At 38.7% G+C, this 122,269-nt stretch overlaps 2 protein-coding genes across 2 annotated transcripts; both read left to right on the top strand.

Moving 5' to 3' along the window:
• The first annotated feature begins 16,870 nt into the window (after positions 1–16,870).
• Positions 16,871–111,573, top strand: RLF (RLF zinc finger). The gene is made up of 8 exons (XM_047726434.1): positions 16,871–17,132; positions 49,678–49,832; positions 50,908–50,989; positions 54,882–55,014; positions 69,702–69,904; positions 88,789–88,925; positions 101,272–101,413; positions 106,453–111,573. The coding sequence occupies exons 1-8, from the start codon at positions 16,896–16,898 to the stop codon at positions 111,097–111,099; spliced, it is 5,736 nt and encodes a 1,911-aa protein (XP_047582390.1). The 5' UTR covers positions 16,871–16,895; the 3' UTR covers positions 111,100–111,573.
• Positions 111,574–117,630: 6,057 nt separating this feature from the next.
• TMCO2 (transmembrane and coiled-coil domains 2) lies at positions 117,631–120,441 on the top strand. Its single transcript, XM_047727342.1, has 2 exons — positions 117,631–117,986; positions 120,047–120,441. The coding sequence occupies exons 1-2, from the start codon at positions 117,741–117,743 to the stop codon at positions 120,356–120,358; spliced, it is 558 nt and encodes a 185-aa protein (XP_047583298.1). The 5' UTR covers positions 117,631–117,740; the 3' UTR covers positions 120,359–120,441.
• Positions 120,442–122,269: the final 1,828 nt, after the last annotated feature.

Genomic DNA, 122,269 nt, shown 5'->3' with positions numbered 1-122,269 from the left:
TCAGATTATTTTTTTAGTCTTTGTTTTAATTGAACTATAATGGACACAAATTTTATATTAGTTTCAGGTGTACAATACCATTTATATACATCACCAATAGTAAGTGTAGTTACCATCTGTCGACATACAAAGTTGTTACAATATCATTGACTATAGTCCCTGTGCTGTACCTTCATCCCCCTCACTTATTTATTTTATTACTTTTTAAAGATTTTATTTATTTGAAAGAGAGAAAGAGAGTGAGCGAGGGAAGAGGGAGAGAGAGAAGCAGATTCCTGGCTGAGCAGGGAGCCTGATGCAGGGCTCTACCCCAGGTCCTGTCCAACAGCAGATGCTTAAAACTGACTGAGCCACCCAGGGGCCCCATTCTACCTTTAATTCTATTTCAACATCAGAGTTTGTTCTAGTCTTTACCATTTCCATATTTGTAACTGTCTTCTCCAACAGTGAGAATTTTGGCTCCATTATTCTTGGTATATTCACTTTTTACTCCATCTCCTGACCGCAAGAGTCATCTGCTTGGCCCCATCCCACTGATTCTGACTGAGAGAGATGCCTCCTTTGCCCTGAGGGCCTACCTGTCCTGACCTTTCAAGCCACACAGCCCTGACCCTGCCAGCCCAGGCCAATCTACCAGAGTTGCCTTCTTAGCCTGGGCCCCATCAGCCCTAAACTCATCAGCGAAGTCTTTTTTTTTTTTTTAAGATTTTTATTTATTTATTTGACAGACCAAGATCACAAGTAGGCAGAGAGGCAGGCAGAGAGAGAGAGAGGAGGAAGCAGGCGTCCTGCCGAGCAGAGAGCCCGATGCCGGGCTCGATCCCAGGACCCTGAGATCATGACCTGAGCGGAAGGCAGAGGCTTTAACCCACTGAGGCACCCAGGCGCCCCTCATTAGCTAAGTCTTGACTTTAATTCCTCATATTTTCTTTCTTGTCTCTCTTCCCATTCAACATGCCTGTTTTCCTATTGTTTTTGAGCTTGTGGTGTTGAGTAGTTAATTTAATTCATTCATATGGGCTGCCAGATAAAATACAGGAAGCGCCTGTGTGGCTCAGTTCCTGATCCCAAGGTCCTGGGTTCAAGCCATGCATCAGGCTCCCTGCTCAGCAGAAGGCCTGCTTCTCCCTCTCCCACTCCCCCTGCTTGTATTCCCTCTCTCTCGCTGTCTTTCTGTCAAATAAATAAATAAAATCTTAAAAATATATATATTTAAAAAAAACAGGAAGCCCAGCTGTGTTTGAATCTGGGACATACTTGTACTAAAAAAGTGTTTGTTGTTTATCTCAATTGGAAATCTAACTAGATGTGCTGCATTTTAATTTGCTGAATCTGGCAATCATAGTTATAGAACTGCAAATCCTATTCAGTCCCTGGGTCATCTGAAACATGATCTGTAACTCCAGACTTCCCTGTACACACTGGCCTTCTAGCTCTTCCTGGACCAAGTCCCATCCAACTTCTACCTCTGCTTGAAAGGCGCAAGTAAGTCCCCGCCCCCAACCCCAGTCTCATTTCCTGTACAGCATCCTTTCTCCATCCTTGCTCTGTACGTACTGCTTTGGCTCCCCACCAAACAACTACCAGAGTTATAGACAGGAGCACACAGTTTAGTAGACAACTAGAGGGTTTGGTTTACTAATGAGTTTGTGTGTTTTTATCCTGGAATACACATGAGATGAGGCTGCCCCATCAATCCTCGAGGAAGCTTTGCCTAAGTTAGCTAGTAGTCTGTAGTATTCCAAAGACCCACTGCATTCTTTTCATCCCTCTACTATGATTTTGACCTCCTTTATTGAAAACTCTCTGTTTGGAATGGGTGGGTGGGCCAAAAAAAAAAAAAAAAAAAAAGAAGAAGAAGAAGAAAAAAGAAAGAAAACTATCTGTTTGATATATTTTGTTATGGGATTATCTCCAGAGTAGAGGTGTTAAGTTAAAAAAAAAAAAAAAAAAGGCAAGGAGAAGAACCAAAATAAAGAGAGAGCAGAGCTACTATATATAAAGTTACCATATACATATACCATATTGAAACTGGGGGACCAAGGCAGGGATCACAGGGAGACTTATTTTTTATTTTCACTATCTATTTTTCTGTGCAGATTTTTAAAAATCAAGGGCATATTTTAATCAATTACTTAAAAATATGTAATTATTTAAAAAAGAAATTATCTATTTATGTGTGGGTCCCTCACTGCACAGTAAGCTGCTACTTGAGGTGAGGGGCCATGTCTATTTCAATTTGTATGCCAAGAGCCCAGCACTGTAGTCCGGTCTGAGTCATCATCTGGGCTGTTTGTATATACAACAAAAACAGCATTGGGGCTCCTGGGTGGCTCAGTGGGTTAAGCCGCTGCCTTCGGCTCGGGTCTTGATCTCAGAGTCCTGGGATCGAGCCCCGCATCGGGCTCTCTGCTCAGCAGGGAGCCTGCTTCCTCCTCTCTCTCTGTCTGCCTCTCTGCCTGCTTGTGATCTCTCTGTCAAATAAATAAATAAAATCTTAAAAAAAAAAAAAACCAGCATTTTCATTTCCGCTGATTCATTTCTGTTACTATTACTGATAGTATGATATTATCGTGATATTTTAAGATAAATTAATATTTATTAAATTATTTAGTTCAAGTAAAAGTTAATGAATAATAAATATAATTTCAAATTTAATTACTACTTGAATTAATTTAAATAAAAGAAGTATGAAAATAATAAAAACTGGGATGCCTGGGTGGCTTAGTCGGTTGGGCGTCTGCCTTTGGCACAGGTTATGATCCCAGCGTCCTGGGATTGAGTCCCACATTGGGCTCCTTGCTTGGCAGGAGGCTGCCTCTCCCTCTGCCTGCTGTTCCCTCTGCTTGTGCTCTCTCTGACAAATAAATAAAATCTTAAAAAATATAAAATAATAAAGACAATGAAAAGATTGGATTTTTAAAAAAGAATCAGTTCTATTGAGGTATAACTAATATATAGTAAAATACCCACATAAATGTATGGTTCAGTGAACTTTGACAAATGTATATACACATGTAACAAACACCACAATCAAGGTATAGAACATTTTTTCCAACCCAGAAGGTTGTTTGCCCCTTCTCGATCATTTTCTATTCCCTAACCCTGGCCACTGGCAATACTTAATAATTATATTATATTTATTAATGGATTTTTAAATATATTTAACTTCACACACTTAACAGAAGGTCTGTGTTATCTTTTTTTAAAATGATTTTATTTATTTATTTGACAGTGAGAGAGGGAACACAAGCAGGGGGAGTGGGAGAGGGAGAGGGAGAATCAAGCTTCACGCTGACAAGGAAGCCCGATGCAGAACTTGATCCCAGGAACCTGGGATCATGACCTGAGCCGAAGGCAGACACTTAACGACTGAGCCACCCAGGCACCTCTGTGTATTCTTTTATTAACCCAAAGAACAAAGGACTGCCTACAAAAATAGGCTACTGCCTACAAAGGACTGCCTAAAAAAAAAAAAAAAATACTTTGACCGTATTCTTGTTTTAATCCATTTTTTTCAGATTCTCTATTTTTAGAGAATTAACTTGCCATTTGGCAAAAGAAAGAAAAGTGGAAAAGCTACCTGATTTTCAAGAACAATGGTACCAGTTGGCAATTATTGGGGATCTATTATGTACAGGCACCATATTTACACTTTACGTAAATCCATCTTCTCATTTGATCCTCACAACAACACTGAGAGGTAGAGATTTCTTATTACCTTCATTTAATGTGTGGCTCAGAAATACCCATAACCTTATCTAATCATGACTGACACAAATGTACCACACATGTAGCAGTAACCCAAATTTCTAAACTCTAGGCAACCCACCAAATGCTTAAGTGGCAATAAATCTGGACTTTCAACTGGGTCCCCTCCCCAATTCTCAAAAACAACTAGAACTACCACTGTCACCCTGCTGCTCAAGGATTGCTGCCCTCTTCCAGGCCGCTGAACTCTTCATCTGTGGCCCGCAGTCTATGTGGGCGCCCCCCTTCTCTGCAGGGGGTCAGTGTAGCTGGCAAAGACCTTCAAACATTCCTGGGATTCTGAGTCCTCTACTCCAGAAACAAAAGCCCTCTAGGGGGCAGTGTAGCTTAACACCATGGCCCAACCTAACAAGGTACCTGTGCCCATGTTAAAATTCTCTTAGAAATGAAGCTCCGAGGCTCAGAGAAGTTCAATAACGTGATCAAGATGGCCCAAGAGTCAGTAGCAAAACTGGTAGTCGATCTCAGTCTGCCTGAATGCAAAACAGTAATGGCTTTTCATTCTGTTGGGCTATCTTGCCTGACCATTCATTAGACTGAAGGGAAAGGGACAGAGCAGAAAGCAATGAAGTGATTATATATGGAGCAACCACTGTGTGCCACTCCCCAATCCATGAAGGAAACAGAAGAGGAAAGGCAGCACTTGAGGGGAGGGAAGAGCCAGGTATAAGTTAATGCAGAGAAGAGACTGAGAATGCAGGTGGTTTTGCTGATCATGGACTATGAGTTCCAAGCATTATAACCCATCAGTCACTCAGGCATCCAGCGAATGTTCATGCTTGCCATGGCTCTGTGTTACGCACTGAAATAGAGCTGGGAGCACATAGGCTGGCACATTTGTCATCTAGTGAGGTGGTGGTAGGGGGTCTTAAATAAACTAATACTTACATGCATAATTACAGATTTGGGTAAGCACTAGGAAGAACAAAAGAACAGGCTGCTAGAAGAGAGACAAGTGAAGGACTTAACTTTAAGAGAAGAACCCTGAAGATTGAGAAGGAGCTGGATAGGTAAAGAATGTTCCAGAAAGACAGAACAGTAAATACAAAGCCCTTGAGGTAAGAAAAAGATGAGGATTTGAGGGGCTGAAGGAAGGGCCAGTCTACTATGACTGAATAATACTATCTCTTCATACCATTTAGTGGCATGGTGTGTGCCATGTGGCACATGGTGTGTGCCAAGTGGCAGGGAGTTCCATGAAGAGGTGACAAATTGAGCAAAGACACAAAGGTAGGAAAACTGTATAAGGGGGGATGGTGACATGTTTGGGGAGCTAGCAAAGAACTCTGTGTTCTTAGGAATAGCAAATGGTGAGTGGTTGGATTTAAAACCCAAGCTGAAGATTTTTATTCAATTTGAAACAAGAAGGGGCTTAACATTTTTAAGCCATGGAGGTGAATTTAGGAAGATGAATTTCAGGGAACAAGTGGGGTGATCTAGAAGCAGGGATAACTGTTGGGACACCCTTGCAATAGCTCAAGCAAGAGAAAAGTAGGACTTGTCTAATGATGGCGTGACAGGGAAGGAATCAGTCCTTCAATAAATCCAACAAATGTAAAATCCCCCCAAAAGGAAGAGCAAAGAATAGTTTTCTGGGGACGATCTCTGGCAGGAAGGAAGACTGAAACAGCATCTGTGAGGTTTTCGAGTTTGCACCTCCTCTGAGGGTTCTCTGCCTTTGGGACCCCCAACCCTTCGTCAAAACACAACAACAAAGCCTCCCAGAATGGAACACTAGGCTCCTGGGACCCCAGGGAGGTGGTGAGTCCAAAGGAGAGAGACTGGGAACGTGTGGTGACAGTCATGGGGGCTAAGCACTCAAAAGTGGTTCTGGAGTATAGACACTGCTCCCTCACCTTGCAGCTACTCTCCTCCTCCTTGCTCTTCTCAGACCTTGAGGACGTTATGCTGTGTTCTGTATATGTTCCCATTCGCAGGGCATGGATAAGTGGGAATGGGTCAGAGAAAAGATGGATAGAAGAAAGTTTCCTGAGGACAAATGGATAGGATTTAGAGTCTAACCCGATTAGATCTTGAGAAAAGGAAAGAGAGAAAATAGAAAATAATTTTGGGGGTGCCTGGGTGGCTCAGTTGGTTAAGCGTCTGCCTGCATTGGGCTCCCTGCTGGGGGGCGGGTTCTATTTCTCCTTCTGTCCCTCCCCCTGCTCAAGCTTGAGTGCTCTCCTCCTCTCTCTCTATCTCTCTCTCTCTTCTCTCTCTCTGAAATAAATAAAATCTTAAAAAAGTAAATTAAATAAATATATAAAAATTTAAAAATAAAGGAAAATAATTGTGAAGAAGCCTGGGTATGGAAGGGGGGTGATTTAAGATCTTGTAGCTCCCTTTACACCCATCCTACTTGCCCTAAGCAAACTTCTGATGCTAATTTTGTTTCCCAAGTGGACTTTTCTATAGGGATGCCATTATATTTCTTAGGGTGAATTAGTAAATTGGGCTCTTGTGACTTAATCACCACCTAGGTGAAATGATAGAGTCAAGTTCTTGAACTTGCAAAACGGAAATTCTAGCCTAATCAGCAGCTTTAATGATCCACAATATAGGTCTGTCCTCTGACATTTTATGTCTCACACAACAGTCATGAAAATAGACTGTTTCCATAGTCACTATGTGTGGGAGTCTACCATAAGGGAAGCTAAAGTTATTCTCTGAGACTCAACCTCATAGAAACAATAGTAATCCTATTTATTGAGCACTTACTATGTGTCCAGCCCTCTTTGGTCACTTGAACAATCTCTCTCTTATTTTATTTTATTATTATCATTGAGGAGGTTGAGAGGGGCAGAGGGTGAGGGAGAATCTTCAAAAAGCTCCACACTGAATGCGGAGCTCAATACAGGGTTCAATCTCACAAACACTGAGATCATGACCTGAGCCAAAGCAAGAGTCAGATGTTTAACTGACTGAGCAACCCAGGCATCCCTAATGATAGTTCTTTAGATACATGCTAGTATTATGTCCATCCTAAGATGAAGAATGTGAGACTCAAAGAAATTAAATGATCTAAAGGCACAGAACTAATCATATAGTGGAGCTGGGATTCAGACCCACCAAACTTGACTCCAGAATCCTCTGCTTTTCACATATTTTGAAAAGAAGTTACCACAACCGTGGTAGATATCCACAAGGTTTTTTGAATCTGAAAAAAAGATCTGCAAAATGAAACTACCCTAAATCCTCATTTGTAAATGTATTACTGATGGCGTATTGAGAAATACCCAGCTTCATCAAGAACTGGGAGTCTGGGGGCGCCTGGGTGGCTCAGTGGGTTAAGCCGCTGCCTTCGGCTCAGGTCATGATCTCGGGGTCCTGGAATCGAGCCCCGTATCGGGCTCTCTGCTCAGCAGGGAGCCTGCTTCCCTCTCTCTCTCTCTGCCTGCCTCTCTGTCTACTGTGATCTCTTTCTGTCAAATAAATAAATAAAATCTTTAAAAAAAAAAGAACTGGGAGTCTGTAGAACTAGAATATGACACAAGACAAAGAAGTTAACTGTATTGTAGATTCTGGGGGAAAAAATGCGAAACCCAGGGACATCCTTTATTCATGACACTGTTTGTTTTTTTTTTTTTTTAAAGTATGTTCCACGACCCATGTGGGGCTTGAATTCATGACCCTGAGATCAGGAGTCACATGCTTTACTGGCTGAGCCAGCCAGGTACCTCTGTTCAATGACCTATTTCTGCCTTGAGGACAGTACCTGAAATATAGCAGACTGGCCATGAGTATTTGTTAAACAGATGAAGAATGCCACCCAACACGGTGGCCCTTCAGTCTTCATGCACACATTTAGTAAGTATTCTTTCCTATCTTGCTCTGAAACAGCTCTAACTCTAAAGTTTCTTCTCTCCTCCAATGTTCAACATTGCTTCTCCCCACCTACTTACTGTCAGCTCAACACTTTAGCTCGTACTTCCTGGAGGAAGAAGCACTCAGGCAGCGACTCCAGAGTCGCCCACTGCCACATGGACACACACCTCCTCCCACCCATACCCATATTTGCTAGCGTCCCTCCAGTTCACATAAAAACGTGTCTCTCATTTTTACCCTAGACCAAACCTTTTCCTATATTCTGGATATCTCCTCTCACCTTCTCAAGGACTTTTCTCTTAGTTTGTCCTCTTTTTTTTTTTTTTTAAGATTTTATTAGTTTATTTAAAAGAGAGAAAGAGAGCACATGAGTAGGGGGAGGGATAGAGGGTGAGAAAGAGGCAGACTCCCTGTTGAGCATGGAGCCCCATATGGGGCTCCATCTCAGGACCCTGGGATCATGACCCGAGCTGAGGGCAGATGCTTAATGGACTGAGACACCCAGGTGCCCCTGTCATCTTTTCAACATCACAGTTTTTCCTGTTTTCTTGTATCATTTCCATATGTATACAACCATACTGTTTTGAAGTAAGGTAAGAATTTCCTTATCTTTAAGAATTCCTTCCAAAAATCTCACATCCCCATTTTTATGTCTTTTTTCACATAAAAAAACTTCTCAAAAGTTTAAACTTCCTCCCCTCCCCATCCTACCTTTTTCTTCAACCCTCTCCAATCAGGCTTCTGTACCAGAGATACACAGAAACTTCTCTAGTCAAGGCTATTAACATTACCTATGATGTCATTTCAAGTGGTTGCTTTTCTGTCCTCATCTTACCCAAACTCTTGTTAGCAGTCTACACACCTGACTATTCTCTTCCTACCACTTTCTTCTTTTGTTTTCAGGAGTATTCTGCCCTTTTGGTTTGCCCCCTGCCTCTTCGGTAACTCCTTCTCAACATTTTTGCAAGCTAGAGCCAATCCTTGTGTGTTTTGTGTCTTGTGGGGTGATTCTGGGCCCTCCTCCTTTTTTATGTTTAAGGTCACAAATTATTGGTTCATCAGCCAATCTGAACGCATAGGTGGACATTATATGGCCTGTAGCTTTTTTTTAAAGATTTTATTTTTATTTATTTGACAGAGAGAGAGAGAGAGAGAGATCACAAGTAGGCAGAGAGGCAGGCAGAGAGAGCAGGGGAAGCAGGCTCCTCGCTGAGCAGAGAACCCAAAGTAGGGCTCGATCCTAGGACCCTGGGATCATGACCTGAGCCGAAGGCAGAGACTTAACCCACTGAATCCCCAGGTGCCCCTAAATGGCCTGTAGTGTTTAAAAACCCAGATTTCCAATTTCTCTGGGAGAATTTGAAGATCTAACAAAATGGGATCTACATTTCCCCACAGCAATAATTTGCTGGAGTATCCGCTGCCTGGGTCATTTCTTTTTTTTTTTTTTCTTTTTTTTTTTTTAGATTTTATTCGTTTATTTGTCAGAGAGAGAGGGAGAGAGAGCGAGCACAGGCAGACAGAATGGCAGGCAGAGGGAGAGGGAGAAGCAGGCTCCCTGCCGAGCAAGGAGCCCGATGTGGGACTCGATCCCAGGATGCTGGGATCATGACCTGAGCCGAAGGCAGCTGCTTAACCAACTGAGCCACCCAGGCGTCCCGCCTGGGTCATTTCTTAATCAGTTTTACTATTTCAAACATCTGATATCCATCCTGCTTCATTCATTTAGGTTATTTGCCAAAGGTATACAAGAACATGAGCTTATTGGGGGTACCTGGGTGGCTTAGTTGGTTAAGCGTCTGCCTTCAGCTCAGGTCATAATCCCAGGGTCCTGGGATGGAGTCCCCGCATCAGGTTCTTTGCTCAGTGGGGAGACTGCTTCTCCCTCTTCCTCTGCTTGTGTTCTCTCTCTCTCTCTCTCTGACAAATTAAAAAAAAAAACTTAAAAAAAAAAAGAATATGTGTTTGTGACTCTTGATTCACACTTTCCCTAAGATAGCTCCTTATCCCATTTAACACTACAAGCTTTTAAATTTCTTCTTTCATTTAATAAACAGTTGCCCACAATATGACAGGACCTATTGTACCAGAGACCCTAGGGTTACAGTATTGATAAAGCAAGTCACCCTATTTTCAAAGACCTTATCTTCTGTTATATGTCAGTTATAGCTCAATTGGAAAAAAAAAACCTTACCTCTGGCAAGTGGAGACACACGAAATAATGATAATATAAAGCCCTTAATATGAAAAAATTAAAAGAAGAGCAAGGGGATAGAAAAAGCTATTTCAGATAGGTTCATGAAGAAATGCCTCTCTGAGGTGATAGTTGAACCTGAATGAAATGAGAAAAGGAAAAGTAACCAGAGAAAGCAAACAGTAGTTTGAAAGTCATGGGCCTGGTTTGTCTTGTTCAGTCATGCTAAGGCCAGTGTGCCTGGAGCCACAACGGAGCAAGTAAGAAGTGGTGGGGACATGAATTGGCGAGATAGCAGGGGCCAATAAGGTAGGACTTTGTGGACTCTGATAAGGATGATGGGAAGCCACTGGAGTATTTTGAGCAGAGAGATACAATCTGTATTATGTCTTAGAAGTATTAATGTGGCTGTTGTCTGGAGAATTGAGTGCAGAAGGACAAGAATAGAAATAGCTAGTCTACCAGAAGGATTATCATGCATGTTTAGATGGGGGTGGGGAGCGGAGGGGCATTAGTGAAGAAGTCTGTGGGTAGAGCTGAGAAAGATTTGATTTGAGAATACATTTTCAACTTAGGGCGTGGATTAGATATGGAGTGTGTGAGAAAGAATGGAGATGAGCATGACTCCTTAGTCTTTGGCTTAAGCAGCTGAATGAGTACACAGTCATTTACCGGAAAAGGAAACGTTTGGGGCACTTTTTGTGTGAGATGCCTGCTAGATATGTAGAGGGCACAGGAGGCTGAGTCTGGATATGAGGACAGTGGTGATAGTCAGCAGGTTCACTCTTACTATTTGTAAGGTCAGGAACAAGAGCACAGATGGTGATCCATCTACCATATGTCTAGCTATTTAGAAGTTGTGACTAGAGGTGCCTGGGTGGCTCAGTAGGTTAAGCGTCTGCCTTTGGCTCAAGTCATGATCCCAGGGTTCTGGGATTGAGCCCTTCGTGGGCTCTCTGTTCAGCAGGGAACCTGCTTCTGCCTTTCCCTCTGCCTGTGGCTCTCCCTGCTCGTGCTCTCTCTCTCTCTTTCCCTGTTAAATAAATAAATAATCTTTTTTAAAAAAAGTAATATATAAAATATAAACTGCCAAAATTGTTTTTTGTCTTAAAACATTCAAATTATCTACTAATATGCAAAATAAAATACAAAAATATCAGACTTTTAAAGATTTATTTATGTGTCATCTCTACACCAAATGTGGAGCTTGAACTCACAACCCTGAGATCAAGAGTTACATGGCTCTACCTGACCCAGACAGTCACCCCCAAAATAATCAGAATTTTAAATAAAAACTATACAAGCAATTCTGGAAATAGAAAGTTAACTTTATTAAGTTAAATTATTGCCTTATTAAATATTTTTATACAAATAAAGTTATTGTGGGTACATTCCCAATTCATTGTTATCTATTGACTATGGAAAGAATCAGTCTCTCCAATATGTTACAAGCAGACAAATATACATATGAATATAACATTTAAGGGTCAAAAGAATTGTTTAGGATTGCAAAATTTTCTTCAGCCACTGTGGAAATTGTGCTAATACGTCAATTGTTTCCAAACCATGAATTTGAACATGAAAAGAGGCAATTTTTAAAAAGGAACATTCACTACTACTGGAAAATAATACTCGGTTATGCAAGAATATGCTGCATTTGTGCTATCTAAGAGGAAGAGTATGACAAGTTAATTTGTGTTTTCTCTTACCTAAGTACTTCTGCTGTTCAAATTCTCTTGGCATTGTAAAGCGATGCCTGTTTCTCTTAAGTGGTTCCACCCAAAACCGAGGCATTAGGAGGCAGTTGCCTTTCAGTTTTGTGTTTTTTTTTTTAAAGATTGTCTTTATTTATTTGAGAGAGAGGGAGAGAGCATGTTGGCGGGCCAGAGGGAGAGGGAGATGTAGGCTTCTTGCTGAGCAGGGAGCCTAACCCCAGGACCCTGGGATCATGACCTGAACCGAAGGCAAAGGTTTAACTGAATGAGCCACCCAGGTACCTCTCAGTTTTTTTTTTTTTTTTAATATTGTGATAAAATATGTATAATGTAAAATTTACCCTTTAACCATTTTTAAAAAAAAATATTTATTTATGTATTTGAGAGGAGGAGGGGCAGAGGGAGAGACAAACCCAAGCAGACTCCATGCTGAGCCCTGAGCCAGACATAGGCCTTGATCTCTTGACCCTGGGATTAGGACCTAGGTGGAAACCAAGAGTCAGACACTTAATCGACAGCACTGCCTAGGCACTCACCATTTAACCATTTTTAAGTATATGGTTCCGTGGCATTAATTATATTCACATTGTTTTGCCACCATACCACCATTCATCTCCAGAACTTCTTTATCTTCCTAAATTGATAATCAGTATGGGGACTCCTGGGTTCAGTACGGTTAAGCCTCTGCCTTCAGCTCAGGTCATGGTCCTGGGATGGAGCCCCACATTGGGCTCGCTGCTCAGTGGGGAGCCTACTTCTCCCTCTCCTCCCTGCTTGTGCTCTCTCTCACGATCTCTGTCTCTCCCTCTCTCAAACAAACAAGCAAACAAACAAATAAAATTGTCAAAAAAATTGATACTCAGAACCTATTAAATACTAACTCCCTATTTTCCCTTTCCCCGGCCCCTTGAAATCACTGTTGTTTTTTGTCTCTGATTTTAAATTCTTAGGGTACCTCACATAGTTAGTATCATGTAATATTTGTCTCTGGGATTTACATATTTTACTTTGTAAAACATCTTCCAGTTTCATCGATTGTGTAGCATATGTCAGAATTTCCTTCCTTTTCAAGTTTGAGTAATATTCCATTCTGTATACTTGTATATATATGCCACATTTTGTTTATCCATTCATCTCTCAATGAATGCTTGGGTTGTTTCCACATTTTGGTGATTACGAATAATATTGTTGTGAACATATGTATACAAATATCTGCTCAAGTCTTTGCTTTCAATTCTTTTGGTGCCTTTCAGTTGAGGACATAGAGCAAAAGAAATGGGAAAATGTTCCTGAGCTTGAATAGTGGTAGTTATAAAAGCAAATATTTAGAGTTGTGCTTTTTGGTGAGTGCTGGATCTTGAAAGATAGAGAAGCTTGTGTTCTCTAATATAATTATAAAGTGTATGTGTGTGTATGTATGTGTATGTGTACACACAGAGAGAGATTTTTGCCAGGGCAGAGTGCCTTTGGATGGTATTAATGGGTGTAAGTATATAAGTGGTTTTAGAACTGGGTGAATATAGCAGTGAGTATAGATAGACAAGAGGTTGGGGAGCCTGGGTGACTTAGTCAGTTAAGCGTCCAACTCTTGATTTCCACTCAGGTCATGATCTCATGGTCATGGGATTAAGCCCCATGTTGGGCTCTGCGCTCAGCATGGAGTCTACTTGTCCTTGTCCTTTAGCCCCTCACCCTGGTCGCAATTTCTCTCTCAAATTAATAAATAAAAATCTTTAAAAAAGATTTTGAGGGCTGTGCCTGGAACATATAGAAATCAGAAAGAGAAGGGAGAGCAAGAAAAGAAACCAAGAAGAAACACCAGGAGACCATGGAGGCTTGGAAGCCAGGTGAAATCCAATATTGGGGAACGATCAACAAGCCCGAACACTGCCAAGAGAGTAGATAAAGGATTGATACTTTGCCATTTGATTCAGCACAAGTGGAAATTACTGGTAACAGTAAAAAGGGTAGTTTCAGGGATGCCTTGGTGGCTCAGTCAGTTTAGTGTCTGCCTTTGGCTCAGGTCATGATCCCAGGATCTTGGTATCGAGTACCGCCTCAGGCTCCTTGCTCAGTGGGGAGCCTGCTTCTCTCTCTGCCTGCTGCTCCCTCTGCTTATGCTCTTTCTGAAAAATAACTAAAATCTTTTAAAAATGAAATAAAAATTTAAAAAGCAGTTTCAGTTAGGAGTGGGGATGAAAGCCTGGCCGAAAAGTGTTCAAGAGAGAATGAGAAGGAAGTATAAACAGAGGGCTTGGCCAGCTCTTTATAGGAGTTTTTCTAGAAAAGAGAGTAGAAAAATGGGATGGAAACTTAGAGGAGGATGTGGTGGAGTCAAAGAAGGTTTGTGGTTTTCTCTGTTGTTATCTTACAGCAGGAACATAACCGATGGCTCTGTGTCTCCAGCCCTGCTCTACCTGAAGTTCCAAAGACATATATATATCCAAGTGCATCCATTTGGATATCTCATAGGAAAATTAAAATTAACCTGTACCTGTCCCAAGCAGGACTCTTGGTTCTCTCTCCCTTTTCCCCCAATCTGTTCTTTTCTAATTCTTCATTTTTCTCGATAAGTGTCATTGCCAACCATTCAACCCAAAAGCCATGTGGCCACTTCAGATTCTTCTCTTTCCCTCACTCCTCATAACCCGTGCATTTTCTGTTAGTTCTGCTTCCAAAATGTTTCCGTAATCTGTTTACCTTCACTATTGGGACTGCTACAATAGCTTCATTCTTGCCTCCTACCACCTATTCTGCATATGGTGGCAGCAAGAGTGTAAATCGGATGATATCACACAACCACTTAACACTTTCCAGTGGTTACGTGTCACATTTTATAAATTTATCTATCTATTTGAGAGAGAATAAGAAAGAGAGCAAGAGAGAGCACAGTAGGAAGGGGGACAGAGGGAGAGAGAAGATCAGCAAGGGAGTGTGGAGCAGATGGCGATGTGGGGATAGATCTCACAACCCTGAGATCATGATCTGAACCAAAATCAAGAATCAGATGCTCAACCAACTGATCCACCCAGGAGCCCCTACTCGTCACACTTTTAAATCCCCACTGCTTGCCTTGAGCTATAAAATCGTATATAATCTGGCACTTTCCTCCTTCAACCTCATCTCCACCACCTTTCCTATCCAGAATCACACTGCAGATACACTGACCTTCTCTCCATACCACCCAATCTCGCCTTTTTAATTTAATTTTATTTTTTTAAAAAGACTTTATTTATTTATTTGACAGAGATCATAAGTAGGCAGAGAGGCAAGCAGAGAGAGAGAGGGAGAAGCAGGCTTCCCACTGAGCAGAGAGCCTGATGCGGGGCTCGATCCCAGGACCCTGGGATCATGACCTGAGCCGAAGGCAGAGGCTTTAACCCACTGAGCCACCCAGGCGCCCCTCGACTTTTTAAAACTTAATTATTTATATTCTAAAGATACCAAAAAAGCACAGAGAAAATTATAGAAAACCATGTGCCCACTACCTAGACCTAACACATTAATATTTAGTCACATTTGCCCATTAGAATATGTTGTTCTATGAATCTGTTCAGTGCGCAATAGGTGCTAATTAATCAATGTTGAGGTATGCAGTTTACTATGCTAATATATGATGTTTTCATTCATTCATTTACTGGCTATATATTTCCATGTGTGAATATACCATAATTTGTTTGTCCATCTCTCTTTTGTTGAAATTTAGGCTATTTCTGATATTTTATCATTATAATAGTGTTACAATGAACACCAGCAACATAGTGGTTAAAAGGTCAGATTCTCGGGGCACCTGGGTAGCTCAGTCGGTTAAGTGAAGGAATCTTGATTTTGGCTTAGGTCATCATCTCATGGTCATGAGATCAAGCTCATCCGGCTCTGTGCCTGCGAGATTCTCTCTTTCTCCTGCCCCACCTAAAAAAAAAAAAAAAAAAATGGAAAAGGAGGTCAGATTTTGGAGCAGACTACTTAGGATTGAAGTCCAGGCACCATAATTTGCTAGTTCTGTCACTTTGGTCATGTTACTTAAATTCTCTGTGTCTGTTTCCTGAATTATAAAATGAAAGCAATAATAATAACTTTTCATGGTATTGTTAGTAGGATGAAATGATTTCAAATATGTAAGGAACCTTAAAAACTGCCTGACACATAATAAATCTCAATGAGTTATCAACTCTTATTAACGTTAGGAATTGCTGAGTCACAGGACGTTTGTATCTTCAATTTTATTAAATATTATACATTCTTCTAAGTGATGTACCAATAAATGCCTCCACTAGCAATATATAAATTCAATAATCCTAAAACATGGTACTAATTTAAATTTTCTGCCAATCTAATGGTATGAAATTATGTCTACATATAATTTATTTATCTAATCTCTACTCCCAACATAGGACTGGAACTCACTACCCTGAGATCAAGCATCACATACTGTTCTGACTGAGCCCCATATGTTGCCCCATATGTTGTTTTAATTTGTACCTTGACAGTTACAGTGAAGTTAAACATCTTTTCATGGGTTTATTGGCCATTCATATTTCTTTTTTGGTGAACTAGCTCTGTATACCCTTTATTTACTTTTCTACTAGATTGTATGCTTTTTTTCCTTTTGATTTTGGGAACTTTTTTTGGATATTAATCTTTTGCTGGTTTTATCTATTTGAATACCTTCTAGTTTTTGGCTTGTCTTTGTGTTGCATCTTTTTAAACTTATGTTGTTATAGAATTAACAAATTTTAATGCAGTCAAATCTAACTATTTTCTCACATGGTTTGTACCTTTTGGATCTTATTTAAGAAATTCTTCCTTATTCTAATATCATACAGATATATTTCCTGAAAAATATTTCGAGGCCTTTAATCCTTCTGGGATTTATTTTTGGATATGGTTTGAAACATTTATTATTTTTCCTTCCTTTTGGAAAAAATTTTCTCAGCACCATTTCTTGAAGAGTTATCCTTTCCCTACTGACTTGTAATGCCCACTGTTAAAAACCACCTTCCCACGGAGCTAGTCTTCATTTCAGCTTCACAACCTTTGCTTATGTTCCTTCTACTGGTGATGCTTTTCTCTCGTTCTTGAGATCGCAGCTCCAGTGTCATCCCTCTCATATCTGGATTATGTCTAAATGTATGTCAGGCTCGGTGACTTCGTGACTCTTAAGAGTCTAGAAGGGCTGAGGCAGGTAGGACTGAGGCCAGTAGCCTCCTGACGGTTGCCAGGGCGGTTGCTGGGAAGGCCGCTGAGAGAGAGTACCCTGGGACCCAGTGACGGAATCCGGCCCGCGCCCGCGTCGCCAAGGAGTGCGTCACCACGTGCGGTCAGCCGGGGGCGGGGCCGGGGCTGAATCACGTGGCTTGGTTGCCTACGCGCTGCTGGGCCGTGGGAAGATGGCGGACGGAAAGGGAGACGCCGCCGTCGCCGCCGGGGCCGGGGCTGAGGCTCCGGCGGGAACGGGAGCCGGAGACGGAACCGAGACTGAGTCCATGGCTCGGGGTCATCGCCCTGCATCTCCGGCGCCTGGAGCCCCGGGACTGCGACCGTGTCTGTGGCAGCTGGAGACAGAGCTGAGGGAGCAGGAGGTGTCGGAGGTCTCATCTTTGAACTACTGCCGGAGCTTCTGCCAGGTGAGGGGCTGGCTGACTGGCTGGGTGAGGGTGGCGGGGTGGGGAGGCCAGGGGAAGAGGCCCCCGATCCGTTGCAGCAGCCGGGGCCGGACTGAAAGGCGCCACCTTCGCGTCTTGCCGCGCCCCCGGGCCGAGAAGGCCCAGCTCGGGAAGCTCGACCGCTGGCCCCCCTTCACCACTGCCCGACTTTGGCCACCGCCAGGGCGGGTTGTGCTGGGCCAGACTGAGAGCCCCGAGGGCGCCGGCGGCTCCCTGGAAGGGCCGTGCCCTGTCGCCGTTGCCTGTCCCCCTGCCGGGTGGTTGGAGCGCCATTGCCTCCTGAGAGATTGATTGCTCGTTCTGCTGGGAGATCCTTTTTTTGAGTGCATATCTCCAAACTGGAAAACCTGGGTTTTCCTGAATAATCCGAAGATATATGTTGTGGCCAGAGACTTATCTTTGGAGTCAACGTCATTTGGGCCCCTAAAAGATCTGACAGTTGGCTTTGAAAGGCATCTGGGGCTTTCTCATTAGGGATTGTGGAGCCCATTGGTTGTTTGGTTTTTTATTTTTTATTATTTTCTTTTATTTTTTTGAGGCGGGGAGGGGGGGAGACTGTGAAGCTCTTCTTTTCGCCTCTCCTGTATTCCTTTGAGGCTTGTGCTACCCGGAATGAGGCTATTGAGCTTTGTAGTGGTGGCTATTAGGATCTTTGAGTTGAAGAGGATTGAGAAAGGTGGGGGGAGTGTGGTCTCTTTTGGTAGTGGTATGACCATTTCTGTGCTATAGTGGGTCCTAATCTGTGGTTACGTATTTATTGGTATGTTTAGATTGGTCTGCATGGCCATTTCGGGATTTTTCTCTATAAAGATATGCCATTATGACTTCTGCTGTTTGTTCTACCATGTTTCAGAGCCAATCCTCTGCTCCTCACCTGGTGTATCTTAGAGAATGCAAAGTAATAGTATTATGTGGGTGCTTGGACACTTGATGAGTAGTTGAGTTAGCTGAATAAATTGCAGTGTTCCAAAGTTGTAATTTTAGGGGACAGTTTGCTCTGGTGGTCCAGTGGAAAATAAAAAGCAGACTTGCTTGATTGCTTTTCTACCTCCTCTCTGCCGAACCAGAGACACCTCATCTCTTCAAATGGAATTTTGTCCTTGCTAATACATTGTATCATTACAGTTTTTATGTCTACACCTTACAGCATTTCCCTGCACTGGGAAGTGTTGAGGTGTAATTGTTCTTTGCTTTTTCTCTATTAATGAATATTCCTACTTACTGCACACATTTATTTTAACAAACTTTAACTGAATGCATTGGATGGTGTCAGGCACTTCACTAGGTGCTGAGCAAATGAGTAAGACCGCACTTTACAACCTTGATGAACTTACAGTTAGGAGGAGGTGGTAGAAATAACTATTTCCAAAACCAGTTTTGGTAATGATGGAAAAGGAGGTGTTGTAGAGACAATGTAGAGGGGAAAGTCATCATGGGACATCCTAATGGGAACGACAGTTAGCTAGTAAAAATCAATTAAAAGTTTAACTGTGATTTGTAGTTATGAACTTAGAAGTAATTGGGAGAGGCCGCTTTAGATAGGGTGGTCCAGGAAGCCCCTATGGCTGAAAGGATAAAAATGCATCATGGCAGTGTTGGGGGAAGGGAGGGGAGCGGAGCATTTCAGTGCCAAAAGGTAGAGATGTGAAGGAAAATTGAAGCTTTGGGAGAATGGGGAGCTAATTGGACAAGGAAGGGAGAGTGAGGATGACGAGAAGATGTAGATTTGGGGGAAGCCTAAGTTTGTGTTGTCATCATAGAAAGATAACAAGAATGGATGTAACTAGTCAAATTGAAGTTTGTCAGAGGATACTATGTGTGTGTGTGTGTGTGTGTATATATATATATATATATAATTTCTTTCTTTCTTTTTTTCTTCATGCATGGTACTTGCGGCTCTCATCTATCTCATTTAAACTGAATGTTTAAATGTCTTGAGTCTTGGTGACACCTAGAAATGTCAGGGCACAGAAGAATTTCAGAAGGAAAGTACTTTTGTAATCTGTCTTTTCTACGAGTTTTCCTCTTGCTTAAATTTTTCTCAAAATATTTTTTTTGGACTAATAAATAAGAAAGATGTTTCTGTGATGACTGATATAATAGGAAGCACATTGGATTGAGAGCTAGTTGGGTCCTAATTGTGACTCTTCCACTTATGTGCTAATAACCTTGAGCAAACTGTGCCTGTGGAATTTATTTTGTTTTCTGGCCTTTATCACCTTGTAATGCTTTATATAAACAGTAGACTAGAAAGTTTATAGACAGCTCTTCACAATATTTGCCACAATATTTTTGTCACTTTTTTTTTTCAATAGCCAAGATAAAATCAATTCAGGGTGTCCTTGTTCATAATTTTATGATGAAGGAGGAACAATGTCACCATTCAAATTTGGTTGAATAGCTCCTGGTTTCACATTTGAAAGGCAGAATAAGATTTATTCATTCCTTCACTGTGGTGTGCCTGACATTGCACTATGTGTTGGCGACAGGAACATGCCCTCTAGAAGTACTTAATATGTAAAGATAAGTAACCTGACTTGTGTTCTCTCAGATACTTAACTGACACAAAATATTTTCATCAGGTGTTCAGGGTTTTTTTTGTTTTTTGTTTTTTTTTTTTTTTCCTTTTTAAATATTTATTTATTTGAGAGAGAGAGCACAAGCAGGTGGAAGGGCAGAGGGAGAAACACACTCCCCTCTGATCAGGGAGCCAGACTTGGGGCTTGATCCCAAAACCCCAGGATCATGACCTGAGCCAAAGGCAGATGCTTAATCAACTGAGCCAACCAGGTTCCCCATCAGGTATTTAGTTTAGAAGTGTTCCCGAGACTTAGGTTGTACCAAGTAGATTCCTCCTGCAACAGGCTGGGACCATATTCTCTCCAGCTCTTGCAGTATGGCTCTATCTTTGGAATTGCACCAAATCAAGAAATAAACCAACATATGAAAGGATAGAGAGCTTGTCTCATTCTGGGCATGTTTTCAATTTTCAGAAGTTTGTGAAGATGATAAAAATGAAACTTCAGAAGTAATAGTTACTAAGAAAATGATACTTAGATCAACTTGTATTCAGTGAATATTTGTATTCAATGACTATGGGATGTGGCTTTTCCCTCCTTTCCCTTAATTCCTTTTCTGAAAACATTGTCTTCCAAGCGAGGTGGATAAGATTAACTCCAGAAAAAAGCCTTTCTCTGTTTTGTTGAAAAATTGATAATATCCTCTCAAGTTTTTGCTTTTTTGGGGCGGGGGCATCATGATTCCTGAAGTTATACAACTGGTAGTTTTCTTTGTAGTATGTATTTTGAAGGCTTTTTAAGTAACCTTAACAAACTTGAAATTATTGAGTGAATGATTATACTATGAGAGTACCAAAGTAGTTTTAGCAAGAGGGGGAAGCAGGCTCCCCGCTGAGCAGAAGGCCCGATGCGGGGCTCGATCCCAGAACCCTGGGATCATGACCTGAGCTGAAGGCAGAGGCCCCAACCTACTGAGCCAGCCAGGCGCCCCGACTTTATAGATTTTTAAATGTTAAAATAAGTAAGGCATATATTTAAGTTTCTCCTAGGTTAGTAATTGAGTTCAAAGGGTCTAAAGCAGATAGGCATACAGGCTTCACCATTTAAACTAGAGAGGTACCTTGGTATGTTATTTTCTTTAACCCTTAGTTTTCTCATTGACAGAATAATCATAGTACTTAGTGTTATCCAATTAAATGTATTGTTTTATGGACTAAATAAGATAACCTGTAAACTACAGTGTTCCTGAAATTGTCTGAGTTTTCCAGATTTCTTAGCCTTAGAATAAAAAGTCTTCACCGCCTTACTCCCAGTTTACTTATCAGCTCTTAGCCTAGCCAATCCCATCATCATAATGCTGTTCTTATTTAGCGGTACTGAACTTGGAGTTCTTGGACCAAAATGCCATTTCAGTTACTCCTGTTATTAAAATTCTGCCTGTAAATTTCCAAGTGCATTACTTTGGGAAGGGTGATCTTAATTTTCATCTGATTCTTCAAGATCCCTCTTAGGCTTTCAGTAAATATTTACCAACTGCTTGATCTCCAAAAGGATAGAATTACTACTTTTACAAGATCTCAGGTCATTAAGCATTCTGTCTTCCCCTCCCACGGTGCTGTTTTGTCCTCTGTCCTTTACTCTCATTTTCTGTATAGCAAATTTTCCTTGTTTAGGGCCCACTGGCACATACCACCTCCTATGAAGCTTTCTCTGATTTCACTGGATAGATTTCCTCTTAGATGTTTGTGTTTTTTGACACTTTGTACATACCTATGCTTTTAACTCTTGCTTTTCATTCTGTCACTGTCTTAGTTCAGGCTTCATGATGTCCTATTGGAGCAGTCTGTTCATTAATCTCTCTTGCTTTCTGACTGGCTTCATCTACAGTCCATTTTGGTGTTCTCTCTAAATTGTAAATATAATCTCATTAGGCACTTTATTCCCTAAAATTCTAAAATGGTTTCTTACTCCAAAGACAAGATAAAAGTCTGACTTAATAGCCTAGCCTGGCAGACAAAGCCTTTTAGAATCTGGCCACTGCCTCCCCCTTTCCCAGCTCCCATCTCCAACCTTTCCAGCTTCCTTTTGGGTGGTTGGGAGGGAGTCTACCTTCACTACAGTATCTCTCTCAGTTGGCCTCATTAACCTTAAGGTTCTTCCTTCCCCATCTGCCTATCTATCCTTTAAGACCAGGTTTAGATATTAAGTCTTTCAGAAGTGTTTTCTGATTTCAGCAGACAGAATGAGGTGATTCTTTCACTTAATATACTCCAGTAGCATCTTTTATGTAAGTGTGGTACCTGAATAGTTGTTTCTTTCTTTGTCTGTTGTATTGACTAGTAAACCAACCTGAGTAGGGATCTTGTTTAGTCTTTTTTGTATACTTGGTACCTAGCAATTAATACAGTGCCTGGCACAGAAAACTAATTTGTTGAATGAATTCCATTGTAGAACTTAATGACATACTCAAGAGGTGAGTACTTCAAAAGGAACACTTGATGTAAAATCTCATATGTTAGAAAGCAACTTTATCGTAAGAAATTACTGTAATGGAATAGGAGAGGACACTTTGCGCGTTTCTTGGAAACATACCTTGTCAACTTAGCCTCCGTTCATATAAAAATGTACACATTTACATGTGTGGAATGAGGAGTAGTGTTGTTGGAGGGAGAAAATTGGAGGCATTATAGTATTGAGGAAGAGTTAGCAGCTGAATAAGGCAACAGTTCGAAGATGTTGAGATGGAGATCAGTCTTCCTAACTCCTTGAGATTGGTGGCCATGAAAACTTTAAAGCTCTTGAACTCTTTATTTTAAAGGATTTTTAATACTTTATCTTTTCTTTTTGTGCTGCCTTCTCTTGGGAGATTTCTAAATAGAGACTGGATGACAGGTAGTTATAATGGCAGAAGCTAACATTGTACCGCATATGACCAAAACGTAATGATAAATGCGACTTGTGAAGCAGTGGGAACTTTGATGCTATCGGTTACTTGGTACCACCCAGTCTCTTTTATAGTAGTGATTTCTGTATCTATCTGTGGATCGTGCTCTTCTGAACAATGTTAATAAAAAGTCTAGTAGAAAGCACCACTTATTTCAAGCCTGCGAAGGCATCGGTAAACTAAAGTATGCTTTGTTTTCACTTAGTTCTAGACACTGTCACCTCTCCCAGAGGCCTTTCTTGACTACCTTATCTAAAACAAAGCTTTTTCATCTTCTTCCAACTCCTTAACACTGCTTTCTATTTCTTTAAATTACCAACTACTATCTGATATCTTATGACAAATGTGTCTATTTGTCTGTCTCTGCATTTCGAATGTAAGCATCATGAAGGTGTTGACTGTTTATTTACCCAGTGCCTAGAATTGTCCCTGGCACTTAATGGGTATTCAGTCAAGATTTGTTCATCTTTTATCTTCTTCCTTCCTTAAATCCCTGACTAGATTTCTTGAGAGTAACAAGTCTTACACCTGTCTTTATTAAGAAATAGGGACATTTTTGGTTAGCCAGTTTATGTTGCTTCTCAGCAGGGATCCATTCTTATTCTTTATCTTCATTACTGAAGAGTAGAAATTAATTTTATTTATGTTTCTTAAGAATTTCCCATGGTTGGGGCGCCTGGGTGGCTCAGTGGGTTAAGCGTCTGCCTTTGGCTTGGGTCATGGTCTCAGGGTCCTAGGATCCAGCATTGGGCTCTCTGCTCAGCGGGGAGCCTCTTCCCCCCTCTCCCTCTGCCTGCCTCTCTGCCTACTTATGATTTCTCTCTCTGTCAAATAAATAAATAAGATCTTTAAAAAAAAATTTCGCATGGTTGTCTATATTCCACAAATATTTAAAGACTTTTTTTAAACAGGGTTTGCTTAGCCAGATTGAAACATTTATTTTGGATATGATTGACATCAAACTGGAAAACTGGAACATAGATATGGGATTGAGCAAGATGGTATAAAAAAAATAGATTCCTCATACTTGGATTGCTCACTAAAGCCAACATATAAAACATTACATGAAAAATTAGAGGGACTATTTATTTACTTATCAGGCAATCATCTTTTTTGTGCCAAGCACTCAGGTAAATGGTGTTATTTTCATTTTGCAGATAGAAAACTGAGGCTCAGGGAGGTTAAGTAACTTTCCCAGACAGACTTTGCTGTGGCAGAGTCTTCAGACTCCTAAGACCATGCTCTCTTTCCTATATCAGCGTTTCCTAAACTGTGTTTTGTTCCATGAGTTCTATGTTTTAGTTAGTACTTCTTGAACTAAGGATTCTGTGTTCATATAAGTTGGGATACATATTTTTTAATGTGTCATATATGGTAAGATGCATTGTAAGTCTCCCAGAGAGCATTAAGTGTTGTGCAGCATTTGCCAAACTTAGCAGGTCCAGAATATTTAACATTTTGCCATGTTCTAAACCTGATATCACCCCCAAATTCCATGTTTTTCTTTCATTATAGCAAAGTAAATCACTGGGGAAGAGTGGATTGCTGTATGTATACATACCACTGAATTTTGATTCCCCAGTTTCAGCTTAAAACATGATAATGATCTTTTTTATGAAAAAAGTTTCCCTTTAAAGTTTTTGCAGGTTTTGAATTATACATACTGTCCCATATGAAAAATATTTCAGTGTATTGTAATTTTTTTTGAAATTGAGATTGAATTCTATTTCAGACATATCTTGAGTTCAAGGTTATTCATTTAGTTTTACCTGAATTTCTGCAGTGTAGCTAGCTGGGGAACTATGAATGTATTTGTCTCTTTCTTCTCATTTTTGTGCTGTGTCTGAATTCTTTAATGTGTTTTTTTTAATGCCTTGCTTGTCCTTTTTGGGGTTATCTGTTAGGTTTTTGTGCTGACACTTGATTACATAGTATTTTTACTCCCAAGGAAATAGCCTGAATGTGTCACATTAGCCAGTACAGTAATGCTTTATTAATATGAACATATTTAGGAATTATTACCAGATATGATAGAATGAATGACCTAGTTTGGAAATCGCATTTTTATGATATATGGTTGTATAAAATAGGCATATTTTTAATTGTGCTTTCATTTTCTTAAATTTGCTTTTTAAATATGTATGCTTAAAATACTTAAGATATATCTTAAAGTAATAAAATTAAATATGGGGGCCACTAGGTGGCTCAGTTGGTTAAGTGTCTCCCTTTGGCTCAGGTCATGATCTCGGGGTCCTGGGATTGAGCCCTATATCAGGCTCCCTGCTCAGCCTGGAGTCTCCTTCCTCCTCTCCCTCTGCTCCCCACCCCCTTTGCTCCCCCCTACCCCGCCCCACTTGGACATGCACACATTCTTATGTGAATGTGAGGATGAGTCCTCTCTCAAATAAATAAATTCTAAAATCTTTAAAAAAACCTAAATATCTGCATTTAAAAATTTTTGTGATTCTCATACATGCTCATTCTAAAAGCTTAAGACAAGATGTGTAAATGCAGAAAGTGAAACCACCTTGTAATCTCATTATTAATAGCTTGGCCTATTAGTCTGATTTTTGGGAAAATATGTATACAGTATGTGTGTGTGTGTAAGTATTAAAAAAGAAATTTTGAGTATAGTTGACACAGTGTTACATTAGTTTCAGGTGTACAATGTAGTGATTCAGCTTCTCTATATGTTATGCTATGCTCACAAGTTTAGCTACCATCCGTCAGCCATACAACGTTTTTACAGTGTCATTGAGTATATTCCCTATGCTGTACCTTTTATTCCCATGACTTACCCATTCTATAGCCAAAAGCCTGTATCTCCCACCCCCCCAACTTTTTTTTCCCATTGTCCTACCCCCCTTCCCCTGGCAACCTTCTGTTCTCTGTATTTATAGGTCTGATTCTCCTTTTTTTGTTTTTTTGTTTATTCATTTGTTTTGTTTTTTTAGAATCCACATGAGAATGAAATCCTTTGTTATTTGTCTTTCTCAGTCTGCCCTGCTTCACTTAGCACAGTACCCTCTAGGTCCAACCATGTTGTTGCAGATAGCAAGATCTTATCCCCTTTTTTATGGCTATGTAATATTCTATTATATGTATGTATATGCATTTGTCTGTTGATGCACTTAACATTGCTGCCATATCTTGGTTATTGTAAATAGTGCTATAGTAAGCACAGGGATGTATTTATCTTTTTGAGTTAGTGTTTTTGTTCTCTTTGGGTAAATTCCCAGAAGTGGAATTATTGGGTCATATGTACTTCTGGGGTTGGGTTTTTGTTTGTTTGTTTGTTTGTTTTTGGTACTTCTATTTTTACTGCCCCCCCCCCATTTTTACTTTTTGAGGAGCCTCCATACTGTTTTCCACATCCTCACCAACACTTGTCATTTCTTGTCTTTTTGATTCTAGCCATTCTGGTAGATGTAAGGTGATATCTCCTTGTGGCTTTGATTTACATTTCCATGATAATTAGAGCTGTTGAGCAATTTTTCATGTGTCTATTGACTAGATATCTATATGGTTTTTTGGGGAGAAATTTGGTTCAGGTCCTCTACCCATTTTTTTAATAGGATTGTTTGGGTTTTTTTGGTGTTCGGTTGTTTAAGTTCTTTATATATTTGGGATATTAACCCCTTAGCAGATACATCATTTGCAAGTATCTTCTCCCATTCAGTAGGTTGTCTTTTTGTTCTGTTGATTGTTTCCTTTGTGGTGCAAAAGGATATATTCTCAGGAGTTGATTTTTGCTTTGTTTCCCTTGCCTTGTGATATATATCAGAAAAATGTTGGTAGGGCTGGTGTTAGGGAAATTGATACCTATAGTCTTTTCTGGGTTTTTATGGTTTCAGGCCTCACATTTAGGTCCTTAATCCATTTTGAGTTTATTTTAGTATATGGTGTTAGAAAGTGGTCCATTTTCATTCTTTTACGTCTACCTGTCCAGTTTTCCCAGCACCATTTATTGAAGAGACTGTCTTTTCCCTATTTTATATTTTGCTCCCTTCATCATATATTAATTGACCACATAAGCGTGACTTTATTTCTGGGCTCTTTTTTCTGTTCCGTTGATCTGTATGTCTGTATTTGTGCCAGTATTGTACTTTTTGATCACTACAGCTTTGTAGTATATCTTGAAATCTGGAATTATGATATCTGCAGCTTTGTTTTTCTTTCTTAAGATTGCTTAAAGATTGGAATTTTTAATTGTTCCAACAATTCATGAATAGAATCTAATTGTAAAAAACTAGAACAGTGTAAAAGAAGAGCCAGTAAAGGATGACAGTTGTCACATAGCCTTATAGTTCAGTACTGTGTTTTTCTAGATTAATAGTTTTCTTTGGTTAACAGTTTGGGAATGTATACTTACAGAATTTTTTTGTGAACAGTTTGGGAATGTATACTTACAGAATTTTTTTGTGTGTATATATACACACACACACACACATTTTTAGAAAAATAGTGTTGAGGTTATTTATTAAAACGTAATACAGACATCTTTCTCATGGAATATACACATTTACTATTTAAAAAAAGAAAACATAGTATTCCATTGAAAAACACCCTTGATTTTAAATTCTGCAGGTAGCAAAGACTTCTGTGCTCTTTTTAAAATTAATTAATTAAATATATTTTTAAAAATTTATTTATTTATTTATTTGACAGACAGAGATCATAGTAAGCAGAGAGGCAGGCAGAGAGAGAGAAGAGGAAGCAGGCTTCCCCGCGGAGCAGAGAGCCTGATGCTGGGCTCGATCCCAAGACCCTGGAATCATGACCCGAGCTGAAGGCAGAGGCTTAACCTACTGAGCCGCCCAGGCGCCCCTAATTAAATATTTTTATTTTAGAGAGATTGAGAGAGAGAACACGAGTGGAGGGATGGGGAGAGGGAGAAGCAGGGTTCCTGCTTCAGGGCTCTATCCCAGACCCCGGGATCATGACCTGAGCTAAGGCAGCTGCATAACTGACTGAGCCACCCAGGTACCCCTCAACACTTTTTAACTAAAAAAAAAAAAATTTAACTATAAAAGCAGTGCTTTTATATAAAAAATACATAGTGCTACAGGAAGGCTTAAGGAAAAAGTAAAAGCCATCTTTTGCCTTCAGTCCCTCTAGTCACTCCCTGAAGAGTTAAATCTCTTGTGTATTCTTAAAAACTCAAATCTGCAATTTAGATTTTAATTTAGTATATTGAAAACAATTTTCTATATCAACACATGTTGAGCATGTACCATAATTAAATCATTGTTCTTCTTTATTATCATAAATAAGGTTGCAGTGAACATCCTTAAACATTAAGCAGTGGTTGTTAATACCTGTAGTATAAACTCTTTTTTTTTTTTTTTTAAGATTTTATTTGTTTATTTGACAGAGATCACAAGTAGGCAGAGAGGCAGGCAGAGAGAGAGGGGAGAAGCAGAGAGCCCGATGCGGGGCTTGATCCCAGGACCCCGAGATCATGACCTGAGCCGAAGGCAGAGGCTTTAACCCACTGAGCCACCCAGGTGCCCCCCTATAGCATAAATTCTTGGAATTGAAATTACTGTATTAAAGAGAATGTTTATTTTAAATTTTATTGAATATTAGCCTACAAAAAGCAGAATATGTACTTCTGTCAGTAGTGTTTGGGAGTCCCTGTTTGACTATATCCTTGCTAACACTGGTGTTATTGAACTTTTTAATATCGGCCAGTCTGATAGTGGCAAGTAATTGCTCTCATACCATTTTACTAATTTTCATCTTAACAGCATTTGCATGCTTTTTCATGTGTATTAGATACTTGAAATTTGTCTTTACTTTTTTTTTTTGCATACCTGTATTTTAAAATGTTATTAGTTAAAAAAAATAAAATGTTACTAGTTGAAAGTCATTAAAATCTGCTTGTCTTGGGGCGCCTGGGTGGCTCAGTGGGTTAAAGCCTCTGCCTTCGGCTCAGGTCATGATCCCAGGGTCCAGGGATCGAGCCCCGAGTCAGGCTCTCTGCTCAGTGGGGAGCCTGCTCCCCGCCCCCACCTGCCTCTCTGCCTACTTGTGATCTCTGTCAAATAAATAAATAAAATAGTAAAAAAAAAAAATCTGCTTGTCTAGGGATGCCTGGGTGCCTCAGTCAGTTAAGCCGCTGCCTTTGGCTTAGATCATGATCCCGCAGTTCTGGGATCAAGTCCCGCACGGGGCTCCTTGCTTGGCGGGGAGCCTGCTTCTCCCTCTGCCTACTCTGCCTGCTGCTCCCCTGCTTGTTCTTTCTCTCTCTCTGACAAATAAATAAAATCTTTAAAAATAAATAAAAATGGGCCAAAGACATTAAAAAAATTTTTTGATTGTCTAGTCTTGGAGAGTGATGATGTAATTTAAGATTCCATGCTGCTTTGAAAAGGCTCTAAAGAAGCATAGTTAGTTGCAGCCTAACCTGAAGCTGTTGGAATATATGATACAAATTAGTGATTGCTTGTTGCTGTGAGAAATGCCCATGTAGTCATTTTCCAACAAATGTTTATTGATGTTATATACCAGTGCTTCTAGTGTCTAGGAAGACTTAAGTCATAGCTGAATAACTGGAAAGACCCTAGTGCTTTCCATTAGCTAACTTTTTCTTATATTGTTATTTTTATGTGTTTTAAGTAAGGTGCCACTGAATGGATGTATGAATTGGGCCAAATCAGTTTGTTTTGGGGGTTTCAGATTGCTGCTTAAATGAGATAATTTTTAAGCTTTGATTTTCCTTCAAAATTACATAATTTTTCTGTTGAAAAACATTTGCCAAGGATTATTTTCTAACTCTCCAAACATTTGTTATCCTTATTGAAATAAATGAATAATAAATCTTTTATTAATGCAGTTCCTATATTATAAGCAATCACAGAAAAATATTAATGTGATGAAATTTGGGGGGTTAAATGGTTAAGCATGTGCCTTTGGCTCAGGTCATGATATCATGGTCCTGGGGTTGAGCCCCACATCAGGCTTCCTGCTCAGTGGGAGATTGCTTCTCCCTCTGCCCCTCACCCCTCTTGTGCATGTGTGCGAGCTCTAATAAAATCTTTTTTTTTTTTTTAAAGATTTTATTTATTTATTTGACAGAGAGAGATCACAAGCAGGCAGAGAGGCAGGCAGAGAGACAGGAGGAAGCAGGCTCCCTGCTGAGCAGAGAGCCCGATGCGGGACTCGATCCCAGGACTCCGAGATCATGACCCGAGCCGAAGGCAGCGGCTTAACCCACTGAGCCACCCAGGTGCCCCAACGAGCTCTAATAAAATCTTAAAAAAAAAAAAAAAGATGAAATATTTGAAAATCATTTAACATGTTAATACTGTATTTCTGCCCTTAGTAGGTTATTGCTTACCCCTATAGTATAAATGCCCACCCCAGTGGAAACCACTGTACTAATTTGAACTGAAGTTATTTGTTTACATTAGTTATGTTCATTGTCCTTATTTGGCTTTTTCCTTCAGAGTGAAATCTTTATTTCAGTGTGTAAGGGACTTGATAACTGAATATGTTAAATACAGAAGAAATTATCCCACAAAGTTCTAACAGTAAATGTGGATACATCAACTTTGGTCTGTCTTATATTTTATTATCTTATGAAATGGATAGCATATCCAATAGAAGTTAGGAGATTTCACTCTAAATATGCTTTCTAATATTCTTGTGACCTTAAACCTTGCCTTGGATCTTTTTCTTGAATATAAAATTGGAGGTAAGAGAAAGCTCCCTGATAGGTGATTGTGAATATTAAGTGGGACAGTATAACAATGCCATTAGCATAACTTTTGGTAGCAGATAGGTACCCAGTTTGTCAACTTCTTTATTTCCTTTCCATCCTCAGTAATGTTTTTGTTTTTTTTTTTTTTAAAGATTTTATTTATTTATTTGACAGACAGAGATCACAAGTAGGAAGAGAGGCAGGCAGAGAGAGAGGAAGGGAAGCAGGCTCCCTGCTGAGCAGAGAGCCCGATGCGGGACTCGTTCCCAGGACCCTGAGATCATGACCTGAGCCGAAGGCAGCGGCTTAACCCACTGAGCCACCCAAGCGCCCCTCAGTAATGTTTTAAAGTATATCTTGTAGGGCAGCTTTCCACCATTTTCCTGTCGATATACAGCTCATTAAAAGAAAAAAGTTTCCTAGATGTTTATAGAGTATTTGCAATGTGGTTTTAGATTCAGAGAGCCGGTGATGAGCTTTGCAGACTGGAAGTGTAATTTACAGTAATTTTTTTTTAATGTTGAAACTATGGATGCCCTTTGGGATCCATATCTAGTGGAAATAATGAGTTTGACCTGTTTAATAGATCATTCTGTATACAATTTTTTTTATTCCCTTGATTATTGGTTTTAATCTGGTTTACTGTTTGGCATTTAAATTATGTATCTCATTTTATTGAAATCCATACATACCAAAAGTGATTTGAATTTGTAACACATTGAATTTGAGTTCCTGGGTAAAAGGTGGCCATGTTTTAATAATCATATGTTTGAGGGAAGAACTTTAGAAGTTACCTAGTTCACTGCCTTTCCAGCTTAAAACTTTTAAGGGGGAAACTCCTCACTGTAGGATGTGGGCTGAGGATTCAAGTAGGTGGTAGTATCAAAAAAATTCTGAACATTGACATACTTATTTACCACCGAACAAAATTCATGACTAGCATATCATTAATCTGTGAACACCCATCTAAAAAATAGGATCTAACCATTTCCTTGTAAAAATTCTCATTAGTGCAGTTTGGTCAATATTCTGCTGCTCTCCTTTGTAGGATTTGAATGAAGCAGTGAGAATCTGGAACCAAATCTACTTAGTTGAATTTGTTTTATTTATTTACATATTTATTTAGAAATTTTAAAAAAAGATTTTATTAGAATGCACAAATGGGGGGAAGGGCAGAGGGAGAAGGAGAGAAGCAGACTCCCTGCTGAGTGGGGAACCCGACACAGGGCTCAATCCCAGGATCCCCGGGATCATGACCTGAGCTGAAGGCAGACGCTTCAGCTACACTGAGCCACCCAGGCACCCCTGAATTTGTTTTAGTATACAGTCATATTTTACTCTCATCAAAGATGTGTATCTGAAAAACTTTTTTTTTTTTTTAAAGATTTCATTTATTTATTTGACAGAGAGAGAGGGGGACAGAGCAAGAGGCAGAGGGAGAAGCAGGCTCTCCACTGAGCAGGGAGCCATCAGAGGGCTCAATACCAGCACCCTGGAATCATGACCTGAGCCGAAGGCTGATGCTTAACCTACTGAGCCACCCAGGCGTCCCTCAAAAACTGTTTTAGTCAAACTTCAAAAATAAGTTAGCAAATCCTTTAAAAATACTACCAAGCATCAGAAGCAAGTCATTACAGAATACCTGCTATATACTACTCAGTATGCTGGGTTCTGGTCTACAGTGATGAGAAAACGGATATGGTTCTTGCCCTCCTAGTTTATTGTGTAGTGGAGAAAAGAAACATTAAACAATTTTTATGTTATGTTTGCTTATTGCTACAATAGAGCTGTAGTCAGTGTTTGATGATCATATGTATTTATCCATCTTCCATTAGTTTGCCCTTAGGTAAGAGGAGTATAAGTGAAACAATTCCATGTTTAATTATTGCTTAATAATTTTTTCTTTTTTTTTTTTGTATTTAAAGATTTTTATTTATTTATTTGACAGAGAGAGATCACAAGTAGGCAGAGAGGCAGGCAGAGAGAGAGGAAGGGAAGCAGGCTCCCTGCCAAGCAGAGAGCCCGATGTGGGGCTCGATCCCAGGACCCCGGGATCATGACCTGAGCCAAAGGCAGAGGCTCAACCCACTGAGCCACCCAGGCGCCCCATTGCTTAATAATTTTGAGGTCGAATATAAATGGGTTTGAATAAACAACATTGTTCTTTTCCAGTTTGTATAGATTATAAATAAATGATTTTCCTTGCTACTTTTCTGTAGTCCGCTTTGTTGGCCTTGGTTCCAAGCTAAAAAATTGAAGCAAGTATATGGTTAAGAAGGGAAGACCTTACTAATTTAAGGGAGAGTAGGAATGCAGAAATCTTTTATATTTTAGGCTTGGAAATGCCAAAAAATTAAGTACCCTTTGAACATCACAAAACCAATAAGACATTTGAACCCAGGAGATTATTACAAAGAACTTGGAAAACTTTTGTTTATGTACCTAAGGCATTAGGTACATAATAAAAATATTTTTAGGGTGTATTTGGAGGTTGGAAATTGGGAGTGGAATTAGATGGAATACAAGTGTAATTTTTCACTTCTTTTTTGCATACAAAATTTTAAAGTGGTGGGATTGTAGGTGAATTTTATGTTTTTGTTGTATTTCAGTATTTTTTTAAGTAAAATTTAAACAGATAAGATAGTGCTATAGGTATTAGTATGAAAGGATATCCAAGATAAAAAGCAGTGATGTATAGAAAAAGTTTTGAAAGAATTACTAAAGTGTTATGGGTTACATGAGTTAGTGGGGCATTCATTTTGTTTCTTGGGTTTTTATATGGTTTGTACTTAACCTTTTACCTTTTTATTTTTATTTTATTTTAAGAAATATTTTATTTTTAAGTAATCTCTACACCCAATGTGGGGCTCAAACTTAAAACCCCAAGATCAAGAGAATATAAGAGTTGTATTCTTGATCTGAGCCACTGACTGAGCCAGCCAGATGCCCCACCTGTTACTCTTTTAAATACATTTTCATTTTATCAATTGTTGTTTTAGAACATCTTTTCTTCTCTCCCTCTTCTCTGTTTCCTACCTCCTGTGTCCTTTTCTCCTTTTACTCCCTTACTTTGGGTCTGAAGGAATACCCTCTAGTAGCTTTCTGAGATCTCTCCTATCTCTTGTTTGTGTTAGACTGGATGAAAGAATCTAGGTTGAAAATCAGTTTTGCTCAGAACTTTGAAGCATATGTTGAGTGTCAAATATCTCCAACATAGAAAACAGTAAAGAGAGTATAAAATGAACCTGACCTAAGAAGTGGAATGATTGAAGCTACCTGTGTACCCTTTCACAGATTCTTTGATCTCCCACCACCATCCTGATTTTGGTATTTATTTATTCTGCTGCATCTCTTGACTTAATATTTGTGCATTTTAATACAGTCTGTAGTATTATTCTCTGTGTTTTTCAGCTTTACTTAAATGCTGTACTATATCTATTCTTCAGCTTTTTAATTCAGCATAATGGAAAAATAAAATCAATTCAACATACTGTATCTAAGATTTATCTGTATTTGTTTTATAGCTTTGGCACATTCATTTTTCAGTGGCATGTAGTGTCTTATTATGTAAGTATATTATAATTCATTTGTCCATTCTTCTATTAATGGATTTAGAGGCATTTATTTACATTAACTGTTGAGGTGGACATCTTTCCAGTATATCTTGAGATGCTTGGGTACAAGAATTTCTTTAGAGTATATGCTTAAAGTGGGGTTGCTGGGTTCATATATAGGTCTGCCTTCAGCTATAATAAATACTGCCAAGTTATGCCACTTATCAGTATGTGAAACTGAACATTGCCCCATGTTCTTGCCAATACTTGGTGTACTTAAATTTTAGCCATTTGCATGGGTGGACTCTGATATCTCATTGTGGTTTTAATTTTTTTTTCCTGCTTACTTGTAAGGGGTTACAGGTTTAGTTATATTTATTGCTATTCATATTTTCTCTTCTGTGAATTTCTTTTTCTTATTTTTTAGTTGGGTTAATTGCCATTTTATTTTATCTTAGATTTTATTTTTAAGTAGTCTCCACACCCAGCGTGGGGCTTGAACTAAGAACCAAAGATTTGCATGCACTACTGACAAGAGCCAACCAGGCGTCCCTTATTTGTCTTTTTCTTTACTTTTTTTTTTTTTAATGATCTGATTTATTTATTTGAAAGCAGGTGAGAGAGAGCAAGCGTGCAGAAAAGTGCAGGGAGGGAGGGGGATAAGCAGACTCCACACTAAGCGGGGAGCCTGCTGTGGGGCTCAGTCTCACAACTCTGAGATCATGACCTGAGCCGAAATCAAGAGTTGGCCACTTAAACCAACTGAGTCACCCAGGCTCCCCGACTTTTTCTTTTTTTTAACCCCAACTTTTTCTTTACAGTTTTTATGAAATTATGTATGTTAAACATGAATCTTTTACTGGTCATATACCTTAGAATTATCTTCTCTTCAGTTTATCTTTTCATTTTTTACATTATATTTATGCACAGGAGTGTTATATTTTTTAGAGTAAAAATTATAAGTCTGATAGATCTGACAATTGAAACAAAATTTATTTAAATTCCTTTTATGATTTTTGTGTACTTTTGGCCCATGTCTTCTTTTTTTAAATTTTATTTTTGGTGCACCTGTTTGGCTTAGTCAATTAAGTGTCCCGCTCTTTTTTTTTTTTTTTTTTTTTTTTTTTTTTTTAATTTTTTTATTTTTTTCAGCATAACAGTATTCATTATTTTTGCACCACACCCAGTGCTCCATGCAATCCGTGCCCTCTACAATACCCACCACCTGGTGCCCCCAAACTCCCACCCCCCACCCCTTCAAAATTCTCAGATCGTTTTTCAGAGTCCATAGTCTCTCATGGTGCACCTCCCCTTCCAATTTCCCTCAACTCCCTTCTCCTCTCCATCTCCCCTTGTCCTCCATGCTATTTGTTATGCAACACAAATAAGTGAAACCATATGATAATTGACTCTCTCTGCTTGAAGTGTCCCGCTCTTGATTTCAGCTTAGGTCTTGATCTCAGGGTCATGAGTTCAAGACCCATATTGGGTGTGGAGCCTACTTTAAAAAAAAAAAATTTTTTTTTATTTTTAAGTAATCCGTATGCCCATCGTGGGGCTCAAACTTAAAACTCTGAGATCAAGAGTCACACATTCCACTAACTGAGCCAGCCAGGCACCCTATAGCCTGTATGTCTTTAAAAACAGCTTTATTGAAGTATAATTGACATACAGTGAACTGCTCCTAGTTAAAATGTGCAATTTGATAAGCTTTGGCATATCCAGACACCCATGAAATAATCAAGATAATGAATATATCCATTACCCCTAGAAGTTCTTTCTCACTCCATTGCGTTTCCTCTTTCTTTCCCTACCATCTTTCCACCGTCACTCAACTATTGAGCTGCTTTCTGTCTTTATAGATTAGATTGCATTTTTAAGAATTTCATATAAATTAAACTCTACAATGTCTTTGACTTCTTTCACTTAGTATAATTATTTTGAAATTCACTCAAGTTGTTTGTATTACTAGTTAATACATTTTATTTTATGGTTCTGTCATGATTTGCTCATTCATCTGTTATTGATAGACATTTGGCTTATTTCTCGTTTTTGGCTATTACAGTTAAAGTTGTTGTGAACATTAGTGTATAAGTCTTTGTGTGGACAGATGCTTTCTCTTGGATAAATACCTAAGTGGAATGGCTGGATCACATGACATGTCTTTCAGAATAGTTGTATCATTTAACATTCCTACCAACAATGTACGAGAGTTCTAATTTTCCACCTTCTGATCAACACTTGGTGTGGCCAGTCTTTGCTTAAGCCATTCTGAAATTAATAGTAGCTCTTTGTGGTTCTAATTTACATTTCCCTAATGACTTTATTTTATTTAATGACTGATTTATTCATTTGAGAGAGAGAGCACGCAGGGGATGGGCGAGGGAGAGGGAGAAGCTTAACCACCCAGGTGCTCCTAATTTTTTTTTTTAAGATTTATTTATTTTTGAGAGAGAGACAGAGAGAGGGAGCTATCTATGCATGCATGCGTGAATGGGGAGAAGGGCAAAGGGAGAAGGAATGGGAGAGAGAGAATCTTCAGCAGATGCCCTACTGAGTGTGGAGCCTGACACAGCTTGATCTCACCTGATGAGAGCAAGACTGAGCAGAAGTCAAGAGTTGGGTGCTTAACTGGCTTAGCCACCCAGGTGCCCCACTAATTAGTTACTATATTGAATATTTTTTTTATGTGCTTATTTGCCATCCTTTTATCTTTATTGGTGAAGTACCTTTTCAGATCTTTTGGCCATTTAAAAATTGGGTTGTTTGTGTTCTTATTGTTGAGGTTTGAGAGGGATGTGTGTGGGAGTCTGTTTCTGGACATAAACCATCAAATACCTATCTGTGTGTGTGTGTATGTGTAGACACACAAAATAGATATATTTTTTCATGTTGAGGCTTGATGGCAAAGAGTGGGCAGAATGGGGATGGTGATTTGTATCACTTCTAAGTTATACACATTCTGACTGTGGTTCACTTGGGACTCTGGAGGGAATACCCTTGGACTTGACACAGATTGCATTGTGGTGATGTGGCCAATGGGGAAAGCCTGAGGCGCTCTCTACCTGCTCGTAGGGAGCAAATCACAAGGATAAGTTGAGGTGGATGTCACACATTCTGGACTGAACTGTTGGTGAACTCATGTGAGATACCGTGAAGAACTACTAGGAGATACTGGGTAAGACAGGAGGGAAAAGTCCTACATAACTAGGTGGGCACACAATCAGCCAAGCCATGGTTAATTTCTATTAAATTGATCCCTTCTATAACCATAGAGTTGCCGGGGTCAGGGGAAAAATGGAATTGAATATATTCTTTGCAAAAATACTCTCCTGGGCTGTGGCTTTGTTGTTGTTGTTGTTGTTGTTCTCTTAACAGTGTATCTTGAGGGGTGCCTGGGTGGCTTATTGGGTTAAGCCTCTGCCTTTGGCTCAGGTCATGATCTCAGGGTCCTGGGATCATGCCCCACATCAGGCTTCTGTTCAGCAGGGAGCCTGCTTCCCCTTCTCTCTCTCTGCCTGCTTCTCTGCCTACTTGTGATTTCTGTCTGTCAAATAAATAAATAAAATCTTAAAAAAAAAAAAAAACAAGTGTATCTTGAAGAATACAAGTGCTCGATTATGATAAAGTTCAGTCTATCAGCTTTCTCTTTTATGAATTATGTTTTTCATGTTCTATATGTAAGAAATCTGTCTGTCTCAAGACCATAAAGATTTTCTTCTATGTTTTTGCCCAGAAATTTGAGGTTTTACATTTAGATCTATGATCTACTTGAAGCTAATTTTTGTATATTGTATGGGGGGTGTTGGAAGTTTTTTGTGTTTTTAAAATAAATATCTAAATACTGCATTCCTTTGTTGAAAAGACTGCTTTCTCATTGAATTTAAGAAATTGCCTTTGCACCTTTTTAAAAATCAATTAGCCATATGTATGTAGGTGTACTTCTGGACTCTATTCTGTTCACTGATCTATTTGTCTACCCTGATGCCATTTATCATATTCTTGTACTGCTTCTTCACACAGAAAATATAATATGAAAGCTATATTGCACATAGACACAGAAAGTAGAATGGTGGTTGCCAGAGGGCTGAAGGGAGGGAGTAATAGGGAGTTACTGTTTAGGTGAAAATTCTTTTTTTTTTTTTTTTTAAAGATTCTTTTTTTTTTTTTTTTTGACAGACAGATCACAAGTAGGCAGAGAGGCAGGCAGAGAGAGAGAGGAGGAGGAGGAGGCAGGCTCCCTGCTGAACAGAAGCCTGATGTGGGGCATGATCCCAGGACCCTGAGATCATGACCTGAGCCAAAGGCAGAGGCTTTAACCACTGAGCCACCCAGGTGCTCCTAGGTGAAAATTCTATGGATGGATGTTCGTAGTGGTAGCATGACAATATAAATATACTTAATGCCACAGAACTGTACTTTGAAAAATGGTTAAGAAGGGTTTTTTTTGTTTTGTTTTTGTTTTGTTTTTTTCTTTTTTACTGAACTCTTAATTATTAAAAGCTATATTGTATAATGTCTGGGGAAAAATGAATACTCAGTTTCAGGTGACAGATTTTAAAGTAATCAAGACCCAGAGAGGTCAGCTGGCAAATGATGAGGGTAATAGGTTTGAATGCACAACCACAGGACATAGCATTTCACTGTATTACATGGCTACGTCCAAATTGTAATACTTTCCCCCAGTGTGATAAGGCTTGGATTTTAAAATCTCCAAACTTAAAAAGTATTCTAGATCAGTCCTTTTAGTAATAATGACTCACTAAAGCAGAAATGGAGGGTATTTGAATTTATCCTCTTCTCCTCCCCATCTTCCTGTTGTATGCTCGCTCACTCATGTTTCTTGAAAGTTCCAATCGAAAATGACATGAAGTTGACTCTTTTTTGTTTTTGTTTTAAAGATTTTATTTATTTATTTGACAGAGAGAGAGACCACAAGCAGGGGGAGTAGCAGAGGGAGAGGGAGAAGCAGGCTCCCTGATCAGCACAGAACCTGATGTGGGGCTCAATTCCAGGACTCCGGGATCATAACCTGAGCTGAAGGCAGACACTTAACCAACTGAGCCACCCAGGCACCCCTTTTGGGGTGTTTTTTAAATTGTAGTAAATATAAAATTGTGCATAATATAAAATTTACCATTTTAAGCATTTTTAAGTGTATATTCATTGGTGTTAAATATATTGCATTGATAGGAAACCATCACCACCATTTCTATCCCGAATATTTTCATCTTCCCAAACCAAAACTCTGCACCCATTAGATACTCATTCCCCATTCCTCCCTCTCTCCAGCCTCTGACAACCATACTTCCTTCTGTCTCTAAGAATTTGACTATGGTGCAACATAGGAGTGGAAACCATTATTTATCTCTTTGTGATTTGCTAATTTTACTTAGCATAATGTCTTCAGGATTCATCCATGTTGTAGTATTTTCAAATTTCCTTTTCTTTTTTTTTTTTTTAAGATTTTATTTATTTGTTAGAGAGAGAGAGAGTACAAACAGGGTAGGCGGCAGGTAGAGCAGGCAGAGGGAGAAGCAGGCTCCCCGCTAGTAAGGAGCCCAGTGTGGGACTCAGCCACAGGACCCTGGGATTGTGACCTGAGCTGAAGACAAATGCTTAAGCAACTGAGTCACCCACAGATGTCCTTCACATTTCCTTTTTAAAAAAAGATTTATTTGTTTGTTTTAGAGAGAGAGTGAGTGGGGGTGGGGGCAGAAACAGAGGGAGAGAGACACCCAAGCAGATTTTGCAGAGCCTGACACGGGGTTCAGTCTCACAACCCTGAGATCATAACCTGAGCCAAAACCAAGAGTCAGACACTTAATTGAGAGAGCCGCCCAGGTGCCCCAAGTTTCCTTTAATTTTTAAGACAATAATAGTCCATAGTGTGGGGCGCCTGGGTGGCTCAGTGGGTTAAAGCCTCTGCCTTCAGCTCGGGTCATGGTCTCAGGGTCCTGGGATCAAGCCCCACGTTGGGCTCTCCACTCAGCAGGGAGCCTGCTTCCCTTCCTCTCTCTCTGCCTGCTTCTCTGCCTGCTTCTCTGCCTGCTTGTGATCTCTGTCAAATAAATAAATAAAAATCTTTAAAAAAAAAAAAAGTCCATAGTGTGTTCATACTACAGTTTATTTATTCATTCACACATTGGTGGATTCTTGGGTTGCTCCACCTTTTGGCTATTACAAATAGTGCTACTGTGAACATGGGTACAAGTACCTAATCAAGTCCTTGCTTTTGATTGTTTTGGGTGTATATCCAGAAGTGGATACTGGATCATATGATAGTTGTTTAATTTTGGGGGGAACTACCATGACATTTTTTGCAATGGCTGCACCATTCCTACTGACAACACCAGGGGTTCCACATTCTCCATTTCCTTGCCAGTACTTGTTATTTTCTGTTTTTTATTTGTGTTGTTTGGTAATAGCCATCCTAATGTATAAAGTGGTTATCTCATTGTGATTTTGATTTGCATTTTTAAAAGAGTTAATTTTCAAAGAGAGAGCACGGGTGTGGGGAGGGGGCAGAGGGAGAGGGTGAAAGAGCATCTCAAGGAGACTTAGCACTGAGTATGGAGCCCAATGGAGGGCTCGATCTCATGACCCTAAGATCATGACCTGAGCCGAAACCAAACCAACTGAGCTGCCCAGGTGTCCCTGATTTTCATTTCTTCCTCCTCCTCCTCCTCCTCTTCTTCCTTTTTTAAAGATTATTTATTTATTTATTTGAGAGAGCACACATGTGCATGAGCCGGGGGAGGGGCAGAGAGAGAGAGGGAGAGAGAATCTCAAGCAGACTGCCCCACTGAGTATGAAGCCCAGTGCAGGACTGGATCTCTTGACCTGTGAGATCATGACTGAGATGAAATCATGAGTCAGGCACTCAACTAACTGAGCCACCCAGGCATGCCACTCCCTGATTTGCATTTCTTAATAGGTAATGTTAAGCATGTTTTTATGTGCTTTTTGGTCATTTGTGTATCTTCTTTAGAGAAATGCCTGTTCGAATCCTTTGCTTATTTTTAGTTGGGTTGTTTGTTTTTCTGTTGAATTTTAAGGCTTTTTAAAAAAATTATTTATTTGACACAGAGAAAGAGGCAAGACAAGAGAGGGAACTCAAGCAGGGGGAGTGTGACGGAGAAGCAGGCTTCCCGCTGAGCAGGGAGCCTGATGCGGGGCTTGATCCAGGGACCCTGGGATCGTGACCTGAGCCGAAGGCAGATGCTTAATGACTAAGCCACCCAGGTGCCCCAAGACTACTATATATATATAGCAGATACATGATATACAAATACTTTCTTCTGTTCTTTGGGTTGCCTTTTTACCATGTTGATAGTGCCCTTGGGTGTATACAAGTTTTAAATTTTGATATAATCCAATTTGTTTGTTTTTACTTTTGTCCTCCATGCTTTTGGTGTCTTACTTAAGAAATCATTTTAAAATCCAATGTCATGAAGCTTTTCCCCCTGTGTTTTCTTCTAAGAATTTTTAGCTCTTAGATCTGTATTAATTTTTGTGGATGGTATAGTGTAAGAGTCTAATTAATTCTTTTGTGTATGGATACCTAGTTTTCTCAACACTGTTTGTTGAGAAGACTGCCCTTTCTCTCATTGAATGGTCTTGGCACCCTTGTGGAAGCTCATTGACCATACATGTAAGGGTTTATTTCTGGGCTCTCTGTTCCATTGGTCTCTGTGTCTGTCTTCTTGCTAGTATACAATGCTTTGATTACTCTGGCTTTGTAGTAAATTTTGAAATCAGGAAACGTGAGATCTATAACTTTGTTCTTCTTTTCAAGATTGTTTTAGCAATTCAGGGTCCCTTGGGATTCCATAACAATTTTAGGACAGATTTTTCTGTTTCTGCAAAAAAAAAAAAAAAAAAAAGTATTTGAGATTTTGATAGGGATTGCATTGAATCTGTAGATTGCTTTGGGTAGTATTGGCATCTTAACATTATTAAGTTTCCTAGTCTGTGAACATTTCCATGTCATGTCTTTCCGTTTATTTGTATCTTCTTTGATTTCTTTCAGCAAAGTTTCGTAGTTTTCGGTGTGCAAGTCTCTTTAGTTAAATTTATTCCTAACTATATTTTTGATGTTACTATAAATGAAATAACTTTTCAGATTATTCATTGTTATTGTATAAAAATCAGCTGATTTTTGTGTGTTAATTTGGTATCCTGCAAATTTTCTGAATATGTTTATTCTCACTGTTTATTTTTAATGTGGAATCTTTATCATTTTCTACATATACAATCATGTAATTTGCAGACAGTGGTGTTTCTACTCTCTCAGATTTGGGTGCCTTTTATTTCTTTTTCTTGGCCGAATTGCTCTCACTAGGACTTTAGTACTGTGTTAAATAGAATTGGTGAAAGTGGGCTTTTTAAAAATTTTTATTTTATTTATTTATTTATTTTTAAAGGCTGAAATTTTTTTTTTAAATTTTATTTATTTATTTGACAGAGAGAGAGATCACAAGTAGGCGGAGAGTCAGGCGGGGGGAGCGGGGAGAGGAGAAGCAGGCTCTCTGCTGAGCAGAGAGCCCAATGCGGGGCTCGATCCCAGCACCCTGAGATCATGACCTGAGCCGAAGGCAGCGGCTTAATCCACTGAACCACCCAGGTGCCCCGAAAGTGGGCATTTTTTTTTTTTTAAAGATTTTATTTATTTATTTGACAGAGAGAAACCACAAGCAGGCAGAGAGGCAGGCAGAGAGAGAGAGGAGGAAGCAGGCTTCCCGCCGAGCAGAAAGCCCGACGCGGGGCTCGAACCCAGGACCTGGGATCATGACCTGAGCCGAAGGCAGCGGCCCAACCCACTGAGCCACCCAGGCACCCCGAAAGTGGGCATTTTTTAAAAAAGATTTTATTTATTTATTTGTCAGAGAGAGTGAGCATAAGCAGGGGGAGTGGCAGACAGAGGGAGAAGCAGGCCCCCAACTGAGCAAGGAGCCCAATACCGGACTCCATCCCAGGACCCTGAGATAATGACTTGAGCAGGAGGCAGATGCTCAACTGACTGAGCCACCCAGGCATCCCTTTTTTCCTCAATCTTAAAGGAAAAGCTTTCAGTCTCACTATTGAGTTTAATGTTAGCTGTGGGTTTTTCATTTATGATTATATTTTATGTTGAGATAGTTTCCATCTATTCCTTGTTTGTTGACTGTTTTTATCTTCAAAAGTTGTTGAATTTTTCAGATGCCCTTTCTGCACTAGTTGAAGTGATCTTGAGGGTTTTCCTCTTTATTCTGTTAATTAATCATTATTACATTGATTGATTTTCATACACTGAACCATCCTTGCATTCCAGGAATAAATCCCACTTGGTCATGGTATCTAATGCATTTTAAAATATCCTTGATTTTAGTTTACTAGTATTTTGTTGATTTTTAAAAAAAATCGTGCTTATAAGGGATATTGATGTGTAGTTTTCTTTAGTCTTTGTCTGGTTTTGGTATCAGAATAATGCTGGCCTCATAGAATGAATTAGAGAATGTTTCTTCCTCTTTGGAAGATTAAAGTTAACTATTGGAGCTGTCCTCATCCAAGCTTTCTTCCTTACTGTTATTAATAACTCAGATGAAGTCACTGTACAGATGCTATGGTGATTTTTTTTTAAAGATTTTATTATTTGGTGAAGGATAGAGAGCACAGGAGCAAAGAGAGCATAGAGACATAGGCAGAGCAGCAGGCAGAGGGAGAGGGAGAAGCAGGCTCTCTGCTGAGCAGGGAGCCCATTGTGGGGCTCGATCCCAGGACCTCAGGATCATGATCCGAGGCGAAGGCAGCCACTTAACCTACTGAACCACCCAGGCACTCTGCTATGGTGATTTTTTAAAATGATTTCATAAAAGAAATATATGAAAATTTTATACAACTTCACCAGTATTGAAATGATTGTAAATTGAATAAACAAAATAATTGTATTTCTCCTATCCTGTTGATACTCAAAAAATTGTATTTACATTATAATATACAATAATTTTGACAGCTTCCAACTTGTCACTGTCTTAACACTAATAATAGGAATGTAAATTGGAACAAATTTTCTGGAGCACAATTTGGCATTATGTGAAGCCTTAAAAAATAATGCATCCTTTGACCCAGGAATTCCATTTATAGGATATTATCTTGAGAAAATTGTCATGGATACATGGAAGAAGTTGGAACAGTGCTTTCAACATTATAATAATGCAAAATTCAAACCATAATGTCCAGAAACAGAATTCGGTAATTGTGGTACACAACACAGGCCATGCAGCAATAACATACTGATGTTGGAGAAAATTTTATAAAACAATGTGTAGTACAATGCCACTAAAATGCTTCTATTTAGGCATTATTAAAAAAAAAAAAAACCTTTCAAACTTAGTGTTACTTCTTAACAGTGGTGTATTACTGAATGAGAGTAAAGATTCTTGATATTTTTATTTCTACTTCTCTATCTCTTTTTTAAAAGATTTTATTTATTTACTTGACAGAGAGAAATCACAAGCAGGCAGAGGGGCAGGCAGAGGGACAGGGGGAAACAGGCTCCCCACTGAGCAGAGAGCTCAACGCAGAGCTTGATCCCAGGACCCTGAAATCATGACCTGAGCCGAAGTCAGAGGCTTAACCCACTGTGTCACCCAGGTGCCCCTCCATCTCTCTATTTTTTAAACAGTAAATGATGCTAGTTTTATGACAAAACAATAAAAGGTATTAGAATTCAAAATGGAAAGATTCAAGAAGTGTAGTTAAATCTTATGGCAGAATCATTATCTAAAAATAATCTTGGTAGGCTGGGATGATGGATTGAATCCAGTGAAGTTTAATCAGGATGGTTGAATTAGGTAGATACGATAGAGTAATAAGTCATACTTTTCTGGACTTAAAAAACCAACTATAACCAGTACAGAAAGTATGAGGTGGGGCTCAGTAGCAACATACGTGAAAGACTTAAAGGTTTTAGTTGACTTAGCCACCTTCTGTGTGTGAGCAGCCAACCATTTTCCTCCCCTTCTATTTCATCTCACACCCAGTTTAGTCTCTTCGTGGGAAGCCTCCATTGTTTCCTCACCGAGTGTTATTAAGTCTTGTTACCATTTGACCCCATTTGTTTTAGTCATTTCTGACTTTGTTCAACATTGCTGTCTCTTTGGAGTCCTCCTGTTCCTCTTACTTTTGCTTTTTCAAACTTGACCCATACTGGCGAAACCAAACTTTGTCTTGCTGGAAGCCTGTTTGTCATGGTGCAGTCACATTTTACTCAAATTTACTTAATTGTGGAAATTCTGATATGTTGAAAATTAAAATCTGTAAGATATCTCACTTCATGTGCGAAATTTGAAATAATGTAAATCCTCTTCTATTATTAAAAGTGACGATTTCTGGGGCGCCTGGGGGGTGGCTCAGTCATTAAGCGTCTGCATTCGGCTAAGGTAATGGTCCCAGGGTCCTGGGATTGAGCCCCGTGTCAGGCTCCCTGCTCAGTGGGGAGTCCGCTTCTCCCTTTCCCACTCCCCTGCTTGTGTTCCTCTCTCTCTCTTTGTCTTTCTCTGTCAAATAAATAATTAAAATCTTTAAAAAAAAAAGTGATGATTTCCTTTTGCCATAGGACATGTAGCTTTAATGATAAATACCAGATACCTCTTTTTCATTTCTTTGTGAACCACCAGCATGTCAGTCAGCTCCATTGCTGCAAAACCTTACCAGAAGCAGTCATTTCCATGATACTGCTTGTTGCTAAATATTAAAGATAGTGTGTGTGTAGGGGGAAGAAAGCAGAATTTAAAAGCACACTTAAAATAGTCGTAGAATTGTGCTTTCTGAGAAGACCTAAAGCATGGGCTCTGGAGCCAGATGACCCTGAATTCAAATTTACATCCTGAATCCAGCAATTACTTATTGGGTGGCTTTGGACAAATAATTTGTCTGTGTTTTTGTTTTTTCATTTAAAAAAAAAAAAAGATTTTAAAGTAATGTCTGCACCCAATGTGGGGATTAGCTTAAAACCCCGAGATCAAGACTTGCATGCTCTAACAACTGAGCCAGCCAGGTGCCTCTCTATTTCCTCATTTTTAAAATGGGCTGGTGATAAATCACCCGAGTTCACAGGGTTGTTGTAAATTGTGTTAGTAGCATGTAAAGCTCCTAGGAGAATGCCTAGCTTATACTATGTATTCAAAAATACTAGGAGTATTCCATTGGGAATATTCATCTTGAACCATTTGAGTTTTATTTATTTATTATTTTATTATTTATTTTTTTTTTAATAAAGATTTTGTTTATTTATTTGACAGAGATCACAAGTAGGCAGAGAGGCAGGCAGAGAGAGAGAGGAGGAAGCAGGCTTCCCGCTGAGCAGAGAGCCCGATGCGGGGCTCGATCCCAGGACTCTGGGATCATGACCTGAGCCGAAGGCAGAGGCTTAACCCACTGAGCCACCCAGGCGCCCCTTATTTTATTATTTTTAATGACATTTTTGAAAAGGATTGATTTATTTGAAAGAGAGCATGCACACACATGCAGGAGAGCATGGAGAGGGAGAGAATCTCAAACAGATTCCCTGCTGAGTGTGGAGGCCTACCTGGGACTCAGTCCCAAGACCCTGAGATCAACAACCTGAACTGAAATCAAGAGTTGGATGCTTCACTTAACTGAATGAGCCACCAAGGTGCCCCACCATTTGAGTTTTAAATTGCAATATATCTCTACATAAAATTTGACCATTCTGTAAAATGCTCCCTCTTCTGGGGCTCCTGGCTGGCTCAGGTGGAAGAGCATGCGACTCATAATCTTGGGGTCGTGAGTTTGAGCATGCTGGGTGTAGAGGTTACTTTAAATAAATAAATAGGGGCACCTGGGTGGCTCGGTGGTTTAAAGCCTCTGCCTTCAGCTCAGGTCATGATCCCGGGCTCCTGGGATCCAGCCCCGAATTGGGCTCTCTGCTTGGCAGGGAGCCTGCTTCCTCCTCTCTCTCTGCCTGCTTCTCTGCCTACTTGTGATCTCTGTCAAATAAATAAATAAAATCTTTATAAATAAATAAATAAACTTAAGAAGAAAGAAATGCTCCCTCTTTGATATTTTTAGAAAATAGTAAGGATGCTGCCAATCTCTTTGAAACCATGTAGTGAGGAATATAGATAGAATTCGGATGAGGGGAGGGGCACTGGAGTGAGCCACCCAGGCGCCCCTGAGTGGTATTTATTATTTACCTTCCCTTTCTCTTTCAGTTTTGTTGGTGTCTAAAATTTAAATTTCTAAGAAGAAATAAGACCTCTGTTTTTCTCTACTGCTTCTGATGGAATGTCACGGATGGCTATAATTCATTTAACTTAACCCTGAATTTTTTTTTAAAAAGGTTATAGTGAGGAAAATTGTTCCAGTAATTCTTTAAATGCTCACAATATGTCATAATGGATATATTAAAGGAGACCTGTTTAATTGGACTAATACATGAGGGTGAAAAGATTCAGGAATATAAGAATGTATAAGTCAATATAGGGCAAGCTATAAACATAAATACCCATGGGGTATTGGATCTTTGAAATTGTGTAACTTGTAGAAGAAGTCTTAATGGAATGATTGGGTCAGAAGATAATAGAATGGTGTCAGGAGAATTCTGAGTGGGAAGGTGGACTGGAAAGACCCACCTCATCTGTATGCACTGTATACTTCAGGCACCAGTTGGTTAATTTGCATGTGTGGTTTCAACTGTCAGTCTGTGTTGACTCATTCTGAAAGCTCCATGAGGATAGGCCCCCCATGTCTTTTTCCCCAGCACTTAGCAGTGTAGGATTAGAGTAGGTTCTCCGTAAATATTTGTCCAATGAATGAAATGGTGGATGGATCAGCAAACATTTAGTGAGACTTGAGAATGTTCTGTGGTGGTAGAAGTGGGCGGAGAATTGTTAGGCTTGTGAAGATTGATAACACATAATATCTGACCTCAGGGAACATAAAATCTGGTATTACGTATAAATTTGTCAAGTTCTTTGGTTTTAGATTAACCAGTGCAGACAATAAGTAATTTGGTGACTTGAAATGGGCTTTGTTTCTAACAAAGATTTTAATAAATTTCTTAACAGAGATTATATAAACTTTTATTTATATAACAGATAAGCACATATTCTGTGTTCCTTTTCTGTACTCATTTAACTGCAAAAAGGATTGTTATGGGGTGAGTTTTATGATCCTCTGTTATTAAGGGTGTTTTTTTTTTAAAGATTTTATTTATTTATTTGACAGAGAGATCACAAGCAGGCAGAGAGAGAGGAGGAAGCAGGCTCCCCGCTGAGCAGAGAGCCCGATGCGGGGCTCGATCCCAGGACCCCGAGATCATGACCTGAGCCGAAGGCAGCGGCCCAACCCACTGAGCCACCCAGGCGCCCCAGGGTGTTTTTTTTTTTTTAATTAAAATTTGGGATTTGATCAAATGAGGACATAATGCTCTTCTGAAAATACAGAAGGAGCTCACATCTGTAAAATGTGGTAGGATAGCAAGATAATTAATTGAATTGCTACACTAAAATAAATGGTTTGATCATTCAGGTATGCAAAGACCAGCTAATCTAGTATTATAATCAGATAATCCAGCTAAGCGTTTTTATTGTGTATGGTATAATTGTTTATCATGTATTTCCTTTAAGGTTCTTTTTTTTCTTTTTTTTTAAAAAGTAATCAAGGCTATTCTTAATTATTGGAACTGAGATAGGGACTGTTACTTTGGAAACTAAAATTGCAGAGAATCCAATGGAATCCTGCAATGCTACCACCGCTATTTGTAGTTCTTTGGGCAAAAAAATTAAAGACAGGAAGTTAGAATTTTTTGAAGAAATTATTCTCAGAGTGGGGGTGAGTGGTAATGAATTCAAATCACATGTAATTCACTTAAGATAAAGCTACCTCTGAAAATAAGACTTTCCTGCAGAAGTAGCCCCAGTCAAAGAGTTAGGATTAGCCCAGTCAAAATGTGTTTCTAAATTTTTAAAAAATTTTAAAGATTAATTTTTAAAAATAAAAGTAGTTAAAAATACAAATATAACATCATTTTTTAATAAATTGGTTAGTGTAGGGGCGCCTGGGTGGCTCAGTGGGTTAAGCCGCTGCCTTCGGCTCAGGTCATGATCTCAGAGTCCTGGGATCAAGCCCCACATCGGGCTCTCTGCTCAGCAGAGAGCCTGCTTCCTCCTCTCTCTCTGCCTGCCTCTCTGCCTGCTTGTGATCTCTGTCAAATAAATAAATAAAATCTTAAAAAAAAAATATATTGGTTAGTGTAAATTAAGCCTAATCAATTCTCTGTATGTAGGAAAAAAAAATGGATTTTACAGAGTTACACAGCTGAGGGTCATACTCAGGAATAAGTGTCTTTTTGTAGAAGGCAGGGATCATAGTTTTATTCTCGGATACCCAGTGCTTGGCACATGGTTGGGGCTCAATTTAATGTATAAGTGAAACTCATTATTGAATTTCAGAGATCGAAACTCCCAGACCTCTAGTGAGAACAGCCTTAGATATTTTATGGCTTTACTCTTAGATTTATTCTCGTGTCAGAAGAGCAGTTCTGGCTTTTCTTTAACTCAGTAGAATCAGTTCATGAAGTGATGACAATAGAATCCTCTAAACAAATCAGAGCCTAAAAAGTTGTATGCATTTATTAGAAAAAAAGGGGAGCAACCACGCATTTGAGAACAAAGACTGTTTCATTGTTTTTATTGTTTAATTAATACTTTAATTTTATTTTTTAGACGTCTGTTTCATTGTTTTTATTGTTTAATTAATACTTTAATTTTATTTTTAGACCTTATTGCAATATGCAAGCAACAAGAATGCCTCAGAACATATGGTGTATCTTCTGGAGGTATATCGACTTGCCATCCAAAGCTTTGCCAGTGCACGCCCATATTTAACTACTGAATGTGAAGATGTCCTCTTAGTGCTTGGCAGATTAGTACTGTAAGTTGAAGTACTTAAGTCACTGTTAAAATTGAGTACTTAGGTTGTAATGTTTGCCTGACTTCTCTTTACTGTGAAATCCCATTATTCAGAGCACCAAAAGTCATACCTTCGGATGAAATTTCCTCTGCTCTGAGTCTGCATACTCTGCTTCCCAGGAGATTAAGTACAAGTGAAGCTCCAGCCAAACAGCATAATCAACATAATCTTTATTGCCTCCAAAGTCTCTTCTCACTCAGGCTTAGCATCCAAGAATGATACAGTTTCTTTCTTTAGGTATATAGATCAGTATAACTAACAAGAGTATCTGGAAACTGTAGTGGTCTTTGAGGATCACTTTGAGGGGAAATACTATGAAATTCTGCAGTTCAATTAGATTATTGGAACTAAGGAAAATTTTACTAGCAGAAAATATCAGGATATATATAAGATTACCAGCCTGAGTCAATAATAATTTAGCTGCTGTTTTAATATTTGGCTGCCTAGTAGCAAATAAAATTACACCTTTCACGTAATTTTCATCTGCAAACTGAAGAGGTATAACAGCTATTCAATTTTTAGATTTGTTTAGCTTACAGATTGTTTGGGAGGATGATTTCTAGTCTGGGTGGCCTTGATATGTTAGAAGTAGAGAAATGATCTTGCCAATCTTTCCGTTCCTTTGCAAGTGACAAGAGCCTACACACATGATAGTTACATATATTTATCTCCTTATCAGCTGAATTGACAGTAGCATGAGCTCTTGTTTTTGTCTTCTGGAATCAGAATGGTTCCTATTTGAGTACCCTCCTATATCCTAATAAACTAAATAAAACTGCTTGGAATATGATTTCTAAAGGGAATATATTATTTTCCAAATGTTTTAAAGCCACAGTGTCCTTATAATGCCTCCTGGTTTTTCTTCTTTTCTCTTTTTTAAAGTTGAAAAGCCAATATAACTACGTTGAAGAAAATTTTAAAGAATAAGAAGCAAATTTCAAATAAATGTGAAACGTATATACAATATCATTGTCATACTGTATTTGATATGTGTATAGCCACATTTATATACTGACTTCATTATTTTACATTATAGGAGTTGTTTTGAATTACTGCTTTCAGTGTCTGAAAGTGAACTGCCATGTGAAGTCTGGGTACTCTTCCTTCAGTCTCTACAGGTGAGTTGATTTGGGCTGAAAAATGGTCTTTGTTTAGATATCCAAGACACCTACTTAATTTCTCCCAGCAAACTCAAATGGGAAATTTTGAAGAAAAACAAGTACATTGTATATTGGTATTCAGTTCATGAAATTTTGAGAAAGAGGTCTTCCAAATGAAGGGATGTGTTAAAAATTGTTTTTGTCTTTCATTTGGTTTTGTTAGCCTTTGTATAGCTTAGCTTAGGAATCAACACAAGTTTTCATTACTCAGAAACAAAGTTTAAAAACAAAAGCAAAGTTTTTAGACAGAATAAAGCTATTAAAAATATAAAATTGTATGTAGTTATAAGGTAACAGTATTTGGATCATTCTGAGTACACTTATCTAGTAATTTTCCCCTAACACTTCAGAGATTGTGTCTAGCATAATGAGTCCCTCAGACAACCAAAATAGTCATCATAGATTCTATTCATGCATTTTATTTACAGAAGAGCTACATTGGCTCTCATATTGGCTTGATTATCAGCTTCCTTAATAGGGAAGTACATCAGAAAGCAGCAAGTTATGGAGGGTAGAATAGGATAGGAGGAAAATACTACAGGAGGCAAATTTGCATGTTACTGATAGAGACAGAAAAACTGTTCTAAAAAATACACGTAATAGCTGTCGTCGTTATCACTGTATACTAAATACTGCTCTATTTGATGTGTTTCGTGTCTTGTAATCAAATTACAAACCTTATAATGTAGGGATCATTTGAATCTCCATTTACAAACAGGGAGACGGGCATAGAGAATATTAATTAGCTTGCCCAAAGGATTTATACCCAGAGCTTGCTTTTTGCCAGCTACTTCTTGGGACACAAACTCTAGTAGTCTGTACCTGTCTGATGTAGGCACAAGTAAAGATTTGCATATTAACATACATACTTCATTATCTGGACATTTCTTCCCTTTGGGATATATAACCCAAAATGAAATGATAATAATGTTAATCTTCTTGTTTTGGGGAAAAGAGGATTTTTTTTTTGGTCCTGTCCTTGGCCTGTTTTAATCCCTATAATGTGATCCTAATTCCTCACATACTCATAACAGCTGGTAAAATCACCATTCATACATAACACACCGATTTTTGTCACACTGTGTTTTGAGGCCTGCTAGTAGTTTTGTCCTGGCATACAACGGTCTAGAAGGGCAAATCTTACTATTCTTGTTTGGATTGTTACTGTTTACTTATAATAGTATTCTTTGCAGAGAGAATACTGTCTTATTTCTTTATTACTTTCTTAGATCTTATGCCTACATAAAATACTTGCCTTTTCCCTCTGTGTAACTTTTTCCACTATTTATCATATAGGAAATATTTTTGAATATGTGTTCAATAAAATGAATGCAGTAGAGGTACAGATAAATGTTAAACATGGTCCCTATTGAAATCTAAAAGGTAAAAGCCCTGAAGTTTTCTTATTTTAGTGATAAAGGAACGAGGCAGCAGATAGTTTTTTTTTTTTTAAGTTTCAATTTTTATTTTATTTTTTATAAACACATATTTTTATCCCCAGGGGTACAGGTCTGTGAATCGCCATGTTTACACACTTCACAGCACTCACCATAGCACATACCCTCCCCAATGTCCATAACCCCACCCCCCCACCCCCCATCAACCCTCAGTTTGTTTTGTGAGATTAAGAGTCCCTTCCGGTTTGTCTCTCTCCCAATCCCATCTTGTTTCATTTACTCTTCTCCTACCCCCTTAACCCCCCATGTTGCATCTCCTCTCCCTCATATCAGGGAGATCATATGATAGTTGTCTTTCTCTGATTGACTTATTTTGCTAAGCATGATACCCTCTAGTTCCATCCATGTCGTTGCAAATGGCAAGGTTTCATTTCTTTTGATGGCTGCATAGTATTCCATTGTGTATATATTCCACATCTTCTATATCCATTCGTCTGTTGATGGACATCTAGGTTCTTTCCATAGTTTGGCTATTGTAGACATTGCTGCTATAAACAGCAGATAGTTTTGAGGAAAGTTTTGGTAAGAGAATAGTTTTATCAGAGCAGGCTGCAGAGAGAACACTCTCATTCACTACATTCAGTTTATGTAACCCTCCCAGATCTTTTGCCTATGGATATGCAAATAAACCCTGAAATGGATTTTCTAATAAACAAAAATGAGGTCCTATTTTTTGCAACTTTTTTAAACCTAATTTTATCATGGGTGTGTGTCTAAGTTTGTATCTATAGTTCTCCCTTATTTGATGATTGCCTGCGCTTCTGTTATGTGATTGCACCATAAGTTATTTGGCCAAATCTCTGTAATTTATTGTAAATAGTATTAGGGTAAACTTCTTGTGCTAGTATTTTTTTATTACAGATTTCAAGATGTGGACTCGCATATTTTTTACCTTAAAAAAGAAACAAATTTAAGTTTTAAAATGATTCTTAAAATTCTACCATAGTTTTTAAAGATTTTAATATTACCCTTTAATATTCTTAATATTATTTAATATTAATTAAATATTAATATTATTTAATATTCTTATTTAATATACTTCGCTGTGATATATACCTGTTGGTAACAAGGATTATACACATCATTCTTATGCAGAATACACTATATTTTGAACAGATGAAAAACAGAAAGCTGTTTTTATTTTTAACCCAGACTGTGGTCTTTCATTTTAGTTTCTGTGTATCATGGTGGATGGTATTATTTTCTGCCAAAGTGAGATGATACGGGTCTATTAAATATTACATATAATTTACATATAAGGTAATCAGATACTGCAAATTCTGAAATTTTTACATGGAATCCTCATCTTCATTGTAGAATAAATGCTTGTCATCTTAAGTTAAGGAGAAAGAAGCCTGAAGAGAGTTCAAGCCCTTAAAGGAAAAATTGCAACATTGGTTGAATACTGCTTTTAGTAAACTGTTAATTGGAAATACCACTTTCTTTGTCAGTTCTAAATTTTAAAACCTTTCTCTTGAGAAGGTAACAGCATATTGGGAGTGCATGTGTTAAAAACCTACAATTTTGACACTAAAATTATGGGAAAAAATGAATTTTATTTCTTATATTTTACTTAAGTGAATATAAGATTATATTCTTTGGTCTGTGAACATCGTTAACTTATATTTTCCAGAGAATATTGCTATAAATGGAAGCTTAATGTTTCATGAGAATTTCAGCATTCTAAAATAAGAAAAAAAAACATTAAAATTTTAGAATATGGGAACAACCAGTAATCCTCACTAGTAATAGAGGACAGTGGAGACATACACTTAATCATTTATGTCAAGTTAAATTTCTGATCCCTTTCTCCTGACCCTTTGTGTACATAAATATTTGAAGAACAAACTATTGGCAATTATATTTGTTTTCTGAGGAGATTGAATGAGCTAATAACCTAGGCTTTCCATGATATTTTAGATAGAGCTACTTTTCATTTAAAAAGTCATTTGATAGAAGAATTTAAACAATGAAAAAATATATCACTTGGCCTCATTAAGTAATACTTCTATTAGAAGGAATTGCCTTTGTGAGTACTGTAGAATCCTTTAAAAGAAAGCTGTACAGTGGCCTTAAAATAATTTAGTAATGTGAGGTTGTAAATTCAGTTGTGGTTATAATTTTACCTAAGGAGAATTTAGGAAAACATTTTAAAGGTGCCCTTCAGTTTAGTGATTACATCGTAGTTTCTTTCTTTCTTTCCTTTTTTTTTTTTTTAAAGAAAATAGTAATAGAATTCACAAAGCTTTGAGGAGTTTTTTTCCCTGCTTATTTCTTTTTAGGAAATGCAAGATAGTAGTTCCTTTTGTAGATGTTCAGATACATTGAAAAGGCAAAACTATTTTTCACATTGCTTATTAGCCTATTTTCTGGTTATGCTGTTTTTGTTTTAGGAGTCACATGATGCATTATTGGAATTTGGGAATAATAACCTACAAATACTGGTTCATGTTACCAAGGAAGGGGTGTGGAAAAACCCAATTCTTCTTAAAATTCTGTCTCAGCAGCCAGTAGAAACAGAAGAAGGTAAGCCTTAAAACTTTACTGACTATATTGAAGGAAGATTTAGATCTAAGAGAATTATAATTCATTAATGGGTTAGAATTTTGTGACTTATCACCTATGTGTCTATACCCAGTCTGTTCTCCTTTGAGTAGTAAAAACTAACCATTAGCATTTAATGTTTTGCCTAAATATTCTTGTTTTAGGTAGTGTTTTAAATATTCCTTGTACTTACTTTAAAATGTTGCATTGAGTAACAGTGTTCATATAAAGTTCCTGAGATACAAATGAATAATCTGTTTCTAATCTTTGGTATATGGTAGAGCTTTGCTCATATGTTCTTCACTGGTTACTATAGCTAAGAACCATGAAGAAAAATTGCTTTTTTATTTTAAACTTATAAAATATTGGAATTTAGCATTTTGTAGAGAAATGCAAAGAATGAAATTTTTTATTTGCAGAATCATTAGTTTAAGAACAGATGATTTGTGGATTTGAATTGGTATTTGCATGTTAAGCACAAAAAATTATCTCATTTGATACCACCAATTGTGATTTCATTTGCTTTAAGTTATTAGAAAATTAAAAGGATCACATTTTGTTAATTAAGTATGTTTCTGTAACAAAAATGAAGTTCAGAAGAGTTTTTATACTTCTGGTATGTCTTTAATTTAGGTCTTAAACAGACCATTTGAATATTGATGCCTTAACATATCCCAGTTAATTTATTCATTCATCAAGTTTGACAACCTACGATACACATGCTGTTATAGTGAGAAGATTGGTGATGAGAGTTCTCAGAGTTTTTTTTTTTGTTTGTTTGTTTTTGTTTTGTTTAGATTTTATTTATTTATTTGACAGACAGAGATCACAAGTAGGCAGAGAGGCAGGCAGAGAGAGAGGAGGAAGCAGGCTCCCCGCTGAGCAGAGAGCCCGATGTGGGGCTCGATCCCAGGACCCTGGGATCATGACCTGAGCCGAAGGCAGAGGCTTTAACCCACTGAGCCACCCAGGCGCCCCAGTTCTCAGAGTTTTCTCTTGGTTCTTTTTCTCTGCTAATTCTGTCACTCATTAGGGAAAAAAAGAATAAGAGAAAGAGCTGTTAAGTAGAAAAAGGTTGGTTTTATTGTTTTCTGTTGAGGTTCCCCATAAATCTCATCCCTTTGTAGATATAGGCAGATGGAGGCTAAAATATCACTTTTCTTACTAATAAAAGTTGCTTAGAGGACAGAACCAAGTAGTTTCAGAATAATCCCAGAATTAGGCAGATCCCAGTCCAGATGAGGCTTGACTAGGGCCTAGAAGAATGCTCACTCTCTTATTCTCTATAGGCAGGCCTAAGCCCAAGAGGAAGAAGGGTGGAGTGGTTATTAAATGTCTCCACTTTATTAAATATTCTCTTGATGTGCTAATCAAATACATCACCCTGTCTCAGAAATTAACAGTACTTAATTTCTTTTCATATAGAAAAAATCAAGAAATAGGGAGAAGCACTGCTCTCCTAATGTCTTGTCTCCTCTCTATTCAATAAAGATTAAATACCCGCTATCTTAAGACTCTGAATGAGTACACAACACCTGTATATCTAAGGAATCATTCTGTGAACAGCATGTAAGTGGTGGGCAGCCTATATCGTCTTCCTGCTTTCTCATTTGGCTCTTACCCTAATTTTAGGTCAGGAGATGAGGAAGATTCTTTTATGGCTTCATTGCTCTTGTAGCCCAGGTATTAACATTCATTTCAAACTAGAAAGCAGTGATCGTCATCTCATTAATTGTCCTCTGTTTAATAAAAGTACACATTTTTTAGCCTCCAAGGAACTCAATAAATGCTTTTTTTTTGTTTGTTTTGTTTTTGTTTTTTTTTTGTTTTTTTTTTTTTTTTTTGGATTTAAAAAAAAATTTTTTTTCTTGTGGTGCCTGGGTGGCGCAGTTGGTTAAGGGTCCAACTCTTGGTTTTGGCTCAGATTGTGATCTTCCAGTGGTGGGATCGAGCCCTGCATTGGGCTCCATGCTCAGAGTGGAGTCTGCTTGAGATTCCTCCCCCTGCCCAACCCCCCACCCCCTGCATTCTCTCTCTCCCTCCCTCACTCCCCGCCTCCCTCTCTGAAATAAATAAATAAAATATTTTTATTTATCTTGCTTTGAATTCTTGAATTTTGTGTCCTCCCCATCCCCTAAAAAAACAGTTTATTACTGAAAGTATGTAATAAATACCAGTTGTTGATGCTTCTACCTGGAATAGTCAGCAGAGAAATAATGGGTTCTCCCACCTAGATTTTAGCCCAGGTACTGAAGATCTTTCCATCCCCAGTGGCCTCCCATAGAAGGTGGGATGGTGAGACCAAGCCCACCTAAGGCTGCATTGATGGTTCCCATTCTGAGCGTCAGCTCACGGAACTGTCCCTCCTCGCAGCAGTGATGGCAACAGCTTCCTAGATCCAGGTAGCCCACTGACCAGGAGACCTCAGCCCACTGTGAACAGTGGGGACCCCCACCACCATAATGGAGTGATTCCAACTCCCAACTCAAAGGACACCCAGAGCTACCATCTGGTATCTGCTAGTTTTTCCAGTTGACTTCTACCCTACCTGGCACCCTCCTCCCCCTATTTCCCCATATCTTATGACATCAAAACAATGGCTTTTCCCCTTTTTCCTTGAGGCTCAGAGCCAGAGCTACAGTCTTTTTTTTTTTTTTTTTCTCTCTCTCCCCTACTAAGAGTTAAAGGAAGGGTTTCATCCCTGCTCAGATTCACCAACTCCTTACCCTAAATCAAGCTGACAAGGAACCAGCTCCTACACCATTTCCTTTCTTCCCCACCCTAGTTTATTTTTTGTGACCCCTCTACCCCTGACCTCTGAAGCCATTTCATGAATTGTCATGTGCCACTTGAGCCTCCAGTAAATAAAATGGGCTTTCCTGTTAAAAAAGAAGACTGCCTTCGGCTCAGGTCATGATCTTAGAGTCCCGGGATCGAGTGCCACATCGGGCTCCCTGCTTAGCAGGGAGTCGTCTTCTCCCACTGACCTCTCTCCTTTCATTCTCTCTCTCTCTCCCTCTTAAATAAATAAAATCTTAAAAGAAAAAAAAGAAAAAGGCTGTTTTTAATGACCTTAAATGTTACCATTTTTTACGTGTTGAAGTATACACAAGGTAAACTGTCACGATGTTTACAATTTATTTTTAAATGGCTCAGGAAAAGAAAAACTAAGGAAAGATTGCAAAACAGTTCAATTGTTGAATCTAGATGGAAGAAGGGATATATGATTAAAAATTATTTTGTACTAGGGGTGTCTGGGTGGCACAGTTGGTTGAGTATCTGACTTGATTTTGGCTCAGAATGTGATCTTGGGGTCGGGTTGAGCCCCGCATAGGGTTCTGTACTCAGCGGGGAGTCTGCTTGGGTTCTCTCTCTCCCTCCCACTTGTACTCTCTCTCTCTCAAATAAATAAATGAAAATTTAAAAAATTTATTTTGTACTAAAATGACAAAAATACAGAAAGGGTGAGACTTGTTGGTGTATACTTTATTTTCATTTTAAATATAGAAATGTATAGTTGAATTTCCCTTTTAAAAACAAAGTTAGTGGACGCCTGGGTGGCATAGTCAGGTAAGTGTCTTGGTTTTTGCTCAGATTGTGATCCCAGGGTTATGAGATGAGCCCCTCATCAGGCTTCCTGCTCAGTGGGGAGTATGTTTGAGATTTTCTCTCCCTCATCCTCTGCCGCTTCCACTTGTGCTGTTTCTTTCTCTCTCTCTAAAATAAAACTTTCAAAAAAATAAATGAAAAACAAAGTTAAGATGTATAATTTGAATTTTAAAACGCAAGATTAGGGGCACCTGGTGGCATAGCTGGTTAAGCAACTGACTCTTGGCTTCAGCTCAGGTTGTGATCTCAGGGTCATGAGCTCAAGCCCAGTGCTGGGCTTTATGCTCAGTGTGGAGTCAGCTTGAGACTCTCTCTTCCTCTGCCCTTTCCCCCATGTGTATTCTCTGGCTGTCTCTCAAATAAATAAATAAATCTTTAAAAATATAATGTAAGGGGCGCGTAGGTGGCTCAGTGGGTTAAAACCTCTGCCTTCAGCTTGGGTCTTGATCTCAGGGTCCTGGGATCGAGCCCTGTATTGGGCGCTCTGCTCAGCGGGGAGCCTGCTCCCCCCTCTCTCTCTGCCTGCCTCTCTGCCTACTTGTGATCTCTGTCTCTGTCAAATAAATAAATAAAATCTAAAAAAAAAATTAAAATGTAAGATTGGTTTTTGTGTTAAAAGTTGTTATAGTGGTGTAATTGGTTGTAGTATATTGAGTAAAGTAGTTTTGCCTCATAGAAATAATAGCTACAGTTTAGAGTGTTTGTTATGTGGTAAGCACCATGTTAATGCTTTCCATATCTCATTTAGTCCATAAACCAGGTAAGAGATTACACATGCCCAAGACCACATAATTAAAATTGGAGGGCAGAATTTGAACCCAGGTGAGGAGATACTAAAAGTTTATGATTGAAGAGTGATAACCACTCAGTTGCTAAATACATGGTTTTATTAAACTCCTCTAAAAATGTAATCATGCTTAGTGCGATAGGGAATACAAAAGTTAACGAGACATGGTATTTGTTTACAAATTGCTGATGGTGTAAGAAGGGAGATGACAAACATAATAGCAGCTGGTGTCGAGCGTTTACCCTTTGCCTGGCCCTGTGCTAAGTATCTTATTTGCATTACTGGTATTTCACTTATGATTTGTTCCACTTGAGGCTCAGAGAGGTCAGTTAATTTGTCCAAGGGTCTCACAGCTTTGTATGTGCCAGAGTCATGATTCAGCTTCACATTGATGATTCCAGAACCTGAGATACTAACTTCTTTACACTGTAATCCTTTCTACCTGTACTTAAAGAGAAGAGTAAGTATAGTGAAAGAAGTAAAATGCTGTGAAGATTTATAGACGAGGGTAGCTTGTATAGATAACGTGCCTGTATTCATGGTGGGATTTGTGAATATGCTTACAACATATAAACAGCAGGTAAACAGCAGAATGTGAAGTTAGGCAGAATAGTATATTGGTAGGCCAGATAAACAGCAGAATCTGATGTTAGGCAGAACAGGATATTGGGTTGGCAGATGTGGCAGGCAATATATGGAAGAAATAGGTTGGAGACTTTAAAAAAGAATTGCTAGGATACAATGAGAATGTAATAATAATTGAGGGACAGAGTTGGTAAGGAAGGATCATGCCAAAATTTCATTTCTGTATGATTGAGGGAATACCATTACTGAAAATAGAAGTGAGGAATGAGGAGCCGTTTGAGTGGGAGATAGGATTTTGAGTTCAATTTAGTGCCTGTGGGACTAAAATGGAAAAATCCAAGTGGAAGTGATCTGTTTTCCATTCATATTTTTTGACCTTGACTACATATTAGAGCATCTACGGAATTTAAAACCAACACACAGTCTCCCTCTCTCTCTCTGTCCCTCCCCTACTCCCCCTCTGTCTCTCCTTTCTTTCCTCTCTCTCCCCCTCCTCCCACTCCAGGTCTAGGCTTCACCTGCTAAATCAAAATCTGCAGAGTTGGAGCTCTAGAATCTAGACCTTTTCGAAGTACCACAGGAAGTAGGAGCCTTCCACCTATATAGAAGGAACTATGTGATATATTTTAGTGGGAAAAGAAATAGGTCCTCTGTACTCAGAATATTTCTGGAATGATAAACAAGAAATTGGGGAGGGAGACTAGAGTACTGGAGTTAGGGCAGAAAGGAGACAACTTTTATTGTACACCTTCTTTGTGCCTTTTGAATTTTGTGTCATGTGCATATACGGTATTACCTGTTTCTGGAAAGAATTTTTAATACTATAAACAATAGCCAAACTATGGAAAGACCCTGGTTATCCACTGACTGATGAATGGATAAAGAAGATGTGGTGTGTATGTATATACACAATAGAAGGTTACTCAGCCATCGAAAAGATTAACATCTTGCCATTTGCAACAACGTGGATAGAGCTAGAATGTATTATGCTAAACAAAATAAGCCAGAGAGACAAATACAATATGATTTCATTCATATGTGGAATTTAAGAAATAAAACATACGAATCTGGGGGGTGGGAAGAGGGAAACAAACCATGAGACTTAGCCGTGGAGAACAAAATGAGGGTTGATGGAGGGATGTGGGTCAGGGGTGGGCTAGATGGGTGATGGGTTTTAAGGAGGGCATTGTGATGAACACTGGGTGTTGCATGTAATTGATGAACCACTGAATTCTCTTGAAACCAATAATTGCACTGTATATAAACTAACTAGAATTTTTGTCTGTTTATTTATTTATTTATTGCTGTGAAAGAGGATAGGCAAGGGGCAATGCTCAGAGATGAAGACCCTTTGCGCTTCTCTGCTCCTGCTTTTATTGGTTGGTCCTTCAGGATAATCCCAAATCCTTTTTTATTTATTCATTTGACAGGGAGAGAGGGAACACAAGCCAGGGGAGAGGTAGAAGAAGAAGCAGGCTTCCCGCTGAGCAGGGAGCCTAATGTGGGGCTTGATCCGAGGACCCTGGAACCACCACGGAGCTGAAGGCAGCTGCCTAATAACTGAGCCACCCAGGCACACAAAATCACAAATCCTTATCACTGTTTCTCAAGCACCTGATGTGTGGCTAGGAGTCTTATAGGAATTAAGAAGATCCCTTTATGGGAAAGATATGAAATGCTAATCTTTGTGTTCTTTGAGTTCTGCTAACATAGCCTAAAGGACAATGTATACATATCTTAGATCACAGAGTGGTCGTTCTGGGCTAAGAAAGCTTGGGGGTGGGGCAGGGGACAGGCAGCTCCTCCTGGCATTCCAAAGGCCTAAACCCTTCTCCAAAACCTTCTCTGCCCTCAGGGGCTCTGTGTTACCTTCTAGCAAGCCAGGTGTTAATGGCTGATTTCAAGCTCTACATTAACCCCAACATCTCCCCCTTTTTGTTTCTTTAAAGTGCTAGCAAGTAGTTCTTGAGACATTGCTCTGTGTACATATGCTTCACATCTCTGACGGCGGATAGGGCATTTATTCCAATTTTGCAGACTATGATGAGAAGAAAAAGAGTAATTATTATTATAATAGCAAAGAATCCCCATTTTGTGTAAGAGAACCATGTGGCCAGGTTAAGCCACTCCGGATTGTTAGAAAGAGATCGCTGAGCTTCTCTATGAAGCTTACGATTTCCCACCACCATCAGTGTGGTGAGAATTTGTTCCTTTAGCTGCTGAACGTCAGAAGTTAAATTACCATGGAGCAATCCATGCATTTGCTTCTTTATCTGTTCCCAATCATGTATGGTCTGGTTCTGGGGCATGGGGGTAACACAGATGGATCTTGAGGCCTTGCCAGTAGGCTGAGACTTCTTGTTTTTCCCCCAAGATAATCAATAGCAGCTCCCATTGGTTGAAGACGTCCTAATATTTTTGATCGATAGTTTGTTGAAGTTGAAATTCCCTTGTGGTATTAATAGTCAGCTGATCCACAAAGGCATCAGTCTGAACCGAGTGAGGAAGAAAGGCAACTTACAACGCTAGTGGGGGTAATAATTGAGTTAGCCACGTTAATGGCACAATGAGTAGACCTAAGAAGCACTTGGGTCTGCTGATGTCAGATAATGCCTCATTCAGAAAGCTAATGGATTTGGATTCTTCCCAACCTCTCGTTAAGATTAACAGGGATAGTGGCATGGTTGAAAATAGGAAAAGGTGGGGTGCCTGGGTGGCTCAGTGGGTTAAAGCCTCTCCTTCGGCTCAGGTCATGATCCCAGCGTCCTGGGATCGAGCCCCACATCGGTCTCGCTGCTCAGCAGGGAGCCTGCTTCCCTTCCTCTCTCTCTGCCTGGCTCTCTGCCTACTTGTGATCTCTTTCTGTCAAATAAATAAATAAAATCTTTTTTTTTTTTTAAGATTTTATTTATTTATTTGACAGAGAGAAATCACAAGTAGGCAGAGAGGCAGGCAGAGAGAGAGGAGGAAGCAGGCTCCCTGCTGAGCAGAAAGCCTGATGTGGGGCTCGAACCCAGGACCTGGGATCATGACCTGAGCCGAAGGCAGCGGCTTAACCCACTGAGCCACCCAGGCGCCCCTAAATAAATAAAATCTTTAAAAAAAAAAAATAGGAAAAGTGGTATCTGCCCAAGTAACAGGTTTCCAGAGGGAGATTTACTGGTCCATAAAAGGACATGAAGCACCTAGGTGGCAGCAGAAAGACAAGAATACATACCATGGTAGAACTGGTGTCAAGCACAGGAATAGAGGGTTTACTAGTCTGTTGTAGAATCTGGGTCATTTTCTTAAGGTCTCCCCAGGTCATGAATTTGGCCTTGCAGGTACTGGGGAGGCACCTGATAGCCAGCTGTTTTGTTTCTAGATTCAGGTGACTCTCTGAGGGCCTGGATTCTGGCTGTGCCAGGCCATGGTAATGTTCAACATTTCTAGCATGGATAACCTTGCCCACATATGAGGCTTAGGGTTATGAGTTCTACTGGTCCCTACCAAATGCCCATGTTTGGGTCCTTCCAGAGTACTTGGGCTGGCATTTTTGGTGGGGAGTAAGGTTTAAAATGTTTTTCTTTGTCTGGAGTTTCAAAATTAGAATTTAAATTAAAAAGATTTAGAATAAGCAGTGCTTTCTGATCCATATCTCTCCCTTTGTGTTTTGTATCGTGCATTTAAGGGTAGAATGTGCTCTCTGAATAATAGCCTAATTATGACTGATTTGTCTCCCAATAATTTGCTGTAATTTATTGATGAATTCCCATAAACGATTCTTGGAGGCCCTGCTTAATAGAGGCGAAAGAGCCTTAATGAGTGCCCTGATCAGGGATTCATTCCCAAGCTCAGTATGCGCAAAGAGCATTGTTCAAAGACTAGAGGGTCCTAAGAAGTTGTCCTCTATCTATGAATGGACTTCTCCCCTTAGGCATATTGTCGACTCTAAGAACTGCTAAGTGATGGAGCAGCTTGTTATTCACATAAATCGTCATACTCAGTATGTCAGATGGAATACTGAGGTTCCCCAAGTACTGCTTTACATAAATGCTTTTGTTTACAAATGAATATTTTATCACATTTCTGTAAATCATTGATTTTTTTTTAAGATTTTATTTATTTATTTGATGGAGAGAGAAACACAGTGAGAGAGGAAACACAAGCAGGAGGGAGTGGGAGAGGGAGAAGCAGGCTTTCTGCTGAGCAGGGAGCCCGATGCAGGCCTGGATCCCAGGACCTTAATGACTCAGCCACTCAGGCACCCCAAATCATTGATATCTTAAGAGAAAGTTCCCTTAATCCTGAAAGAGCAAACCTTAGAGAGTCAGCAATGATTTAAATAAGAGTCACAAAACTGTAGTAATCTCTTAGTTCATTTAGTCTCATGTTACTAATTCTTGCTTAATTTGAATGCACCTTTGGTTAGTTCTGGAAGTTTTTACCCATTTCAGTTTTTTAGGTTTTAAAGATATCAAATACCTTTATTTGTCCTAAGTCCTTTATATGAATTTCCTTAAAGACAAAGCTCATTTTGTAAGAGAATAAGAACAATTATAAATGATGAAAACCCAGAAATGGACATTGTTAGTGATCTGATATGAGAATTCTTTATGATGCTGTTGACAAGGAAACTCAGTTATTTCTGTAACACATGAAACAATTCAGTAGCCAGAATATTGAGTGTTGATGACCTCATACCAGAAGGTAACATACCAAACAAGCCTAATTAGTCAACAAGACTTTGTTCATGATTTAAGTCTTGGGGAAGTTTGTTAAAAAACTTGGAAAGTTTTAAAGGACTTGCCTTAATGGGATTACGGATGTCAAAGACTTAATAAAGGCAAAACATAGAAACTTTTTTCTGGAGATAGCAGATTTTCAGTCTTATAATACACCAGTCTGCTTACAAAATCCCTTTATTTTAATCTTAGTCTGTCCTGACCACACCTAAAATTCCTTTCCAAAAATTTTTCCTTCACAGACTTTCTACAACTTCCTTTTGCATTCAGATTTTGTCCCAGACAATCTCTTTCCAAACAACCAATCTCATCTAGGACAAAATTATCTTCTTTTTGCCTTCAGCAAAAATGTATTTCCATTCCTTATCTTTCTTACATATCTCCTACTTTTCTACAGAGTTGCCAAATTTTGCACTCTTAGAAATCTTAGTCTCCAGTGAAGACTAAGTAGTAACCAGTTCTGAACCGTTACACCAAAACTTTATAGACAGCAAATTTGTGAATCAGTTAAGTGCAAAGCATGTTTACTAGCCGACTTAAATATCCTTAGTTTCTTTCCAGTAAGTAGTGAAAAGCAGAAACCTATGTCCAGTAATCAATGATTTAGGACCTTATCCTCTTTGGAAAAAACCTAGATGTCCAGTGAATTTAATCCCATTTGCCATCCTAGCAAAACTTTAAAGTTTCAGGTTACTAAAGACTTTGAAAGCTATTTTAACAATTATCCATGAAAACTTTGAGACAGGCAATTAACCATCATTTTAAGTTACGTTTTTGTTAAAAATTGCAGCGGAGAAAACACAAACTTATTTGGCCTTCAGTAGATTTTGGTGGAATAGATGTTTCATATTCAGCGCTGGTAACTTTAAATACATGTCTATCTTAATTAAACTGACAACTTTAACTTAACTACTTTAACTTAACTTTAAATACTGAATGATGTTCCACCTGGATACTCCCCATTGTCCGTTTTTACCTGAGACACGGGTGGGGAATTCTAGAATGAGTGGTGTTAGGTCCAGGGGGTACTCTTCTTGCTCCTTGATAGTGAAGGGAGAATCTTGGAGCCATGGTGCTTGAGGCACCAAGGATGGTCTGGAAGCCAGTAATGCACACTGCATCCAAAGTGGTGCAGAAAGAGAAAAGGGAGGGGGAAACAAAAGAGGCAAAGCGCTGCCAGAAGGCCGAGAAGTAAGGATTCCTGGTTCTAGAGCTCATCAGCTCCAACAGAGGCACAAGCGCCATGTTTTCCTGCCAACAAGGGGGAATAGATGGTCCATGTCAGGCTACAGAAGACAGAGAATTTCCCCCAAAAGAAAGGGAGTTTCAGCAGCTGCTTGGGAATATTCCTTAGAGTCCCCATCCTCAGGTAGACTAACCACAGTTGGCTCTAGTTATAGCCATTAACTTGGGAAATAAGTGAGGGAGAAGCCCCCACATCTGTTAAAAACAGTGAGAGAGAGAGTCAAGAGTCCCCTTTGTCTGGGATAGCCTGTGTTTCCTCCAGTAACGTGGGTTTACTCAGAGAAGGCCGATTTAGATAATTATCATGCAGTATGTCAGGAGGGAGTTTACTAGCCAAACACGTTCTGCAAGAGGCTGTTAGAGTGCTGGTATAGAGCAATGAAGATACCCTGGGTAACCTAGGTCTCTTTGCCCTAGAAGAGATCTAACTGATAGATCCCAGATCAGTCGTTTCCTAAATTTGGCAATCCAAATCGTTTCCAGTGGGTTAAAAGGCACCCCAAAGGATAGTCTTTAGGAACAGAACAGAAGGTCCATCACCTAGAAAATCTACCTGACGCCCAGGTAGCATCCCACACAGGATGTCTGAGGTTCCTGGTGTCAGACCAACCCAAGGTGTCCCCAGAACAAAATCCTATGACCACGCCACTGATACAGGTCCCTATAGGAGGGAGGGCTGCCCTCCTCCCTGCTAGACTACCGTGGGTACCAGTGTATGGACCTAAATACTATGCCATGAAGGTCATGCCTTATTTTACCTTGCCTTGAAGAACCTGCTGTTTTTATTTTTTTATTTTTTTTTTAAAGATTTTATTTTATTTATTTGACAGAGAGAGATCACAAGTAGATGGAGAGGCAGGCAGAGAGAGAGAGAGAGAGAGAGGGAAGCAGGCTCCCTGCTGAGCAGAGAGCCCGATGTGGGACTCGATCCCAGGACCCTGAGATCATGACCTGAGCCGAAGGCAGCGGCTTAACCCACTGAGCCACCCAGGTGCCCCGAACCTGCTGTTTTTAATCCATGGAAAACCCTAGAAGTTTTACAAAGGGGAAATTGTCCAATTTTATAGGTTAAGTAGTTAGTAGAGGACATTGATGGAAAACAAAGATAGCCCATCATGGTCTAAGTAACATTCCAACACATGTAATCTTTACAGCCAACTTCTAGCCTAGGAAACAGTCCCATGAAGTATTGCTTGCTAGATGTAGCCCCCAGTAAGAATCAACCAAGTGGAGGGCAAAGGGGGCAAGGTGGTGGAATTTCCTAGTCAGGGTAAGAGGGAGCTCTTCCTCTTTGTTGTGTCCAACTTGAGAAGTTAAACGGCAAATTTGGGGAGCCAGAGGAGTTGTAGTTCCCCTTCTTTTTCTTTAAAGACGTTTGAATTGTCCTCAGTATGTAAAGGGACCAGAGCAGACCTGACTAGACCTCAGATAGTAAGAAGCAAGGCATACCTTTTTACCTTGCTTATGGCAGTGTTTCACATTCTTTCCAGTTCTCTTCCATACTTCTAAATCTAACATTCCTCCGTCAGGGAACCATGGTTTCAGTTTAGTAACAACCTGTAACAAACCCCAAGTTGGTCCTCCATTACAGAGGCCGTGCTCAGCTTAAGGAGCTGTTTCTCATTTATAGTAGCCCCGTTAACCTTTAAAAGTTGCTTTAAAACATGTATTGTCGCTGTTCAAGAGAGAGGCCTAGCCCTGTATCTGGAGTTCTTAGAGAACTTTTAATTCCATAAAAATACCTAAGCCTAAAACTTCCCCACACTCGGCCATGACCCGATGCCAACTTATTGTGCACAGACTTTTCATTTTCAGGGCCGGGGGTGGGGTCTGTACGGTGTCCATTGCAAGATGGTCATGTTGGGGTCACCACATGCTGGGAATGGTCAGCAATCCCTATACCTAGGGATGAAAGATTACTCCAGGGGCGCCTGGGTGGCTCAGTGGGTTAAGCCGCTGCCTTCGGCTCAGGTCATGATCCCAGGTCCTGGGTTCGAGCCCCACATCGGGCTTTCTGCTCAGCAGGGAGCCTGCTTCCTCCTCTCTCTCTGCCTGCCTCTCTGCTTACTTGTGATTTCTCTCTGTCAAATAAATAAATAAAATCTTAAAAAAAAAAAAAAAAAGAAAGATTACTCCACACTTCACTGTGAAAGAGGAGAAGGCAAGGGGGTCAACGCTCAAGAGACGAAGATCAATTAGTTAGAATTTAAATAAAACTTTGAAAAAAAAAACTGTACAGTTCGTTTTGATGTAGCTAAGACTGGGCCAGTGGTTTATCCCTCTCCCTGCAGTGGCTTATCATTAATATTAATGATTTCTACTCCATATATGGCCTGTGGGCAAGGCAGCATGGGTATCATCTGAGAGGCTTGTTAGAAAAGCAAAATCTCGGGACGCCTGGGTGGCTCAGTTGGTTAAGCAGCTGCCTTCGGCTCAGGTCATGATCCCAGCGTCCTGGGATCGAGTCCCACATCGGGCTCCTTGCTTGTCAGGGAACCTGCTTCTCCCTCTGCCTGCCATTCTGTCTGCCTGTGCTCGCTCTCTCTCCCTCTCTCTCTCTGACAGATAAATAAAATCTTAAAAAAAAAAGAAAGAAAGAAAGAAAGAAAAGCAAAATCTCGGGTCGCATTCCAGACCTACTAAATTAGAATCTGCATTTTAACAAATAACCCCTGGTTATTCAGAAGGCACTTTCAAGTTTGAGAAGCACTATTTTAGATGAAACACCTAAAGCAATTTGTTCGCTCCTGACTTGTCTTGACATACAATATTCTTACCTCTATTTTTTAAATAATGGTGTGTAATGATGTCATATGCTCGTTGAGTATCTGCTTTTCATAAATTGAGGGATTGTCTGGAACACGGTAAAAGTCAGTGTTCAAATGCCTAATACTTAGTACCGCTCAGAGCAGCGTTTTTCAAAGTGTGTACTGAACCAGGAACATATATTTTACATTGTACTAATAATATGTGTAAAAGGGTTCTCTGGTCAAATCAGTTTGGGAGACATTGGGTTAAATAAAAGTGAACAGTTTTCTTTATTGCAGGACTGTTCAGAGATTTGACCAAGGAATCCTTTTTTTTTCTAGGACTATCTCTCAGGTCTTTTGGTCGGTGGAACACACTTTGAGAAATTCCTGGTTTAGAGGAAAGAACACCACTGGCTTTGGAATCCTTGGCAAGTTACCTAATTTCTCTGAATATTAATTTTCCTAACCTTAAAGTGGGGATAATAATACTTGCCTTGGTGGTGGTGTGAAGAATAAATGAAAGGTATATAGAAACATTCAGCCTAAAGCTTGGTACCTCATAAAAGTGTTCACATGGTAGTTGTTAATGTTCCATGGGTTACTTCTTTTTCTTGCACTTGTGCTTACAGATCATTTCCGTATTCCTTAATATCCTGGTCAGAAGAGAGGGAGGAGAAAGTCAAATAATTAATTTTGATAAAATGTTAGTAGTTTTATTAAGAGGTTTGGTGTTCAGAATAAAACTACTCAGTAATGTGGGAATCATTAGCAAATTTAATTTATTTTGCTCTATGCTCTATTAGATGAATATTGAGATCAGAATAAATTTCCCAAGTTATATCAGCTGAACTTTTATTCAGCTGATATAACTAACCAGCAACAGAAGGTATCAAACTTTGATCACTTTGAACTTAACCTTGATGTATTATGAGGTAATGTTATCAAATTCTTATTTTTCCTTTTTTCTAGTCAATAAATTGATTGCACAAGAAGGACCTTCCTTTCTGCAGATGCGAATAAAACATTTGTTGAAATCTAACTGCATCCCTCAGGCCACTGCTTTATCAAAACTGTGTGCAGAATCTAAAGAAATTTCAAATGTGTCATCTTTTCAGCAAGCCTATATAACATGCTTATGTTCCATTCTCCCTAATGAAGATGCCATCAAGGAGGTGAGTAAAGCAAATAACCACTCTTGTCGTTCACAGTTACTAAGTAGATTTTGATAAATGTTGCAGGGCAGGATGAAAACCAAGACTCATGTTTTTTCTGACTACTGAAAAGTGCCGTTTTTAATTGCATATAACTGTTCAACGGTTCGAATATAAAGTTTGTCTTGTAGGTGGATTTGAAAAGTAGAAATATGCAGATGGGTATTTATGTGTTTGGGCAATGGTTTGCTCTGAAATCTTTAAATGTGAAAGTTATTTTTTTTAAATTGATTTCTCTGTGTTTGGGGAATGTAGAAATTATTACTGACATCAAAAGATAAACTAAACAGAATGGCGCTTTGCTGTAGTTTAAGTTACTTCATACATGTAAGCAGAGAAGTGTAGGACTTTAGAACCCATGAATACATTTTGAGCTATTACTAAGTGGATAAGCTGGTTACCATGGAAAATAAGAACAGTTGAGTCTTTTTAAAAACCTATTTTATCAGTCAGATTGCATTTTTTTAACCTGAATCATTGTCTTTAAAAAAGTTGGAATTTGCTTTCTCTAATAGTTTTTGATAAATTATATGGAGAAAGATGAGGAATTCCTAGCTATGTTCCATCATCTACCTATAATTCTCTTAGATCTGATACATGGATTCTCATTTTACCTGTACACTGAACTTTTCTTATTAAAGGTAAGAATCCCAAAGATCTGGCTTTATGACATGGTAATTCTTAAACTTTAATGACAATTTCAGCTTACAGTTTTATATATAATTTCCTACTCCAAATGCAACTCTCTTTCTACCTCCCTCATTCCCCAGGACCAAAAATCTGTTGATCCTTCACCTGTGTCACTCTCCCTCATCCTTCTCATGTACTCACTTCCCTCCTTACTCTGTTTTTCCATAGTCAGTCAAAATTATCACTCCCTCACTTTCTCTACTGGTTTCTCCCTTAATTGTACTTAATTTGACTAACCAGCATCCTGATTATCCCTAAATCTTTACTGCCTCTATGTCTTTACCTGTACCAGTCAGTCACACTAAATTTTTTAAAGCCATTCTCTTTCTACTTCATAGATTACTATTTCATACTTTGTCATTTTTCTTCAAACCGATACTGGAATGCCTTCTGCCCCATTGCACTTTCCATTGATGAACTTTCTCCCTATTTTCTCTGAGGAAATTGAGGCAGTTCAAAGAGAATTTCCATAAGCTGCTTCCATGACATCTGTTCCGGTACCTGTATCTATGCATGCACACCTTTGCTTTCATTACCAAAGATAACTATCTGTTCTTCTACACAAGGCAGTCCCCTTGACTTCAGTACCACATCCCATCTGCTGTCACCCCCTCAAGAATAATGCTACCGTACTTCTTTTCTCTCCTGCATCATCAGTTAGATCCCACTGCTGAAACCATCCTGTCAGAATTTATGCTGTTCTTTCTTTCATCTTTAAAAAGATTCCACTTCCCCTTCCAGAGACTGCCCGATTTTTCTCCTGGCCTTTCAGCATAATTTCTTGAACAAATTGTGTGAGTTTACTATTCTATAACATTTTTCTCTTTGAACACATTATTTGTTTTATAAGCTTTTATTTATTTAGAGCTCAAGATAGGGAGAAGCAGAGGAAGAGAGAGAGACAATCTCAAGCAGACTCTGTGCTGAGCCACCCAGGTGCCCCTCTCCTTGAACACATTGTACTATGGCATTCACCCCTGCCAGTCCACCACATCGCAGTGGTGATGATTTCTCATGTATTCATGATGATTTCTCACTATTCATCTTACCTCGTCTGACTTGTTTGTCTTTTAAACTTTTAACAGTTTTCTCACTTAGATTCTAGGATATCACATTCTTTTGGTTTTCTATGCACTTGACGGGTTAGTCTTTGTCAGTTCTACCTCGCTCTTCCTCCTCATCTCTCTGATGAGTAAATGTTGGAGTACTCTAAGACTCTCCTTGTGTGTCCTCTGTTTTTACCTATACATACTCTGTTAGTAATCTCTTTTAGACTCATGACTTTAAATACCAACTATGGTCAGAATGTGAAATCTCCAGCCTAGCCCTGTGCTCTGAATTCAGACTCCTATCCAGCTGCCTAATCACTGTCTCTACTGGCATGGCTAATAGCATCTCAGACTTCACATGTCTATAATTAAGCTCCTGATTTTCCTGATATTAGGGCTTTGTTTTAATGAGCTTTCTTCTGAATGAAGTCTATAGCTGTCTAGTCTCTGTTAAGAAGTGGAGGTAGGCAGGTAGTGAATAACCAGCTTTCATTTTTTTGAGTCCTTACTATATGTTAAGCACTATGCTAAATGCTTTATCTAGATTGTCACATTCAGTTCTCACAACTCCATTTTATTAGTGAGGAAAGTGAGGCTCAGTTCAAGTAGTAAGTTTGTGCTTACATGAAAGTGATTAAGCTGAGATTCAAACCTGAGTTTGGTATATGATTGCTAATATTATATAACAGATACAGAATAAATATTATCCTAGGTGATAAATACCTAAGAGTTTATATGCCAAATGGTATCTTAGGCATTGGGGTTACAAAGATGAATCCACAAGCCTCTGAACTGGCCTACTTGTTTTCACTCTTGCCCTCTACATTTTATCTTCCCAAAAGTAACTAGAATAATCTCTTTAAAATTTAAGTGGGGCCATGTCATTCCCTTGATCAGAACCACTCAGCAGCTTTCCATCTTCTTCAGAATAAATCCAGAAGCCTTTATTCTGTGTGGGATGGCCTCTGGCTACTTCTATAAATATCTCTGACAGTATCTTGTACAACTTAATGCTCACTGCTCTCTAGCACCCTATCTTTGCTGTTGTTTAAACAAACCAAGCACATTCCTGCCTTAGAGCTTTATAATTGCCATTTCTTCTGCCTGGAATGCCCTTCCGTAAGATCATTTGGATGGCTTGTTCCTTTAACATCATTCACATTCCTCCTCAATGTTGCCATACCAGAGAGACCATCCTCACTGTTCCATCTAAAATAGTATGCTGTCCCCCCTACACTGTGCTGTTTTTCAAGTAATACCTGTTGCCCTTATTAGAAATAAATACCGATACATCTAAAATGGTCCCTTTCATTCTCTGTTCCCTTACATGCCTGTTTCTTCTTTGCGTTTGTATTACTGCTTCCACTAGACTTCATATTTGCTGCTTCTCTTTCCTCCCACTAGATTGAAAACTGTAAGGATGGGGACATAGGTTGGTTCACTGCTGTATCTCTACATTCGAGAAGAATACTTAGCATAATAGGCATTCATGAGGGACTAACTATAAACCTGTATGCTAATTTATTTATTTGCATTGTTGGGAAGGGTAAGGAGATAAGAGACTGCTTACCTCTAATAACAGCTGCAATATTTTGTGTTTGGGAAACTTAATCAGGTTAAATTACAGTAATGGTTATATTCAGCGCTTGGTATATGCCAGAAGAATTCAGAAGAAGTGAAAATGCTAGACATGAATTGATTCCTCTTCATTCTGTAATAATAACAACTTTTCCTTTAATGTCTCAGCCTTTGTTTATTTAAACCTTACTTTGTTTGTAGCATTGTATGAGACATTAGCAAAAACAGAAGAATATGTATTACCTAGTTTGGTTGCCAGAAACAATTCTAGAAATAAATACTAAGCTATATGCTACTGCCCCTAAATTCAGGAGAAGTGTAGAATCTTTGCAGACTGGCATATAAAGTTTTATAAAAATCTATCCTTTAGTTAGACCTTGAAATGATGGTAGGGTTTGGATAAGTAGAAAGAATGGTTTTAGGATAACTGCCTGTGATAGTAAAGTCAGATAAATGAATGTGTACATTACAGGGGCCCAGTAGAGCACAGCTGGCCATGGCAGAGTATACGTGTTGAGGTCTTATGAGAAATAAGACCTTTTGGGTGGGGAGACCTTTTGGGACTCTAGATTTGAGGGGCATTTTGTGGCTCAGTCAGTTGAGCATCCAGCTCTTGGTTTCAGCTCAGGTCATGATCGCAGAGTCATGGGATCAAGCCCCACACCAGGCTCTGTACTCAGTGTGGAGTCTGCTTGAGATTCTCTCTCCCTCCCCTCAACCCTTTCTTCTGCTTACATGTACTCTCTCTCTCAAATAAATACACATTGGGGTGCTTGGGTGGCTCTCAGTTAATCATCTGCCTTCCACTCAGGTCGTGATCCTGGAGTCCTGGAATCGAGCCCTGCATTGGGCTCCCTGCTCAGTGGGTAGTCTGCTGCTCCCTCTTCCTCTGCTCCTCCCCACTGCTAGTGTGCACACTCTCTCTCACTCAAATAAAGTCATTTAAAAAAAATAAATAATAATTTTTTCTTTAAAGAAAGATTTTTGCAGTAGAACGTAGGAAGGTTTTGAAGGTGGGAAGTAAAAAATGACTCAAACTGTGTTTTAGGAAGCTTAGAAAGGGTATATTGGGTTTAGAAGAGGTCGCATTTAGCAAGAGGAGAAAGAACAGGATTTGGTGACAGGACCGAATTAAGAAGATAATGTGCAGAGACGCTGTCAAGAGGCTCATAGGGCCTGGGAGACCGGAAGAATGGCAGTGTTCTGCTAACTGACTAGAGTGGCAGAGGTGTGGACAACAGGGAGGACTTGGGAGAATAATTGGCTTTGTTTTATTCATGACCTGTCCCAGTTTATTGATAACAAGACAACAAAACAGGATTTTCCCCCTGAAGTTACATAATTAATTCCTTTTAGCAAATTTGTTGAGTTTGTAGGGAACAGGGTTAGAGGAAATGTGATTTGATCTTTCCACAACAGAGATTGGAAAACTATGGCCTGTGGGCCAAATCCACCCCAGCTGCATGCTTTTGTAAATAAAGTTTTATTGGAACACAGTCATGTCTATTTGTTTATCATTTGGGGCTGTTTTTACTCTACAGTGGCAGAGTTGAGTAGCTGTAACAGAAACTACCAGGCCCACAAAGCTGTAAATATTTTATATCTGATACTTTATAAAAAATGTTGGCTGGCCTCTAGTCTACAAGAATCAGATTTTCCAGTGTATAGCAGACATTAAATATCATTTAGTGTAACCCTTCATGTTTTACTGGTGAAACTGAGGCCAAGATGATAATGTTTCCAAGGCCCTACCTGCATTAAACTAATTAGAGAGTTCAAACTCAGGTTATAACATAGATCTCCTTGCTTCCTGGCTGTACAGTACAACTTATTTCCAGTTGGTAAACATGGTGAGCCATGTTAAAATAGGAAATATCTTAGTGGTATATCGTTCTGTTTGTATTTATATATTTATGTATAGATGTGATTTAAAACAGTTTTATAATGTTTGGGATTAATTAGTTAACTATATCAATGTAAAAACATTTAACACACATCATAAAATTATTTCACTGCTACCGTCATAATTAGTCTCTTCTCCAGGGATGTTTTCTTTTGCAATTCTGACACAGAATTAAAGAGAATTTTAAAAATTTGCTTTGGAAAAGTACTATTGAATCACTAGATGTTCATTAATTGGAGTTTAAAATCAGCATATGTTCTAAGGTAACGGAGTTCTATACACATTTGCCATCTACTTCAACTGAGTTCAGGAGAAGAGTCAAATTAACTTGAGCAACAGCTGGGAATAAAAGTACTTGTATGTTGGCTCCTGTGGGTATCACTGTAATGGGTGTGTGTAATCAGAAACCTCTGCTGGGGAAGATTTAGCCAGACACATACAATTAAGATTAATTGAGGAGATCACCTTGAAAGCCAGAATTCAGAACCCCAAATTCAGAACTCAGTGGAATCCTCAAATTCTAGTTTCATTTAGAGTTGAATGAGATGATATTGCTATTAATTTTATAGATGAAAGGTTTTTAATTAAAGTTATAGACTTGGCTGTGGCCTAGTGTCCCATGTGAATGTTTCCTATGTTTTTTTCATTACTAAAAGAGGAAATCTGTTCAGAGATCAAGTTTTCCACATGTAATATAAGGATAATGATGTTTTAAATATGGAACATTTCTTTTATATATGAAAAGCCAAGGAATCTGTCAGTAAAACTCCTGGCATAGTTAAAATAGAAGTCCATTTCAGTTTTAATCCCTGAATGAACTGTATCTTCAGTGTCTGATGTTAATAGACACAGCAGGAGAGGTTTGTTTCTTCTGGTGATGGGGAAATGAAAAGACAAACAGGACTTAATTTACTCACTAGTCTAACACTTGGGAATTGACACAATCACTAGGTATAGATGATAAACAGAGCAAATACATATAAACAGGACCCATTGAGAATTCAGTTTGGGAGTAGAAGAAAAAGTAAACAGGATCATAGAAATTTCAGGTGTAGCTTAAATAAGATGATTAAGATGGATCCTAAATAAGGAATAATAACAGTGTATAATTAAAATTAAAATCTATATAATTTAATTTCATTATATGGGAAATGAATGGTACACTCAAAAAATACATTAAAGGTCAAAAGGCTATATGAAGAAATTGAAGATTTGCCTACTTAAATATTTTCTCTCCTAAGGCAGAGTTCTTTTAAATAGGTCTGAAGAGATATCTTCCCAGGTGCCCCAGTTCTAAAAGTCTGTTATGAGTAACAAATTCTTTGCATTATGTCTCAGAACTGATCAGAAAAATACTAAATTGAAAACCGCTAGAGAAAGATAAATGATAAAATATTTCAGAAATGGCACTGGCCAGAATACTAGTTTACCTTGGTAGCCTAATCATGAAAACAAGAAGGCAGAAATCCTGCCTGTGCTCACCTTCTCTTGTATGCCACTTGGCTACCTGTTATACCATTGGTGTTCAATTGACTGATTATTATGAAAGTCTTCTAATTGCATCTGTTCTTGTCCCCAAGGTTCATTTTCTACAATATCCAAGGTTATCTTTTTTCTTTTCTTCTTAAAATGAAAGTAGAAAAAAAAAATAGGAGAAAAAAATGAAAGTAGACATTGGGATGCCTGGGTGGCACAGTTGGTTAAGCATCCAGCTCTTGGTTTTGGCTCAGGTTGCAGTCTCAGGGTCATGAGCTGAGCCTTGTGATGGGCTATGCCCTCAGCACAGAGTCTGCTTAAGATTTTTTGTCCCTGTGGCACCCCCACATGGCCTTGCATGCTCTCTCTCTTAAATAAATAAATTTAAAAAAAAAAAGTTACTTTGTTTTGAGATCATTTTACATTTACATATTATTGTAAGAAATAGTATAGATCTGCTTTCCAGTCACTTAACATATATTCATTGGAGTACTCTGTTAGACACTAGGGGTATAACAATGAACAAGACGAAAGGGAGAAGAAAGGAGACAGTATTCACGTACTGTGAGACTAAGAGGGAGAGGTCTGAGTTGGAAATGAAAAGATCCAAGTCATCAGCATTTGAAACCAGAAAGCGAATAAGATTAACTTTTTCAGAACCCCAGAAATTAGCTAAAGCTTCACAGCAAGGATGTTTTATTCCAGGAAAACAGAGGAATCTCACTGAGAACAGTGAAATTGGTGGCATTTTAACTTGCCCTACTTCTCATGTCCTCCCCAGCTTCACAGTAACCTTGAAAACAAACACCTTTGAAACTACAGTAGTTATGAAAACCAGCAGCCCAGCAGCCAACTGAGGAAGCAGAATGGATTTTGGAACTCTCCTGTCCCCTGAGAATTACCAGTATTTTATCTTTCTGGCATCTTTCTGAAAAACTCCATTCTCCAGAGTTGTCTTTATTTGACTCACAGCTCACCATGCCAAAAGCTTTGTTCTGAGTGTATTTGTCAGAAACAATCAGTGGTAATTGTTTAACTTGACAGTTTTCCTCAGACAGTTGTCTGAGGAGTCATTACCAGTCAGGCTTAATGACACTGGCCGAAATATTGAAAAGAAAAGCTGGGATATGGGATGTCCATAGGGGATTTTGAAAACCTCTCATATATTCCTAGAATTCTGTAAGGTAGCATGCATATACAGAGCTATGTGTCTGGTGAGGAATGGCCCAGTATGGCCCTAATCCCTCACCTCTTATATACCTTGAGGCTCTCTGCACAGGTAGGGAATGAAAAGGCAAAAATTTAAACTGCCTACTGAAATATTGAAAGTATGCCTCAGCAGACAGAGCTGCTTGGCAAAAGCGGGAACTTATTCATGCATTTAAGTAAATCTCTTGAATATGTTGAACATGTAGCTGACCATTAAGCTAACCAGGTGGAGACTCTAGTGGCCATACATATGACAAAGAATACAGACTTTACAGAATTATAAATAGGGAAGTCACTAAACGAATAGTAACAACAGAAAACCCTAAAGATGTGGGGGAATCTGATTTCCACAATTGCCACAGTATGTTACTTAAAATACCACTTACCATGTAAAGAAACATGATAGTCCATCACAGGGAAAACAGCAGCTAGTAGAAACTTTTCCTAAGAACACCAAGATATTTGGACTTACTAGACAAAGAATTATAACTCAACTACTACAAATACAGGCAGTTCTTGTCATTTGTGGTAGTTATGGTCTATATGGTAACTGCAAACACGGAATTACCAAATACTGAAACCATTGCTCCTAGGAGAAATATGTGGTTAGGTTCCTGCAGGAAACATTATCTGCCTTAGGTCATGACATTTTTGTCAGCTGATCAATACATAATTTTGTTCTATGTGTGCTTCTGTTAAAGACACCTTATTTAATATATATTGTTGATTCCTTAACATTGAACTCCTAGCCAGCAGCATGGTAGCACAGCCTGAGGGAAGCTTATCTAACACATGCGTTTTCTCCCTGAGGCATATCAAAGCTATTGTTAAGATGAAGGTGGTGTCCAAATTGATCAACAGATTTAGTGCTATCTCTGTCAAAATTATGCCTTCCTCTTTTGCAGAAACTAAGAGGCTGATCTTGAAAATCATGTGGAAAATAGAGGGACCCAAGATAGCCAAAACAATCTTGTAAAAGAACAAGTTAGAGGGCCACCTGGATGGCTCAGTCAGTTGAGCTTCCGACTCTTGATTTTGGCTTAGGTCATGATCTCGGGGTCTTGAGATCAAGCCTGGCATTGGGCTCCATGCTAGAAGCTGCTTAAGATTCTCTCTCCCTCTCCATCTGCCAGCCACCCCCCCACTCATGAGCCTTCTCTGTCTTTAAAAGAACAAAACAAACAAAGTTGGAGGACTCACACTTCACTAAAAAGTTACAGTAATAAAGTCAATGTGGTACTGGCAAAATATAGAAAGATCAGTGGACTAGAATCTAGGAATAAGCCTTCACATTTACAGACAAATGATTATTTATATGAATACCAAGACAGTTCAGTGAGGGAAAGAATAATCTTTTCAGTGAATGAGTCTTTGACAACTGGATATCCACTTGCAGAAGACAAAGTTTGACCGTTAACACCATATATTAAAAATTAACTCTAAATACATCATAAACTTAAATATGATAGCTAAAAATATAACATTTTAGAAGAAAATACAGGAATAAATATTTAAGGCCTTGGATTAGGTAATTTTTTCTTACATTTGACATCAAAAATATAAGTTACAAAAGAAAAATAAGATTTCATCCAACTCCATCCAAAGAACAACTTAAAGAATGGGAGAAAGTATTTGCAAACCAAAAATCTTATAAAGGACTTGAATCTAGGCTATATGAAAAACTCCTACAAGTCAACAATAAAGAGACAATCCAGTTTTAAAAATGCTAAAGGCCTTTTTGTTAAATTAATAGACTTTTTTTTAAAAGCAGAAATGGTTTAAGAAAAATTGGACAGTACAGAGCTCCCAGGTATATCTCCCAAATCCCCAGTTTCCTGTTAACATCTTGCCATTAGTCTGTCATATACTAGGAATTATGTAGTATGTAGATTTTTCATATTGGTTTCTTTAACTTAGCAATATGCATTTAAGGTTCCTTTATACCTCCTTACCTCCTTCCTTCCCTACCTCCCTTCATCACTCCTATTGCTCTCTGCCTTTTTTTTTTTTTTTTTTTTTTTTTTTTTTGAGAGAGAGAGAGAGAGTGAGCAGGAGCCTGTAAGCTAGGAGATGGGGCAGAGGGAGAGAGAGAATTCCAAGCAGGCTCCATGCCCAGTGCAGGGCCGGTAGTGATGCTTGGTCCCATGACCCTGAGATCATGATCTGAGCTGAAATCAAGAGTTGCACAGTTAACTAACAGAGGCACCCTGTTGCCCCTCTGCTTTTTTTTTTTTCCTTTCCTTTTCTTTCTTTTTTTTTTTTTTTTTAACAAACCAAAGTCCATGGTTAGCGTTCAGTCTTTGTGTTGTACATTCTGTTATCTGATGTTGTTGGAAGTCTCATTCTGCTACTTATTGTGTATGCTGCATTTTCTGGAATGACTGGTGTATTTGTGCTTTTTATAGTTTGGGATTTTGAAGTCAGTTTTGGTGGGGTGGGGTGGGTGGGAATAAGGAGTGCTTTATTTCTGAGAATTCTAACAAGCCTTAGTTAGCATATGTCTCTATAAATCAGTTTTATCTTAGCTTCTCCCAGGTGATTCAGAGATGTTACCAGCCAGAACCTGCTTTTTAATTTCTTTGTTCCTCATTTTGCAGTTTAATTAGACAACAGCGTAGTAGTGTTAATGGCAAATTCCAAGTTTGAAAGACAGGTTATAAATTCTCAAATATTTTTTTATCCCAGCAGAACCCAGGATGAGATTGCCATCACTCTTTCTCTGAGTTTTTAGCTCTTTAGGAGTTCTAATTTTATGCAGATCTTACTGCCTGCCAACTTCCTGTCCCTCAGTCCAAGCTTAATTAACTCCCAACCAGGAGTTGTAAAACACAAGCCTCTTAGTGAAATTAACAGTGATCTAGAAGTTAGGGCAGTTGTCCATTCACACTTAAACATTCCCCCCCCAGTGATTTATTTTCTTAAGATTTTATTTATTTATTTGTCAGAAAGTAAGAGAAAGCACAAGCAGAGGGGAGGGGCAAACAGAAGGAGAAACAGGCTCCCCGATGAGCAAGGAGCCTGATGTGGGGCTTGATCCCAGGACTCTGGGATCATGACCTGAACTGAAGGCGGATGCGTAACTGACTGAGCCACCCAGGCATCCTGATTTTACTTTTTCAGTGTTCGGCTGTGTATTCTGTAAAAGGCATTTCTGTTTTACCCAGGATTTCTAAGTGCTTTGCCACAGGAGAACTTACTGGCTTACTCTTGTCAGGTCCAACTCTTTATTCCTTATTTAGTGCCAGGGTTGGCAGGAAGGTATGTAACTCTCTCTGTATATAGTTACATATATATATATATTTACACACGCACACACACACACACACACACATATATATATATATGCACACACACACCCCACAGATGTATATGGTTTTCATATATATAAAATTCATAGGGTAAGGTGGTACATTTTCATCTTTGCTATCAGAGTTTCCAGCATTTGCCACTTTATTCCTTTTTTTTCTTTAAAGATTTTATTTATTTACTTGAGAGAGAGTGGAGAGGAAGAGGGAGAAGCAGGCCCCCGCGAGCAAGAAGGCCAGTGCGGGTCTTGATCCCCAGGACTTGGGATCATGACCTGAGCCAAAGGCAGATGCTTAACCGAGTGAGCTACCCAGGCATCCCTGAGTAGAGACAGCACTTGATTCCTTATGCTGAAAGTTTTGATTCTTCTAAATACAAATGCCATTGATAGTGCTTATGCATGATTTATATTTTTGTATCATTAAGTTTATCAGACTTTATTATGAAGTAGATTTTGGTAAGGAAAAAATCTGAGGGAACTAGTTAGGATTTTGAGAAGGCTTAAGGTGTGGAGTGAATGTCCCTGGCTAGTCTTTCAGGTGCTTTGAAGCTCACTGTCCTTCCATTTCAGTTCAGTAAATGTTTATTGACTACCCTTAGAAACAAAACAGTCACTTGTCCTCCAGTGTCCCATTATTGTTAGTCTATATGGGACCTTTATGGATATTGGCAGAAAGTACCTCTGCTTTCACATGGTTGCCTTCCAAAGGTCTCCCTTCTGTGAGGAAGAGCCTCATGCCAAAACTTAGGACTTGACAAGCTGACTGAATTTCAGCCTCCATTAACCTCCTTAGCTGGTTATCTTTGTGTAGGATGAAACTACAGAACTCTAGGGCATGACCTTATTTAAATCCAAAGGCTCTAACCTTATTTAATCCAGCCTTTTATTCACTGAATAGCTTTAGTGGTAAATATAATTCTTTACAATTATTACATCACATAACCTTTCCCCTCCTCCTATGCCATGATTACTCTCACATTTATCAATTTGCATTTCTGGCATCGTTTTTTTGTTTATTAAGGCCATCCCTGCCCACATGCATCTAGACCCTCATATTCCCCCAAGAGCTATTTTCCTCAAACCCTTCTTTGCTTACTCTAGTTCACATTAATTTTGTCTTCATTCTGTCCCACTTATTTATCCTGTGGCCACTATGTTATTTATCTCGTGGTTATCTTTTATTCCTACAAATATTTATTGATGTTCCCTCAGGTGCCTAGTACCATTATAGGCACTGAAGATACAGTGGTGAATAAAAACAAATGTTTGCCCTGACAGAACATATATTCTACTAGGCAAGATAGACAGTGTACAAAGACTTCATTATTTGATGCATGTGTCATACTTGTCTTAATAACTACAGAATGTAAACCACAGGGATATGAATAATATTTAAGAACAAAAAAATTCTTTCAGTACCTATGCAATATTTCCTAGATACTTATTAAAATTCTCAGAAGCTTGTCAGTGACCTTATTTTATTTTAAAGATTTTATTTATTTATTTGACAGATCACAAGTAGGCAGAGAGGCAGGCAGAGAGAGGAGGAAGCAGGCTCCCTGCTGAGCAGAGAGCCCGATGCGGCTCTATCCCAGGACCCTGAGATCATGACCTGAGCCAAAGGCAGAGGCTTAACACGCTGAGCCACCCAGGCGCCCCAGTGACCTTATTTTAATTTACAGTAGCTGAAAAGTATTTTATGGCATAAATTTGGTTTTCAGTGTGTGGTTATAAGGTATTTATTAGAAAAGGTTGAGGACCAGTATTATAACCATACTTATTAGTAAAGTGTTAAAAGTATGTCATCTTAATTTACTGGGGTTTTCTATTTTTTATTTTCCTGTTTATTTACTTTTGTTTCTTTAACTCTTTTTCCTCTATATTCAAGAAAATACAGGTTTTGGAAGCAAAATACTGATATTCTTTTTAACCAAAAGTGTTAACTGAATGCCTGCTTTTCACATAAAGATTCTGAGGCAGACATTAAGTGGGATAAAAGCATGAGATAAGATATGGTACCAGCTTTCAGAGGAGTTAGAATCAGGGAGAGTAGGTAACAGATTGAAGGATTCAGTTTCTTCATTAGTAAGAATGATCAGATTTTTCTCATTACTTAAATGAAAGTGAAAAAGAAGTCTAGAAGTATTGGCTTTGTGTTGGTAGCATCGATAAATATGTGTGAGGCAAATGAGTTCTTGAATTGAAAGGTTGTATAAAAACCCTACTATAAACTAGTCCTATTTTCTTTCTTTTTTTCTTTTTTCTTTTTTTTTTTTTTTAAAGATTTTATTTATTTATTTGACAGAGATCACAAGTAGGCAGAGAGGCAGGCAGAGAGAGAGAGGGGGAAGCAGACTCCCTGCCGAGCAGAGAGCCCGATGCGGGGCTTGATCCAAGGACCCTGGGATCATGACCTGAGCCTAAGGCAGAGGCTTTAACCCACTAAGCCACCCAGGCGCCCCCTTTCTTTTTTTTCTTTTTTTTTTTTTTTAAGATTTTATTTATTGAGAGAGAGCGAGCTGGCACGCCCACATGAGCAGGGGGAGGGGCAGAAGGAAAGGGAGAAGCAGGCTCCCAGCTGAGCAGGGAGCCCCACATGGGGCTTGATCATGACCTGAGCGGAAGGCAGATGTTTAACCAACTAAGCCACCCAGGCACCCCCAAAGGTAGTTTTAAAATACTATACATTCCCATTGTGGCAGTTAACATACATTGTAATTTCAGCAGTTGCCTGTTGACTCATTTATTATCGGTGATTCAAATGTGAGTTCCATGAAGGCAAAAATCAAGCTGACTTGTATCCCCACTACTTTGTAAATAACACTGCTTTGAAAGACGTATACATTTTAATTTTAACATGGCTGTTTTTTTCCTGTGGATTTTGTGCACAGAGGATTTTGGGTATCATTTATAAGACTGTGCTCTTGTCTTCAAGAACAGGAAAACAATAAAAAGGCCAGTATGAGTCACTAGTTCAAAAGCTGGCCCAAAGTGGAATAAAAAATAGCCTAATTAAAAATGTTGATAAGATGCTGTGAATTCACAGCAGGGCAAGAGATCTTGGACACTAGAGTAATCTGTAAGGAAAACTTCATGGTAAAAAAGTTTTCTCTGAGTGTTGAAGGATGGGGAGGATCAGCTTGTCATGTCAGAGGAGGAGAGCTGTTTGTTTAGGCTTATTATACCCTATCGGGTAGTGTTTATCTGTAGAGTATTTGTGTAATAAATGGAAATAATAGAACTATCTATGCCTTCTAAACTACTAATCTGGGGACACCTGGGTGGCTCAGAGGGTTAAAGCCTCTGCCCTCGGGCTCGGGTCATGATCCCAGGGTCCTGGGATTGAGCCCCGCATTGGGCTCTCTGCTCGGCGGGAAGCCTGCTTCCCTTCCTCTCTCTCTGCCTGGTTGTGATCTCTCTCTCTGTCAAATAAATAAATAATAAAATCTTTTTAAAAAAATAAACTAATCTGGATTTTTCATATTATTTCCTCCTCCCCCATCATTTAAGGTTAGTGAATTTTTTTTTAAGGTTAGTGAACTTTGACTTGATACCTGTATTTCTAGCTTACTTCACTTTTGTCCCATTTTTCTTAACACTTTGGTTCCAAGGTGAAAATTCTATCTCTGAATTGTACTCCTTTAAAATGTAAGAGCTTCTCTGTAGGAATAAAATGACATGAGATTCATTTTTCATTTTGTTTATTCTTCTGATTGTTAGCCACAGTTCTTTAGGCTCATCTTTTATTTGTGAAGTAGAAATAATTTTATGTATTTATCGCGCTAATAAAATGAGAGAATAAAATTATCTCATTCAAGTTATTTGAAATGGATGAAAAATGTTCTAGAAATGCAAGTTGTATGTTCATTCCATTCTAATTTATATGTCTGACTTAGAGAGTTTTTCATGCTATTTCTCAGTGTAGAGATGTTGCTGTTACATTGCAAAATCAAATTTTAGAATTCTTGGTTTTGGACAGGAGCTTGAACACGGCCTGGACAGTAGATGGTTGCTCTGGAATAGCTGTTTTCATTTGCTGTGGAATTCTCATTTTGGTCCCTCAGTCACTTTAGTTTTAAAACGCCCTGTGGTGGACCTTTGTCTCTAGATGACCCTTCTTCTTTTTTTTTTTTTTTTTTTAGAAAGTGGTTTCTTTTTTTTTTTTTCTTTTTTTTTTTTTTTTAGATTTTATTTATTTGTCAGAGAGAGAGAGGGAGAGAGAGCGAGCACAGGCAGACAGATGTCAGGCAGAGGCAGAGGGAGAAGCAGGCTCCCTGCCGAGCAAGGAGCCCGATGTGGGACTTGATCCTAGGACGCCAGGATCATGACCTGAGCCGAAGGCAGCTGCTCAACCAACTGAGCCACCCAGGCGTCCCTAGATGACCCTTCTGATACATTTAGCTGTGAATGCACTTATGGTTGTTTAGGGAGGGCATCAGTGGAATTCCATCTTCACTAAGTATGATGAAGTATTTTTTTTTCTTTTTTCCTTACCTGAAAACTGAATTTAACCTGTGTTTTAGGCTTTAACAACTTAACTTTACCTCCCAGTACCCCTTAGATATGAATTTGCATCAGCTGTGATCTTGCATCTGAGAGTTATCTTTTGAAATGCTGTCTAGTATTCTTTTTTTAATTTAATTTCTTTTCAGTGTAACAAAATTCATTGTTTATGCACCACACCCATGCAATACGTGCCCTCCATAATACCCACCACCAGGCTCCCCCAACCTCCTACCACCCCGCCCCTTCAAAACCTTCAGATTGTTTTTCAGAGTCCATAGTCTCTCATGGTTCATCTCCCCCTCCAATTTCCCTCAACTCCCTTCTCCTCTTCATCTCCCCATGTCCTCCGTGTTATTTCTTATGCTCCACAAATAAGTGAAACCATATAATTGACTTTCTCTGCTTGACTTACTTCACTCATGAAATGCTTTCTAGTTTTTTTTTTTTTTTTTTTTTTTTTTTTTTTTAGATTTCATTTATCTATTTGACAGACAGAGATCACAAGTAGGCAGAGAGGCAGGCAGAGAGAGAGGTGGAGGCAGGCTCCCTGCGGAGCAGAGAGCCCGATGCGGGGCTCGATCCCAGGACCCTGGGACCATGACCTGAGCCGAAGGCAGAGGCTTAGCCCACTGAGCCACCCAGGCGCCCCGCTTTCTAGTATTCTTAAGGTTCACTTTCTTTTTTTCTTTTTCTTATATGTTTAATGAAAAAGTTTTTAACAGCTCTTTAACATGCTCCCTATTAGCCAATTCCTTTTAGAACATATTTTTTAAGACTTAGCTGTAACTTTAATAGGCACAGATACCACATTTTTATTGAAGTATAATTGACATACTAACATTGTATTATTTCAGGTGTACAACATAATATTCGATATCTGTGTTAGTTGTGAAATGGTAACGAAAATAACTCTAGTTGATGTCTGTCACCAAATATAGTCACAATTTTTTTCTTGTGGTAAGAACTTTTACAGTCTGTTCTCCTAACAGCTTTCAGATATGCAACACAATATTAGCTATAGTCACCATGCTTTACTAAAACATATTAAATTCTTATAACTCCATGAGGCAGGTCCTGTTATTTCCATTTTACAGATGAGGAAACTGATACATAGAGTTACTGAGAAGTTTTGACTTACCCAGGGTCATACAGCCAGCAGCTATAGAGCTGAGAAGAGAATATACACCATCTGGTTTTAGAATAATTGCTTTTAGCCACTATACTATACTGCTTATTGTATCATTGCATTATCTTTGAAAACATTAGAAAAGCACAGAATTGTTTGAGGTTCACTTTGTAAACGTGAACATTTTACTCCTCTACTCCATTCATCAGCATGTACTTAACTCTTTTACGTGTTTCAGACAGTATTAGGTGCTGAGTTTTGAGCAAGGTATACAAGCCCCTGATCTCATTAACTTTACATTTTAGCAGAGAAGACAAATGCTAATAAGTTCTTCATCTAATGATTGAGTTGCAGTTGTGATAAATATTACAAAGGAAGAATTAAGAGTAGAGTTTTTGTATGTGGTTTTGTCCTTTTTTTAATTGAAGTGTAGTTGACTTTTGGAAGAATTGGTTTTTTGCTTTTTTAATTGATAAGAATAGAGATTTTGGTGGGGATTCTACCATGGTCTTAGAAGTGAGATGATTCTATGAGAAAATGACATTTGAGCTAAACTTTAAAGAAGCCTTTCTGTGCCTACCGGAGGGTCTGACTAAAATACAGACTTATTGGAACTGCATAGCACTTTGGAAGAGATGAGCTAACTCTTAAATACCTCATTTGCTCTGATAAGGCTTTATTTATCCTGAAATTTAACATTGTTTTGTACATTTGGTGTCTGGTATAATTAACATTTTACGATACTGACAGACAAATGACAAAGAAATTATCCTTCATCATCTTTATTAAGATAGGGAAATGATAAAATAGAGTTGAAAAAGGGTCTTTAAAAGCCTTATTCTCCTGTTTTATTAGTATGTAAAAAGAGCCCCAGAAAATTCTGATTTGCTGTCAGAGGTGGTTTTAAGATTTCTATAAATACCATAGATGAAAAAGATAGATTTCTAAGTGTTTCAGTTGTTTGAAAATTCACTTATACCAAAGTTTTTTTCTTAACTCCATGAGAAAGTGATATGTTACCAGCATTTGAATTTAAAACAGTTTTGCAACCAGCCTCCTTTAGCCTTACTGGCAGTAAGGATAAGCCTTGTATTTTTCTGTCTGTAACTAGAGTGACTTGAATTATATTGAAACAGAAATAGGGGCACCTGGCTGGCTTAGTTGTAGGAGTATGTGACTCTTGATCTTGGGATCATGAGTTTGAGCCGCACATTAGGTGTGGAGATTATTTTAAAATAAAAAAATATTTTTTAAGATTTTATTCATTTGACAGAGATAGTGAGAGAGAGGGAACACAAGCAGGGGGATGGGAGAGGGAGAAGCAGACTCCCTGCTGAGCAGGGAGCCCAATGATGCGGGGCTCAATCCCAGGACCCTGGGACCATGACCTGAGCTGAAGCCAGAGGCTTTAACCACTAAGCCACCCAGGTGCCCCATGAATAATTTTTTTTTAAAGTAAGCTCCACACCCATTGTGGGGCTTGAACTCACAGACCAGAGATCAAGAGTTGGGTGCTGTATCAACTGAGCCAGTCAGGCACCCCATGAATAATTTTTTTTTTAACTGTACAAGAATGTTTTTATCTGCAATCTGCTCTTTCCTCTGTAATATTTTCTTTCTTTTTTTTTTTTTTGAAGATTTTATTATTTATTTGACAGACAGAGATCACAAGTAGGCAGAGAGGCAGGCAGAGAGAGAGAGGAAGGGAAGCAGAGCAGAGAGCTGCTGTGCAGAGAGCCCAATGCAGAACCCTGAGATCAAGACCTGAGCCCAAGGCAGAGGCTTAAACCACTGAGCCACCCAGGCGCCCTCTTTAATATTTTCTAATATGAAATATTCCAGAAGACTCAGCCATGAGTTAATAGAAGAAAATTATATCCTTCTCATTGCCTCATTGATTATCAAAGGTAGAAAACATTAGAAGAAGCTTCATATTGCATAACAGAATTTACAGGAAAGTCACCATTTTCTTTTCTACTTGCATCTTCTCATTTTTGATAGATTGCAAAGGTCGACTGCAAGGAGATACTAGACATCATATGTAATCTGGAATCTGAGGGTCAGGATAACACAGCATTTGTTCTTTGTACGACGTACCTTACCCAGCAGCTCCAAACTGCAAGTGTATACTGTTCTTGGTAAGTATATTTATTTTTTATTCTGTTTGTTTAGCACAGAGTATGGCATTTAGAGTTTATGTAAAACATAGGCTTGTTTCAAATCTAATGCCTAACTGATAACATGTGAATTAAATCTTGCTTAGAAGCTAAACCATTTAATTAAAAAATGTTACTGGCTTAATCTTTTCCAGAAGAGTCCAGAAGTAAAGAGAAGGTAAAAAATTTGAGCTCCTCTTGATCATCTTATAGAGGGTTGTCTGTTAAGATATGTTGTCTTTGAAGATAAAGTTATGGCAACATGAAACAAATTGGTATTAGGTCATTTTCCTTAACACTTGCTATACTTTCTGATAGTCATTTTCCCCCTCATATTTGGAAACCCACTAATTATGTAGGTTTCTAGGTCAACCTTGCACTAGAGAAGGAAATCCATTTGAATAGTAATCTTGCAACTTTGGTACTAAATAGCAGAACCGCACTTAAATTTTTAGTTTTAATTTAGTTTATATGTGTTTGCCTACAAAACAGTTGCTAAAAAAGAAACAGTAAGTGTAACCCACAGTTCTTTCATTCTAGCTGTATAGAATCTATTTAGACCAAAAGGACAGACCTGGTACACAGGAAACCTCTAGAATGTAAGACTGTAAATAAGTACCATATCAGTAGTATGGATAATGCTGTAGGATACTAGAGAAAGGTACTCTCACAGTATGTTTAAGAAAGGTGTCAAGGAGGAGGTATTATCAGCTTTAATTCAAAGAGTGGGTTGGATTTGCTTGATCTTGATGGGATGAACCTTGAGCATTTTAGAACCTAAGGATGGCTTGAGGTTGAAGATGAGCATTTTGATTATAGAAAAACCCAGTAAAGCCCTTCATGTACTTTAGCCTTCATTGATCTCCTTTTGGAGATTCTGTGTGTATTTATACAATTTTATTATTATTAGCATTATTTCTTTTTATTTACTATTTTGTATAGAAATATTCGTATACTATAAATTATCTTACCCAATCCTCATAATTATCATTGTGCAGATGAGGCAGTGGAGGACAGAGGAATCCAAGAAGTCTTGTGATGGCCCAGGGTCTTAAGGCAGAAGTGACAGAGCTAAAATTCACATCCAGGATTTTTGACTGCTAATTCAGTGCTTTTCTTCTTTAGTTGTTTTCTTGGTACAGGGCAAGAATCCAGATTGTAATCTTCCACCACTGAGTCCACCATGCCAGAGTTGTATCTCCTATGAGAAAGGAGATGGTGGAATAGGGAGTTAAATATATTTTGTAATAATCATCATGGGCATTTTGTTAAGAAACTAAAAAAGTGGTGATACAAATAAAAAGAATTAAGTAGCAGTGAGGGTTTTGATTATTAATTTAAGTAGAGGAGTTTTGTTTTGTTTTTCATACATTATAGATTAGAGATCTTAGCCTCAGTTAAAACAGATGTATTTCTTAAGGAACAAACACTATTTTTTCTTGTTACAGTTAATTTCTTTGCCTGTAATGAAAAAGTATCTGCTAATGATACCTAGGTTTTCAGGGCAAAGAACTGTATTAAATCACATATGGGATGTGTTATAGGTTACGGAGGTTTTTGTGTTTTGTTTTGTTTTTTTAAGTTTCAAATGTACAATATAATGATTCAGCATTCCTATACAGTACTCAGTGCTCATCACAATAAGTGTAGTCTTAATCCCCTTCATCTGTTTCACCTGTCCCCACTCTCACTTTCCCTCTGGTAGCCACCAGTTTGTCATCTGTATTTAAGAGTGTTTTTTCATGTGCCTCTTTTTTTTCTTTGTTCATTTGTTTTGTTTCTTAAATTCCACATATGAGTTAAGTCATATGGTATTTGTCATTCTCTGCCTGATTTGCATTGTACCCTCTAGATCCATCCATACTGTTACAAATGGCAAAATCTCATTCTTTCTTATGGATGAGTTATATATAGATAGATAGATATTACAAAATATATATATTATATAAAATATATATCATATATTTATATATATATCTCACATCTTATACATTTGTCTGTTGATAGATACTTGGGCTGCCTCCATATCTTGGCTATGGTAAATAATGCTGTAATAAACATAGGGGTGCACATATCTTTTTGAATTAGTGTTTTTGTGTCTTTTGAGTAAATAGTAGTGGAACTGCTGGATCATATGGTAATTCTATTTTTAATTTTTTGAGGAACCTCCAAACTCTTTTCCAGAGTGGTTGCACCAGCCTACCTTTCTACCAACAATGCATGAAGTTTCCTTGTTCTCTACATCCTAGCCAATACTTGTTATTTCTTCTGTTTTTTATTTTAGCCATTCTGGCAGGTATGAGGTGGTACCTCTTTGTGGGTTTGTTATTACTTTATTTTTAAAAAAATTTTAAGCGAATACTCAAGCGGAGGGGAGGGGCAGAAGAAGAGAGAGAGGGAATCTTAAGCAGACTCCATGCCCAGAGTGGTGCCAGTGCTGGGCTCCATTTCATGATCCCAATATCATGACCTGAGCCAAAATCGAGAGTTGGACACTCGGCTTGACTGAGCCACCCAGGCATCCCTCATTTGTGGTTTTGATTTGCATTTCCCTGATGATTAGTGATGTTGAACATCTTTTCAGTGTCTGTTGGTCATCTGTGTATCTTTGGAAAAATGTCTTTTTGTATTCTCTGCCCATTTTTTTTTAAAGGATTTTATTTATTTATGTGTTAGAGACACAGAGAAAGAGAGAGCTAGAGCAAGAGAGCACAAGCAGGGGGAGCAGCAGGCAGAGGGAGAAGCAGGCTCCCCACTGAGCAAGGATTCCGATGAGGGACTCATTCCCAGGACTCTGGGATCATGAACTGAGCCAAAGGCAGACACCTAACTGACTGAGCCACCGAGGCATCCCCTCTGCCCATTTTTGAATTGGGTTATTTTTGTATGTGTTCCATTGTGTAATTTCTTTAAATATCTTCTCCCATTCAGTAGCTTGTCTTTTCATTTTGTTGATGGTTTCTTTTACTGTGCAAAAGCTTTTTATTTTGGCATAGTCTCAGTAGTTTAATTTTATTTTTGTTTCCCTGGCTAAAGGAGTTTATCTAGAAAAATGTTTCTCTGGCTGATATCAAAGAGATTGATTACTGCCTATGTTTCCTTCTAGGAATTTTATGGTTTCAGGTCTCACATTTAGGTCTTTAATCCATTTTGAGTTTATTTTTGTGTATGGTCTAAGAAAGTGGTGCAGTTTCATTCTTTGCATGTAGCTGTTTGGTTTTCCCAACATCATTTGTTGAAGAGATTGTTTTTTTTCCTGGTGTATATATTCTTGCCTCCTTTGTTATAGATTAATTGACCATGAAAGTGTAGATTTATTTCTGGGTTCTTTATTTTGTTCCATTGAATAATATGTTGATTTTTGTGCCAATATCCTACAGTTTTGATTCCTATAGCTTTGTAATATGATCTTGAAATCTGGGATTGTGATACCTCTAGCTCTGCTCCTCTTTTTCAAGACTGCTTTAACTGTTTGGCTTCTTTTGTGGTTCCATGCAAATTTTAGGATTATTTGTTCTAGTTCTGTGAGAAATGCTATCAGGTTTTTAATAGGGATTGCACTGAATGTGTAAATTGCTTTGGGTACTATGGACTCTTTTTTTTTTTAAGAGAGTGGGAGGGGTTGGGGAAGAAGGGCAGAGCGAGAGGGAGAGAGAATTCCCAAGCAGGTTGCACACCCAGCATGGAGCCTGACACAGGGCTCAATCTCAGAACCCTGAGATCATGACCTGAGCCAAAATAAGAGTCATACTTAACTTAGCCACCAAGGTGCCCTAGGTAGTGTGGACATTTTAATAATAATTGGTTTTCCCAACTCATAACTATGGAATCTTTCCATTTGTTTATTTCATCTTCAATTTCTTTGATTAGTGTTCTATAGTTTTTAGAGTACAGGTCTTTTACTTCCTTGATTAAGTCTTTTCCTATGTATTTTGTTCTTTTTGGTGTAACTGTTAAATGGGATTGTTTTCTTAATTTTTCTTTCCACTATTTTATTAATGTATGGAAATGCAACAGATTTTTATATATTAATTTTATATCCTGCAACTTTACTGAACTCATTTATTAGTTCTAATAGTTTTTTAGTGGAGTCCTTAGGGTTTTCTCTATATTGTATCATGTCATTTGTAATGATTTGGATATGGATACCTTATTTCCTTTTGTTGTCTAATTGCTGTGGCTGGAACTCTCAGTACTGTATTGAATAAAAATGGTGATAGTGAATCCTTGTCATGTTCCTGATCTTAGAGGAAAACCTCTGTTTTTCACCATTGAGTATGATGTTTGCTGTGGGTTTTTCATATATTGTCTTTTTTATGTTGAAGTATGTTCTTGGCTAAATTCACCCACTTCATTGAGAGTGTTTATCATGAATGGACATTTTGCTTTGTCACATGCTTTTTCTGCCTCTGGTGAGATGATTATATGGTTTTTATCCTTTCTCTTATTAATGTGACATATCATGTTGATTGATTTGTGAATATTGAATCACCTTGCATCCCTGGAATAAATACCACCGGATCATGGTGAGTAATTTTTTTTATGTATTGTTAGATTTGCTTGCTGATATTTTGGTGAAGATACTTGCATCCTTGTTCATTAGAGATACCATCCTGTATTTTTCTTTTTGTGTAGTGTCTTTGCCTGGTGTTGGTATTGGGGTAACACTGGCCTGCCTTATAGAATGGATTTGTAATCTTTCCATCCTCTTCTGTTTTTTAGAATAGTTTGAGAAGAATGGGGTACTGGGGCGCCTGGGTGGGTCAGTGGGTTAAAGCCTCTGCCTTTGACTCGGGTCATGATCCCAGGGTCCTGGGATCGAGCCCCACATCGGGCTCTCTGCTCAGCGGGGAGCCTGCTTCCTCCTCTCTCTCTGCCTGCCTCTCTGCCTACTTGTGATCTCTGTCTGTCAAATAAATAAATAAAATCTTAAAAAAAAAAATAGGGTACTAACTGTTCTTTAGATGTTTGACATTTCACCTATAAAGCCATCTGGTCTTGGACTTTCATTTGTTAGGAGTTTTTTGATTACTGATTCAGTTTCATTGCTATTGGTTGATCTGTTCACATTCTCTGTTTCTTCCTGATTTGGGTTTAGAAGATTATATGTTTCTAGGAATTTATCCATTTCTTCTAGGTTATCAAATTTATTGGCATGTAATTTTTCATAATATTCTTTTGTAATCCTTTGTATTTCTGTGGTGTCAGTTATTTCTTTCATTTCTGATTTATTTTTTTGTACCCCCCCCTTTTCTTTTTTAAATGAGTCTAGCTAAAGGTATGCCAATTTTGTTGATTTTTTTTTGTTTTGTTTTTTAAGGAACTGGCTCCTGGTTTCATTGATCTGTTCTATTTTCTTTAGTTTCTATTTCATTTATTTCTTCTATAATCTTTTTTTATTTCCTTCTGTCTACTGGCTGTGATCTCTCTTCTTTTTGTAGCTCCTTTAGGTATAAGCTTAGGTTCTTTATTTGAGATTTTTCATGATTACAAAGTAATTTTAAAACTGTAGTCACGCAGTTCTTTTAATATTCCTGATAGAGTTTCCCTTTTAGAGTGACCCATAACTTTTTTTTTTCTTCCTTTCTTCACTCAGCCACATTAGCCCTTCCAAGGATGTTGGTGGCTCTAGGATTAATGCTGCTCTGCTGCAGCAGGAAGGGATTAACAGGGATTTCCCTTTTATTGGCCTCCTGAGGAGCTGTAATGAGTAGAGGAAAGAAAATATTAAGTCACTTCACACTTTGTTAAAAGTAAGCTTCTTCCATAAGCTTCTTCCAAGCAATTCAAAGGAAAATAGGATCTAAAATTTTCAGATTTGGCAACATTTTTTTTAACCCTTTTGTTGTTTTCATAGGTGTTTGTTTTGCTCTTGGGATATTGGAATTAGAATAGCTATAACATAAAACGGTGAATTTTACTAAAGAAAATGAAACTCAGGAATTCTGTTCAGATAGGATAGATTCTTTTGTTGTGCTAGAAATTTCCTATATTGAAGATAGTGGGTATATGGACTAGGACTAGTTGTCTAGAAAAGAAAATTTCTTTAAATTAAATGGTATTTTTTATAATAGGTATTTGTAAAAATGTGACAAAACTGGAATCTGACCAAAACAGTTACTTATTTTTATTTTTTTATTAATTTTTTTATTTTTTTATAAACATAATGTATTTTTAGCCCCAGGGGTACAGGTCTGTGAATCACCAGGTTTACACACTTCACAGCACTCACCACAGCACATACCCTCCCCAATGTCCATAACCCCACCACCCTTTCCTGACTCCCCTCCCCCCAGCAACCCTCAGTTTGTTTTGTGAGATTAAGAGTTTCTTATGGTTTGTCTCCCTCCCGATCCCATCTTGTTTCATTTTTTCCTTCCCTACCCCCAGAACCCCCCATGTTGCTTCTCTACTTCCTCATATCAGGGAGATCATATGATAGTTGTCTTTCTCTGATTGACTTATTTCGTTAAGCATAATACCCTCTAGTTCCATCCACGTTGTCGCAAATGGCAAGATTTCATTTCTTTTGATGGCTGCATTGCATTCCATTGTGTATATATATGCCACATCTTCTTTATCCATTCATCTATTGATGGACATCTAGGTTCTTTCCATAGTTTGGCTGTTGTGGACATTGTTGCTATAAACATTTGGGTGCTCGTGCCCCTTCAGATCACTATGTTTGTATCTTTAGGGTAAATACCCAGTAGTGCAATTGCTGGGTCATAGGGTAGTTCTATTTTCAACTTTTTGAGGAAACTCCTGCTGTTTTCCAGAGTGGTTGCACCAGCTTGCATTCCCACCAACAGTGTAGGAGGGTTCCCCTTTCTTTGCATCCTCACCAGCATCTCTCATTTCCTGACTTGTTAATTTTAGCCATTCTGAACAGTCAGTTATTTTTAAAAACATGTACTGGGGCACCTGGGTGGCTCAGTCAGTTAAGCATCTCCCTTCATCTTGGGTCTTGATCTCAGGGATCCTGGGATCGAGCCCCACATTGGGCTCCTTGCTCAATGGGAAGCCTGCTTCTTCCTCTCCCTCTACCCCTTCCTTCACTCGTGTTCTCTTTCTCACTCACTCTCAGTAAAATCTGTAAATAAATAATTGTATGTATGTATGTTTGTCTGCCTGCCTGGCTGCTTTCGGCTCAGGTCATGATCCCAGGATCCCATTTTGGGCTCCCTGCTCAGCAGTAAGTCTGCTTCTCCCTCTCCTTCTGCCCCTCCCCTCTGCTTGTGCTGGCGAGCACTCTCTCTCTCTCAGGTAAATGAATAAAATATTTTAAAAGAGAAATTTCCTTCAGAGGTATTTATAAACCACAATAAAATATATTACTTTATAGTAGTCACCACATTATTGATTTCAAAAGGTATATTGCTTAGCTTATTCATTAACCCTGGCCCCAAATGAGTTTTGGCTCTCTGCAAAAATCAAAGATGTGTTGGAGGAATGAGTTTCTTATAGCTGTTTGCAGTGGTAGTATTAGAGCAACCGTGAAAATAATAAAGATAACCATTTTTGAATGGGACAGTATGCATAAAGATGTGTAATTACTATTGCTACTTTTTTATTTTATTTAAATTCAAGTTAGTTAACATATAGTATATTATTAGTTTCAGGGTTGGAATTTAGTGATTCATCAGTTGCATATAACACCCAGTGCTTGCTTATATATCAAGTGCCTTCCTTAATAAGTCCATCATTACCCACACCCACCCCCAGCAACCCTCAGTTTGTTCCCTGTAGTTAAGAGTCTCTTGTGGTTTGCCTCCCTCTCTGTTTTTATCTTATTTTATTTTTACTACTGCTTTTAAAATAAAGTTCATACAGGTGAACCTTAAACCTCCACACAAAGCTTGCAGCAAGTATTTGATAGGTTGACCTTTGCTTGCTTGCCTTTTTTTTTTTTTTTTTTTTTTTAATTCATTTGACACAGAGGAAGAAAGAGAGAGGGGTCACAAGTAGGCAGAGTGGCAGAAACAGAGGGAGTGGGAGGAGCAGGCTCCCCGCTGAGCAGAGAGCCCAGTGATGCAGAGCTTGATCCCAGGACCCTGGGATCATGACCCTAGCTGAAGGCAGACTCTTAACTGACTGAGCCACCCAGGTGCCCATTTGCTTTCTTAGAACTGAGTTTAAATCTTGTATTTTGTACATTTGTGTTTTTCAGATGTAATTTTATGCCTGTTCTCTCCCAGCCTAGACTATGATGTACCAGGGTCGACATATATGTTGCCCTCAGTGCCTGTCAAAGACCAGATGTCCATATATATGTTTTATTTAACCCAGTTTTGTTGGAAATAAAGAGTAAAAAGAAGTGTTCATGAGAATCAGCTACTGTTTTTGCAGGAGCCGCCTTTAGGGATGGTCACTCCTTAATTCCAAAGTTTTCTTTGCCTTATTCCCCAAATGCCTAAATTCTGGGTATCAGTGTGACATTATTAGCTGGACTCCACGGGCTTCCTGTTGTGCCATAACACAGTGTAGCTTAAAGCTCTTGCTTGGTAGCTAGATCTCTGCCAAAATATGTTTCCCACTATTAATAGAACTAAATTTCCTTTCTAGTTTTTATGAATTTGTATATAATTTATTGACTTAGAGTAGGCAGGGGGCTAATCTGAGGCATTGGGTTAATAAATTATCTGAACACTAGAAGCATCCATATAGTGGAATCATTTTCAGTGTATTCTTTAACAACTATCCATTTTTAAAAATCATGTGAGTGTGGTAATTGAAGAAGTGTTTGTCCTTCCTAGTGCTGCATATATGATCCAGCAGGCTGAGTTACTATTTATTAGTGGTTTCAGTTTTCCAGTGTGAAGATTTGAATGGATGGCATCGTAGCATTTTTAGGAATAATACACTGTTTGTTTTGCTTTCATTCAGGCAAGTTTATATGTTTGGGTGGGTAATAGCATTTCTAAATTATTGAATTGTAATTGTGTAAATAATGTATAAAAACAAAATACATGATAAGAATGACCTTTTTTGGTCATGGTTATTTGGATTTAAGATAACTATAGCTTGAAATATTTAATCAAAACCACAATGAGATACCACCTCACACCAGTCAGAATGGCTAAAATTAACAAGTCAGGAGAAAATGACAGATGCTGGTGAGGATGCAGAGAAAGGGGAACCCTCCTACACAGTTGGCGGGAATGCAAGCTGGTGCAGCCGCTCTGGAAAACAGTATAGAGTTTTCTCAAAAAGTTGAAAGTAGAGCTACTTTACGACCCAGCAATTGCACTACTCTGTATTTATCACGAGGTTACAATTGAAATGATCTGAAGGGGCACATGCACCCAAATGTTTAGAGCAGCAATGTCCACAATAGCCAAACTATGGAAAGAGCCTAGATGTCCATCAACGGAAGAATGGAAAAAGAAGTGGTTGTATATACATACGATGGAAGACTATGCAGCCATCAAAAAACCTGAAATCTTGCCATTTGCAACGCTGTGGATGGAACTAGAGGTTATTATGCTAAGCGAAATAAGTCAGGAAAAGACAGTTATCATATGATCTCTCTGATAAGAATTTGAGAGGCAGGGCAGGGGCTTGTGGGGGTAGGGAAGGAAAAAATGAAACAAGATGGGATTGGGAGGGAGACAAACCATAAGGAACTCTTAATCTCACAAAACAAACTGAGGGTTGCTGGGGGGTTGGAGGGAAGGAGGAGGGTGGTTGGGTTATGAACATTGGGGAGGGTGTGTGCTATTGCAAGTGCTGTGAAATGTTTAAGCCTGATAATTCACAGACCTGTACCCCTGGGGCAAATAATACATTATATGTTAATAAAAATGATTTTTAAAAATATTTAATTTGGAATAAATCAAGCTCTAGACATTCTGATTTATTTTATTAAAAATATATTTATTTTTTATTTATTGGAGTTGGAGAAAGAGCACCCACAAGTGGGGATGGGGTGGGGTGCAGAGAGAGAAGAAGGCCCCCTGCTGAGCAGGGAGCCTGTTGCTGGGTTCAGTCCCAGGACCTTGAGATCATGACCTGAGCTAAAGGCAGACACTTGAGTGGCTCAGTTGGTTAAGCATCCAACTTTTGATTTTGGCTCACAAGTCATTTTTGGTCATGGGATCAAGCCCCGTGGTGGGCTCTTTGCTCAGCAGGGAGTCTACTTGAGATTCTTTCTCTCCCTCTTCCTCTGCTTCTCCCCACTAAAATAAAAAAATCTTAAGAAAAATTATTTGAGGGGTGCCTGGGTGGCTCAGTGGGTTAAAGCCTCTGCCTTCAGCTCAGGTCATGATCCCAGAATCCTGGGATCAAGCCCGCATCGGGCCTGCTTCCTCTTTTCTCTCTCTGCCTGCCTCTCTGCCTGCTTGTGATCTCTGTCAAATAAATAAATAAAATCTTTAAAAAAAAAAAAAAAAAAAAGAAAGAAAGAAAAATTATTTGAAAGACTTTAATTCTCAGCTTTACTTATCAGTTTATCAGATTTGCCTAACTTTAAACCTCTAGCTGGTTGATGAATTTTAGATCCTAGGTATTCCTTATTTTTTTCTCTTCATAATCAGGTTTTACTGTTTTTGGTAATTTTGTTCTTCTCAGATAGGATTTTTTATATATATATTTTTTGATCTCCTTTTTATCCCTGAGCATGTATAATTCTCTGTTTCCTTTGTTATTCTGAATTTTGCACTATTCTCAAAACTTTTTATTACTCAGGTACTTAATATCTAAAAGAAGCAATCTTGTGAGTTTAAAAGTGAACAGTCATCCCAGTTACTTGCCTGGCCAGTAGCTATTTTCAAAGGAGACCTGTCTCACTTTTTACTTTACTGGTTAGGAAAGCAACAATAGTCACCAAAGACAAATATTTAAAGGCATTTCAAGTTAATTTTATTTATTTCGACTCAAATTTGTCACTATGAAATAAGCTTTCATCGTGCATCTTTTAAGGTGTATATCCATTTCAGTCTTTGAGGCAAGTTTTATATGTTTGTAAGAATTTCATCATAATGAGAATCCAAGTTACCGCTTTATAAGTTCTGTTAAATATGTTTATTTCCTGTTATAAAAAGAGATACGTTCATTTGTTAAGCATTGTATTTGTGCCCAGCTTCCTAGAATAGTGTTTTAACAGCAGTAAGATATTAGTGTTCTAAAACTGGCTTGTGAAAATAATACTTTCTTAATGAAAATTATTTAACAAATATTACTCAGTAGATATTAGAGTGTACACAAAAAAAGTTCCTTTTGGGCGCCTGGGTGGCTCAGTGGGTTAGGCCGCTGCCTTCGGCTCAGGTCATGATCTCGGGGTCCTGGGATCGAGTCCCGCGTCGGGCGCTCTGCTCAGCAGGGAGCCTGCTTCCCTCTCTCTCTCTGCCTGCCTCTCTGTCTACCTGTGATCTCTGTCAAATAAATAAATAAAATCTTTAAAAAAAAAAAAAAGTTCCCTTTTTTTAAGTGATAACATTCTTTCTTTGGTTTTACTAAGTAACTTACCTTGCATTCATATTTCACATTCATATTAGCATTTTTATCACAGGCATTTTTGAGTTTCTGGTGCTTTTCCTTAAGAGTATTCTCTTAACCCATTCAGTGCTTTTAATTAACTTAATCTTTCCAACCTTTTGTTTCCATAATGAATATTTGTAGGATTCTTGTATTTTAGCCATTTCCAAGAATGCAATTTTACTAACTGTATTAGTAATATTTAAACATCCCCAAGTACATGCCTAGCATCATAACATTTTAGAGCTGGAAAGGAGCAAGAGATTAGTGTGGAGAAGTGTACTGTTAGGATATTTATTAGTTGTGTATATTTTGTTAGCAGTGTAGGGATATCTGATGATCCCTGCCCATTAGGATAAGGTTTAATTCAGTCAATATAATTACCAATGTAAGGGGTAAAATCTTTTGGAACACAGTGGGATCTAAGTGTTTTAAAATGTCAACGTAAAGGGGCACTTGCCTGGCTCAGTCAGTTGAGTTTCTGACTCTTGGTCTCAGCTCAGGTCTTGACCTCAGGATTGTAAGTTTGGGCCTCTTGTTGGACTCCACACCTAGCCTAGTGTGGAGCCCACTTAAAAAAAAAAAAAAGTCAACATAAAGGGAGTAGTCTTTGTTGTTTTTACTTTTCCCCACCACAAAGAAGAAAGAAGTGGAATTTTCAGGGAGGATTCTCAGCAATTTTACCAGTTTGAGAGGACACAGTAGGGAATATAGATAGCTTCCTCCCCGCCCCTTAGTTTTTGATTGCTATTAACTTATTTTTACAAATAAACAAAACACCAAAATGGGGTGGGGAGGTGGACAGCAAATACCAGTTACTTTAAATGTTTTACCTTAATCTTTCTTTTTATAGGGAATTGACTCTCTTTTGGAGTAAACTGCAAAGAAGAATTGACCCTTCTTTAGACACTTTTTTGGAGCGCTGTCGTCAATTTGGTGTCATAGCTAAAACACAGCAGCATTTATTTTGCCTGATTAGAGTTATACAAACTGAAGTGAGTAATTTTGCTTTTTTATGATTGTCCTGAAATGAAGAAATGAGTGGGGAGATAACTTCTCAGGCAACTCCTCTTAGATGAGGGAAAATGAGAAATAATGGACTTTAATAAGATTTGGAATTGGACATATCTAGCCATTTCTGCAGATTGATCTTCTGGAATCCACAGCTGTTCTTAATGGAAAATAGTGATTTGAGGTGACAGACCATTGTAGGAAAGGAAGGTTATGTTTTGGGGCTGTCACCTCAACTACCCTATATCTACTTTTACTAGAACAGTTTTCTGTTATTTATGCAGGCATGTTTGCATATTAAAATAATTTTTTATAAATGAAAATACAATTGGATTTTTAATATTTTCCTTAAGAATGGAGTGATACATTTTCTAGCTTTTAAAATAATAGAACAGTTCCAGAATTAATTTTGTACAAATTATAAACTTTGGTTTAAATCAAAAGCAAATATTTGTTTCCTGAAGAGAAATAAAGTGCCATATATAAAGCCTTGTGTTTTGAGGTCAGCCCTATATATGTATTGTATTAAGACTACCAGCCTGGAGATTCAGGATGAATCTTATCCTGTGCTCTATTTTTATGTTGTTTTTAGTATCTGCTCGTGACTGAGCTCTCAGTATACCCCATATCTGTAATGAATGGCTAATGGATATGTTTTATGGATGTTTGACAACATCCAAGGATTATTTATACTAAAGTCAAGGCACAGTTATACTTTGATACATCCTGTCTTCTTTAATGTTGTAAACATCTGTATCCTATACTTTATTTGAAATATGTTGTTCTGGTCTTCTCCAGTGAAGACAGGAAAAGGTAAAACATTTTATTAAGAGCAAATTCGTGGTCAGATAAGTTAGGTGGCAATTATTTCTAATCACTGTGAATGCAGTCGTATCTCCTATCACAGAAACAACATGTACAAGTAATTATATTTTAAAAATTAGTTTTAGAACTGGTGTTTAAAAAGTTTTGTAAACTTTAAGGAAAGTATTAGTTTTTTTTATTGCTGCTTAAGAAATTACCACAAACTTAGTACTTAAGACAACACACAATTGTTAGCCGCAGTTTTGTATGACACAGTGTAGCACGGTGTGGCAAGGTTTGCTGCTCAGAGTATCACAAAGGTGAAATTAGGGTGTTGGCCAGATTGTTTTCTTACCTAGAAGCTTTGTGGAAAATCTGCTTCTAACTTCATTCTTACTGCTGACAGAATTCAGTTCCTTTTGATTGTAGGACTAAGGTCCTCACTTTTTTGCTGGCTGTCAGCCACATTGTTTTCAGCTACTAGAAGCCTTCCTGCATTTTAAGCCAGCAGAGGTATAAGGAATTCTCCTAATTTGAATCTGACCTTCTCTAAATCTGACTTCCAGGCCTAGATTTAAAGACCTTAAATGTGTAGGTCAGGCTCCCCTAAGTAATGCACCTGTTTTAAAGATCAACTCACTTGGGACCTTAATTACACCTGCATGGTCCTTTTTGCCATATGACATAATCATAGGAATCCACTTAAACTTGAGGAGATCTTTCAAAGGTGAGGGGTTACTTGGGGGTCATCTTAGAATTCTGCTTACCATGAAGAACCACAGAGAATGGGAAAGCTACTTGAGGACTAGGGAAAATGGGTTTCTGACACAGGCTAAGGAACTTGCTATCTACTTGCATAACCAGAACCCATTTCTCTTTAATGTTAGTCTCGGGTACTTTCCACTATAATCATTCATGGTAACTAGCCTGAATGGTAGAAAAGATGTGGACTGGTAGGTGGAAGGGGAGTGAGTGTAGAATTACTTTCAAATTGAGAGACTCGCCTCTAGGTTTGTAGAGATGATCTAACCTATTGCAATTAAGATCTAGTTCTGCAATGAATGGTAGATATCCCACAATAGTAGTGGTCTAAAGAAGATGGAAGTTTCTACCCCTCTCATATAGGTAGATAATCTAGGCAGACAGGCCAGGGTTGCTTTTAATGGTTCCACATACCAGAAAGCCAGGGTTTTTTTTTTTGTCTGTCTGCCATCAACACAGTTTCCATCTCATTCTAAGACCTATATATTCTAATCCTAGGTATCATGTCTCCATTCTGGATAGCAAGGTGGCAGGGGATGAGGAGAGAGGGGTAAACCACACAAACCACACTATGATACATCTTTTCCTCACTCCAATACACACACACATGGCCATATGTAGCTGCAAGGGAGAGGAGATATGTTCATTATTTCAGGTTATTTTGTAACCAGATAGAAATCAGGCATTCTGTTTTTGTAGTAAAAGAGGGGAGAGGATATTGGGAGACAACTAGTAACCAGTGATGTAGCCCTTGGAATGGAATAGGTTAATGATGCTAAAAAGGTTGTATGGAGTTTAGGCCTCTTGGAGGAGGCAACTGTAAGTATAATGGCGAGGGCTTTATAATAGTACCTCTTTATTTTCTGGGCTTCCATTTTCTATAAAGAGCTTATACCAGATCATCACATAAAGGTGCTTAGAGTTGGGGCACCTGGGTGGCTCAGTTGGTTAAGCATCCGACTCTTGATCTCAGCTTAGGTCTTAATCTCAAAGTCATGAGTTCAGGCCCCGAGTTGGGCTCCACACTAGGCATGGAGCCTACTTTAAAAACAAAACAAAAGGTTCTTGGAGTTGTTAGACTTTAAAAATAGTATGACAGAATGGATGTAGATGAGGTTATATTTTGAAATGAAAGTAACAAGAAGAGGGATCATCTTGAATCCAGTTTATTTGGCCATATGGCCCTTTTTGGTGGAACATGTGGTGCTTACTGTTTGCAAAACAAGACTTTGTCTAGTTTAATTCCTTCTCTTTAGTAATGAAGAGGTTGAAAATTGGAGGTGTGTGACTTGTAAGGATCATAAACCTAGTTTGTAGCATAGTGAAGACTAGCCATAGGTCTTTGGACAAATTGCATAATGTGATAGAAGATTATCACTTCTAAATCAGAGCACAGGGGATTTGGAGGGTCTGATAAGTTTTAAAATAACTCATAGGTTCTCAACAAATTATTATTATTTAACTCCTTTTTGGAAGACGAAGATAAACAGCAGAGAATGCCCATTCTTTCTTAAATAGCCAAATTTGTTTGAAATGGTAAAATCTATGAAATCGCTAAGCACTTTTCAAAAAACAGTCTAAAAACACTGTTATACATTCTGAATAGCTATAACAAGAAGTTACTTGTTAAAAGAGTGGTGAATAAATTAGAATTAGGATATGGAATGTGGAGCTGAATTTTGAAGGCATTGATGGACATGACTAAATTGATTTTAAACCAGGTAGCTGAACAAGAGTGGTGTGGCATATTATATCCAGAGCACATAGATTACAGCCATGTTAGATAACCTTCAGAATTCTTACTGGCTCTAAAGTGGGTAAGAACTGAGGTCATGCACAAAGATTGCTTTAAGTTTAAATCCTTTTTCCTCTGCTCACTACTTGGTGATTTTGGGCAGTTAACATGATGAGCCATGATTTCTTCATCTATAAAATGGGGATAATATATGAAAAAAAGTATTTGGAATAGTACCTAGAATGTAGTAAGTGTTCTGTAAATTGATGATAGTTGTTTCTTTGTGTTCCTAGAATTTGGAATGGTGCCCAACACAGAATAATTGCTTAACAAATTGATGACCAATTTGAACAGTAGAACTTACCCTCAGTTATTTTACATGGTATTCTGATGAATACTTAAGATGTGCTAACAATGTAGTAATTATATTATCTTACTTCATTTTTAGAATAATGTTAGGAGGAAAATCTGATATTATCACTGCTGTTAGCATTTTATAGATGAGGCAGCAACAGCTTGGGAGTTAAGAACTCATCACTGCAGTGAAGCTGGGGTTCAAAGGCCTTCAAAGTCTGACTGAAAATTCTGTGCTCTCGGGGCACCTGGCTGGCTCAGTTGGTAGAGCATGCCAGTCTCGATCTCAGGGTTGTGAATTTGACCGCCACTTTAGGCATAGAGATTCCTTTTTTATTTGTTTGTTTGTTTGAGGTTATTTTTTAAAAACTTTTGTTATGCTCCTAAGTACCGTATTTTAAGCCACTCAGCCATATAATTCCACTTGTCTTTGTTTATAATATTTTCACATTCCATTTCAGCCTCTCACATAAGTTGTTAGTATGCACTAGCGTTTTATCACATGACCAGATCTTTTTCCTGATTTTTGATTGGTTCTGAGAACCTGTTGCTATAGAGAGATTTTAAAATTTCTGTTGTTTTTCCTATGGGAAGCTGAAATACATTACACCTATAGCTAATTAGGACTAAAGTACTAATTCCTTTAGGAGAAAATGCGGAGGAACCCTTGGGTGGCTCAGTCAAACATTGGGCTCTTGATTTCAGCTCAGGTTATGATCTCAGGGTTTGTGAGACCCAGCCCCATGTTGGGCTGGATGCTGGGCATGAAACCTGCTTAAGATTCTCTCCCTCGCTGTGCTCCTTCCCCCGCTCTTAAAAAAAAAAAAAGTTGGGGAGGAAATTGGGAGAATCATTTATTTTAGCCTTAAGATTTTGAAAATACCCAGCTGTTCATGACACATGTTTCTTCAATCAAATTGATTCCTAAACTCACTTTTATACAGGCATTTCTTCTTATACCCATTTATTTAAGCCCTGTCCTTCCTAACCAGCTTAAGACAGTTCTTTTTTGAATCCTTCAGTGACTTTATTTATCCTGAATTCCTTTGAGTTCATGTACTTTATTGTTTATACATTTGAACATATATTCCTTAAGGGTTAGAGATTGCTTTGGTATGCAGTGTCTTATAAAGTTGGACATTCTATAAATGTACATTGTAACTGTTCATGGTTGTAACATTTAATCCAGTCCTTTGCATGTTGAGACAAGGAAGGATCTAAATGTAACTTGCAGGAAGAAAGATTAAAGATAAATTTAAGAATTCTAAAAGTTTTGAGATGTATATGTCTTACCAGATAGTTATGCAATATTTCCATAATGAAAAAGAATAATAACTCCCCTCTCCCCTCCCCCCGTTTTTCTTATAGGCACAAGATGCTGGTCTTGGGGTGTCCATTTTACTATGTGTCAGAGCTCTTCAACTCAGATCAAGTGAGGATGAAGAAATGAAGGCATCAGTTTGTAAAACAATTGCTTGTCTTTTACCGGAAGATTTAGAAGTCAGACGAGCCTGTCAGCTTACAGAATTCTTAATTGAACCCAGTTTGGATGGATTCAATATGTTGGAAGAACTGTATTTGCAGCCAGATCAAAAATTTGATGAAGAAAATGCACCAGTTCCAAATTCTCTCCGATGTGAGCTTTTACTAGCTTTAAAGGCCCACTGGCCTTTTGATCCTGAATTTTGGGACTGGAAAACTTTAAAACGACACTGCCACCAACTGCTCGGACAAGAAGCCTCCGATTCTGATGATGATCTCAGTGGCTATGAAATATCAATTAATGACACAGATGTTTTAGAGTCATTTCTCAGTGACTATGAGGAAGGTAAAGAAGACAAACAGTATAGAAGAAGAGATTTGACAGATCAGCATAAGGAGAAAAGAGATAAAAAACCCATTGGTTCTTCTGAAAGATACCAGAGGTGGCTTCAGTATAAATTTTTTTGTTTGTTATGTAAGCGGGAATGTATAGAGGCCAGGATTCTTCATCATTCTAAGATGCATATGGAAGATGGAATTTATACCTGTCCAGTTTGTATTAAAAAATTCAAGAGAAAAGAAATATTTGTTCCTCATGTGATGGAACATGTTAAAATGCCACCAAGCAGAAGGGACCGCTCTAGAAAGAAATTACTGTTGAAAAGCTCTCAAAAAGGAATTTGTCCCAAGAGCCCCTCTGCAACCCTGGAGCAAAACCAGTCGTTAGATGAACAAGCCAAAGGAGAGTCTCATGAATATGTCACATTCAGCAAATTAGAAGATTGCCACCTGCAAGACAGAGATTTGTACCCATGTCCTGGCACAGACTGTTCCCGTGTATTTAAGCAATTTAAATACTTAAGTGTGCATCTTAAAGCTGAACACCAAAATAATGATGAAAATGCCAAGCACTACTTGGATATGAAAAACAGAAGAGAGAAGTGTACTTACTGTCGACGACATTTCATGTCTGCTTTTCACCTGCGGGAGCATGAACAAGTGCATTGTGGTCCTCAACCTTATATGTGTGTATCTATAGATTGCTATGCAAGGTTTGGATCAGTGAATGAACTACTTAACCATAAACAAAAACATGATGATCTGCGTTATAAATGTGAATTAAATGGCTGTAATATTGTTTTCAGTGACTTGGGACAGCTTTACCACCACGAAGCACAACACTTTCGGGATGCATCTTACACATGCAACTTTGTTGGCTGTAAAAAGTTCTATTATTCCAAAATTGAATACCAGGATCACCTCTCGATGCATAATGTTGAAAGTTCAAATGGAGATGTGAAGAAATCAGTGAAACTTGAGGAGGCTGCACCAGGTGAAAAGCAAGATTGTATTGATCAGCCCCATATACTTGACCAAACTGATAAATCGCATTTACCGGAGGATCTTTTCTGTGCAGGATCAGCTAGTTCTCAAATAGAAAGTACAGAAAATCTGAAAGAAAACAGTGACAGTAATTCTAGTGATCAGTTAAGTCATAGCTCTTCAGCTTCCATGAATGAAGAGTTAATTGATACACTGGATCACTCTGAAACCATGCAGGATATATTATTATCTCATGAGAAAGTCTTCATGCCCTCCAGTTTAAAAGAAAAATGTTCCAATGTGGCAGTTTGTTTCGATGGGACTAAGTTTACCTGTGGTTTTGATGGCTGTGGGTCCACGTACAAAAATGCAAGAGGGATGCAGAAGCATCTACGGAAGGTTCATCCATACCATTTCAAACCCAAAAAGATAAAGACAAAAGATCTCTTTCCCTGTTTGGGTAATGAACATAATCAAACAACTGAAAAGTTTGATGCAGAACCTAAACCCAGCTCAGATACAAATAGTGACTCTCCAGATGAAGGTCTTGATCATAATATCCATACTAAATGCAAACGAGAATATCAAGGTTATTCCTCAGAACCTTCCATTTGTGCTTCTAAAAGGCCATGTACAGAGGATACCATGTTGGAACTCTTGTTACGCTTGAAACATTTAAGCTTGAAAAACTCAATAACACATGGATCTTTCTCAGGATCATTGCAGGGGTACCCATCCAGTGGTGCTAAGTCTCTTCAATCAGTTTCACCTACTATCTCAGACCTTAACTTTCAGAATCAAGATGAGAATATGCCAAGTCAGTACCTTGCACAGTTGGCAGCTAAGCCTTTTTTCTGTGAGCTTCAAGGATGCAAATATGAATTTGTGACCAGAGAGGCTTTGTTAATGCATTATCTTAAAAAACACAATTATTCAAAAGAAAAAGTCCTTCAGTTAACCATGTTTCAACATCGGTATTCCCCATTCCAGTGTCATATTTGCCAAAGGTCATTTACAAGAAAAACACACCTTAGGATTCATTATAAAAATAAACATCAAATTGGCAGTGACAGAGTAACTCACAAACTATTAGATAATGAAAAATGTGATCATGAAGGCCCATGCTCAGTAGATAGATTGAAAGGTGATTGCTCCACAGAACTTGGCGGTGATCCCAGCAGTAACTCTGAGAAGCCACACTGTCACTCTAAAAAGGATGAATGCAGTTCAGAAACAGATTTGGAGTCATCCTGTGAAGAAACAGAAAGTAAGACCTCTGATATTTCATCACCAATAGGTGGCCATAGAGAAGAACGAGAAGGACGAGAGGGACGAGGTAGCAGGAGAACTGTTGCTAAAGGAAATCTCTGCTATATTTTGAATAAATACCACAAACCATTCCATTGTATCCATAAAACTTGCAATTCCTCATTCACCAATCTAAAAGGCTTGATTCGTCATTACAGAACTGTACATCAGTACAACAAAGAACAATTATGTTTAGAGAAAGACAAAGCAAGAACCAAAAGGGAACTTGTCAAATGTAAAAAGATATTTGCTTGCAAATACAAGGAATGTAACAAACGTTTCCTATGTTCCAAAGCTCTTGCGAAGCACTGTAGTGACTCTCATAACCTAGACCATATCGAAGAGCCTAAAGTGCTTTCCGAAGCTGAATCTGCAGCAAGGTTTTCTTGTAACCAGCCTCAGTGCCCTGCTGTTTTTTATACGTTCAGCAAGTTGAAGCACCACTTGATGGAACAGCATAATATTGAAGGAGAAATACATTCAGATTATGAAATTCATTGTGATCTTAATGGCTGTGGTCAGATTTTCACCCATCGCAGTAATTATTCTCAACACGTATATTACCGACATAAGGACTATTATGATGATCTGTTTAGAAGCCAGAAAGTGGCAAATGAAAGGCTACTAAGGAGTGAAAAGGTGTGTCCGACGGCACTCGCTCAAGGGCATGGACATCAGACTACCAGGAGATCATTTAATGCTAAGGCTAAAAAATGTAGTTTAATCAAAGAAAAGAAGGCACCAATTAGTTTTAAAACAAGAGCTGAAGCCCTTCATATGTGTGTGGAGCAGTCTGAGCACACACAGTATCCCTGCATGGTTCAAGGATGCTTATCTGTGGTGAAGCTGGAGAGCAGCATAGTGAGGCATTATAAACGTACCCATCAGATGAGTAGTGCCTATTTAGAGCAACAGATGGAAAATCTTGTCGTCTGTGTTAAGTATGGTACCAAAATTAAGGAGGAGCCCCCTTCTGAAGCAGAGCCCTATATAAAGAAAGAAGAAAATAGCTGTGAATCAGAGCACACAAAGCACAGCCATTCCCCAGGTGACAGTAGCGTGCCTGCCCAGAGCACAGATTCCCTTCATCCAGGTGAAAGGGAAGGAGGTCAGAAAGGATGTACAGAAAACAAACCAGTGTTTGATGCAGATAATCTGCTCTACAGAGGAACTTTGAAATGTAACCATAGTTCAGAAACCACTTCTTTGGAACAATGTAATATAGTTCAGTCTCCTCCTTGTAAAATAGAAAATTCCATACCTAATCCTAGTGGGACTGAAAGTGGGACTTACTTCACAAGTTTCCAGCTGCCTTTACCAAGGATCAAAGACTCTGAAACTGGGCAGCAAAGTTCAGGGCAAGAAAACACTGTAAAAAATTCAACCCATGTCCCAAAAGAGAATTTTAGGAAGCATCCACAGCCCAGGTCATTTGATTTGAAGACTTATAAACCTATGGGATTTGAATCTTCATTTCTGAAATTTATTCAGGAAAGTGAAGAGAAGGAAGATGATTTTGATGATTGGGAGCCTTCAGAGCACTTAACATTAAGTAATTCTTCACAACCCAGTAATGACTTAACAGGGAGTGTTATGGCAAATAATATGGTGAATGACAATGACCCTGAAGTTGACATACCTCATTCTTCCAGTGACTCTGCAATTCATGAGAACCTGACTGCAATCCCACCTTTGATAGTAGCTGAGACAGCAGCAGTTCCTTCCTTGGAAAACCTGAGGGTTGTATTGGACAAAGCATTAACAGACTGTGGAGAGCTTGCCTTAAAACAGCTTCATTATCTTCGGCCAGTGGTTGTCCTTGAAAGATCTAAGTTTTCCACACCAATTTTAGACTTGTTTCCAACAAAAAAGACAGATGAGCTTTGTGTAGGAAGTTCCTAAATAGCAATTTTGTTTTAGAAACAGACTGGCTCCAACACTGCAACATGGGGACAATTGCCAACTTGAACAAAGGCTGAGAACCAGCCACACCGTTGTTTAGGGTAGAATAGGCTGTGTATTTACATGAATGTATAATATCTATGTCAGCAGTATTGGCTGAGTCCATTAGCTCTCCAGTTGGTTTATTGATTGGGGTTTTTTTTGTTTGTTTGTTTATTAAAAAAATGGAACTGTACTCTTGTTTGGTGCTAATTAATACATCAAAATATATTGGGGCTTCCTTTTTCAAATTAAGTGTGCATGATTGTATATGGAACAAATACTAAGATCCCAGGGTGGGAGGGCTAGGGAAAGGGATATGGAGTTCTTACTTGACTTGAATGTGCACCTGAGGGTGCTTTGTGTAATATATTGTACACTACAGCATCTTATATTTTTTGAGTTGAGTTTCAATAAATTACAATTTTTCACCCATTTCTTGTTTACTCATAATGAGTTTTCATGCCATACATAAACTGCACTTGTATTTTCTGGAACGTGCACTAGTATTTTGCCCCACTAGTTTTTTGTTTTTATTAACCAAACCACTTAGATCAAGCTTCTTTCTGAATGACTATTGTCTTAAAATTTTTTGTGCAAAGAAAATTCTGAAATTGAGGAATTAGCTCTGAGAGTCAAGGTAACTCCCAAAAGAGGATGTCCAGGAGTTGTTCAGGTAGAAGAAAAGTTGTCTGGGTAGAAAGCATAACATGATGGGCATAGATGGATGCAATCATGTTTCCAGGGAACTACAAAGAATTTGGTAGGCTGCAGTGAAAGGGGAGCACTGAGGTGATGAGATTATTACAGAGCTAGCCCACCATGAATGCTAAGGTGTTTGGACTTGAGTCCACAGGCAGCTGAGAGCCTTTGAAGGATTTGAACAAAATAACATAATATTCGCTTTAATAATGTTAAATTAATAATTTGTAGATCACGAGCATGATTTGAGGGGCTGAGAATGGAAACCGATACTAAGACTGTTGAAGTATGAGAGGCAAATATGATGAGGCTTTATACTGACAGCTGCAGAACAAGAAAGAGGAGACGAAACAGAAATTTAAAGAAAGAGTTGCTAGGCCTTGGAAGGTGAAAAAAATATTTTGAGGAAGACAACGATTTGGTAGTGATGCATCCAATTGAGGAAATTCAGAAGGTGGAAATGAATTTGGGGAAGAGGATGGAAAGCCAAGATGAGCTTGGTCTTTGGATGTATTGAGCCTCAGTGGATTGTGAGCCATGTATGTCTGATGACAAAGAAAACAGTGTGTTCTTACAAATAACAGCAGCTTTATTCTCTGTTCTTGTGAGATTCTCAGTCACTTTCATTAGCTAGCAGTGAAGTGATTCAGACACTCCTAACATCCCTTTCCATGTCCGTGGTTAGGATTTTAAGATCTTTTCTCTGACTCTTAAACCTTGTTCTTTTGTTTTATTGGCTCTTAAGGAATTTAATTCTGCCACCTCTTACTCTAAGTCTAAAGCACACCCCTGCCCTGTAGTTTCTTGGTTCAGATTCCAGAAGGTAACAGAGGGCTCTCAAGAATCTTTTGCAAGGAAAAGTGGCAGAAACCGTGGAACATCTTAGAGGCTAAGGCTACTACTGACTCCTTCAGACCTTTAGCTAATTTCTGTTGGCTTGTTTACTCATCTGTGAGGAGATAGAGGATACGTCTTGAAAAAGTCACTCTGTGATCTGAGTATGAGAAACATCTGGTGGCTTCATTCTTAAAATTCCTTATACTAGAGATTTTGAGCCCAGAACAAGAGAAAGTTGCTAATTTGCTTAAGACTGAACTACATCCACTCAGCTGCCCCTAATTTCTATCCCCTAAAAGGACCAAGTGAGTCTGTTTGTGGTGGAACCAAACCCTATTTTTCAGAACTCTTTTGAAAGTTTGCTTCAAGTGCAAGCCAAAGTGGTTCATCATAAGATGATGTTCCCGCTGGAGCATCTTGCTTTATTTGATTTTTATTAAAAACTGTTTTATGTCAAATGTAGCATGTGCAGTTCTATGATAATATAGAAGGTCAGAGAGTTAATTCTTGTAGCTTTTAGTACTCATTTTTACTTGATGTATCTTTGGGATTTGTCCCCATGCTGGTACAAATCTGGAAGCATTGGCTTCGTTTTTAAAGACTTTTTTATTTAAAGATTTCAATTTATTTATTAGAGAATGGGGGAGGAACAGAGGGAACGGAAAAACCAAACTCCACACTGAGCCCAGAGCCCATGCAGGGCCCATGACCCTGAGATAACGACGTGAGCTGAAATCAAGAGTTGGAGGCTTAATTGACTGCGTCACCCAAGTGCCCCTCAGAGCCTTAAAAAGGCTTGAATTTTAAAAATTCAAGAATGCCCCCTAAATGACAGGTATAAGTTGGGAGTGCCCAACACTTTTATTCTGTCTTTTTACCCAGAATTCCCTGTTTCAGTGTTTCCCCATGTTCATGAACACATGTGAAAGAGAGGGTGGGGAATGATAGAAAAGAAAGTTTTTGATTAGTATTCTAGAGGTTCCATCCCAAATCTATCCTCTCTTCTTTGTCCCAGGTTGCCTACTTCTGACCTGCATTGCCAACACTGGAGGATGGAATTAGTCATTAACCAAATATTTAAGTGCACCCATATTTAGAGACTGTTTCAGATGCTTTGGGTGATAAAAATACCAAAGTGAATTTGTCAAAGCATCTTCATGTGAAGCTTTCATGTGAGGGCTGGGGTGGCTTAAACATTGTTAGTCCTGGTGTGATAGTGGACCAGCAGCATGGGCATCACCTTGGAGCTTGTTAGAAATGTTGACGGTCAGGCCAGACCCCACTCCAGACCTTCTGGCCCCAAATCTGGATTTTAGTAAAATCTCTATAGATGATTCATAGGCATGGAAAAATTTGTAAAGCGATGACTAGAACAAAGTGGAAAGTACTGTGAGAATTCAGGATAATAACGATAATTATAATTACACTTTTTTTGTTGTTAAGAGAGTGAGAAAGCACAAATGGTGGTGGGGGGAGGGGCAGAGAGAGAGAGGGAGAAGGAGAGCCCAGCTCAACAGGGAGCCTGATGGAGACTCAGTCCCAGGACCCCGGGATCATGACCTGAGCTGAAGGCAGATGCCTAACTGACTGAGCCATAGATTTTCTTACTGAATTTTCATAACTTCTGTATTGGTACTTTTACCCTCATTTGACAGATAAAAACTTAAGGGTGAAGTGTTTTGTCTAGCTGATAATAGCTGGGTATGGATGGAGACTTGTCTCCCAATTTCTTTCGACTGGAAGGATATCAGGGGAACTTCATGTGAAGGAAGAACATTGGAAAGTTGCAAGTGGCATTTAAAAAAAAATAAAATAAAATAACCCCACAGTTCTTTAATTAAACTGAGCATATTGTTTACGGAAGTGAATAATGGGAGATAAAGTTTGAAGTGTAATTAAAAGCCAGGTCATGCAAATCCAGTTCCAATCACACATCTATTATTGACATTTCCTCATTTGAGGAAAGAGGAAAACTTTCATTTCTGAGAGAAACTTGTAAAAGTCAGAAAAGTTGCTCAGTCCCTTCTCCCCACCTCCCACCCCTACAACAGACTGTGATACCTCATTGCTTTATCCTGCTGACTGAGGGGCAAAGCCTTCTGTTAGGCAGAGGTGAGTCTGGAAAGAGTGCCCACACTGTAATCTGACTTGCTTCATCTACACCTGCAGGAATAGATTCTGTGACAGACTGCATTTGGAGGTCTGAACCACTTTGAGAAAGGTAACCAGGATAGGAGATTTAACCTGTCAACCTGTATTTGACATGTTTAGACTGGAAAATAGAGAAGACTGGAAGTGCAGCAAAGATATATCCAAATACTCACTTAAGCCCGTGACATCTGCTAGCTCCTGGGTGTTGAACATTGACACAGTAGGTTTCCTGCATTGTGGAGGTTAGAGTCTCCTAAAGAAGATAGATAGTCGTCTTCTATCTAAAGAAGATAGACAATCAAAAGTGCTGTGGCTGCGATGGGACCTCAAAAAAGGCCAGGAAAAACTTCCTTGAGGAAGTGATGTTTGAACTGAAACCTGAAGAACCAGTAGGAATTAGCCACCAAGGTAATCCTATTGTGCACTAATGCTTTGTGGTGTTTTCATGACACTGAGAAGTCTGCTATAGCTAGTGTTGAGAGTAAAGATGGGAAAGAGAAAGGAGAGGAGGCTGGGTAGGTCAACAGCAACCAGGTAGTTTAGTGTCATGTAACCAGCTTCTACGTTTTGAATTCTGTTTGAAAGGCAATGAAGAACCTTCTGAAGGTATGAAAGTAGGCATTGCACGAGTCATTAAGCTGCAGTGTATACCAACAAGTCCTGAGACAGTCTGATGTGGAAGACTTTTGGGTGGAAGTAAGTGACTGCTGGCTGGATGGCTGGATAGATGGATGGGTGGCTCTGACTAAAGGTGGGCTGAGATGCCTTGCATGTGGTAATTCTTCACTGGAGGTTTTCAGGTATATAAGAAGGCAGTCAAACTAACTTTTCGGACTAGCTTCTTTTAAGGCACTTTACACTACCGAGATTTATAATACCTTGTATTTGGTCATGGATGTCACTATAGATAATAGTTGCAACTTACCTGTATTGGTAGCTTGTTCTTTTATACAAATTACCAAATTCTCATTACAGGCCTACACGGTAGGAATTACTCCCAATTCACAAGTGAAGATATTAGGACTCAGGTTATGTATAATTTGCTTAAGGTAACAAGGTTAGTGAATAGGAGAGCCAAAATTTTTAACCCAGATCCATTGCACTCCCAAAGTCCTCTCCTCTTAACAGCTACTCGATAAAGATTCTATCTGAACAAGTATACAAATACAGTAATAGGCACTTGATGAATGAACAGATTAGGCCATAACGATATTTAGAATTCTTCCAAGGGACTTTGTATTCACCGAATATTTAATGTCTGCTCTGTGCCAAGCCATAGAGTTACAGTAGTCAGTAAAAGGGACATGGTCCCTGTGTTCCTTAGGTTTACAACAGTCAGGGAAGACAGATGTTAAGTCAAAAACTGCACAAATAACTATAATTGTGTTAAGTGCTTTAAAAGTGAAGTACGAGGTGCCATGTAATAGGGAGCTCTTCTCTAGTATTGAGAGTCTCAAGTAATGATTTAATTGTCACAGCCCTATCTTTCTCCAAAGTTTCTGGTTACCATTTTCTAATGGTTCCTGACCTATGTTTAACCTGTAATAGCCAAATCCAAAGTCTTATCTGAGTCACTGTTAGGCCTTCCTAGAGAGGATTCTGACTGTTGACATTCACCAGCAGTCTACGGGTTCAGCATCAGTAGCAGTCACTTGTAAATCAGTACATTATTTCAAGCTGTCATAATTACTACATTTCCAACAGCACATTAGACTCTGTTTTCTGGATGTATGTCTAACACCCCAAGCAATTTGCCATACCACCCCCTCCTGCAAGAACAGAACAACTATTCCTCCTAACCAAGCCCCCCTATTACTGTTATTTTGACCAGAATGAACAAATCGGAATAGCATCAGACAGTATTTTTCTAAAAATTGTCATAACTGACCCTTTCTCCTCTTCCTTTTTGCCTCTCCCCCTCCTATTGGTGCAAATCCTCATTTGGATTCTTGCTGTCTTCACAGTTGATCTCAATTTAGAATATAAATGTGTATGAACTCTTTTCTCATAAGTGTTTTGGGTGCGGACCATACATACTATGTTTTCATACCTCCTTGCTGAATGTAGATAGGTGCTAGTCAGTAAATAATTGATTTGATAACATGCCATATAAGTTATTGTATAGCACACTATAGTTTCCAAAGTGTTTAGAAAATTATACCATCTGTTTCTAATACAAGCTTTGCAAAGGATATGGAATCCCCATCTGTAAACAGATAAGCAAAATGAGGCTCAAATTTAAATAGTCTCCCCAAAGATCACAATTTCTAAGCAATAGTGACATGTGAAAAAAGGGATACTGCAACATAATCCAGGAATAACCTCACTCCATATTTACTGAGTAAACTATTAACTCTTTAGGAAAGCTTTCTTTAAGCTCTCTCCTCAAATCTCCACTTAACCTGTTTTCTCATTTGCCATGTGAAAATAATTGCTGTCCCTTCCATGCATCATCAGAAATGTTCTATAACTACATTCTTCAAGAAGGTAACCACTAGCCACATTGGCTACTTGAATGTAATTAAAATTAAATAAAATGTAAAATTCAATTCCTCAGCCACACTATTTACATTCCAAGTTACTAGTGGCTACCATACTGGACAGAGCAGATACAGAATATTTTCATCATTGCAGAAAGTTCTATTGGACAGTGCTGTGCTATAGCTAGAACTTGTCAAAAATCAAGGAAAGCATATGACAGAACTGAAAATCCAAGCCAGTGTCTGGTTGGTTTTGAGTGAGAAAGTTCACCGGGTGAGTGGGAAGCAAGCTGACCTTTAGAACAGTGACATCATAATGCACAGTTCACAATGGCTCTAGAACACCTGGGCTCCCAGGTTGCTCTCACTAACTCATATCTAGGTTCCTGAAGTCTCCGCACATGTAGTTCCTGGAGCTGCTCTCTTATTAAAATGTCGACGACATCTCCTTCATCTTCAGCTGTCTGGAACAATATCGTAGATTATCTTTCTTTGAGCTCAATATGGAATTGGCTGCAATCAAGTCTTCTGGGAGACACTAATCCACCTCAGCAAACAAATTTGGGTCTACTAGATAATCTTGCTCCAACTGTGCAAGTTATCCTAGGGATTTTCTTTTTGCTTTTGTTGGCAATAGGAGTATATGCCTTATGGAAACGAAGTGTTCAGTCAATTCAGGTCATACTCTTTTGTTACAGAGGAATTTAAATAGTTCTAAATTGAAATTTGGTTAGCTCTCTCCTGTCTGTATTGCTGCTACCCAATTTTAAGACCATGCGGATGAGAAAAGGTGAACCCTAGTCTCTGAAATTGGTTGAAACCAGGTTAACCTTAAAAACTTTTGCCAATTAGGTTTTGAGCATAGAATGCTCTTTCTCACAGTGGTCTTTGGCTTGTTTTAGAATAAAATAGGTCTAAAAAATTCACAAACTGAGAAGACAGCCTAACCCCAAGTTTATTTGATCACATATTCATCTTTGATTTCCTACTATGTGCCAGAGACCATGAGGGGTATCTTTTAAAAGAATAGGCATTGCAAATATAATTGGGATCTTCGGTTTGGCCTTTCTATTCTTACTGTGACATTGTTCTGTAACTGATGCCAGGGCATGTATATTCATTTAGGCATCACAATATTTTCATTATTTCCTTGTTTTAACAATAGCAGGCTCAATATATATACTGGAGTTCTTTTGGGGACTAGAAGTATAATTGGCTGGGATTGTAAGAAACATTTAGGATTTTCCATACTTCTAATCACCAATAATAATAGTAGTTTAACCACCAGCAAAATAGCTATATTTACAATATAGTCAAAATGCTTTTAGAATCCCAACAATTCTGTGAGTTGGATAGAGGTTATTTTCATATGACAAACAAGTAAACTGAGGTCCATTGAGTTTCAGTGGAAATCTTAAGGGGGCAGAATTTTAAAAGGACTTTCTTAAGGTTTATTTAGTAAATGCTGAGAGAAGTTATTACTGGATCATTTTGTAGCATTCACTTTTTTCATATATCACTACTGTCGAGGAATCATGGTCACATGCATTCTCTTAACCTTTCAAAACCCTGCATGGTAGGCAAGGTAGGGAGTATCATGTCTGTCTTGTGGGCGAGGGAGCTTAGTTATCACTGAACCAAGTCGACAGATGGTAAAAACTGGCAAATCTGAGATTTGAACCTAATTTTTAGGATTCCAAATTCAAATCTTCTCCAAAATCTTATTTACTATAACCCAACTAACCTAAATACCCAACAAGGATATGTGGGTATATACACATTTCAATTAGCTAATAGAAGACTATAAGGTAAAAAATTAAATAAAAACCCCACACTATGATCTATAATTCTGGGTTCTGCTCTTGATTGGTTAATGTTCAATTCAGTTAGATGAATTTGCAGCCCTCCAGACACCTCAGCCAAGAGAGAGGTAGTATAATAAGTGGTTAATAGCACGAGCTCTGGAGTTGGACTGCTGGGTCTCAAACCTTGGTCCTATTACTTGCTGTGTGAATGGAGAGCAACCAGCCTCCAAAAACCCCACTTTCCTCATCTGTAAGATGGGTTTGTCAATAGTGCCTCCCTTAGGGTGGTCATGAGGGTTAAAGGAGATACTGTGTGTATAGAAGCTCAGCGTATGATGAATACTCAATAAGCAGTACCACTTACCATAATAAGGAAAAAAGATGATTGGTTTTTAATTTGTCTCCTGACAGGAATCTGTCCTAGGTCCTTAAAAAAAAAAAAAAAAAAAGTTTTCCCCCACGACCAGCAAATCTAGTTTTTCCGACCACTGTGTCCTGAGGGAACTTAACATGGAAGTCAGAATTCCTGGATTTCAGTCCTGGCTCTGTCATTCCAAGTATATGACCTTGGACAATGTCCAAACTGGAAGATGTTTAAATGGCTACCAGTTCTGGGCTGTTTCTACGTAAATAGGTCACTCGTGGGCAAAACAACCTCCTAGCACAGAGCCCTGCATGTGGCAAATTTTTAGCAAATGGTATCTATTATTATCATCTTTATTAATTAAATGCAAATAACCAACCCTTGACCTGCCTATCACTCTGTTTGTGAGAAAGATCAAAAGACAAAATAGATGTGAAGATGTTTTGTGAAACAGACGCTTGGCATAGGAATGAGGGATTATCATTACTATTAGGTTTTTGTTTTGTTTTGAATCTGAAGTATTCCTACGAATAAACAAGTAACGCTCAACTTCTGTTGTTTTGTTTTAGAAAATACTGTTGTTTGTAATCACCCTCTACAAACTTTACAAGAAGGGCTCAGATTTTTTTCAGACTTTGCTGGTCAGCCCAGAAGGGAATCTTCCAGTTCAAGACAATAATCTCTTCCTGTCCTTGGGCCTGCAAGAGAGAATTTTGAAAAAACTTCAGGCAGTGGAAAACAAAGTGAAGGACCTGGAGGGAATGATCATTTCCCACAAACCTGCCACGAAGAGGGATTGCTCCTCGGAGCCTTACTGCAGCTGCTCTGACTGCCAGAGCCCCTTGCCCACATCGGGGTTTACTTCAACATCTGAAATGTGATGGACTCCAGTCTTTCCCAGAAAAGCACTGTTTTTCCCTCATATGTGTGGTGGTGTGTCAATAAAGATAGAGAACTATATTGAAATTACCCTGCAAGGACTGGCTCTCTCTTTGATAGGGTTCAGCTTCTACTTATGTGTGTGGTGGGGTAATGTAGGGTGTACTACTTGTGAAAAAGGTCTCAGGGATGTGCCTGGGTGGCTCAGTTGGTTAAGCTTCTCCCTTGGGCTCAGGTCATGATCCCAGGGTCCAGGAATCGAGTCCCACATCCGGCTCCCTGCTCAGTGGGGAGTCTGCTTCTCCCTCTGGCCCTCCTCCATCTTGTGTTCTCTCTCTCTTGCTCACTCTGTCTCTCAAATAAATACAATCTTAAAAATGTCTCAGAGAGGGGCGCCTGGGTGGCTCAGTGGGTTTACCTTCTGCCTTCAGCTTGGGTCATGATCTCAGGGTCCTAGGATCGAGTCCTGCATCAGGCTCTCTGCTCAGCAGGGAGCCTCCTCCCCTGCACTCTCTGCCTACCTCTCTGCCTACTTGTGATCTCTCTTTGTCAAATAAATAAAATCTTTTAAAAAAATAAAGAGGAACATTTGTTATCATTAAAAAAAAAAAGTCTCAGGGGCGCCTGGGTTGCTCAGGGGGTTAAAGCCTCTGGCCTTCGGCTCAGGTCATGATCTCAAGGTCCTGGGATTGAGACCCGCATCGGGCTCTCTGCTCATCAGGGAGTCTGCTTCCCCCTCTTTCTCTGCCTGCCTCTCTGCCTACTTGTGATCTCTGTCTGTCACATAAATAAAATCTTTTTTTAAAAAGTCTCAGAGATGATGCCACTCGGTAGGCTGGAGGCCATAAACAGCCATATGGAAAAGGAGAGCCAAACTGGAATCCATGGGAAAAAAAGGGAAAGTGGGCAGAGAATATGGCCTTGAGCTCCATGCTGAAGAGGTTGGATTAGATATAATAAAAACAGCAAAATAGTGCTGTTGAAGGGCGATGCTGTGTACTGTCCTGTAGAGGTAGGCCGGTTTTGTGCTGGCCTTCAGCCTAAGGGGAAATATGTGGCCTATGAGTCTGTCTGCATTAATTACCCAGAGATAGACAAGGATGGGGTGGACCTAAGGGCCACTTTACTTTTATCCAACTTTTATTGATACTTACTCTGGGCTAAGCATTATGATAGTCCTTGGGAATCTGGCCTTTGTGCTTCAGGAACACCCAGTTTGGCTGGTTGGGCAGGTATTTTCAGAACAAGGAGTTATATATAATACAGTGGGATCACATCATCTTGAATTTAGCTGAATTCTCCTTTGTGAATCCCAGCTTGGGGAGGCAGGGAGGTACCTACCTGTCATTTCACTTGATGAATGTGTACTCTGATGGGGCAGGGCAGGGGGCGGGGAGGATGGCCATAGACCATGCCCTCAGTGGGTGCGTCTCAGAGTCCACAAGCCTTATACTGTGTGCATTTTTGCCACAGTAAATGTGATTATACAGTCATTGAAATACTTTGTAACTATCTGACAGCCAAATGAAATATTTCATTTGTGCAAACAAAGAAGCAGTGATTTATTGCCATGCTGAAGAAAAAGTGACTATGCAATCCAACAGGAGACAATATAACAATCTCCCTGGTGGCATCTTCCTAAGGGATTATGAGGGTAATTTTGATCATAATTTTTGTCCAGTGTACTAGTATCAAAATGCAACCTCTGGGGCGCCTGGGTGGCTCAGTGGGTTAAGCCGCTGCCTTCGGCTCGGGTCATGATCTCGGGGTCCTGGGATCGAGTCCCGCATCGGGCTCTCTGCTCAGCAGGGAGCCTGCTTCCCTCTCTCTCTGCCTGCCTCTCCTTCTACTTGTGATCTCTCTCTGTCAAATAAATAAATAAAATCTTTAAAAAAAAAAAAAATGCAACCTCT

Source organism: Lutra lutra, chromosome 4 (assembly GCF_902655055.1).
Source record: "Lutra lutra chromosome 4, mLutLut1.2, whole genome shotgun sequence".
In the NCBI taxonomy this organism is placed as follows: Eukaryota; Metazoa; Chordata; class Mammalia; order Carnivora; family Mustelidae; genus Lutra; species Lutra lutra.
This window is presented reverse-complemented; position numbering and strand designations above follow the sequence as displayed.

Bases quoted from the DNA above. Each gene is read 5' to 3' on its own strand.
- RLF (XM_047726434.1), top strand. From the start codon at position 16,896: ATGGCGGACGGAAAGGGAGACGCCGCCGTCGCCGCCGGGGCCGGGGCT. The intron at 88,926-101,271 runs GTAAGTATATTT...TTCTTTTTATAG, and splicing joins GCAAGTGTATACTGTTCTTG to GGAATTGACTCTCTTTTGGA. The intron at 101,414-106,452 runs GTGAGTAATTTT...TTTTTCTTATAG, and splicing joins TTAGAGTTATACAAACTGAA to GCACAAGATGCTGGTCTTGG.
- TMCO2 (XM_047727342.1), top strand. From the start codon at position 117,741: ATGTCGACGACATCTCCTTCATCTTCAGCTGTCTGGAACAATATCGTA. The intron at 117,987-120,046 runs GTCATACTCTTT...GTTTTGTTTTAG, and splicing joins GAAGTGTTCAGTCAATTCAG to AAAATACTGTTGTTTGTAAT.